Source organism: Trichomonas vaginalis (assembly GCF_026262505.1).
Source record: "Trichomonas vaginalis G3 chromosome Unknown ctg_114, whole genome shotgun sequence".
NCBI lineage: Eukaryota > Parabasalia > Trichomonadida > Trichomonadidae > Trichomonas > Trichomonas vaginalis.
The window spans coordinates 154,365-296,209 of record NW_026529201.1 but is presented as its reverse complement, the minus strand read 5'-3'; the positions used below and the strand labels follow the sequence as shown (position 1 = coordinate 296,209).

Here is a 141,845-nt window from a genome sequence, read left to right as displayed (position 1 = left end):
TAGACAATTGTTGTCTTTGTGTACAACATTCACTTGAATTATAAACAATAACAAGTGTTTGTTGTTCACTGAGCAACTTTGAGAAGAATCATTTGTGATTCTTGTCAAAGTTGAATCAAAGACAACAATTGATAGACAATTGTTGTCTTTGTGTACAACATTCACTTGAATTATAAACAATAACAAGTGTTTGTTGTTCACTGAGCAACTTTGAGAAGAATCATTTGTGATTCTTGTCAAAGTTGAATCAAAGACAACAATTGATAGACAATTGTTGTCTTTGTGTACAACATTCACTTGAATTATAAACAATAACAAGTGTTTGTTGTTCACTGAGCAACTTTGAGAAGAATCATTTGTGATTCTTGTCAAAGTTGAATCAAAGACAACAATTGATAGACAATTGTTGTCTTTGTGTACAACATTCACTTGAATTATAAACAATAACAAGTGTTTGTTGTTCACTGAGCAACTTTGAGAAGAATCATTTGTGATTCTTGTCAAAGTTGAATCAAAGACAACAATTGATAGACAATTGTTGTCTTTGTGTACAACATTCACTTGAATTATAAACAATAACAAGTGTTTGTTGTTCACTGAGCAACTTTGAGAAGAATCATTTGTGATTCTTGTCAAAGTTGAATCAAAGACAACAATTGATAGACAATTGTTGTCTTTGTGTACAACATTCACTTGAATTATAAACAATAACAAGTGTTTGTTGTTCACTGAGCAACTTTGAGAAGAATCATTTGTGATTCTTGTCAAAGTTGAATCAAAGACAACAATTGATAGACAATTGTTGTCTTTGTGTACAACATTCACTTGAATTATAAACAATAACAAGTGTTTGTTGTTCACTGAGCAACTTTGAGAAGAATCATTTGTGATTCTTGTCAAAGTTGAATCAAAGACAACAATTGATAGACAATTGTTGTCTTTGTGTACAACATTCACTTGAATTATAAACAATAACAAGTGTTTGTTGTTCACTGAGCAACTTTGAGAAGAATCATTTGTGATTCTTGTCAAAGTTGAATCAAAGACAACAATTGATAGACAATTGTTGTCTTTGTGTACAACATTCACTTGAATTATAAACAATAACAAGTGTTTGTTGTTCACTGAGCAACTTTGAGAAGAATCATTTGTGATTCTTGTCAAAGTTGAATCAAAGACAACAATTGATAGACAATTGTTGTCTTTGTGTACAACATTCACTTGAATTATAAACAATAACAAGTGTTTGTTGTTCACTGAGCAACTTTGAGAAGAATCATTTGTGATTCTTGTCAAAGTTGAATCAAAGACAACAATTGATAGACAATTGTTGTCTTTGTGTACAACATTCACTTGAATTATAAACAATAACAAGTGTTTGTTGTTCACTGAGCAACTTTGAGAAGAATCATTTGTGATTCTTGTCAAAGTTGAATCAAAGACAACAATTGATAGACAATTGTTGTCTTTGTGTACAACATTCACTTGAATTATAAACAATAACAAGTGTTTGTTGTTCACTGAGCAACTTTGAGAAGAATCATTTGTGATTCTTGTCAAAGTTGAATCAAAGACAACAATTGATAGACAATTGTTGTCTTTGTGTACAACATTCACTTGAATTATAAACAATAACAAGTGTTTGTTGTTCACTGAGCAACTTTGAGAAGAATCATTTGTGATTCTTGTCAAAGTTGAATCAAAGACAACAATTGATAGACAATTGTTGTCTTTGTGTACAACATTCACTTGAATTATAAACAATAACAAGTGTTTGTTGTTCACTGAGCAACTTTGAGAAGAATCATTTGTGATTCTTGTCAAAGTTGAATCAAAGACAACAATTGATAGACAATTGTTGTCTTTGTGTACAACATTCACTTGAATTATAAACAATAACAAGTGTTTGTTGTTCACTGAGCAACTTTGAGAAGAATCATTTGTGATTCTTGTCAAAGTTGAATCAAAGACAACAATTGATAGACAATTGTTGTCTTTGTGTACAACATTCACTTGAATTATAAACAATAACAAGTGTTTGTTGTTCACTGAGCAACTTTGAGAAGAATCATTTGTGATTCTTGTCAAAGTTGAATCAAAGACAACAATTGATAGACAATTGTTGTCTTTGTGTACAACATTCACTTGAATTATAAACAATAACAAGTGTTTGTTGTTCACTGAGCAACTTTGAGAAGAATCATTTGTGATTCTTGTCAAAGTTGAATCAAAGACAACAATTGATAGACAATTGTTGTCTTTGTGTACAACATTCACTTGAATTATAAACAATAACAAGTGTTTGTTGTTCACTGAGCAACTTTGAGAAGAATCATTTGTGATTCTTGTCAAAGTTGAATCAAAGACAACAATTGATAGACAATTGTTGTCTTTGTGTACAACATTCACTTGAATTATAAACAATAACAAGTGTTTGTTGTTCACTGAGCAACTTTGAGAAGAATCATTTGTGATTCTTGTCAAAGTTGAATCAAAGACAACAATTGATAGACAATTGTTGTCTTTGTGTACAACATTCACTTGAATTATAAACAATAACAAGTGTTTGTTGTTCACTGAGCAACTTTGAGAAGAATCATTTGTGATTCTTGTCAAAGTTGAATCAAAGACAACAATTGATAGACAATTGTTGTCTTTGTGTACAACATTCACTTGAATTATAAACAATAACAAGTGTTTGTTGTTCACTGAGCAACTTTGAGAAGAATCATTTGTGATTCTTGTCAAAGTTGAATCAAAGACAACAATTGATAGACAATTGTTGTCTTTGTGTACAACATTCACTTGAATTATAAACAATAACAAGTGTTTGTTGTTCACTGAGCAACTTTGAGAAGAATCATTTGTGATTCTTGTCAAAGTTGAATCAAAGACAACAATTGATAGACAATTGTTGTCTTTGTGTACAACATTCACTTGAATTATAAACAATAACAAGTGTTTGTTGTTCACTGAGCAACTTTGAGAAGAATCATTTGTGATTCTTGTCAAAGTTGAATCAAAGACAACAATTGATAGACAATTGTTGTCTTTGTGTACAACATTCACTTGAATTATAAACAATAACAAGTGTTTGTTGTTCACTGAGCAACTTTGAGAAGAATCATTTGTGATTCTTGTCAAAGTTGAATCAAAGACAACAATTGATAGACAATTGTTGTCTTTGTGTACAACATTCACTTGAATTATAAACAATAACAAGTGTTTGTTGTTCACTGAGCAACTTTGAGAAGAATCATTTGTGATTCTTGTCAAAGTTGAATCAAAGACAACAATTGATAGACAATTGTTGTCTTTGTGTACAACATTCACTTGAATTATAAACAATAACAAGTGTTTGTTGTTCACTGAGCAACTTTGAGAAGAATCATTTTGTAATACTTTGAAACACAAAATAGCATATTATGCTTTTATTTATCTATATGTGTCATTTTGGGAGACATTGTCTATGCAAGTCTCCCAGAATGACACATTCATACACAATCTTCTTCTGATTGTGTATCTTTTGTCAACAAAGTGCAACAGTGCACTGTTATTGTGTGCTATGTGTCATTGTGGGAGACATTGTCTATGCAAGTCTCCCAGAATGACACATTCATACACAATCTTCTTCTGATTGTGTATCTTTTGTCAACAAAGTGCAACAGTGCACTGTTATTGTGTGCTATGTGTCATTGTGGGAGACATTGTCTATGCAAGTCTCCCAGAATGACACATTCTTCTCAAATGTTCTTACACTCTATTAAAACTATTCATAAATACAATTTCAATCTTATCCTCATTTTCTTCCTATTACACGTATCGAATCCCAACCTACTGAAACACTTATTCCTCACAATCATTCGCAAATTTTTCTAATCTATGTTTTCTCAACTATTATCCTTTACCGTCATAACAGCATTTAAATATTCCTAATGAAATTTAATGTTTTCATATTAAATACTTAATCACACAAAAATTATATTATCAAATTTTATATCATTCTTAAATTCCAGATTATATTGCTTACTTTGCAAGCTAACTATAATATAGTGTGATAGCCTTATTGAACTTTGATCAAATACTCCTTCGTCCGTTAAAAATTAAGATGCGTTTAAAAAATCGGGAAAAAATTCTTTTGTTTTATTTTTAATTTTTCAACCGATAAAACTTTTTAGAAAAACTCCAAATTCCAAGAAATGCTTAGATTCAATATGAAGAACATATTCATACAGTCATTTCGGTTCAAATTTCAATTTTCAAATCGAACAAAGCTGCGAATTTGAATACTTTACAAAATTTTGAAACGTCTTTTCCCGAATGAATATTGAGTTTCAAGCCGGACAAGCTATAGCAAAACTAATCCTTATGACCCACTCTATCATTTTGGTTTTTTTTGCAAAACGTGGGTAACACCCATCTCATAACACATTTTTTGCAAAATTTGGTAAAATCCGTGTAAATGCTCAGATACATGTGGCCAATAATATTTGAATACTGACAGGTCCGGATATTAGGTTTAAATAGCTGATTTAATTCGAAATATGAAAAAAGATGAAATCTCAATGGAATATAGTAAATTAAGAATCAGTATGAATGGTTATATGATTTTGATAAAAGAAAACTGAATGAAATAGAACAAAATTTGAATCTCAGAATTTAAAAGTAAATAGAGAAGAAAAAGTGGCTTTAGGGGTTTTATGATAGGTTATTGTCGGGTATTAGAAGTGAACGTGTTGAAAAGATATATTCAGTTAATATGAGACAAAATTAAAACAAGAATTGAAGATTGTGTATGAATGTGTCATTCTGGGAGACTTGCATAGACAATGTCTCCCACAATGACACATAGCACACAATAACAGTGCACTGTTGCACTTTGTTGACAAAAGATACACAATCAGAAGAAGATTGTGTATGAATGTGTCATTCTGGGAGACTTGCATAGACAATGTCTCCCACAATGACACATAGCACACAATAACAGTGCACTGTTGCACTTTGTTGACAAAAGATACACAATCAGAAGAAGATTGTGTATGAATGTGTCATTCTGGAGACTTGCATAGACAATGTCTTCCAGAATGAGACAATCTTCCGCAATTAGAATACGATTGCGGAACTTCGACCGACAAGAGTGCATTATGCACTTTTCTTGTTTTAATTTTGTCTCATATTAACTGAATATATCTTTTCAACACGTTCACTTCTAATACCCGACAATAACCTATCATAAAACCCCTAAAGCCACTTTTTCTTCTCTATTTACTTTTAAATTTTGAGATTCAAATTTTGTTCTATTTCATTCAGTTTTCTTTTATCAAAATCATATAACCATTCATACTGATTCTTTTACTATATATTCCATTGAGATTTCATCTTTTTTCATATTTCGAATTAAATCAGCTATTTAAACCTAATATCCGGACCTGTCAGTATTCAAATATTATTGGCCACATGTATCTGAGCATTTACACGGATTTTACCAAATTTTGCAAAAAATGTGTTATGAGATGGGTGTTACCCACGTTTTGCAAAAAAAACCAAAATGATAGAGTGGGTCATAAGGATTAGTTTTGCTATAGCTTGTCCAGCTTGAAACTCAATATTCATTCGGGAAAAGACGTTTCAAAATTTTGTAAAGTATTCAAATTCGCAGCTTTGTTCGATTTGAAAATTGAAATTTGAACCGAAATGACTGTATGAATATGTTCTTCATATTGAATCTAAGCATTTCTTGGAATTTGGAGTTTTTCTAAAAAGTTTTATCGGTTGAAAAATTAAAAATAAAACAAAAGAATTTTTTCCCGATTTTTTAAACGCATCTTAATTTTTAACTATAGATCTGCAATTTTCCCAAATGAACGGGGTGGATAAGATCCCAGCCCTATCGTCATCCCAGTGTCAATTTTACAAAAAAATTCTTAATAAAAATTTTTTATTAAAAAATTCTTATCTTTTTTCATTGAAATTTAAATAATAAAATAAATTTGGCTGTAAAAACCATCAATTATTATAATTCTTATCGAAACACATGTAGAAAAACACTTATCTTTTATACTCTTTCTATTTGAAACCTGTTTAGTTCAGTAATTAATAATAAAAATTGTGAAAATAGTGACTATTTAACTAAAAATATATTAAATAAAAAAAAAAAAAAGGTAGTGGGGCTTCCAGGCACTTCGTGCCTTCTAGCCCTGAAGATGATTAGTATAAATGAAGTTTTTATTGGGAAGGCTTCCAGGCGCGTTGCGCCCTCTAGCCCTGAAGATGTTTAGTATAAATGAAGTTTTTATTCGGAAAATTGTTAGTCTTCTGGGTCGAAAACATTATATAATGTTTCACTTTTCACAAATTATATATGTTTTCATGTTTTGTCACTTTTCTGTCACTTTTCAGGTAAAAACATTTTTATTATTATATATAAATGAATTTTACAAAACCACCGTTACCGTTCTTTGGAAATAAGAGTAGATGTAAAGATATTATATTGAGAGAACTTAAGAAACTACCGAATGGTCTAACATTTGTAGATTTGTTCGGTGGAAGTTTCTATATATCCCATTTATGTCATATAATATTCCCAGACTCAAAGATTATATGCAATGACTTCGACAACTATATGGACCGTCTCAAACATATACCAGACACAAACAATATATTGAAAGAGTTAAAAGAAAAGATACCTATAGGTAAGATGGAACGTATACCATTAGATAAGAAAAATATTGTGAGAGAGGTTTTGAAAAAAGCAGAATATATAGACTGGGATAGTATATCTGCTAGACTATTATATAGTGGTTCTATAAGAGTTCATGACATTGAAACACTTATGTCAAAAGTTTTATATCTTAACTATACAAATGTTTTCAAAGAGGACATAGAAAAATATATTGAGGGTATAGAGTTTGTGAGATGTCATTGGACAGAGTTGTATGAAAAATATAAAGACAAGGAAAATGTTTTCTTTATAGTGGACCCGCCGTTCTATAACACATGGGATTTTCAATACCAAGTAGATTGGACTTTGAGAGACTCTTTAGAAACTTTAGACGTTATACATAACCATCCATGCTTTTACTTTACATCCGATAAAAGTGGTTTGGAAACCGTTATGAGATGGTTAGAGGACATACATGACTATGAGTTTATATATGACAAGATAGAATATGAGAGAGGTCCTATAAACTGGAGAAAGTGTCACAATAAAGAAATTTTATTAGTAAGTAAATGTGGTTTGAAATAGGACTACTTGTTTTAGGTTTTTTCCATTGTGTCATTTATTTATTTGACGTGGCAGAAAAGTACAGAGAATATGAAGATGAACCAATGCCTGCAAATGTTCAGTATATGTACTCGTAAGAGATATTTTTATCTAATATTAAATGGACGCACAGAACTTAGCGAATGCACAGCAACCTGGACAACCAAACCCAGAGAATATTCCAAATGAAGTTAGAATACAAACTGCAATGGCAAACTATGGTCAAGTGCCAACAGATGTACAAATGCAAACTGCCATGTCAAATGACGCTGCGTTAGGTTTGCCACCATGGTATGCAAATATGAGATGGAAAGAGTTTTATACAAACCCTGAAGTGGGATATAAACAACTTTATGCAGATGACGCGAACACAGGAGTTGACCCAGAATATGTTTTCTACCAGAGGAGAAACAGAATGTATGAGCTCCAGTTAAAGAATGCTATGGAACTCAACAGGAAACGTAAGAGACTAGGCGGACATTAGATTTTTACATATAGTAAAATGGGTTTCTTCAGTAGTATTGGAAACTTCTTTCGAAATGTTGGAAGAGGTATATGGAATGGAATAAAAACCGTAGGAAGAGGAATTTGGAACGGAGTCAAAAATATTGGTAAAAGAGTAGGTCAGTTTGTTGGTATTATACCTAAAGACCCTGAACCAGAAGAACAAGCTCCTGTTATACAACAGCCTGAACCTGCACCACAGTCAAGTTGGCAACCAAATCCAACACCTCAACCGTATTAAAAAATTATATTTTTACCGTTCGATAGTAGTTGTATATGAAACTAAGTTCTAAGTAAAACGCATGGTATAATGGAATTATTCTTTTTCTTCCATCTGTAGTAAACCATACTTGAAAGTCTGAAATACTTCCACTTGGTGGTTCGTATAACTTTGTAGGTTTTTCGTAAAAGTCATTTGCCAAGCATAAGAAAGAGTTTTGAGCGCCAGAAAATGAAGCATGAACAATAATAGCAGCTGGTCGAAAACATCTTTAAATAAATATGGTTCATCTCTTGCATATCGACTGTAAATATTTGCTAAAGGAAGTTTGACTTTCTGATTTAACATTCTTTGCAAATAATACCATGACATTGCAGTGAATTCTGTATATATTTGTTCGTCTTTATTTGGATTGTTTTTCGTAGATTTGAAATGACACTTGTGAATTTTGTTTGTCATATACAATTCTCACATAAAGTGTGCTCTCGGTATTTGCATATTCATCAGCATATTTTGCATAACATGAATTTATTTTATCTTCTATATTTTTTAACGCAGTCTGTAGAGAAGATGAAAGGTCAACTTGTATTAGCTCAATTTCTTCCCACATTTTTCGTTTCCCTTCAGATATATAATCTATATGAAACTTTACAATAAATGGAAAACTTTTATCTTCTACAGACACAAATTTTATTCTACGAAAGCCAATAGCTTTTGTGACAGATGGGTCTCTTAGCCATCTTAATGGGTAGTCAAAACGATAGCCTTCATGCTTTACGGTCTCTGTCTCATACTTTTGACCGACATTAGTAAAAAGTTCATCTAATGGTTTAGTTGTAGCAACTCTTGAATTTTCTTTTTCTATTGGAAGCATATTTTATCTAGAATAAAAATGTCGAAAGATATTGCTTCCATAAGAGAAATACAACACAACCGACAACTCATTATGCAAGCTCTAAATAAGAACACAACAAACTTTTCAAACTATTCTAAGATATCTGAGTCATTGAAAGAAGGAAACTTAAAACTGACATTAAACCCAATGACAGATGAGTTTCTGTTTCAAGACAATAAGAACCATACTGTCTGTATAAATCCAACAAAAGGAACTTTAAACGAGAAACCTATAAATGAACTTCTTTTGAAAGCAGATATTGACAACAAAGCTGACAAAGAATATGTAGACGATGCAATAGCAAAAGAAGAAGAAAGAGCTAACAATGCTTATGCAACAAAAGAACATACTCATCCTGAACTAGCAGACAAAACATATGTTGACAATAAAATGTCAAGTGAAGTGACAAGAGCTGAAAACGAATATTCTAAAAAGACTCATATACATTCTATATCTGATATTACAAACTTACAAGAAACCTTAAACAGGAAAAGTGCCGTTGGACATACACATACTATTGCAAATATTACAAACTTACAAGAAACCTTAAACAGGAAAAGTGACGTTGGACATACACATACCATTGCAAATATTACAAACTTACAAGAAACCTTAAACAGTAAAAGTGCCGTTGGACATACACATACATCTTCTGAAATAACAGACTTAAACGTTAGCCTTGAGAAGAAAGCAGACAAGAACCATACACATACAAGTTTTACAACTGTTGCTATAGAAAGTATTGAAGGAACGGTTGACGTAACTGATGGGGATGTATTATATTGTAAACCTCCTAACTTTCCACAAGGTTTAACATCGGATGACGACATAACGACGATGAGAAACATTAGATGTAAAGATGTTTATGTCATGAAGGATGAACATAATATTAAATTCACTGCTCAAGATTTATATGACAAGAAAGCAGACAAAACAGAGCTTCAAACATTAAAGACAGAAATACTTCAAACATTATATCCTATAGGCTCTATTTATACGTCAATGAACTCTACCAGACCAGAAACAGTTCTGGGTTTTGGAACTTGGACTCAAATAGTCGACAGGTTTTTGTATTGTGCAAACTCTTCAAAGGAAACAGGTGGAAGTAAAACGATTTCAGGTGAAAATTTACCTGCACACAGTCACTACATAGATTTAAGTACATCTCAAGCAGGTTGGCATAAGCATAAATTTTGGGATTGGTCAGCAATGAAAAAAGGTAAAGGATATGATGTTAAAGACGACGTTCAGTTTGCTATAAATTGTTTCTGGGTGTAAACACTCAGGGAGATGGAAACCATACACATCGCGTTTCAGGATATACACAAACAACGGGACAAAGTAAAGAATACATGCACCTTACATGACAGTTTACGCATGGTATAGAATTGCTTAGTCGTCATTTTCAACTTCTTTAGCATATTCGTCAGGAGTTGTCTTATATTTGTTAGGAACTGTCTTTGAAAGTATACCACCTTGAACTTTGACAAGTTTGAAACGAGGTCTGACAATAGTAGTTTTATCTTCTGCTTGCAGTGTGTACATTTGCCATGTTGCCTAAAACTTCATAATATTCTCTTGTATACTTTCTTCTATTTTTACGAACACGAATGTGAGTACCTGTCGAGTTCCCATTGTTGTCATAGTCAATAGTATTTTCATATGGGTCGCGTTTAGGTATTTCTATTTTTACTTTGTCACCTTTCTGAAGTTTGAAGCCCGGCATTCTTTCTTGTTTGTCTCTTTTGACTAAATTATTAAATATATAGTCTTTCTCTAAGTCAGGGTTGTTTTTCATTTCTTCGGGGGAGTGGTTTCCCAAACCTTTTTGTTTACGGTTATTGTAAATATTTAAAACTTGTCTCATCTTTGCCTGGGAGAAGTGTCTATACTTGTCGTCATATGACATTTCATTTGCTTCACCACCTTGTGGTTGGTTTAAGTCTCTTAACATTTTTATACAACCGTCAATGACACCAAGAGCAGAATGGTTTTGGTCGACAATGAATATTGGTTTACATTTTTTGAACGCAGATAGTTTTTTACATCATCTTGATTTGAAAGAACTTTCACAGTCAGATGTCAGTTTTGTTGGATGGTATTTGTCAACGAATATTGTCAAAGCAGTTTTCACATCTAAAATATTTTTGGACCATAATGGTATGGCTTCACAGTATCTTGTGTTTTGACCAACAAATATTAACCAGTATGGAGGTCCATCTGTTCTAACTCTCGGAATGTTTTCCAAGATATCCATAAACCAAGCATTTGGTGTTGAACTAAAGATTTTTATCATGAGTGCTTTCTTTGTTGCCTTAGAAAATAGGGGTCCTTGTTTGGATTCGTCATTTTTTAACCCATAAGAAATGGGTTTATTTGGCGCATTAGCAGGAGTTGCATCTAGATTTTTGCCCGCAGTGGGAACAATAGCCAGAGGTGTATTTGGAGTTGGAAGGAAGATTTTGAGTACATTAGGTATACTTAAAGAGAAAGCACAACCTATTATACAAACTGTACAGAAAGGTTGGGATGTAGCACGAGATGCAGCAAATCTTATTCCAAATCCTGAAACAAGAGGAAAAGTTCAAGGATGGATGGACAATGTAGGAAGACAAGCAGGAAACTATTATAACAAAGCAAATGACTACTATAACAAGCAGGACACTATATGGACCAAGGTGAAAGATTCTTTAACAGAGGATATAACCATGCACAACAATGGGTAAACAATAACCAACCTCAACCGCCTCAAACGTGGGGAATGTAAAATTTTTTACTGAGATGAAATGAACAATACAGCATTGAGACAAATGGGTTCAAGATGGATTTGTCGGCTTCCAGCAGTTACACCACGTGTTTGTCAAGTTCTTCCTATACCTCAGGAAGTTTTAGACCGACTTAAAAAACCTAAACAACCAGTTGAAAACAAACCAAACTAAAATTTTTTACTGAGATGAAATGACCGAAGAAGTTGAAACCGTAGATTTGACACCACAAACAAAAAGTTCAGAACCATTGTCAAAACCTGTCAAAGAACTTACAGATGAAGAGAAAAATTCAATAATAGAAAGTGCCAGGTCTGGAAATGCAAACCCTAACTACAAAGTCACTTTCATAGAAATGGAACGGCTAGTATCTCAAAAAAAGAAACAGACTCTCACAAATAAAATATTGAAGTCTGAAGGAGCTTTCGAGACAAACAGATGGAAAAGTTTACTTCACTGACCAACAGTTCATTATAGAACATCTCATTGACTTAGAGTCGAAATATTCTAAACTTTACAAAAACAAAAAAGTTGAAAGGAAAACAAAAACAAATGGCATATGATATTTATGAAGATGTTGACAACACAACTGTTCCTGCAGGTGAGGTACAGTCAGAGGAACCGAAAAGTGACGAAAAACCGATAGAAGAAGAAAAACCAAAAACTGAAGATAAACCAAAACCAAAGTTTAGTTTGGAAACTAAACCAAGTCAACCTTCATTAGCTGGTATGGGTTGGCGTCAAAGACTTATGGCAGCAGGCGGTTATGTAAAGTAAAGAAAAAAAACATTTTTTTTATTTTTATAAAAATGCCCCCATATAGAATGGATAGAAAGTCTGCTAGAAAAAAAGCAGAGTTACAAAGATATGGTTGGAGTTTCGAAGAATTTTAAATATAGGAAGGGAAGACCCATAAAAGTCTATGACAAATTGCTGGTCTTCGCTACGAAATGGATTTGGAAACAGCACATGCCAATTATCCAAACAGACTAGAGAGGTTAGAAGAAGAACGTCTTATGAACATGCCTTTCGATGTGTTAAACATTGCATGAAGTAAAAATTTATTTTTAAAAAGTGACATTTTTTTAATTTTATTTGAAATGTACGCTGAGTTTGTTGGAGCAGACCGTTGGGAAACTTGTTTGTTAGATGAGAAATATGAAATTCACTGTTGTGAGTCATTTGAAGTCAGAAACAAAAAGACAAAAAGAGTTTTAAAGCGAACGGGAGCGAAATAACGATATGCTATTAATGAAGATGGTGGAAAACACTATCTTAAACATGTTGTCATTGCAACTCATTTTATACTGAATCTAACAATTTACCTTTTGTAGACCATATAAACCGTATAAGAAACGACAATAGACTTGAAAACTTACGTTGGGTCACTTGTTCTGAAACAATAAGAACAAAGGCAAATTTGGAGATATTGTATTCGAATTTGTCGACGAACTAGAAGATGAAACAATTGAAATTACAGACTATGGCAAGCATACGTTGGAGTTTTACTACTATAGCGAAGAACAAGACTCTTTCTACTTTTATACCGGTGTAAACTATAGGAAATTACAAGTATATTTTACTAAGGCGGGCTATGCTTATGTAAACACTAGAGATACAGATGGAAAAAACGTTCAAATACTTCTTAACAAATTCAAGAAGCTATATGGCATACCATTTTAAAACAATATATTTTTACATATATTAAATGCTTCAGGTTGAAAAACAAAGAACAAAAGTAGCAGATACAAAACCGTTAGACTATATCTTTACAAATGCTGGTAGGACAATATCAGATGAAGAAATTTCATCCCGAGCATACAGGTTGACTATCCAATTCGTTGGCTTCAAAGTCCTTCAGATGCAAAGGCAATAGGATTTAGAAGAGTTTTGTTTTCAAATAGAAACTAACGCATTTATGTTCGCAGTATATTTTCATGGGCAGTATAAAGGTTCTGATGGTCTAATAGACAAATTTGACGAAATGAGAATCTTTACAGTTCGTTCAGACGAAAGTCTTGAAAAAACTCTAAATGACTTTCAAACTCAAATAAACAAATATTATTGGGAATTTCAAAAAAATACACTCTTTACTAAATGGAACATACTATCTGAAACTAGAATATGACAAGATGAACTCCACCTTCATTCAAAAGATTGAAATTAACCCTCCAAGAGATACAGAGTTTTTTATTTTGGGAAGTAGACAAACTTCTTGGCACAATTCTTCGGTTACAAACCAGAACGAACCATTACCACCAGATGGTCCATTTAAATTTATACTTCACCATCAGATTTGACAGTTAATAGAAACGTGTTTGACCCTCAAAAATGTTATGTGTCATGCAAGTTTCAGTTCAAGCAACAATAGTTTTCTATGTATTGGTAAGGACTTTTATGACTTTGCTTCTAAATTCTACGAACCACCTAGTAACATTTCTCTGACTTTCAATTGGTTCACAACAAATGGTGTGCAACATATTATTCCATTGTACTATGACTTTATCTCGAATTGTCTTTCATATTTAACTACGGAAATGCTGAGAAAGTATTGAATGTGAAATATAGAAAATAACATTTTTTCTAACATCGTAGAAAACTCATGAAAACAATTTATTTGACACTTTCAAAAAAACATAAAAAAAGTGAAGTTAAAATGAGAATGTTTACTGAACTGGTTGGATGTCGCCTTCTGTAGTTATGTAGAATGTTGACCAGAGAAGTGAAGGAGAGACCTGAATTGCCAATTTCATATGGGGTAGGGGGTTCTCCTTGTTGGTATTTTTATCCAAGGACGTTTGTTTAGGAACTTAACAAGAGCTTCCTTCTTGCTTGCTTTATGTCGTCGAAAGGAGTGTTTTCTGGTACCTCAATTGGAATTCCAGTCGAAGTCTCGAGATTCAAGGCAGCCCTTCCAGAAATAGTGGTAAACTTGACCTTGGGCTTCATGACCTTGCGCAAGTACTGCTTAACAACTTCATTTATCTCTATAAGGTAAATTGCCTCGTCAAATCCTTCTGGCATTCCGAGTCCTTCCATCCGACAGAAAAATATTTTCCTTCCAACAGAAAAAGTTTTTCCTTCCAACAGAAAAAAATTTTCCTTCCGACAGGAAAAATTTTTCCAGTTTTCCGTCCGTAAACCATTCAAATTTTCGAAAATTGAGAACTTTTTGGTCGAACTTCAGAAAAAGTTCTTCCTTCCGACAGAAAAAGTTCTTCCTTCCGACAGAAAAAGTTCTTCCTTCCGACAGAAAAAGTTCTTCCTTCCGACAGGAAAAGTTCTTCCTTCCGACAGGAAAAGTTCTTCCTTCCGACAGGACACAAACGAATGTCCGACGTCCCTCTTCCTGAACGCCTTCCAAAGCCAGAGGAACCGAAAGCACCAACCCCTGCACCTCAGTTCCAGCAAGTACCTCCGAATTACTACCAATTTCCACCTCAAGGTTACTACCTACCATAAGGCTTCCCGAACTACCCTCCTCAGCCTATGCCTTACTGCCCCAACCCTTGGATGTTCCAGCAAGCTCCACCCCAACAATTCCAATCTCAATCCAAATCGAAGAGAAACCAAGAGTTCGAAGAAGGTCTGAACCGTTTACGCAAAGATTATGCCACAGCCCCAATTGAGAGAAAGTTGTTCCCGGACCAAAAATATAATTTAGGTGAAGAGGTGAGATCTCACCCGTTTTCTCACCTCTTTTCTCACCTCATGAATTTGTCATGATTTCATCGTAAACTAAACGTAAATGTTTTGTCAAAATATAGCAACCGCCGGAATTCCGACGTTGGTTTTATACAAAATTCATGCGGGAAATTCTTGAGTTTTGGTTGAAAGAATACGGTGGAGCCAAAAGTGGCTCGACCTCAAAACAAGCATTTTATGAGCTTACAAAGGTGTTATGAATGAATTCAGCAACATACATCCTGACCTCGTTCATTTTGTTGCTAAATTCAGTAAAAATAATGTTTAGGGTAGAAGGTTAGATCTAACCTCTTTTCTAACCTCATTTCTAACCTCTTGAATTTTCATGATTTCATCGTAAATGTTTTGTCAAACATGAACGTAATGAGCGTAAATCAGACAAAAATATAATTTAGGTGAAGAGGTGAGATCTCACCCGTTTTCTCACCTCTTTTTTCACCCTCTTGAATTTTCATGAATTTTCCCGAAATAAAAAATAAAGTTATTTATTTTTATTTATTTTTTTTATTTTGATAAAAATATGATTTCAACAATCGGCACAACAGCAATTCAAACAACAACTTCACCAAACTCGTTAGTTATGAATCCAACATCTATGTTGGTAGAGATGAAAAGCTTCATTCCTTCTTCATATACTTTCGAAACAGAAATCCAGAAGATAAAGCAAGAACTTTTAACAAGTAATTTAGACTGTAGTGCGAAAGATGAAACAAATGAACAGTATCTTTATGAAATAGAGGACATTATTGACCATTTACCCAAATTGCCTGAAATTCAGCAACAAAAACTAACCATTCCCGAATTTGACGAAATTGAAGTCAAAGCAACTGACTCGGTAGAAATAAAGAAATTCATACGAAAGGTAAATTATGAATTTCTTGGTTTTCATTGCAACCATAAAGTTATGGACAAAGATTGCGACATGGTATATAAGAATGTTTCTGACATATATAAATCCGGGGAGTTTAAGACCTACGACAACTTTGTTTCATTAGCTGCAAAATGTGTTTGGGAAATAAGAGATAAAGACAGAAGAGGTAAGGTATGGAATGAACAGATAAAACCAACTGCTTCAGATTTAAAGAAAACCATTGACGCCTTAGTTGTTTTAGCAGGTAAGGTTTCAGAATATAACGCAAAGTTGAACCCACAATGTTCTAAATGTAAAGCAGCAATTAGGAAATATAACTACTCCGTCAAAGAGATAGAAAGAATGAGAAACGACTATGCAGACTTAAAGAAAGAAGCAGAAAAGCCGGTAGAAGATAAAATGAACATGTTAGAATTTCTGAACATAAACTATCCAACAGCAGAAGATTTCCTTCTGTCTGACGTCAAGAAGAAGTATAAAGAAACTTTCGGCATTGTTAAAACATTCGATGTACTGACAGAAGAAATAGAAGCTACGAAATTGTTTAGGATTTCAAATATACATCGTACAATTCATGTAAAACGCTTATAAAATAACAGGTGAGAAAACAGGTGAGATCTCACCTCTTCACCTAAACATTATTTTTGGGTCCTTTACACTCATTACGAAGAAGTCTTGACAAAACATGTACGAAGAAGTCATGAAAATTCAAGAGGTGAGAAAACATTTACGAAGAAGTCTTGACAAAACATTTACGAAGAAGTCTTGACAAAACATGTACGATGAAGTTTTGAGAAAACATGTACGATGAAGTTTTGACAAAACATTTACGATGAAGTCTTGACAAAACATTTACGATGAAGTTTTGACAAAACATGAGGTGAGAAAACATTTACGAAGAAGTCTTGACAAAACATTTACGAAGAAGTCTTGACAAAACATTTACGATGAAGTCTTGACAAAACATTTACGAAGAAGTCTTGACAAAACATTTACGAAGAAGTCTTGACAAAACATTTACGAAGAAGTCTTGACAAAACATTTACGAAGAAGTCTTGACAAAACATGAGGTGAGAAAACGGGTGAGATCTCACCTCTTCACCTAAACATTATTTTTACTGAAAAATGACCAAAATTCTGAGTAAAATGGCATAAGATTGCTTCCCTCGGAAAACCGAGGGAAGAGATTCCGTATGAAAATCGTGAAATTTCTCTAGACCGACTTTTACCGGTCTAGCCTAAAACACATGAAAATCGTGAAGAACAGCGAGTAGGGAAAAATCCGGCCTTGCCTAAAACTCATGAAAATCATGAAGAACAGCGAGTAGGGAAAAATCCGGCCTTGCCTAAAACTCATGAAAATCGTGAAGAACAGCGAGTAGGGAAAAAAACTTAGTCGCCTAAAACTCATGAAAATCGTGAATTTCCTTAAGATAGAAAAAATAAAGTTAGTTTTATTTTTTTTATTTTTTTATTTTGTATGTAAGAACAGAAAATGACAAACATTGAGTTTGAAACAGTTAGAAAGATAGACAATGACACCAAAGTGTTAGAATAGGTGATTTAAACGTAAGATACTCAAAGAAATACAACAAATATTCTTTGTCAGACATTTTATCTCCATCTGGAAAGAGACCAAACGACTGGGTTAGAATTGCTTCAACTCAGAAAATTTTGACAAGAAATCCTGAGCTTATGATATCGGTAAGATTCTATGGAACTACAGCATATCTTATAGACAAAAGTCTTATACCAATAGTTTTGTTATGGTTAGACCCAGTTGTTGGATATAACTTCATAACATATGGTTTATTCGACTCAGAACGTTGCAGTGAAGGCTTACTTTACATCGTTCAGAAACCGAAGGACTTCAATACAAAGAGATATAAGATAGGAAGGACATATAATATAACTCTAAGATATGACAGTACAGTCAATAGAGTCAAGGTTGTGTTCGTTAATGATATGAGAGCTGCTGAAACAGAACTACTCGAAAAGTTTGAGAAAATGTATGGTGCCCACGAAAGGTAAAGAAACGTTTAAAGTAGATGAGATAGATAAAGCTATAAAATTATTTGACGAAGTTGCTAAAAATACATGTAAAGCGTTTATTTTTGGTCTTTTGTGAAAGATAGAAAAAATAAATTAGTTTATTTTTATTTATTTTTTTATTTGTATGTAAAGACAGATATGTCAACAACGAGAACACAACAACTGCTATCGTTCATGAAGCTATAAATGAAGAATATGAGTACATACAGTATAACAAACAGTTACGTCTCATTCGTTCGGTCAAAGACGATATGTACCAAATGCAAAGTATTTTGACAGCATGTTTTGCTCCAGATACTAAGCTTCCTAAAGACTGGTTTAGGAACCAAAGCACACAAGAACTTTTGAGCGAAGCACAGCGAGACATACTTTTTTCTGAAAACAGTGAAGAACAGCGAGTAGGTAAAAAACCCCAGTCGCCTAAAACTCATGAAAACAGTGAAGAACAGCGAGTGGGAGAAAAACCCCAGTCGCCAAAACTCTATGAAAATCGTGAAAAATTGCCAAACGTTTGAGAGGATATTATTACATAGACTTCTTGTAAATGCTGTTGCAATGTGGGCTTCGCCTCGTTATGCTTGGTATATTTACAGACTTCTTGACAAATCATAGACAAGAACGTGAAGAGATGGAAAACAAGCTTGAAGCAAAAGACAAAAGCATTCAGAAAAGAATACCACGTTCGGTACCAAAAGGAAAGGAAAAGAACTATAAGTATATGATTTATACTGAAGAGATGGAAAATGAAGAAGACAGAGATATGGTTATGTTGCATTTAGTCAGAAGAAACAACAAAAGCTTTTACGACCTTGCTAAGATTTACAAATCTGACAGAAATTGGTTCTATCGCGAAAACTTACCGATTTCAATGACACCGAATGAAGATGTGAAACAAATAGTTCAAGATACGTTACCTCAAACACACTATGATATTAAAGGTTGTACAATTCTTACCTTCAAAGAAGATTTGCCATTGTTAAAGGAAAAAATAACAGAGTATTTTGACAACTTCAAACAAGCAGAGTAAATGAACTCTTTATTTATTGACTTTTACAATTTGAACTTTGTTTGCGTAGATATGAATTCTGAAAGAAGTATGAGGGTCTTGTATGACTTTGTACTTCTCCCATAGTTCATGTCTGTCAAACTTACCTGCCATGGACTCTTTCATAAGTTCCATGAAATCGTCTTCGGACAATCCGGGAAAAGTATTATGTCAGTAAGTATTCTTTAACATCCTTACTTAAACTCTTTGCTGTCTGTACACATATTACGACTGAGATGTTAAAGTGTCTGAGCTTCTTAAGAATTCGACACATATCTTGTTCTCTGTTCTTTAACAAAGGATGAGAAGCAAATCATCTAAGATAAGAAGACATCTATGAGGGTAAGTCTTCCAATCGTAAGATTGCAATTTCTTCGAAATGTATTCTATCTCTTTCTGTTTGTTTCTGAAGTGTTTCTTCTCTAATATTCTCTGCATTCCTCATTTGGGTCTTTAAACTTAGAATTTATATACTCATTTATAGCATTATACTTCAAAACTCTTCTTTGGTACTTCTTTATCCAATCTAACAACTCAGTATCCTTTATACATACTAACTTAGACTTCTTTATAATATCTTTGAACGAATTGACGGTTTGGTCAAATTGACCAGAAGTACTACAAATAACAACTAACTCATAGAATGGGTTCTTCTCATCTAGTTCTTTTGTTGTGCAGCCATTTTAAGATAAGTGAAAGTCTTACCCGACCCAGGGTGCAATTAGACCTGTTATACCATTCTGAGCAAATAAGAACTTGTCATGTATAGGCTTTATCTGAGCATTTTCTAACTTCCTCTTGTTCTTGTTTAAAACATTCTCAAATTCTTGTCAATGTCAGCAAACTTTTTTTCTAACATATTTTTAGAAAAATTAAAATTTTTATCTTTTTGAAAATGTCTAGCGATTTCGCTATCTATATTCGAGACAAACTTTTTGACAGCAAAACATCTGTCGACCATAAAATCTTACATAGTGTAAACAAGAAAGTGAATTTGTTCTAAAGTTCTGTTTCTGGAATATGACAAGAACCATAAAACATTAAGCAGAGAAGTCTTAAAATTTGTCAATGACAGACTTGTTGACAGAGATGACGCCTCTTGGAGAGATGAAGTCCAACAAAACTTCTTAGAATGCAAAGAAACACATGCGCTGTTCTTGAAGATGAAATAAAAAACAGAATAGATGAGCTATTAAAGGACAAAGAACTTTTACATAAATATGGTTGCGCCAAATTTGACATAACTCCACCAGAAAAGAAGAAGAGAGAAAAGAAAGAGAAAAAAGTAGAAGAGAAGAAAGAACCTGAACCAGTTCCAGAGAAAAAAATTTGATATGTAAAAATAAAATTTTTTTTTTAGAACATTTCTGGTCAATGTCAATGTTCTCTTCCTCTTTAGGGCAAACACTGGCTTAGACTCTAAAATCTTTTTACCCAATTTACCTTGAACTTCAACTATCTTAGACTCATAATATTCATAGTCGTCTGCTTTCTTTGGTTCATAAGGTATAACAAGTTTGTATGCTTTGCCTTCTTTAAGGTTTGAGAACCTTCTGTCAAAACTTTCTTTGACTGCTAACAAACCTTCTATGTCTAAGTCTTCAAATTTCGCACCATTTTTAGTCACGACAGCAAACTTAACTGGTTCGATGTTCCAAACTTTGCTGAATGAAGACTTTCAAAATGTTAGAAGTAAACATTCAAATATGTGAATGGGTCTAGTTCTTCTTTAAGTCCTGACATTACTTGTTACTGAAATATATTTCGTCATCTTTTTCTATCGGATAAAAAAAAATTTTTTTAAAATTTACTCAGAAAAAATTTTCTTTGTATATACACCATTCTGAACATCTAAAAGACTTTGACATTTGCCAAGAATGTTCGTTTAGAAGCTGCCATATAACCATATTCTTGACAATATTGTTTATACGAATCGTACAATGACCTTTCATCTAATGACACAAAGTCAGTTCATCTATGAACAGTTCATATACACTCTTGTTTGCTTCTAACAATGTTTGTCTCTCTTCGGTATGTGGAATTTGTCTTGGATTGAACTTAGAAATATCTAATGTCATAAAATATGAGAACAAGTGGTTGTAAAAGTCAGATGTCAAAGTTTCTGCTAAGTCGTCAAAATATTCTGTATCTTGCATATGAGAATCTGACGTTCTGACAACTACATATCTTCTGTCAGAACTTTCTAACTTCATCGGAACAACATTGTTTGAAACCATAATGAAGTTTGCAACATTTTCACAAACTCTTTGGTCTTTATATTTTCTTTCAACAACTCCAACTTTGTCTGTTATAAGACTCTTCAAAGCATCTGAGTTCAAAACTTTTGTTGTATCTATACTTTGAAGTTCATTGCAAACTATAAGTTTCATATTCTCTATTGAGGAGTTAAACTGCCACAGATGTTTTCTAAGTTTGTCATATTAGGGTTCGAATAGCCCTCTAACAGTTTGCATAAGATATCTGTAAAGAATGTGTTCTTACCTGTTCCTTGTTTTCCAATTATAATGAGAGCAGTTTCATTTTTAGCACTTGGATGTTTAAGATGTTTGCAAACCAACATAAGATATACTCATAAACCTTTTCGTTTCCATTGCATATAATTTCTTTGACATGGTCTAACCAAGCTTCTATAATATTTTCTTTCCATTCTACTTGTTCATATTTATATCCAGTGAAGATAGAATAGAAGTTTGGAGAAGGTGTATAAAACTTTATACCACGAACTGAAAAATCTTCTAACTTTGACAATAAGATATCCCAAGCATCTAACATCTTCATGCCAACTTGTACGACTTTTATTTTCTTAAGTTTCTGTCTACATTCTTGTTCAGACACTATTGTTGCTCTTGGTTTGTTAAAGACAACATCCCATTCTTTCATAACATAACATTCTGGGGCAGAGTCGACATAAATGACTAAACGTTTCAAATTCTCGACTGCTTTGTTATAGTCTCTAAATGGACACATATTTCTGAATCTTGGAAGTCATAAAAATCTGAAACATCTATTCTGTACATTTTTATAAAAATAAAAAAATAATATTTTTTATTCTTGACTTTGTTGTTCCATTTGTTGCATTTGTTGTTCTTGAGCTATTTGTTGTTGAAGTTGTTCTTGTAATACAATACTTTCACCAGTTGCATCTTCCAATTCGAAACTTTCTGCCGTCATTGACAAATACATAGGACATAAAGTTTTACAGGAACAAAGTTTGCGTCAACTAATGTCAACGTTATACTTGCCAAAGTGTTTGAGTCACTAAGGTTGAAAATTCTGCATTCGAATGAACGATAGGCAAACCAGCAGAGAAAGTATTGTTTATACGCATAAGTATCTTTTGGTCATAATAGTTTCTGTCGACATTCGAATAACACTTTGAACCTAAGTTTGAAACAATATATAAGATTGTGTGCTTAATGTCAATGGAATAGACATTCCTTGTATGACACCTTTTCCTGTTATAGGAAAGTGTTGGTAGTAAAAACCAGAAATAAGTTTTGTATTATAGCTCATATCGTTTATAGTAAACTCAGTCGGACATCCAAACATAATGAAACCTGCTCTAGTTGCAGCACATGTTACACTCGTACGTAAAGTATTAATAAGTCAACAAAACCTGTTGGTGGTATATCTGAGTAAGTATCTTCAAAGGAGTATTTTTTACCATTCACAACAATAAAGTCTTCTGGTGTCAAAAGAGCAAAACAGCTTTAGTCGTCATTGTGTTTAAGGTTAGTTTACAATATCGTCCTTGAGGACTTTGTAAGTTTGTTGTTATAGAATTATATGACTCAGGGTTTTTAGTCGTAATAGTATAAACCATTATGTCTTCTGCCATTTATATATATTTAAAAGTTTTCTGAAAGTGGAGAAGAACTTCATCTAAACTTTCACATGGCGTTTCTTGAAGTTCTCTGTCTAAGAAGTTCAAATATTTTGTAAAGACATAGAACTTTCCTTTGTCTACACGAAACAAACAAAACAGGGTCTTTCATATCGTTCAAAAGTGTGTAAAGTCCTTTACATGAAATAAAGTCTATATTATTTTTCTTCAAACATCTTTCAAGAAGTTTTGACATTTTTACTTAGCAAATAAATTTTAATGAAATTTGTGGTCGTCAAATATTTTTATAACGTCTGGGAAACTATATTTTAAGTTCAACGTTTCACCTCCTTTCATAACGTATATCTTGTCAATGACATTATATGAAACACCACAGCAACTAATGTCGGGTTCTATTTCTTTGATGTTTATATCGTCTGCCTCTGTCAAAAGTTTCAATAGTTCTTTCAAAACTTCATGAGTGCAATGACATATGAGTTCACTTTTACAGGGTTGTGTTCGACCAAGTTTAACATTATACTTAAAGCTTGACAAATCTTCTCCTGAGTTTGAAGTTTGTCTTTCAGTTGTTGGTAGTCGTTTCGAATATCTGCAACAGAACTTAAGTCTCTGCTAACTTCAGGATATGTTGTTCTTTTACAGGAACAATTGTTATACCATCTTTGTCTTCGTATGGTTTCCCCACTTCAACATCTCTGTCTTTGACATTGACAACAACACTTTGACTGTTTGTTTGAGTTGGTGAATTTAACTTCACATCTGCCACCGCCATTAAACCTTTTGAAACACTTACGCTTCTATTTTTCGGAAATGACATTTTACTTAGAATAAAAAGATGGACGTATTTGAGTATCTCTTCGAATTGAAGCAGAACAAAGTTTATACTCACAAACAATACAAATACATTGACAGAATAGTTCTTTATACAAACAATGGAAAATGTTATAGAATAGCAATATTTGCTGAACCTAAAATTTTCATAAAGCAAAGAAAGTTGGTATAACCGAAGATGGTGAAAGTTCTTGACGTTGACAAAAATATAACAACAAAACTTACAGATATTTCTAAAGGAAAGTTTATAATACAATATTATGTCAAAACGGCGTACTGTCAATATTTGACGGAGAGAAGTCAGTTCAAGAACAACTTACTGACCTGCTGCCAAAATCTGCTCGATGGAAGCTGTCGTTATGCCAATCTGAGGAGCCCCAGCAGGTTTCATCGAACGAATCTTCAAAAGAGCATCTTCCGTGAAAAGTGCTATTGGTTTTTGTAAACTTCTTTGCTTTCAATTCATCTGGACCGTCTCTGTCACCAGTATATTGTATTTGTACAGTACCAACAGTTGAAATACCACCCATAAAGTCTTCTGAGTCAGCAAATGGAATGCCAAGCCAAAAGTTTGAACGGTCTCCATTTGTATATTGAGTTTTTTGACCTCCTGTATGAGTCCATACTTTCACATATGCATAATAAACTTTGCATTTCAGGGTTAATGGTTGTTGTGAAGTTGTTGTTAAAGTTCATAGCATCTAATGTCAAGTTGTATGACCTCATATCCTCAACTGTAGAATATTCTTCTCTTGGATAATATTTGCCATCTATGTTTATAATATTTAATACCAGGGTTGTAGAAACAAGAATAGTCATTTATAGTTCGTCTGAACAGTACAAACAGAGTATCTGCATGTTTCATTGCAGTTGTTAAAGCAATATCTGTTCTTGCACCTGGGTCAGCACTTTGGTTTCCAACTTCACCTGCAAAGTCTTTGACAGATATTTGGTGTATAGGGAACATAAGTGGAACTGCAATATATTTGGCAGCTAAAGCATTTGAAATATCTGGGTCCAACATATAGACTGCAAGTCTGCTTTCTATTCTCTTGCATTCAAATTTTTCGCATGTGAACTTAACTGGGTCCCAAGCAGTTCCAGCAGCATTGAAATAATAGTTTACTTCAGTGTTGAAGTTTGAGAAACCAAAGTCTAAGTCAACTTTGTCTTTGAATATTCGGCGAATGACGTTTGATTTGTTCCCTTTACGTCTGTAAGAGTGAATGGGTCTTGTTTGGTGCAATGACTAAGTTATTTTGCTTGGAGTAAGTTCAATAGAAATTTTTCCTGCCCAGTTTGGCAAGTATCTTAAAAACCTGAAGATGAGGAAAGATGACAAAGGAACTCTAAGTTTCAGTTTTACTTTTGGTTACTGCTGCTGCAGTTTGTCCAGAAAGGTAACATAAACTCCTGGAACGTTAGGGTCAAGTCTTCTTATTTTCTCAATAGTTGCATACTGGTCTGTTTGTTCTCTAGCTTGTGGTTGTACTGAGTTTCTCAAAGCGAACCATTCATAGTTTGCCCATGTTACTGTTTGAACTAAGTCAGAGTTAGAATATATCTTATATCCCATGAAAACTTCTGGAGCATATGTATCCGACATAGAAAATTCCATTGCAACCTTTCTTGTCAGACAACTTGGCAGAAGGTTTTATTTCAATGTCTTGTTCCACGTATAAGAATGAGTTGTCAATAGAAATAATATGAAACCTGTCGCAAGCAATATCTACTGTTGTTGAAGAACCTTCTCCAAACTCACCTACGTTTCCATAAGAAACAGCAGTTGTATATTCGTAAGTTCCAGGAACTATTTCTGACCTTCTAATGGCATTGTCGCATTCGTTATACCATTCGGAAACATTTCCGTTCATGGCATCCAAAACTGTTGGCGTTATATTCTGAGCGGCGTACATTTCATATGGGTAAAAATATAGAATAGTTGGATTTATGTGTCATAATAGAACCCACTCGTACCAAGCTTTACTTTCTTCCTGACTGAGTTTTTGCATCTTTGCCTCATGTTCACCTAGTATGTTGTAAATTTCCCATGTCCTTTTTGCCTTTGGGCTCTGGTCGCCCATCTCAGGTAAACCTATATCCTAGAAAGATTTTGTCATAGTTTGTATTTGAGTCTTCGCGTATTGTTTGCATGACTCTTTCCTGAGTTTCCGTTCAAGCTCTTCAAACAGAGCTTGTCCATATGAATAAGCTCGTTTCCAAATATATGTTTTGTAGCCATTCTGGTTTCTTTCCATGTAACCAATAATATCTTTTGTGAATGGGAAGCTTTTACCCAATGTTCCAGTCTTGCGTCATTTATTTCTGTAGTTGTTTTATTTTGTCAAGGAACATGTTTTTCAATACTAACATTTCATTTGGTACTGTCCATTTGAGTTTTCTTAAATATTCATCCCTTCTCATTGCATTGTCTGCAAAGTAAGTTTTTATGACATTTTGCAAACTTTCGTTTGCAAGGTCATGTACAATAGGTTCTCTTCCTTCTTTCTCCCTAACTTTCTTTCTAAACTCTTCACCAAATATACCATCTCTATGGTTCTGTGTAGTTCTTTGAGATAAATGTTCTAGAACGTCAGGTGTTATATTTCCATCAGCCATGTTCATTTCATACTGGTCCAAAATATCTGCATGTTTCATATCTTTCAATGGCATTAAAGCCGCGCTGAAAATACCAGCTATATCTGGTTCACCATTCGCTTCCATTGCGTCTACAACTTCTTGGAATTGTGGTTGTAAGTTTATGAACCACCTATCCGATTAGCTTTATGACCCCATCTCATTGTAGTTCCATAGTCTGCAGAAACAAAAGTAGGTTTGTTTCCATATTGGTTAGGTTCTGAATGAACTTTAAACAATGTTTCATTTCTATATGTTTTGTTGAAATTTAACCTTTTATTTTCACCGAGTTCATCCGAAGATTGAACGTTATATGCTCGTAAGTAAAAAGGATTGTTGTATTTGTGTACATTATCTTTCAGTACTTCCATTCTATGCTGGATATTTCATCTGATGTTGGAGTCTTTTGTATGTCGGCGAACATTTTTCGATATTCTTCTACTATGTCAGCCGAATTTTCTTAGACTCTTGGAAAGATTCCATATTCTCCGCATACACTTGTTGAGGGTCAAGATTTTTCGGCTGTTCCAAATCTTCATCTAGTTCTGTGAAGTTAGTTTCCAAAGGAGGGACTTGTTCGTTTCCTTCAGGCTCTTCTAGCTGTTGTTGCTGAACTATTTCTTCCATGTCTGGTTGTATCTGAACTTCTTCCTGTGGAGTTTCTTGTACCTCATCTGCTGGCATTTCATATATTCCGAGACCGTTTTTAACAAATTCCCTTTCTAAGTCATCCGCATTCATAACCCTTTCTTCTTTCGTTCCGTCTCTATTTTTTACGCGTTTCATGAAGAGAGTTGAATTATCATTTAGCTCTGACACCAAATATCTCGGAGTAAATTCATTCATGTCATTTGGATGATATGCTATTAAATCATATCCCTTAGCGAGCTTGTATTTTCCAGGTTTGAGATTATATCCCATTTGGTGCTGAACCATAAAGCTAAATAGGTTCGGGTCAGTATTTCCTTCCTTGAACTTTCTAATAGCTTCTTTATATCTGTCACTAAAGTCAAGAGTATCTGGGTAACCATAACCTTCCTTAAGCATTTTTAAGAATTCTTGGTTTCCTTGTTCGCTACTTCTTTTATGTCCTTGCTCTGTTTGTGCTGGTTGTTGTGCTGGTTGTGGAGGTGGTTGTTGTGCTGGTTGTGGAGGTGGTTGTTGTGCTGGATTTTGAATTGTTGGTTGTTGTTGTGGTGCTGGATTTTGAATTGTTGGTTGTTGTTGTGGTGCTGGATTTTGAATTGTTGTTGTGTTGTTGTGGTGCATGCCTGCGTCTGTGTCCATGTGACGATGTAAATGTTTTAGGTAGTCCTGCTGCAGGTGCTTCTCTTGAAGGGTTTGGTGGTATAAAAGTTCCACCAGCTGGTATATAAGTTCCACTAGCTAGTATATAAGTTCCACCAGCTGGTATATAAGTTCCACCAGCTGGCACATATGTTCCATCTGCAGCATAATGTCCTACCTGACTTTTCGTTTTTAAGAAAGCATTTACTAGGTCTGTTTTGGTCTGTTGTAACTCTTTTTCTTGACTTTCCACAACAGTTGCTCTAACGGCGTCATAGGCACTTTGAAACTGCCTGTCTCGTTGCTACATCTGTTATTTTCGTCATATTTTGTGCTACTTCTCTTAACTCTTGTCGAAACCTTCAGACTTCAGTTTCTTTCCAGATGAGAAGTCGTTCACTAGTTTCACCTTACTATGAAGAGCTTCGAAGGCATTCTTAAAGTCAGCATTCATTAAAGCTTCATTTGAACTGTCTTCATCCGCTTGTATTTTTGTCCTTATTGACCCTATAAGTTGGGCTGCTTTAGCGTTGGCCTGGGCATCTAACCAGTCATTATTAGCTTTTATATATTCTGCGCTTTTCATTGCCTTCTGCATGGCTGTGTCTATTTTTACTTTCTTGTGCTAAGTTTTCATACTGTACGGTTTGGTTTTGCAACTGTAAAAGTTTTTCTGCCTTTACATTTGCTTCAACTTCTTTTTTATACTCATCGCTATCCATATATGTCTTCAGGGCTTTTGTTTTATCTCTTCATCTTTCAGTACTTTATATTGAGTAGTATGGTTTTTTCAAATTTATAACATCTTGTTCCATTTTTGCTACTTCTGCTGCTTTTTCTGACACTTTTTTCGCATATTCCTCTGTACTTAGTTCTTTCAGTTGTTCTTCTTTCTTCTTTTTCTCTACGTTTAACTCATTGAGTTTCTTTGTGTGTCTGTCATATTCTAGTTTCTTTTCGTTTTCACTTATTTGTTTCTGTATGTCTATGTTTGACTTTTTGACATCTGTTATTTGATTTTTGAGTGAACTCAAATTCATTTGACTTTGAGGGTTATAAGCTGTTCCGTCTGCAGCTCCACCATAGCCTGCCATTTTCGCTAAAAGTGCCGCTCTTAAACCTCCACTCTGTGCACCAATAACTCGGTTTAAAAGCATAGGGTTGCTTGACATTTGTTGCAACATAGTGGGGTCATTCATCATTTGTTGTTGCAACTGTTGTTGTGGTGTCAGTTTTACTATTGGATGTTTCAATGCTCCCTTCCTCTTACGTATATTCTTACGTAGCTTACGTGGCATTTTAAGTGAAGTTAAAAAGCGGTTTTTGACAGATGTTTATATGACACTTTCTCCAGTTTATAGGACCTCTCTCATATTCTATCTTGTCATATATAAACTCATAGTCATGTATGTCCTCTAACCATCTCATAACGGTTTCCAAACCACTTTTATCGGATGTAAAGTAAAAGCATGGATGGTTATGTATAACGTCTAAAGTTTCTAAAGAGTCTCTCAAAGTCCAGTCTACTTGGTATTGAAAATCCCATGTGTTATAGAACGGCGGGTCCACTATAAAGAAAACATTTTCCTTGTCTTTATATTTTTCATACAACTCTGTCCAATGACATCTCACAAACTCTATACCCTCAATATATTTTTCTATGTCCTCTTTGAAAACATTTGTATAGTTAAGATATAAAACTTTTGACATAAGTGTTTCAATGTCATGAACTCTTATAGAACCACTATATAATAGTCTAGCAGATATACTATCCAGTCTATATATTCTGCTTTTTTCAAAACCTCTCTCACAATATTTTTCTTATCTAATGGTATACGTTCCATCTTACCTATAGGTATCTTTTCTTTTAACTCTTTCAATATATTGTTTGTGTCTGGTATATGTTTGAGACGGTCCATATAGTTGTCGAAGTCATTGCATATAATCTTTGAGTCTGGGAATATTATATGACATAAATGGGATATATAGAAACTTCCACCGAACAAATCTACAAATGTTAGACCATTCGGTAGTTTCTTAAGTTCTCTCAATATAATATCTTTACATCTACTCTTATTTCCAAAGAACGGTAACGGTGGTTTTGTAAAATTCATTTATATATAATAATAAAAATGTTTTTACCTGAAAAGTGACAGAAAAGTGACAAAACATGAAAACATATATAATTTGTGAAAAGTGAAACATTATATAATGTTTTCGACCCAGAAGACTAACAATTTTCCGAATAAAAACTTCATTTATACTAAACATCTTCAGGGCTAGAGGGCGCAACGCGCCTGGAAGCCTTCCCAATAAAAACTTCATTTATACTAATCATCTTCAGGGCTAGAAGGCACGAAGTGCCTGGAAGCCCCACTACCTTTTTTTTTTTTTTTTTTTTTTTTAAATGATGTAATAATGAGATATACATATATTTTTACGAATTATAATTAGAAATTATTCTGGTCTGGGAATCCCAACCCAAAATCATTGAAAATTTGAATATATGGGATGGGCTACCCATCCCAAAACTATATTGAAATTTTTGAATTGATAATAAATGTATCTATATCTAAGGTATATTAGAGAATTTTTAAAAATTATGCATTAAAAAATCGAATTTATTCAAAACAAATTGAAAATAAAAATGCTTAAGTAATCACTTCATTATTTCAACAATGATTGATGCAGTACCGACGTACTATAAAGACATTGAGGTCGGTACTAAGCATCAGTATCTTAGATATAAAAAACCAGGCGACAAGTACGGAAAATATTATGTTAAATGCAATGAACTAGTAAAGCGTCCTGACGGAACTATATGCCACTGTGCAATGGAAGAAATGCGTGAGGATCATTTCAAAAAATGGATCCAAAACAAACGGCACATATGCACACCAGGAGAAGTAGCATCACAACAAACAATCGATCAATACTATCAAAACGTCCCAGCAACAGGGCTTACACCTATATCGTTAGGGGATATCTATGAACAGCTTGCTACATTTACTGGAAGATTTAACTTGGCTCTGAATACCTTCTCAAGCCCAGAGTTTACAAAGCTAGTTAAAACCATTATAATGTATACTGCAGACTCGATGATATTGAAGTTCCCACAGTTACACAATGTTAACATCAATGTTGATAAACTAGCTTCTCAAATATACCAGCCTATTTCAACTGACAAACTAAGGCAAACAATGATACAAATTGCAAATTCAATCCATGTTGCAAAAGTTGATGAGTTTGCTAAGCTTGCCTGTACCTGTGTTGCCATTGATGAGGGGAAGACTCAGCAGTTTCACAATCTGGACTTCTCCCTCACAAATCCTCTGCAAAGCAAGCGGCCCTATCCTGTTGAGTCAATCCAAATGAATGGTGGAACATCTGAAGATTATATCCACTCGCTTACTCAAGGATTTAACAGAATCTTCATTAGAGATGTTAAGATCAGCAGTGTAGTTTGCGATGGCAATAAAGCGCAATTGAAATGTTTTCAGAAAGGATGGAATCAATCGTTCTACAACTCAAATGACCCAAGGTTATTCAAAATCTTGTTTATCCCGTGTTTATGCCACAGGATTCATAATTGTTATCAATATATGACAACAAAAGACGTAGCATTAGGAGCAATTGTGAAACATATCCACGAAATATCAGCTCTTTGTAGAATCCATGTTGAAGACATCGGAGCTCTCTGTCCAAAGCATGTATCCACCAGGTGGATCTATGATTATAATATTTGTATGTTTATTATCAAGTATCAAGACAAAATTTCAAGATATACGCGTATTGATATTGAAAACATCAAGTTCTTAAGAGACTGCTTGGCAATTCTCAAGAAGCTTATTTCCACGTTCGAATCAGATAAAACCAAGATATCTGATTGCTACGTATGGCTTTGCAAGGGTATTGAAGCACTCCAATACCTTTCCAGCAGCAACAACAATCCTTTTGCTGGAATCCTTTCAAGATCGTTGTTGAACTATACCCTTGGATCGGACTTTGGAGGTCTTTGGTGCTTAGCCTTCGCTTTTACACCGAAAGGTAGGTATTATTTCAACCAAAAATTCGTCCACGGAGCGCAGATCAACGAATCTCCGGCAATTAATTCATTTGATATTACAAACGTAACTTTCGTTAATCCAGTAGAAGACATTCAATCTATCTATATGGACTCTATCTTTGAAGAAGGTTCGACTGAAGTTTCTCTTGATATGGTTGAGGAGGGATCAATTCGTCAGGTAACTGCTACAATTGACCCTCCTATGCTTGATCTCGCAGATGTAACATCTAGTTCAAATCAGCCGGTTAACCATTTTGTTGCAGCTAGGCAGTATCTCAAAAGTATTTTGGAACAATTTCGTATTCCGGGTCAAACAATAACAGATATTATTACACTATTTAACACGTATATTAATAGTGATAATGATATCTTCTCTGATGATATGATTCAAGAACGTCAAGAATACGGTTGGAAGAAATCTCTCATAGAGATGGCAATGTATCAATCTTTGCAGATATCGCCCTTCGTGTTATCTCCGCTTCACCTTCAGAAGCAACATGTGAGAGAACAATAAAAGACCAAAGATTGATACTAAATTTGAAAAGATTACGTTCTCACAAAATTTTATTAGATAGCCGAGAAATTTTAATGGCTACAAAATAAATATCTATATTTATTATTAAAAATTGTTTTATATTTTATCTGTTCAATATTTATCTCATATAAAAATTTGAAATACTTAATCAAAATTTCTATGTGTTTGTTTGAAAGAGATCGATAGCAATTCATATATCTTTTGAATTTGCTAATTGTGGTGATGGTACTATTATTATTAATTTTTTATTTTTATTTTTATTTTTTTTATTTTTTATTTTTTTTTTTTTGATAATATACTATTTAGATTTATACATTCATTCAATATTATGAAATAAATATTTCTAAATTGATCTGATTAATTTTTCATTAAAGTTTATATTATCACCAAATAAATTTTCGAACCCTTAGAGTCATAGTTCAATGGTAAGAGTCATAGTATAATCGTAAAGTCCATTGGTTCGAATCAAGGGGATTTTCACACTTTTTTCTTTTTTAAAATTTCAGAGGTTTATTTTTAAGGTGTTTCGTACCGAAATGGCTAACAAAAAGTGACAGAAAACCTTAAATTGCGCGGCAATTTTAATTAAAAAAATAAACATTAATTTTTGTGATTGATATTATGCATTTTATTTATATTATATAAGATTTAAATTTAGGGGGAAAATTGGAAAAAAATAAGATTGGAAGTCTTTAGGTAAGAAGGAAAGGGCAAGAGATATATAGTGTACCTATATACCTCTTGCCCTTTCATTCTAAGTAGAAATGGGAGAAACTTTGTCCGCATCATAAGTTATGCGGACAAAGTTTCTCCGATTTCTAATGGGAATTGCAGGCTATGAGGCACTGATATATAATCAGTACCTCATAGCCTACAATTCCCCTTATTAGACTTCCAAACTTTGAGTTAATGTCTTTACATTAACTCAAAGTTTGGAAAACTTCTCGTAAGAATCAATCGTCAAAAACCTCGATTGCAGTTATATTCATTGTGTTAAATTTGATTTATTTTGAAATTTTTATAAATTAAATTTTATATAACATAAAGCGTTATGAATTAGTATTTCCATATGAATTTTATCTCGAAAATAGTAATTCTGTACAGTTATATTTCGGTTAATTTTGGAAATTTCTAGGAATACTTTAAGATAGTATGATTATATATAACTCTGCCTTCATGATTTATTTTAGCTTTCGCGCAAATATCAGTTAACTTAACTCCATTATTTGATTTTGTGATGGCTTCACAAAGCCAATCAATATCAATCTCTTCTGGAGAATGTCTTCTCATCTAGAATATTTTCAATACTTTACATACAAACATTTTTATTTCTAAAAAACTTTTTAATTTTTTCTAGGATATATGAATGAAAATAGTTAGAACAAGATTTTGAAGCTCAAAACATTAAAAATTATTAAAGATTTGTATAATATGATTAAAAATGGGAAATAATATGAGGCAATATAAAGGAATATGAATATTAAATAAATATATCTAAATAGAAAGAATCAGAAAAATCAAATTATTGGCGCCAAAAATGTCACCTTTTTGGTGAGCCATTTCGGTATGAGATAGGTTTATTTTTAAGGTTCTCGCTGGCGACCCCCCGTTCGTCGAAAAAAAATTGATTTTTGCTGGCGACCCCCCAATCACCAATTTTTTTTCGACGAACGTGTGGGGGGTCGCCAGCGAGAACCTAAAAAAACAGAATCCCAAAAAGGTGACATTTTGGGTGTATCGTCTATCCCAGGGATAGAAAAATGACTTCACCTTGGATCTATATTTTTAACGGACGAAGGAGTATTTGATCAAAGTTCAATAAGGCTATCACACTATATTATAGTTAGCTTGCAAAGTAAGCAATAAAATTTGAAATTTAATAACTTCATAAAGATTTGATAAAACCATTTTTGTGTAAATTAGTATTTAATAGGAAAATATGAAATTAGATTAGTCAAACATATAAATTGTTATTATATGAAATGATAACAATTGATAAAACATACAGATTGGAAGATTAGGTGAATTTTTGTGATGAATAGGTGTGTTTGTATGTAATGCCTCTATAGTATATTCATAATAAAAATTAGTATACTATAAAAACTTGATTTGAGAAGAAAATTAATGTGGAATAAGAAGATTGTAGAGAAACGTCTCATTCTGTGAGACAGTCACAAATAATATCTCCTTACCATATCAAATCCTTAAATTTTATATATGCTATTTTTTTAATCTTTTAAAAATTTCTCTTTAACTCTCTTCAAAGACTTTCTTTTATGTCAAAAATTTGTTTCACTTTGCCCCAACTCATATACTCTAAAAATAATAACAATAGCCAAATATATAAAATTAATTTTTAATTCATTAAAATTATATTTATTCAAAGTAAATCCTCATATAAACTTCTATGAACCATCCTCATCTGTTAATTCAATCAAGTATTCTAAGAAATTTGGGCAATTTTCTTCGAATAATTGGCTCTCATATGATAAATCTATTAATTCAATTTTGTCATGCATAAAATCATACTTTCCGAATATGCAATAGCATTTTTCAAGAGCCAACAATAAATCAATTTTAAATCTTAGACTGTTATTATTAAATGATTCAAGTAGTCCTTCCTCCAATAAAAAGTGGTACATTATTTGTTGATCGTTCTGTGAAAATTCGAAATTTAAGATACAATAGCAAATTATCTGAACGAAAAAATTTTTCTTGCTAGAATTGTAATCATTATAATTATCAATAATATTTGAAAAAAGACCGCTATAAAAGATAAAATCTTGATCGAAATGCGTAAAAACAATGAAAAGTATCTGATTGAAGAATTCTGGAACGCTTTGGTCTAGACACCACCATATGTAACGGTTAAGAGAGAACTGTTGATCTTGCATTATAAAGTCTACTAGTGAAATTTCGTTATTCATTAAAGAATACAATAATGTACCTATTTTCTTTTGTTTATTATGTGTTGATTTGTTTTGCCATTGAAAATAACATAGATATGTATCATCGGATTCTAATGCTAAAATTTTAAAGTCGTAATAAATAACAATCCGGGTAAAAACAAGGATATTTTCGTCAAATGCATCTATTTTGTCAACAGGAAATGGTATCGTGGAGACACAATCACCAATATCGATATTTTCAACATCTTGTTTATAAGATTTGATATTCATTAAAATTTGATATAAAAAAGTAAATTCATTGCTCAGAAAATTGAGAAAATTGAGAGTAACCGCCAAATAAGATTTTTAAAAATAAAGAACTAAGGGTACAGTATATGAGAAGTAAGAATCCAAAATTTTATTTTTAAGGTTTTGCAAGAAATATTTTTATTAATAAACGGTAGAATAATAATAGGAATATCGATATTAAAAAAGAAATACATGAAATAAAGAAAAATTTGATTCAACTTTGACAAGAATCACAAATGATTCTTCTCAAAGTTGCTCAGTGAACAACAAACACTTGTTATTGTTTATAATTCAAGTGAATGTTGTACACAAAGACAACAATTGTCTATCAATTGTTGTCTTTGATTCAACTTTGACAAGAATCACAAATGATTCTTCTCAAAGTTGCTCAGTGAACAACAAACACTTGTTATTGTTTATAATTCAAGTGAATGTTGTACACAAAGACAACAATTGTCTATCAATTGTTGTCTTTGATTCAACTTTGACAAGAATCACAAATGATTCTTCTCAAAGTTGCTCAGTGAACAACAAACACTTGTTATTGTTTATAATTCAAGTGAATGTTGTACACAAAGACAACAATTGTCTATCAATTGTTGTCTTTGATTCAACTTTGACAAGAATCACAAATGATTCTTCTCAAAGTTGCTCAGTGAACAACAAACACTTGTTATTGTTTATAATTCAAGTGAATGTTGTACACAAAGACAACAATTGTCTATCAATTGTTGTCTTTGATTCAACTTTGACAAGAATCACAAATGATTCTTCTCAAAGTTGCTCAGTGAACAACAAACACTTGTTATTGTTTATAATTCAAGTGAATGTTGTACACAAAGACAACAATTGTCTATCAATTGTTGTCTTTGATTCAACTTTGACAAGAATCACAAATGATTCTTCTCAAAGTTGCTCAGTGAACAACAAACACTTGTTATTGTTTATAATTCAAGTGAATGTTGTACACAAAGACAACAATTGTCTATCAATTGTTGTCTTTGATTCAACTTTGACAAGAATCACAAATGATTCTTCTCAAAGTTGCTCAGTGAACAACAAACACTTGTTATTGTTTATAATTCAAGTGAATGTTGTACACAAAGACAACAATTGTCTATCAATTGTTGTCTTTGATTCAACTTTGACAAGAATCACAAATGATTCTTCTCAAAGTTGCTCAGTGAACAACAAACACTTGTTATTGTTTATAATTCAAGTGAATGTTGTACACAAAGACAACAATTGTCTATCAATTGTTGTCTTTGATTCAACTTTGACAAGAATCACAAATGATTCTTCTCAAAGTTGCTCAGTGAACAACAAACACGTATATAACCATAAATAAAACATGTTTACTTTACAAATACAATTATTTAAAAATTTTAATTATATCTTTTAATTTATATTTATTTACGTTCACATTTCTTTTATATCCTTTATATTAATATAAAATTTCGGTTGATCTTCACTCTTTTTCACATATTTTTCAATAAAATACCCAATTTTTGTATTTATTCTGATTAATATTTTTCACTGTTAATTTTATTGATATCTCAAACTATTTCAACATTTAGTTTCTTAAAAACTCTATTTTTTGTTCTCTCTCTCAATTTTCAAAAGTCATTAATTTTGCATTACTTTATTTAAAATATAATTAACATTGGATAAAAACATTTATTATAATGCCATTTTGGATCAATCTTATGATATTTCAAATCTTTTAAAATACACTCATTCATAACAAATAGTTGCCCTAGACATGTGCGTAACCTCTGTGTACGATATTCCAACACCTTACGACCTGTATGCAAGTTTTTAATTATTGAATAAAAAAACAACAACATACCGTACTTCGAGTATAAAACATGTATACCCTAATAAAAACAAAAATTAGGACATATTTGATTTATGATTTCTTTTCACAAATCGAAATTTTGATCTCTCAATTTTAAACATTTTTCAAAAAAAAACTTATAAATATATTTCTTATTGTATAATATTGAAAAATAAATCATCATGGATGAATATTACTAGTACTTCAGAATTATTTATTTTTTCGATCTAAATATAGAAATAATATCTACTCTATATAAAAATAACAATTATTTAATTTTATTGAAATTTTTATTATTTGATTAATATATTTTATGTGATATCTTAAATAGCAATAAAAACTACACCACATAGTTATTCTAGGGTACCTTCATCTACTTCTAGAATTATAGGCTCTGGATTCGAATCTATGGTGCGCTATTGATAAAGTAAATTTCTCCATAGGCCCCCAAAAAATTGACAACCCAGGAATTATAGGGTAATAAGAAAAAATCTTATGGTTCAACAAGATAAGTGAACATCTTTCCGCCTTTGACATCAATTTCACCACGTTCTTTGATTTGCAGCTCATGTAAAACCCCTTTTTAATATATTAATAATAATCTAGATTTAATAAAAACAAAAAAAATAATGAAAACAAAAAATCTTATGGTTCTACGAGATAAGTGAACATCTTTCCGCCTTTGACATCAATTTCACCACGTTCTTTGATTTCGAACTGTTGGCCATAGATAAGTTCATAAACTGGGCGGCTGATGTGGACTTTCATTGGGACACCTTTGTTCTCCATCTCGTGTGCCATGTTGATTGCCGGACCAAGGATTTCGAATGTCGGCTTCTCGGTGCCAATGACACCGGCGACAATTGGTCCTCCTGTGTTGATACCAACACGAATACGCAAGTTCTCTTTCTCGCGTTCATCGATCTCGAGAAGTTTCTTGATGACTAGTGTGCCGAAGTCGACAACTTCTTTAGCGTGAACTGCTGGCTGATTGACTTCATCGAAGATACCACCAGCAGCCATGTAACAGTTACCAATGCATTTGATCTTTGTCATTGTCTTGTGTGCATTTGTGATTGCATCGAATTCCTTGAACATGATATTCAACATTCTCATGACATACTGTGCATCATGAGAGCCACACCATGGTGTGAATTCGACAACATCCAAGAAGAGGACTGTTGCTGATTGGACTGAGAATGAGATGTTCTTTTCACCTGCTTGAACTCTTTGGACTAACATTGGTGGCAATATTGATGCCAACATTTGGTCTGATTTCTTCTTTTCATCAGCAATCAACTTCTCGTGCATCATGTTTTGTGTTTCATCTCTTCCTGAGTATATTCTTCTTCCACTCATGACTGATGTTGTCCAGTCAAGATAGATTTTTTCTGTGTCATCCTTCTTGAAGATGAGTTTCTGTCCTTGTGTGAAAACTTTCTCAATCTCTCCATCAGCAATGAATCTTCCTGATTTGAAGAAGTCTTGAATTGGTGTATCTCTGATTTCGTCTTCTTTGATGCCGAACATTGTTTCGAATGAGTTATTGACTGAGATGACTTTTCCTGTTTCATCTTGGCAGACAATAATGACTTCATTCAGCCTGTTGACGACATCATTTGTGAATTCGGCTGATTTCTGTGATTGATCATCGTGTGTTTTATATGTGTAGTTGCCAATCAACAAGTCCATAACACGTTGGTTTCCTAATGTTGCTGATGATGGACATTTGAGGAATAGCTTCAATGTGAACTTAAGGAGTTTATCTTCTTTCACTGCCATTACTATAATGATCAAAGACAAAAATGATGTTGAGATAATGAACATTGCTGAATAGAAGTTTTGTTCGAAATCTTCGCTTCCAATCTTTTCTACAATGATTGGAACAATTGATTCTTCAGCATGCCAGAAGAAAGTAAGGTATAGTTCAACAGGACCGATCTGCCAAAGTTGTGGTAAGTTCTGGTGTGATGGATTCATGTAATATGGATTAGGAACAGTCATCAAGCCATAATATCTCTTCATAATCATTGTTGCAACGTATAATTGCTGAGCTGCACTCAAACAATGGGTAGAATCCTGAAGTCTTGTTGGTGGCTCTAAGATATTGAAGCATGTCAAAGCATTTGATGCATCATTGATAGATTGTTGCATTTCACTAATGGAATTTCTCTTCTGTCTTCACCACCTAATCTGATCATCTGGAAATATGAAACTAACATTGGAATTCTCTCTTTGATGTTATCTATCTCCTCATCAAGGCTGACAATTGATGGTCTCAATGCTGGATGGTACATTGCCATTGAAATCTTGAAGAAAGAAGCCATGATACTGTAAAGATAGGAGTTTGCACCAAAGAGATAGTTAATGTGATGGCAGTTATAAACAACATTCTCTGATGCAGAAATGTAGCTTTGCATTGAAACGTAGTAGCTCAAGCATCCCAAAACTGTGATCACTAGTATGCAGAAACCAATAACTAATTCAATTGATGCCTTTGATGAACCATCGGAAATACTGGAGAATAATTTAATGATACTCTCTTCTTGTTTGTTCAATTCGATATCATTTGATGAGGATGAAGATGTCATTGTTTTTGTTTCATCACCCTTCCTGCTTGTATACGAAGCAGAAATTGATGAAGTAACTGTCTTTGGTAATGTTGTTAAAACATAAAGGACTTCATATCTGTTTCTTCTAAGTTTCTTGATCTGTAAAAGATAAATAGTTGGATAAATAATAGCACAAGCAACAATTGCTAAAATGATTGTAAGCTCGAAGTACAATTGATATGATTTGTTGTTCTTCTTCAAGAAATCAATCATTTCAAGAAGTGCTTGATTCAAAAGAAGCAAAGCATTTTGGCAATTGTTTCTTGCTGTTAATGAATCTGCTCCATTAGCAATTTCAACTGTGATCTCTGGAAGATCTGTGATTCTTCCAATAACTGCTGCAAGTTGATAGCTGATATCTGTTGTTGAAGCAAGAACATCATGTTTAAATGTATTGTTCAAATAATAGGAATAATTTGTGATCTTTGTAAACATAATATCTCTCACTTTTTCTATATGCGGATCTCCTACTTTGTAATTTCTTAATGGACTAACAACTTCACTCGCTGTTGAAACTGTTTGAGCAATCCAACGAATGATATCAATTGTTTTTGAGTATCCAGCAAAAGCATCCCAATTTAATGTAATTCGGAATGGAATTTCCATTTCAATCTTCTTTGATGGATCATATGGATCATCCAAACTCTGTAAAATGTATCTGCCTGCGAAAGCTGTGAGCATGCAAATGATATCACGAGTATCTGCAATACCTTTCATGAAATTGACTGGATCTTCTAAGACAACTGCAAATTCGTAGTAAACACCAAGCATAATGATAAGCGGAATAATGATTACAAAGAGCTCTGCAAGAACTGTTGTCCAAATGATAAAATGAATTGAAGGAATCTTGTGATTCTGAATATGCTTGTAAATTGTTTCAACAGCTTCATAGTTTTCGGTATCATCAAAGAGTGTATCGTCAAGTCCAGCTTGTGACTCGACTTCTACGATTTTCTGGATGTCAGTATCAACACAAACATCTGGAATTGTTGGAAATGCGATCATACCAAGCTCATGAATTGTATCTTCTGCAACGCTAATACCTCTCTAGAGCTTTTGAAGTATATCTATGGCAGATTTGGTAGCAACTGGGTCACCTTTGATATCATTAAGGAACATTACGTATTGGCGAGCCACGTATTTGTTGTTATGGTATTGCATTAACAAATGGTTCATTTCTACTTCGCATTCTTCTACCGAATCTTTTGTATTTCGAATTTGAATTCCCATTTCGGTAGTGTTTCCTTGTAACGTAAGATCCCAAATGTTTCTCAGACGTTTCTTAGTCTTGTTGAACATTTTAGAGAGCTTGGAAATCTTACTTTTGAGTTGCTGTGTAAATTTGGTTTCTCTTGTCTTAATTATGTATCCTGTGGAGCTTAGTAAAACAGATTGGACGATTTTTGCATTGGTTTTCATCTGGGAAACGTTTTGTGCAATAAATGAGAGCTGGAGGTTTTCTTCTGGGTAAATCGCAATAAATTTTGCATAAAGTGCCCAAGCTGCTATGTTGTCCTTCCATTCCTGTACTGCAAGCTTGAATATTTTGAAGCTTACGCATATTGGATGGCAGTACATGAAGCCAGTTGGTAAAATTTGCTTCCACTTCCTGATACTCTTCAAGATAGTGATATCCTGTGTATCATCTATTTCATCTAAGAGCTTAAGATCGTTTTTCATTCGACGGTTAATGAAGATGTAAGTACCTACAAAAACGATTAAGCAGACCAATGACTCCGACGAAGAAATATGGCCCCATGGCTCCTCTGCAAAGACAGTATATAAGTTTGCTGCACAGAGAAGTATACCAAGGATATCCACCTAAAGCCATACTTGATCCCGTTTCTTAACGAAAGTTCCACAACAAAGACGTGGATGCACAGTAAATGTAAAGGAAGATGGAAAGGATCATCATTGCTGCTGAAGGATATGAACCAAAGTTAGTTGTTAAAGCAGATGCAAAAGTAACAATAGTTGTTGTGATCAAAAGCCTGGTCTGTGGAGCTCTTCAATTGATTGGAATGACACTTGTCTGAATACCAATGAAATTGAATAGGCTTTGATGATAATCCACATCCACATAAGAATCGCAATGGCTGATGTGGCAACAGCTATGCTTGATTTAACATCCGTAGCAACATCCTTGGAAATGTAGCCTGATAAAATTTGTCCGCAGTATTGAGCTGAAATTGGGACAAAAAGAAATGGACCAATTGCTAAATAGATGCTAAGCGCAATTGTTGAGAAGTTCGATACCTTTGATGACTTTTTGAACTTGAAAGCGACAACTACAAGGTAAATTCCAAATATAATGAGTAAGGAATTAACGACGTATAGAATAATCCAGCCGTTACCTCTTCTATATTGTAGTGGAATTAAATGGAAAAATACAGTAAGAACGCTCATTACTTTAAAAGTGAATGTTCCGGGCACAAAAGAGTTAAGATTAGCAGCCATGAAAAGCCACCAAGTAACTCCAGGAACCTGAAGAATGTAACAATATTGTAAACGAAAGACATCCTTGGTGCATAAATATCAAAGTAATTAAACAAAGAAGTAAGTGCAATCAATTAAACGCTCATTCAGAGGAATATCAATTAGACCTTCATATCTACTGATGGATGATGTGGCAAAGTCAGTTGATGTGATAGAGGTCTGGGACGTTACCTCTTCCATCTAAAAATGAATTGTTTTGTTAAAATTATCGACAATAAGTTTTGAAAGGCATTGAAACTTAATATTACACGCAATATGAAAATTAATTGATGATTTGGATCTAGATAGTGGATAAAAGGACTTCTGATTTTGATTTGATATAATTTAAAAAGTTTATTTTTGAGATAATTGAATTTTTTTGTTAATCGTTTGAATTGAGAAGATAATTGAAAATTAGGAGAAGGTAAAAATAAGAGAGTTGATAGAATTTAAAGGTGATTAATATTATTGAGGAATTATTAATTCTGATAGCAGTATTCTTTGAAAAATCGAACTACATTCAATTTTTATTTATAAAATTAATTGTTCAGTTGGAACTATTATGGTATGGTATATTTATCAATAATCATTATCGAAGAATTTGATAAAGGAATTAAGTTTTGAATTTCTTTTTCAAATTAAATGGAAAATATGCTTGATCAAATTCTTAAAAAGAAGAAATCGATTTGAGATAAATCGATCATATTTTGAATATAAATTTTGAATAGTTTTAAATAGTATTTCTGATAACATTAATATAACTCAATTAAAAGTTATTTTCGGGTAATTTATAATGTACATCTTATGTCTAAAATGATTCATTTCACGTTTTTAGGTTATTATTTGAATTCTGAAATTTCTCATTCAATCTTTTTCAAAGGGTTTTCAAATATTTTATACGTTCAAATTTGTTTTTGCTCTCATATAAAAGATAACTATTATTACTATCTCATAACTCCGATTTCTTCGTTTATTCAATTTTTTCAAAAGATTATTAAAAGAGAAAATTATCCTTTGAGATGTGTTACTAAATAAAGAAAGTGTTTAAAGTTTAAACCAACTAAATTGAATTAATTAATCTTATTGCACGTTAATTTATAAATCGATCTTTCCTTTATCATCATGATTTTCTATACAAATTAAATTTTATTATAGTTTCTTTTAATTGAATATGCGATTTTCAATTAAAAAAATCCCAAATGAGTTTTATAATTATATATATGATTTGATGATATATTTTAATTTCAAATAAATATCTCAATTTTTAAATTGATAAAAAACCAATTCAAAAACATTTCGGTTTGTATTGTTTCAATAAAGTAACAATTGATCGACTAGTACTAATAATATCTATTATTTTCATTAATTTTTAAAATAGTGAACTAAAGATTGATATCACCAACTAACTTAGATTTTATGCATTTATTGAGAATAATCTTATATCTATTTCGGTAATTGAGTTCATAAATTATACTCATGGCTCCTAATAGTATAATTATTCTATCATGTTTTACGAAAAGGAGTTGTACTTCATATTTGCTATAAATATGTTCTAGGTAATCTGAAATTACATATTTAAGTATTTAGCTGCTAATTTGTCTTGAATTTAAAAAATAATATTTCTTATGTTTTGCCATGGTTTGTAATTTAATATGATAGTAAAAGAATCCATCGTTGATTAAAATAAACAAATATCTTTAATTACATTTTTAACAAACAAAAATTTATTACTTCTTCTGAGTTTTCACGAATTTTTGGGTTGAGCTGTCTTTTTGGCCATAAGTTCTCTGGCTCTCGGACGCCGAAGCAGTATTTGATGTTTTTTGTCTTGATAACATCTTTTTATCAGCTTTCTCGTCTTTATCTGATTTTACAGACTTTTTCTCTATACCAGACATATCCTGGGAAATGTTTGCCAGTTTTCTGATTACAGCATTTAAGCCGGAAGAGTGTTGTGAGAGTTCATCTTTTGTAGGGCCTTTTTCTTGCAATTCTAGGCTTGTTAAGATGAATATTGCGGCTTCGTTCATTACGTACATAAGTTCTTGTTGCTTTCTAAGTTTTTCATCGCGAATAAATTCCGCATGCTCCAAACTTTTTTCTTGTAATGACACTTGGCGCTTAAGATTATCGTTTTCTTGCTGAGCATTTGTTAAGCGCTCATTTAGTTCTGCAATTTTATTGTTCATTCTGTTCCTCAAAGCATCTAATTTTTGATTTGATGTTTCTATGGCTTCTTCCACCTTTTTAGCTGTATCATTGAGTTTTGATTTGAAATCTACGGCCTGTGCTGTTAAGTTCTTTTCTGTATCTGTTAGAAGACGCCTTTGTTGTTCAAGATCTTGTAATTGATGGCGAAGTTGATCGTTTTTCTTAATGACTTCAAGTGTATTATTGTTATCAGCCTTCAGAGCTTCTCTTTTAGCTTCTGTCTCGTGTAGAATCTTTGTTGTGGCCAAATCAAGGTGTAAATCTTGAAACTCTGTTGCAAATGAGTCAGCTTCTGCTAAATCATGAGAGAGCTGTTTCTCATAGTATTCTCTTTGCGCTTGAAGCTTCTTATGAATGGCAGATTGTTCTGCTAATCTTTCTTTTCTTTCTTTCGAAATAAGTTGTGAAATATTACGCATCTGTTCATCCATTTGGTGCTTATGCTCTTGGAACTCTCGTAAACCACGAAGCTGGTGTAAAGCGACTTGGATCTTTGATTTCAAATTTGTTTCGATTTCATGAGCTTGGTATTGCATTGCTTCGACTTGAGACTCATATTTTTCTTTTTGAGACTCAACTTCTATTTCAAGTTGTCTCAATTTCGAATTTAATCGCTTTTTCTTTTTCTGCTGTTTCAATGCTGCATGGTTAAGATATTTAATTCTGTCGTTTTGTGATTCCTTCTTTCTATCAACGTCTAAAGCAACAGATTGCAATTGTTTCTTAAATTCTTGAATAACTTGGTTTGCACGAGTCCTAGAAGACTTAATATTCATTAATTCATTCTCCAAACACTCTGTTTCTACTGTAAGTTTCTGAACTTGTTGTATTTGATCACCTTTAATTTCGATTTTTTTATCCATTTGAAAAAAAATTACGTTATAATTTTAGATTCTTTTAAAAAAAGCTGAAAACAATTAATTAGCTCTATTTCTCTGTAACAATGAATTTACCAACTAGAATGTAATTGAAATGTCAATGATTTGAATAAGATATTTGATATTAGAGCATAATATGCAAAACATTAATACACTACTACATATTTATCGAGAATACATCATAGCAATTGTCATTATGTTTGTAATTACTCATATTTTATTCAATTATGTTTGTAATTATTCACCTCAAACCATCATATCTAAGCTAAACTTGTTTCAACGATTAATATTCATCCATATGGCCCTTTAATAATGCAGTTGTACATATATATATATTGCCTCATAATTTTCTGGATCATTAGATCAAATTTCTATTAATACTTAAATATCTATCTGTTTATATATTGAGCAATGCATGTAAATAGATAGAAAAGGATAAGTATTAACTTTGATCATCGATATTTGATACTCGTGAAAATAATATCCCTTGAAATAAATCATAAATCAAATAGGAAAAGATATGGGAATATCAGATCTCAAAGAAAAAAAATAAAAATCAAATTATATAAAAGCCAAAAGGCAATGAAAATTTATAATTAAATTAAATAATGGAAGGTAAAAAGAAATAATAATTACAATGTCAAATGATCTGTTTAAGACTTACTGAGGAAGCATGTTATTTCCATCATTTGGAGCTTCTTCGTCGAATTCATCGGCGAATGGATCGTCCTGAGCATCCTCGTTGTAGAGTGGGTTATCATTCTCCTGAGCTGCATCGCCATCTGGACCATTGAAAAGATCTGGATCCTCTGGATCGAACTCCTTTGCCTTGATTTTTGCTTCATGAATGAGAACAGCAGCAGCGACGATTGCAGCAACACCGACAGCAGCAGCTGCACCAGCGATGATTGGGATTAATTTCTTCTTATTCTGTTTAGAGTTAGAATTAGATGCTACTCCAGAGCCTGCGTTAGCCCATTGAGCTTCAGATGCAGATGGTGTTGGTGTTGGTGTCAAGTCTGGTGTTCTCTTTGGCGGTGGTTTGGATTGAGTGATGAAGTAGAATGATGTGTTAGATGGTACATATGTGATTGTTGGATCACCATTAGAATCAGAAGTATATGTTGGAACATATGTCGTTGTTTCATTGGAATCAATGTAGTGTCCAGATGGAGGCTTGGTATCAATAGGTGTTGGAATTGGAGATGGGGATGGAACTGGAGATGGATTTGGATACTTGACATTTGTGAATGTGAATATTGCATCTCGAGAGTTGGAGCCACGCTGATCAACAACTACGAAAATAAGCGAATGGTTGCCAGCATCAAGATGTGGAATTGTGTATTCGAAATCGAATTTAACCCATTCGCCCTGAGATGTTACTGTGTAGAATGGATTGAATGGAGCTGTTGGATCATCTGTTGGATACTTAACACTGAGTGTCAATGTATCGCCAACATCGAGATCTCTGAACTGACCTGAAACAAAGATTTTATTGTTGTAGTGAACACTGTCATTGAAATCTGTTGTAAGCATGATCTCTGGAGCATGAAGCTGGACATAAGTGAATGGGAAGTCGTATTGTGTTGACTTGACACGGAACTCATCAGTAGCCCAGATGTGAAGAACGTGAGAACCATAGCTAAGAACTTTCTGTCTAAGAGGGAATGTCTTACGGAATGGAACTTCGACGTTGTAGCAGTCGATTTGAGAGTTGACAGAGAAAGCAAAGTCATTATCGAATTGATAGGAAATGACAGCATATGTATCATCCCAAAGCTTGCCTTGAACATCAACTGTACCACCTGTGTAATATGTGGAAGCAATTGTGTTGGTGATTGTCAACTTTGGAGCCTGGTTAACAAGAAGTTGCTTTGTGAAGACGTTTGATTTATACAAGCCATCGTTAGCCCAAACTGTCAATGGATAGGAGGAAACGGTGGTTCCAAGTGTAACTTCAAATGAGTAAGACTCATTTAAGCCATGTGATCCAGCTTTCCAACTTGTTAGTGATTTATTGTGATATTTTGTTATACCATTCGGGAAGTTGCAATAGAGTGTTATTGTTTCACCAGCATCGTAATCTTGAACTATGACAGTTACATTGACCTTAGAGTTTGGATTGTAGTTCTGCTGGAAGTTGGTTGTAACGTTGATGATTGGTGGGCTCTTTAAGTTATCGCCAACACCAAGGAGAACACCGAATGTCAAAGTCTGATGTGGATAAATTGCGCGCTTGTGCCAGCCAATAGAGAAAGCAGAGTCTCTGCCTACAAGAGATTTTCTATCTGTTCTGTTATCCCAATAATGTTGGTGACTGGGCCACCATTCACCAAACCAAAAGTCATCAACATTTGTAACACCGTAACCATCACGTACCAAAAGAGTAAGCTTTGTGTTATAGAGTTCAAAAAATTTTTTATCTTGTGTCATTGTTAAACCACGGTTGCCACCATACCAATCAACTCTAGCTCTATCATTATCTATGATCTGTACATCAGTATGGGAAGCTAAGGAAACATAGTGTGGTTCTGTATCGTGGTTGGTAACAATCCATTGGACAAGTATGTAGTTATTGTCTAATGGATAAGATAAATTGGTTTTAACATAAACATTATTTGAAGATGCTTCACCTTTATTTCTTCCGAGAATATAAACTAAATTTCCATTATCAACTTTGAAAGCTGGCCACCAACCGTAGTTGTCGTATGATGTTGAGTAGCTGTGACCGCCACTAACATAGCGAATATCAAAATCGGAACGCCATTGATTCCAAGTCGGATATTGGACGTAATGCCATGAAAGAGTACCTGCTGATTTTACTTGTTGTGTAAACAAGAAAAGATTTATCATTCATAAAAATGAAATGATTTTTATTTATTCGATCGGTGGCGGTTTCTATGAAAACTTATTAATATTTTCAGAACAAAAAAAAACAGTTGTCTCAATTTAGTAAAATAAAAAGACATGAGATAATATGTCCTATCAATCAAAATATGCATGAATAAATCAAAACTTTAGTTGTAAAGGTTATTTACGATACTCATTATTTAGTACAAAATAGAAAATAAATAGCAGCTTCTTATAGCTAATATGATTTGTTTACTTTTTTTTCCAAAAATTTTAATGTATTGAATATTTTTGAATCACATTTTATTTTCATATGTATGTATCTACATCAGTATAGCAAAATTGTTGAATTGATATAAAATTTGAAGTGAAAATTTTGACAATTTTGACCGATTTTTGAAATATTTCAATATGTATCAAACAACGAAGAAATTTAAGAAAATCTTGCAATAACTGCGTTTACAATTTTATTTCTGGTATGTTATTGAAACTCTTATTTACATATTCAATAATTTTACACTAAAAAATTTTGCTGAATTCTAATTCATGTTATAATATGGGAATACATGTTCGATGAAAATTATAAGAGTTGCATATTTATCATCACAATTGTAAAATTCAATGGAAATTTCAAGCCAATTGCTTGTTCAAGTAACTCCATTAATTGATGATTTTATATAGTTATACAGAATAAGATTGATCTCAAACTCAACTCTTAATTTTATTGATGCCATCGGCGAAATGAAATTATTATTTAAAATTATATATATAAATGGGATGCTGAGTTTCTTTTACATCTTAAATCATACTAACCACTATTTGGCTGGAGTTCAGAATTGGAATTACTAATTTTGCCGAAAACGTTATTAATTCTTCTTAAATATTCAATGGTTACGCGCTAATTAATGAATTAATTATTCTTGCTTAAGGGTGCACCCGCATGTACGTTTATTTGAGAGGAGGAGGATTACCCTCTCAATTTTGAAAGCTTCGTTGACTTAATATCTCGATGAATATTGGATTAAAATTGAATTTGCCCATACCAATATATCTGATACAATATCCTTAAGTTTTACTAAAAAGAATTTTTTAAAATCCCTGCAGATTCGGGGATTTTTAAATTTTTTGATTTTTTTCGAAAATTTTTCGGAAAAAAAAATATTTTCAGAAGAGCCTTAACGGCTAAGTTTTATGTTTAATGTTGAGTATCAAAAAGAATGGGCATCTGATATAGCCATCATATATCCCAGAAGCAAATAAAAATTCTGACTTTTTAAGCATAAAAAATGAAATTTTATTTTTTGCAAAAAACAGGCCACCCGGATGTACGTTTATTTGAGAGGAGGAGGATTAAATTTTTGAAAGCACTAAAATTTGTAAATATGCTAGTTATATAATAATATGCATTATTTTAAAAAATAAAAATTAAAGCACGTTAAAATCTTTTTTGATGAATTTTTACAAAAGCTACTCAGGATAATGCAAGATATGAGTAGTTAAACATAAATTTCAAATCAGATTTTACTTATAATAAATATTTAAATTTCCGAAAATTAAGTTCAGATCGACTCTATACGTAGTAAATACTAAATAAGGTGCCAAAAACCTATTAAACAGTATCAAAACTATCAAGATTGTAATGTTTTTGAAGAAAAATTTATAGAATTATGGACTTCAAACAGATATTATGTAAATAAAATAATATAATGAATTTATTTATTCGTATAATAGCAGTAATAAGTCGATTATTCACTTCTACTTCTGAGATTTGAATTTAATTTCGACAGAAAAAGAGATTCAAGAGGAAAATACTAGGGATACAAACAGCCACCATGACAGGATTATTATGGAGCCAAGTTGTATTTTTTGATATTTTTAGAGTTTTCCTACCTATTTAGGTACCAAGTTATTGCTTAAAAAATTAAGGTTCTAAATTCTGAAGTTTACATGATCCTCCCGGGCGCACCCTTAAACCTTTCTTTGAATTCCTATTCACGACATAGAAATCATGAAAATGATTCTTATTTACTTGGTAGATGGTTGCCATTTAATTACAAATTATAGCTTCAATCCATAAAATCCTCAAAAAAATATTAAATCAATCTTTTCCTTACATAATAAGGGAGATGTTTTTCCATGACAAGTTGAATAATTGAATCCATTTTAGAATAAGATATATCCATGAATCTTCGAATATAATTTTGCAATTACTCAGCAAATTATATTTAATGCAAAAGATAGTAGTTTTTATACCAAGCATTGAATAACTTGAATAAAATACTTTATATTGATATTATATGTTGTTCAAAGAAAAAAATATTTAAAAATATTTGAATTTCTAATAATTTTCACAGAATTAATCATCAGCGTGTATCATTTTATAAACTCTGTCTTTGAGACTTTAAATTTTGTGACGATTTTAGATGAAAGATATAATAAGCGAACTTGTGTTCAAGAATAGCACCAAGTTGATGACGTGATATCACTTCTTAAATGTTAGCATAAATTGTTGTGCTAATTCGCAAAATCCACGCCTTGATAAGCATGTAAAAAAATGAAGCACGTTTAGAAATATGGAGTATTCTTATGAGTCATATTCATATTTATCAGATAATAAGCAAAATGACTCTATTCCATCATATACAACGATTGGAACATCCACAGTTCAAGATACTGCAGAACAAATAACAAATTTTCAAAATGAGATATTAAATCAAGCAAAGTTGATTGATTCCTATATATCAAATATCAATAAAAGGGACTCGAATACTGAAATATTTCATCGGCTTCAAGATTTATTCAAATTGTTCAAGGCAGAGCTAAATCTCAATTTTTCAATAAGAAAAGTGTTGATCCAGGAAAGATCTACTAATGAAAAGTTAACTTCTACATGCATTTCTAGCTATACTCAACTTAACGAATTTTTCTCCAAATTATCATCAATAACTGGAATTGAAATCAAAAGTCTTGATGATACCATTAATGTTATTGATAATGCCGTGAAAAATGGTTTATTCTCCAATAAAAAACGTTTGTTGCACCGCAATCGTAAATTAAGACAAAAACTCTTAGACATACAAAGCCAATATGAAAAATGTCAAGCCCAGCACTCTTTAGAAATTGCAGAAATGCAAGCTAAAATTGAAAATGCAGCCAATACTGAATTTGAATTACTCGAATTAAGGAAAATCCATAATGAAGATGCTGAAACAATCAAATCTCTGGTTATGCAAAAGAAAAATGAAGTAGAGCAATTGTCCATGCAGATTAAGTCCCAACAATATTCAAAAATGAATGATTATTATGAGATCAAAAGAAAAAATGAATCATTAGTTCAAGAAATAGCCAGTATGAAGAATGAATTGCAAAGTATTAAATCTAAACTCGATACTACAATTAAGGAACGTGATGATTTGATAAGTAAGCTCAAAAACAACGAATCAAATCAAAATCAAATTAAAAACTTAGAACAAGAATTATTGCAAAAGGAAGAAGAAAACATACGGCTTAGAAGAGAAAGGAAAGCTTTAACAAGATGTGTTAATGAGAGCAAAACTACAAAGCAAGTGTATATTGATAAAATTGATGAACTCCAACGTAAACTGTTGATTATTGAAAATAAAGCCAAAAAGAAGAATATTTCTAATGATGAGGAATACAAGAATCTCCAATGCAGCTTGGCAAACGCAATCAATAAGATAAAGCGCCTTGAAAATGAAAACTCAAGATTAACTTCCGATTCTTCTTATACTGGAGAATCAGAAATGATTATCAAAGCTTTTCATGATCTAAAATATGCTTTGCAATTAGATGATCGAGCAAGCCCGCAAGAAGTTGTTAAGTATATTGTCTCTGCATTGAATAACCAAAAGGATTCTACAGATTTTATAATGAAATGATAATGAATCTGTTTCAAGGTGTTCAAGTTTTACATCTGCGCCTGTATCATATGAAAAATACTGCGGAAATGCATTACAAGAAGAAATAGATGCGCTTCAAAGAGAGGTTATTAATCTCAATGGAGAAGTTATTAAATACTCTAAGTAAATTGTTATGTTTGTTATTCTTTTAATTGCATCTAATCTATTTCAGAAATGTTAAGGTAACGACGAGCTCCGTTTTCATTTTTTTCTGTCTGAGAATTGTCGCCTATTTACGATCATACGTATTATCTAAAGATTTCGGCATACAACATTGAAATATAAAAGAGTTTCCTTAAATTTTAACTGAACTAGAATTTTCACATTGAGATATGATATTTGGAAATGTGAAATCTACTTCTGAGTCTAAATGTCAAAAATTTTCATAAAATTCACAAATTTGAATGGAAGTTCGAGAACGTATTCTTAATGATTTTGCTTATGTTCAGAAGCTATATCCTCGAAAATTCTTTGCTACAATAGAGCAAGATAACTACCCCTTTATTTGGAGGTTATATTTTCTGGATAATTATGTAGAATTCAATATTGCAGATTATTCCTCTAAAAGTTACTTCAAAGTTACCTTTCCATGCGATTACCCAAGTAGATCCCCTGAATTTAACCTTATTCAAGTCGAAAATGCACCGTCATTTGAAGTCAATATTAAAATCCAAAATTTCTTAATTAACATCTCTAATCGCAGTGATATTGTGACAATGCGTGATGTCGCTCGTACTCTTCAGAAAGTAATTCAAATACCACCACCTGAAATAAAAAATACCGAAGATAAAAAAGAAGAGCAGCCTGTAAATAATGAAACGCAAAATGAACAGTTACACATGAAAGAAAGAATCATTAATGCAATATGTTCAGATTTTCAAATCCAAGATGTTTTTCTATTTATTAGCTTTCTCTTAACAGTAGTATTGGTAATATGTAAGGCTCGAAGTTAGGTTATTGGATTTTCTTAATAATAACTAATTTCTTATCAATATTTTGTTGAATTTAATAAATATTGTTTGTATGGTTTCCAAAATGACACATTTTCTTAGGTTAGTATATTTTAATTATAATAATGCCTCTGTTTATTTGTAATGGAGAGCTTAGATTGAGATAAAAATCACAATCTCTTTAGAGATTTATAAATTTGATATTTAAAGTAATTCTATAACCAAAAATCTAAAATTAATAAATCAAAATAACTAGAATCTAAATTCCACTTGTATACGTTCTAAAAGGTACATGTACATGCACGAAAAGTGACAACCCTCTTCTTTTTTCCTAGGGCTACTGATCGCTTCCTTTCTGCTCGTCATGCCAGAAACGAAAGAAATGATTGGTGCAGAATAATTTATTACTCCAATTGGCAACTATCTTGTAATATGCAATTAGCTGCATTATCAGTTATTCTCCAGCATTATTCAATTTAAGTTCAACTTTGTTAATTTAAATAATATTGCAGATGTACCCTCGTGTTGAGATAAGAACAAGATTACACATGCTAAAACCACACATTAAAAATCGAAATTTTGAATCACCAAAATTCAACGACAGTATTTCTCATAATTTTGGTTTTCTACGCACTTTATGATGCATATTCAACTTACTTGAAAATAGAAAAAGTTACTAAGATTTGAGGAAATTATTGCAATCAGAAAAAAAAATCGGCTTTATTATATAAGTTACTTATGAATTAAAATCGCATCTACAATTAGTGCACAGTACCTCATATAATCTTTGGCTATTTCTGATTTCAATTTGATACATTTTGATTGGAATATTCATAGCTCAAATCTAGATGATAGTTACTACATTTATGCGAATACATTACGCTTCCATTCATCTATTTACTTGTTGTTGTTGAAATAAAAACATTATTATTTTAATATCTTAAAATAAGAATTTCGTTATAGTATTAATATTTTTATCAACAATGATGACATTATGTCAACTCTTAAATGAGATTTTATCAAATATGATATCGAAATCAAAAATTAAATGTTTTTTATTAGTAAAAACAGGTTTATTTGACAATTTGACTAATTATACATTACTTTTATTTTCCAAATTTTTTTTGAAATTGATGTTTTCAAGAGAAAAATTAAATTTTTGATTTTCATTTTTGAATTTTTGAATTTTTTTTGGAATTTTGAGTTGATCATTTAAGGAGAATGAGTTATGCGAATGCTTTATATATCTCACAATATGATGAATTAAAGACGAATCTTAAAAAATTATTTTAAATCACAAATATCATCCTTATTATCATTTGTTCCAAAAAGGATAGTACTAAGTATTGATAAACCATTTATTGTTTTAGTATTAAATTCACTTTCAAAGTGGAGGGAAGACCAAAATTTTAGTTTGGGACGCAACTAAGACCAAAAGTAACACTTTTTAAGAAAAAACATAATCTTGGAATTATATGTATACAATTCATCAGGACAAATATATATATGTTATCTTTATAGTGATGTCTGAAGAATATTATAATACACTTCTTTGGGTGTCTTTTATTAATGATTTTGAATGAGGTTCTTCAATTTTAGATACTAAAGAGAATTGTTCTAAACTTCAATAACATATTTGTTTGCATACTGGGTAAAGTCCAATATTCAAACTGTTAATCAATCAAATGACATTCTCGTGAAAGCAATTCCATAAATATCATAAAATTTTAGATTTTAAATAATCTTTACAGTATAATTGAGCTTTTATATAATATATAAACAAAAAACTTATGGAAATCACAATATTACAATATTCGGCAGATATATCATGTTTTTACCAAATATAGATAAACGGTTCCCTTTCTTTCAATCCCTCAATGTAATGATTAAGCAAAGGATTTATCCACGCTCATGGAATACCATGATTTGGAAACGCGTAAATTTCATGCTTATTTGTAAACTTTTGAAATTTTTTATTTGGATAGGGGTTCATATATATAAAAAGAAATATTGATAATATTTTTCTAAACGTTCGGTCCCTTTTTAAAATTGAGAGATACCTCAGAAATATGCTTGTCGAAGATAGTTCTTTTCATTGTCGTGTAGTAGTTGTTGGAGATGCATCAGTAGGTAAAACTTCATTGCTTAACCAACTTATTGATCACTCCTATAATGCATATGAGCAAAGCACAGTCGGTGCAAATTATCAATTATTCGTTCAAGAAATTGATGGTGTTAAGGTCGAAATCCAAATCTGGGACACAGCAGGTCAAGAAAAATTCAAGTCTCTTGGCCCAATTTACTTTAGAAATTCTTTAGGTTGTGTGGCAGTTTTTGATATTACGAACCGCCAGTCATATTCAGATCTACCGGAGTGGATAGATTCATTTTCTCAGGTAGCTGGTCCTGAAACTATTATAGCTGTCGCAGGAAATAAGGCAGATTTAGAAGATAGTAGGCAAGTATTTGCTGATGAAGCAAAAGAATGGGCTGAAAAGAATGGATACCTGTTTTCCGAGACATCTGCCAAGACAGGAACTGGAATTTCTCAATTGTTCATGCAATTGGCGACAAATCTCCTCAAATTCCAGTCATCAAAGCATAAATCACAGTCTGTCATCAAGCCAAAGCAAGACTCCTCGGATTGTTCATGTTAATTTCAATAATTTTCTCAAAAACATTAATATACAATTCTTTTGCTCTTATTCTTTAAGAAGTATATAGATATTAACTATATGTTGTACTATCTACGTCATGTTAAAGTCATCCTTGTTTTACTTTCAAATATGAAACATTTTTATTATATTTTTCTGGATTTTATCAATGAAATGATAAAAATATGGCAGAATTCGTGCTTTTAAATTTTATAATGAAGTTTATATTATTGAAATCCAATTAAAAAATAAAATTAGAGAAATAGAGTAAAAATTATATAAAATAATGAAAATATCTATTTAATCATGTTTAAGCGAGTTTCTCGCAAGCAGCTTTCTCCTTTGTTGCGTTGCGCTTAGCGTAAATTTGGTAATTGTCAAGGATGCGCTTGATGACGAGCTTGGATGTGAACTCTGGATAGTCAGATTCGATCTGCTGGAAGATTCCCATCTCCTTTGGAATCTTGAATGCGTCAACAGATTTAGGACGTGTAGCGGAAGATCCTTCAGCAACGACGGCTGGTTCGATCTGGTCGATTAAAGCCTTTGTAATAACGTAAGGAGCTCCAATGATGACATCGTCGACATATTTGACGGCCAAAACGTTAAGAACACGTTCCTGGAGGGTCATGATTGGTGCTGGGCGGTTCTCACCTGGGAGCGGATCTGGGTGAACGCCAACAACAAGGTATGTGCCGAGAGCTTTGGCCTTCTTGAGGAATGAAACGTGGCCAGGGTGAAGAAGGTCGAATGTACCATCGACGTAGACGATCTTATCGTTCTTCGTTGGCTCTCTGTGGGAAGCGAACTGAGAAATACGGTGAGTTGTTGGCATGTATGTATAGAATGATGAAATATCACCGGAAAGGTTCTCAAGTAATGATGTATCGAAGCCTTCTGGAAGCTGATCCTTTGGAAGACGAAGCATACGGCCGATGAGATTTGTTGTTGATATGGCCTTTGTTCTTGGAACTGTTGCGAACATGTTTGCATCCTTAACAGCCTTGTAGCAGTCAACACCATCGGAGTTGAGAACGAGATCATCACCATGGATGCATGCTTCGCAGTCGAATCTCTTTAGCCAATCAACTTGTGTTGTGAATGGTGCGTCTGGGATAACCTTTGTGGCCCACTTGCAAGCACTAACAAGTTCCATTCTTTCCTGGAGATTGAAAACTGGCTTAGCTTTGTTCTTTGTGACTTCTTCATCATTATGTACACCAACATAAAGTTCGTCGGCCAAAGCAGCAGCTTGTCTCATCATGTTGTAGTGTCCAAAGTGTGCTACATCGAAAACGCCATCAACCCAAACACGGGGAATCTCTTTCCTTCCATTGTTCTGAAATAAAAATGAGATGAAGAATTTGATAACTCCGATTACTTTACAAGGAAAAGTGACCATTTCTGATTCAATGTAGGAAATACAGTCAATTTCATGGTCTCTGAAGCAGTGTGACTCGTTATTACATTTTTTCATTGAAGTAGAGAATACGGAAATGATCTTAACATGTGATCTTAAATTTTACAAAAATTATTTATTTTTGCCAGCGTTCAAATTTAATAGAAAACAATAAAGCCGGAGTGTACTTTAAATGATTATATTAAAGTCATACGGTAATAAAATTCTGTGATTGAATGTATTCTCTTCCGAAATAATTGGGAGCCTTGAATCCCTTCTACAGATATTTCTGTTTAAATTCTTTGGAGTATTCACTATGAGAGGCTTCAGGCTCCAATGTAATGCATTTGGACCCGAAGTTTCTCTTGGATGGAATTCTATAGTTTACAAAAATTTACTTAGTTTATTGTCAAAAAATTATTTGACAGTTTACAAAAATTTAAAAATCGCATTTTAGTTACCTAAATGGACGGACATAACTATTACATGCATCATCCTCAACAACAATATTCGTCGTATCAAAATAGAGATCCCTATATGTCAGGGAGGGCAAATAGCTACGATGGCCAGAATTATTATCATCAAAATGACTATAGAAGACCACAACAACAAAACATTCCTCCTCCAAGGCGTCAGGATACTCCACCATATCCAGCTAAGCAAGAAATCACAATTGAGCGTTTAAATACTATAATTGACCAACAACTCAAAATTATGCCTCCAATCAAAATTACACCCGCACCAACTGAAGATTTACAGAGCTATTGGGATTAACACGAAATTTTCTTCTTATTTTTTTTGTAATTAAAATAAATATATCAAACATACTTTCAATTACATGATGATAAGTCTTTTTCCCTGCAAATCTTTCGCATATGATATTAAAGAAGATCTGGACTTTTATTTTTGTTGAAATTTATTTATGAAATTTACTGTTTTTAAAAATATTAAGACATTCTTTATTGTATCATGAAAAATTCCAGTTAATGAATTGATAAAATCAAACATTTAGTCATAATTTTTGTAATAATTTGAGATTATTTTTCAGCTAATCTATCTAACATATCTGTAACTCCACTAGGAAGGTTTGTATTGGAACATATTTTAATAAGTTTATTAATGTTTTCTTGTGTTCCTAATACAAAGCCTCTTTCGATTCTTCGTTCTGTCTCATTTTTATCGATATAGAAATTTGTTAAAGAATCTTCTTCGATTTTTCTAAAAGAAAATTCGGAATTGTTGCAAACATGAGACAAAAATGATTGAAATTCATCAAAATTAGGGATTATCTTTCTCACGTGCTGGTTAATAAGTCTTGGAATAGATTCAACAAATCTTTTGTATGTGTTTATGCCATCTTGTTTAGTTTTTTCGTCTTTTTTCTCAAATTCAAGAATGTTTTCAATTTCTTGTTTAATGGGATACCAAGGATCGCCATCTTTTATATCTCCAAAGAACACATCTAATACTGATTTGGCCCAGGAAACTAATTGATCATCTTCATAGTAGAAAAATTTTCCGTTATTTTGAGCTCTGTATTTTGATATGTATTTGTCTTTTCCCTTTGGTTGACCGGATATTCTAGTACTTTCTGCAACGCTACCAGATATTTTCTCTTTCACTTGGCCGAAATCAATAATCCAAGGATCGAAGTTTACATCAAAAACAATATTATCAGGACTGATATCTTGGTGTATGTAACCATTAGATTGAAGAAGCAGTAATTCGTAGAGAGATCCAAAAATAATTTTGGCAATATAAAAGTTTATATCTGAACGAGGATATTTTTCTGTTAATGGTTTAAATTTCCAAAGATCAAAACTAGCAATGTAATCCATTAGCATGTAATATTTGCCACTATCAGATTTAATAATTCGAAATATTGTTGGTCGAATATGGTAAGGTATTATTAATTGATACTTGCATTCATTAACATCAGCGACTTTGAAAATGTAATATCTTGATTCCGAGTCTTCTTCTTGAGATTTAATTAAACAAATTCTCGATTCCCTTTCAAAATGATAAATAAGTTTAGGCTTTGCTCTAAATCCGAATTTTTCATAATTTTCCTTTTCTGACAAGTAGGAATCATAAAGAGGTGGCGTTGAAGACATTCTAAATAAATATTTTGACTTGATAATTTGGCCAAATAAGACCTATCGTTTTCCAAATTCTCTCTCATCAATCACTATTTATGTCTAATTACCCCTAACATAGCGTAATTTTTTATCATTGCTCTTTGAATCGATCTCCAAGGAGAACTTTGAGTTGAGTTATTTTGAATAAGATCAAAATCTACTTTTTTTACATAAAAATGATTTGATACATTGAGTTAAATCAAAAGGAAAAGCACATTGCTCGGAATATTAATGTCAATGGAGATATGAAAATGATTTTGTATTCAAGATCCTATAATATTTTATTCTTGATACAGCAGCTCCTAAATAAATATATTATATCAATAGATAAACACATATCACTAATAAATTCACAGATGAAAAAAATCAATAGAGATCCTTTCTGGATATGAAAATATCAATAAGAGTTTTGAGTATTAAATGCCTGCCTTAGAAGTGTATATAATTTGTAAAAAAAAATTTAAGGATTGATTTCAAAAGTTTTTGGATAATGAAGATGTTTGTTTATTTTGAAATCGGATGTGATGCCTTAGTGCCTATTTTAGTTGTGATAGCAGCAACTTTCCTCAAAATTCCCACCTTCTGTGCACCCGTAAACTTAGAATAATTACATTACCTCACAAACCCGAGAAATTGAATAGGTTAATTCAAATTTAAATGTGAGCAGCTAAATAAGAGATTTAATTATAGAGATTATTCCTACTCTTTTAAATTCCTTGTCAAGCCCATCGCAAAAATTTTTTTTTGAATTAATCTTCTAAAAAATGGATCTTCCGAGTTTGCCTATACCGAAGACATTCTTGGAGATGCAAAAAACATATGAAGAATATTATGCCTCTTTTACTCTCGAAATGGAGCCGCTTGCCGCCGAGAAATTTGATAGTTATATCAAAGAATATGTTGCAATGCTCGTCAAAATTTCAAAACAACCAGTCATAGAGAATGTAGCGCGTACAGCTATTGGCATTTTATCATTGCATAATTGTGGTTATCCAGATTTTAATGTACTTGCTCGAATTTTTGATCGCATTGTCCCACAAATGGACAAAGAATATATAAGATTTACATGTTGGGTAGCCGGAAAATTTGTTCATCATCCAAATTACGAACAGTCAAGATACGTTCATCACTTATTTAAGCGTTGTCTTGGCTGGATTCGCGCTCACGGTAGACGAGCACGCCATATGAGTGCTGCTCGTATGATCGAAGCCCTTGCTCAGAATGCTGGTAGTGATATTGTAATCTCATATTCACAACTTCAGACAGCTATTTGGCTTTTAGTCTCACATCCATCACTCCAACTTGTAGATGCAACAGCCGATGCGATTGCAATGTTTGCAAGAGCTACAATTCGTTACGGGCGCAGTGAATTAGATTCATTCATGAATTTCTTTGATCTCTTATGCTCACGACTTATATCATTAGGATCAAGAATGAAAATCTATACTGCCCTTAAAATCTTACAGCAATTGATTAAGAGTTGTTCCGATTATTTCTTGCCACATTTTCAATCTTTATTCAAAAACCTTTACGAATTTTGCTCAAGCAAATCATCTCTTGTCCAGAGTGCTGCTTACGTCACACTTACTTACTTTGTTTATATTGACAAGCAGCAGTTCGTCACAAATGTATTCCCAATTCTTATGGATACATTAAAGACAATTCTCCCTGAATTTCCAAAAGAAATTTCAGATGCAACAGCAATTTTGATCCAGCAATGTCCGGATACAGCATTTGAACAGATTGAAGTCATAAAACAATGTGCATGCGATGCAAACTATGACTATGACTCCGGATGCAGGATTCTCATCAAGTTACTCCAAACTTACGGTGAAAAAGCCCTTCCAATTCGTGAAGATTTTATTGAAGAGCTTCTCAAAGCAGAATTAACCGAATTAACATCAGAATTTTTCATCGAATATACGAAATTACGGACAAAAGAGTTCGGACACAAACTCTGCGACAGAATTTACAGTGAAATCGCGAAAGAAGTTAATGAACAAACAATAATCGCTTTAGAAACATTATCTAAAGTACCATTGGAAGCAATATATAACCACGACAGATTTTTATGCCTCATTACTGATAAGTTCTCCGAGAAATCCAAACAAGTTCGTTGTATTATACCAAAAGCAATGTACCACCTCTCTCGAAGCAATACATCATTAGCAGATCCCATCGCAAGGAAGCTATTCCAACTTGCCATTTTCGATAGCGATGAAAACGTCAGATTATCCATCCTGGATATCCTCACGGAAAGCGCAACGAAGAAGCTCGCTAGCCCAGAGAGCATCCAGTATGTCGGAATATTCACATCAGATGGTAGCGTTAATGTTAGAAAGAGCGCATTTAAATTAATTGCAAAAGTTGCCGAAGAAAATCCAATGGGCTTTGCAGCTGTTACTCGTGAGTCCATGCTTAACTATTTCTTCACAATCAGGAACATTCCAAGCATCAGAACAAGAGCAAAATTAATTTCCACATTTCCTGATTTAATCCGTGCATGTGCTCTTACAGTTAACATATATTCACTCACTATCATTGATATAGTTGTTCAGTGCTTAGTTCACCCATTAGATATCTCGAAGATCTCGAATTTCTACGATGCTCAGTCCGCAAACGACATTTGGATCAACATGTGCGAATGTTTGAAGATTGTCGCACCTATAGATCCAACAACAGTTGCAAAATACGTATCAGATCTCATCCCAGCACTTTGCCAGCACTTGGAAGTAACAGAGAAAAGATCCACCATTCTATCGTCCTTGTCACTTTTGTATGTTCTACTTTCACCACCAGCTTCGATGTTAGAAACACGTGCAATGATCCCTGTTATTGTCGGCGCATGCAGTAAATTCCTCGGAATGACGCATTCCAGAAAATGTCGAATGGCCACTCTCAAAGTTATCGGTGCTATTGGTGTTATCGATATCCACCAGAGACCAGCGAACACTGTTTGCGAACCACCTGATTTCGCCGATGACGAATTGACCCGAAATTTCTTCCATCCATCCAGAGACATGTCTACAGGCCAAATCGATGATACACTGCTTCTCAACCCACAGACAGGAGAACAATGCATCCATTCTATTGTATCCAACGCTTTATTGGATATCTTCAAGGACAATTCTTTGTCAGAATACCATCAGGACACAGCCTTGGCATTGGTTGAGATCTTAGAAGCTCCGAAAACCGCTGTTCTCCCTTATTTCGACAAGTTCGTCACTAAAATGGTCGATCGTATTGAAACAGGCACTGACAGTGACTTGGAGATCTATCTTCCACTATTCTCACGCATTGTTCAGTCATCCGGACAGTCCGCAACACCTTTCATTGAGAGAACTCTCAAAATTATCAACTCAAGGTTTAATTCCGACCTCGCACAGCAGTTCCTTGACTTGATAATGAGTTTCGCCCAAGTCATGAAAGATCTTTTCGCCAACTATTCAGCGAAAACCGTTTGTATGTTGATACAATTCCTCAATGACAAGCGAACAACTGACGAAAAGCCATGTCTCGCAGTTATCGAAACATTCTCCAACATTTGCGAGTATTCCACCGATCTTAACTACTTAATAATCACATCCGTCAGCGAAACAATCATGAGAGACAATACGATCAGAACGATTAAGTTGGCCGGACTTCAAATGTTCGATAAACTTGTTCGTTCTGTTGACATTTTCAAGAAGATTGGTCCGATTGTCAGATCTCTCGAGTATTGCTTAGCATCCAATGACGAACAGATTGTTAGACAAGCTATGAACCTTCTTTATTCGCTTTTGCTCGCACAAGGCCGCAATTTCCTGTTAAATGCAGATCCAATTTTGGATTACATCAAAATCCACAACTTGGAGACACCTCAATTGCATGATATCATCAAAGCAGTGTCACAAGGACAAGGATATGCATCATTTGTACCTATTCCTCAGCCATCATTACGAGTTCCAAGGTCTCATTCAACAAATTTGAACCATGTTTTCTCGGAAGAAGTCATTATCTCAAAAATCATGACTCCTGCTGTTGGTTACTCCAGGCATTTGGAGCAATGGTTGCATTCATTTGTCCTTACAACTATTGCTTATTCTCCTTTGCAATGCATAAGAGTTTGCTCTTCAATCGCATCAACTTATCGTCCTTTGGCCATGTCACTTTTCAAAGTTGCTTTTTTGAGTTGTTGGAAGCAATTTGGAGAGAACGGTCGCAAACAAACTGAATCCACATTCTTGAGTTTAATCAATGCACCTGAGAATTATGATAATGTCGTAAGAGAAATTTTGGATTTAGTTTTCTTCATGTCTAAAATGGATATTCCAATAAATATTCCAGCACAAGACATCTGCAAGGCATGCATCAGATACGGATACAACTCTTTGGCTCTCTACATTCTCCAGCACGAATTATACAATGAACCGTCTCCTGACATAATTAAAACTGTGTCACTTTTAATTGACGGTTACATGGAAACTGGCGAATGGAACAACGCCATTGCAGTATGGAAAGAATACATGCCTAAGGTAGCTGCACTCTCAAGACCAGAGACAGTTTCTAAACTAAGAATATGGGATAGAATCATGCCTTATTTCAATGACAAATTCCATAAAGGTGACGTGTCAGTTTTTCCATCATTAGTGAAGTCACTTGCCGGAATGGCCAGGTGGAATGAACTCGGTGATTTAATGGACAATTTCGTTAAATTGAACTTGAGTTTGCAGAGATCCGCCGCTCCTTATGTTGCAAATGCTATGATGCATCTTAGAAGATGGGATGATTTAGACAAAGCATTGCAATCAGCTCCTGATGATTCATTGAGATGTTTCACGTTAAGAGCGATTTCTCAATTGCATAGAAAGAAATACGAAGAAGTCGACAAAACAATAGAAAACGCTTTCTCACTTTTGGCAAGTAGGCCAATAACAATGTGGGGAATCAACCAAAGGATTAACACTGATACGATGTTGGTTGCACAACAACTCGTTGAAATCTCTGATATGAAGAACTGGATGAACAACGAGAACTTAAGACCATACATCGAAGCAGTTTGGTCCGAGAGATTGGCAACAGCACCAAGAAACTTTGATTTATGGTTAAAGATTCTTGGAAACAGAGCAACTTTGACAGGAGCACATAGAGATATTTCTTACATCGAGTTCTTCAATTTGAAGTCACAGACAATGGACACTAAATTGCACATGAACTCATTCAACGCTTTGTTCCACGGTGTCGATCCTCTCACGACAACTGATCCTCTCCCGAGAATCAGTTACGTTGTCGCTCAATGGAACACAGGAGATAAATACAAAGCGATGAAAGAAATGGATGAAATCTGCAAAGACGTTTCAGGAGAATTGGTTGACAGATGCCACGCAATTTACGCTTCATGGCTCATAGAAACAGGAGAGTCAATCAATGATTTCAAGCTCGCTTTCGATAACCTCAAAGATAACCCTGTTGTAACTCAATTTGTTTCTGACACTGTAAACAGATTGTCACAAAGAAAAGTGTCAAATACAAGTGCACTTTTCCTTCCAAAAGCGGTTATTTCGAAGATGAACGAGCAATCATTCGATTTGGAAGTATTAAGAATGTGGTGCGATGTCAACACACAGTTAATTGCTCTTGACAAACAAGAGACCGCCAAATACGTAACAAACGCAATTGATGCATTAACACATTGCTGTTTGATTGCTCCTTCTTTCACGGATATCGTTCAGTTATTGAACTTGTTCTTCGAGCACGCAAATATCGAGAACGTCTTCAATCACGCAACGAACGGATATCTCAACAGATTATCTCCGAAACTTATTTTGCAGGCATCTCCACAAGTTTTGGTCCAATTATCTCATCCTGTTCCCGCTGTTGCACAATATGTTCATAACATGGTTCTTAACTTGTTACATGAACATTACCACGAACTCATTTTCTCTGTCATCGTCATGAAGTTCAGTAGAGATAACGCAAGAGCCAAAGCGGCCTTCAATCTCTTCGACGAATTCAAGAAGATGAATCCTTCAGCTCACGACGAAGTTTTCACAATCAGAAAATGTTTGTTGAGAGCTGCCGTTACATGGTATGAAAAGGTTATGCAGAGAATCACTGATGCTTTCGATCATTACGCATTGCAACAGTATGACATGATGGTTGAAACATTGAGATCAATCACACAAATGGTGCAGACACCGAAATGCGCTCTCCACGAAGAATTCGCTACAACTTACGGTACAAACATCGCAACACTTTCGAAGATCCTTAAAGTGTTCAATCCATTGAACAAGAACCAAATGATGCAAGTTACACAATGGTGCAAATCAATGCAGGCATTGTTAGCTGATGACATCAAGAAGATAAGGATCATCCAGTTGGCAAGTATCTCTGAAAGTCTTGCAGAAAAGACACACTTTCAATTGGCTGTTCCTGGTACTTATAAACCAGGAAAACCAATCATCAGAATCAAATATTTTGTCGGCCAATTTTCAGTTTACATGTCAAAACAACAACCAAAAGATGTTGTTATTTGTGGCGAAGATGGCAATTTCTACCAGTACTTAGTCAAAGGACACGAAGATCTTAGATTGGATGAGAGAATCCAACAGTTCTTCAGATTAATCAACTCATATTTGAAGAGAGAAACATATTTCGGAGCACACGTCATTCAAACGATGTCTGTTATTCCATTGTCAATTACAAATGGTCTTGTACAATGGGTTAGTGGCACAGACACGTTGAGAAGCGTTGTTGAGCAGTTTAGAAGGCTCAAACAAAGAGATCCGATCCAAGAATACGCTTTGACAGAGAAATTATCTCATCAAAGCTTCGATTACATGTTGCCAATCCAGAAGATGAACATCATCATGAAAGTTATGAGTGTCGTTCCAAGCACAGATCTTGCAAATTACTTCTATTTGAAGGCGAGATCTCCAAATGTTTGGCACAAGAGAATTTCGACATTCGCAATTTCAGCTGCCATTACTTCGATGGTCGGTTACGTTATTGGTCTTGGTGATAGACATCCAAGCAATATATTGATCGACAGATTCACAGGTAAAGTGATTCACATCGATTTCGGTGACTGTTTCGAAAGAGCGTCGAAGAGAAAGTTCCTTCCTGAAGTTGTCCCATTCAGACTCACAAGGATGATGGTCAAAGCAATGGGTGTAACAGGAACAGCAGGAACATTCTCAACAGCGTTCATCAACACAAGCCGCGTGTTGAGAGAAAACAAGAGAGTTCTCATCATGGTCTTGGCAATTTTCGTGCACGAACCTTTAGTTGATCCAAGAGAAAAGAAGTCTTCTGCAAGTACTGACAAGGAAAAGGCCAAGTCCTTCATTTCATTCTCTGAAGTCACTGGTTCTGTCATTGACAAAGGAAGAGTCTTGCTCATGGATCCTTCTGATAAGACAACTGATACTGAAATGAGAGCAAGAGTCAACACCAAATTGTCTGGTTCTGATTTCGGAACTGAAAAGCCTCTTTCAATCGAAGAACAGGCACAGAGACTCATCAAGGAAGCTACTGATAACTACAATATCGCAAAGATGTACTCTGGATGGTGCCCATTCTGGTAATTTTTCTTTTTATAAAAAAGTTTATTTAATTTATTGTTTTAAAATTGATTACTATTTTTATTTTAACTTAATCCTCAATTCCTAGTTAAATTTATTAATGCTTGCAAAGTTAAAGCTCTTATAGTTTAAATGAAATAGAAAATTTAAAATAATCTTTCGAATATTGAATTCAGTGCTTGTTCATTATTATTTATTGGTGTTCTGGTTTAGAAAAAGCACCCTTTTAGTTCCATTTATATGTTTTACTCCCAGAAACCCTTTATGATACTAAAAATTATATAATTTAAAAAATGAAAAAGGAATGCACCGCCCGGGAATCGAACCCGGACCCCCACCTTGGCAAGGTGAAATTCTACCATTAGACCAGCGGTGCTTCACATATTTATTTATTTTAATTTTACCTATAACTAAAAAACATTCATTTACATTTGAAAAAACTGATACGTTTGCAGAAATATTTTTAAGATGCTCAGCTCAATATTCACAGAAACTCAACAATTTTCTCAGAAATGCGGAATTCAACAAGAAGTCAAAGACACATCAATAAGTCTTGCTGATCAAATTGTTAAAAATTTACTTGATCCAGAACATAATCCACCTGTTAAAGACTTTGAGGGAATTAAATTTGCCAATCAAGCACTAGATGAAGATGAATATATTTTTGTCCACGATTTCTTTAAAGCATCTCATTTAGATTTCCCATTACAAGTTCTTAATTTCGAATCACAACATCCTGGTTATAAGTATAACCGTAGATCTGTTTGCGAGAGACTTGGCCTCAATCCAAATGATGCAACTCCGTTATTAGTACAATTGATTAAGATTAGACAGCAATACCAAAACCTATGCTGATTTCTACTCTCTTTCTATAAACTGTTCGTTTTAACTTCTAATTCCTTTGTTCATTTTTATCAAATTGATATTTTGATTTCTTATAGAATAATCATCAAAATATCTTATCCATGTAATCTGTTAAGTCGAGTAGTTCGTAAAGAATGAGTAAATTTAAAAACAAACACGATAATATAATTTATAATAAAACAAAAAACAAAATATAAACAAATTAGTTGACCTATGATTGGTCTACCTGAGGATTTGGCTGAGAGCATGGTATTTCGATATTAGTTTGGGTCTGCTCACTAGTAATTGTACTGAAGAGCTCTCCTCTAAGTTTTGAAATGTATGTTGGTGTAATTGTTTCAAAGATCTTCTTATTAAAGGTGAAATTTGAAGCAATTAAGTCAACAAATGCACAAGAGTAAATACCGCAGTCATAATCATTGTTTTGCTGTGGGCATCCGAGCTCTGCAAAAGCGGTTTTAGGATTGCACTTGGCTTCAAAGATATTTATGAATTTATTGGTGAATTCAAGAGCGTACTGATGATGAGCGTTTTTGAGTGAATCCAGATGTATGAAGCATTGCTTCTTCATTTTTGGCATGTAGCAAAGCAATGAAAAGTGGGCATTGTTATATAAGAAGATAAAAACAATATCGTTTGACTTTACATCCCTGGTTTTCATAAAATCTCTTGAGAATTCAACTGATTTATCAAAAATAAAGGATGAAATGTTTGGTTCCATGAAGTAAAAAGACTTTGGATGATCTTTGAACTTGTTACGTAGTTTAGAGCAAAAGTAATTGATAACCGAACTTGATATGGGCATTTTGTTCTTGAGGTCGTTCAAGGCATCAGAACTAAGGCATGGATGAATCATAATCAAGTGAGATTTTGATAAATTCTTAGGTATTCAAAAGAATTTGAATGTTTCGATATCTTTTGTCTAAAAATGATATTGATATGTAACACTATCTAAACACCAGAAATGAATCTAACGTTTTTTCATTTCAATTATGGTTGCTAATTTATTTATTTGGACATAATAGAGTAATAGAATAAAATCTAAAAATTATTTCAGATTGAATTAAAGTTTATTTTCCAACAATTTTCTTCACAAAATTGTTTTGAATGAGTTTCACGCATTAGCTATTTTATAATTGTAATTGCCATACAATTCTGAAAAGCCCTCATTCATAGCAAAATGAACTTTCTAATTACAAGATTTCTTTATATTATTCCGCCAAGTAGATTATTGAACGATGAATTCACAATCGTTTGAATCAAATTTAATGAAAATTAATGAATTTACGCTTGAAATTACATAAATGAGCTATTTTAATTCATGGTAATTTGGATTCAAGTGGAGAAGATTGTAACCCAACAGAAAAAGTAGGTCACTGATAATAGGCTTGTTATTGTCTGCTTTAAATGATCAGATATTCGCTGTATGAGGACAAAAAGGCTGGTATCAGAACCAAAAATCCTCTCCCTGTATCGAAGCAAGATAACAAATACGTTTTTGAATATCCTTGTGAAGATTCTTCGTATTGTACTGACTACTCAATTGAACTACCGCCTAGTTTATACAAGTTTGAATTATATGGTGCCTCAGGAGGGAGTTTGACCTCTGAGGTCTCCACCCATCACTATGAATCAGGAGAGTGCATTCATGACAATATCGTTCAGCAATTTAACGGAAATACCAAATGCAAAACATCTCTTGATTACGGTGGTGCCGGTGGTTATGTCAGTGGTTTGATTAATATCAAACGCTTTACTCGAGCGTATGTCACCATTGGCGGTTCCGGAAAATATTTGAATAATACTATTTGTTCACCCATCGAAAACTGTTATCTCAAGGAAAATATGGTTCCTGGTGGATACGGTGGTGGAGGGCGTTCGTCGGGAGATACATTTGGCACTGCAATTGGCGGTGGCCAGACCTCTGTTCAATTTTTGGAAAACACCCTCTACCATCGAGTGATTGTGAGCGGTGCTGGTGGAGGAGCTGATGACTACCAGCAAAGTGATGCGAGAGGTGGCTCTGGTGGTGGCCTCGTCGCACAAGGTTGGTGGACAAAATTTGTCTACAACGGCCAATATTTGGCGAATTCATCGTTTGGTTTTACATTTGGCAGTGGAGAAGCTGCTCGGTTAGGTCCTTCCAAAAATCCCAAAGGCGTCCAAAACCCTAGTGGATATGCTGATAAATGCGGTGGTGGGGGAGGTTGGTTCGGTGGATTTTCAAGTCTCCATAACATTGGCGGCTGTGGGGGTGGTAGTTCATGGGTTTTAACTAAAAGTGCGTATATACCCCCTGACCCGATCGAATCTCGTGACGAGTTTTATGAGATTATCGAAACTAGGAAATATAATTTTGATCAGAATTCAGGCTATTTGTTTTATGATGTTATACATATTCCTGGAATATGGCAAGGAAATGGTCGTCTAGTTATTACAGTTATTGAGGCCTCATCTATTAATAGCTGTTTCTGCAGGTACAATTTATATTATTATCTTCTAGGATTTCTTATTTTTGTAGGTTAAATAAATTGGAATATATGAATCTATGTTTTTAGTAAGAATATTTACAAATGATTCAAATCGTCATGGATAGACGCTATTTAAAGCGTGGTTAGCTCATTGTATTTATAAGATATGATTTAAAAATATTGTTTATCATGTTTAAAAGAATTTTGCCAAAAATAAAAATTAATCTCATATTTGAATTGAAAGCAAATAAATTCTTCCTGCAATTTATGCGTGATTGGAGTTTTTATCTTAAATAAACTTTTGGTTCACAAAATAATACATCAAATACAAAGAATTTGATTAATGAATCTGACAATTCTATTATTGATGTATAAAATCCTAACAACTTTAATTACTTTCAATGAATATTAATAAATTTATGATTGATATGGATTAAGAGTGATATTTTTACTTCAAGTAATGGGATTAGTGTTTGGTTAGCGTGATCCCATTAAAATAAGCATGTTAAAGATAGAATGTTTAGTGATATCTGCTTTAGATGATCAGATATTCACTGTATGATGCCAGCAAGGCTGGTGTTAGAATCAAATCACCTCTTCCTGTATCTATTCGAGAGAATAAATACATATTTGATTACCCCTGCGAAGACTCTTCCGTATGCACTGAATATTCGATTGTTCTGCAGCCTGGTTTGTACAAATTCGAACTGTATGGTGCTTCTGGAGGTAGCTATACTGGCGAAGTCTCTACACATCATTATGAAACTGGTGAATGTATGCCGGACAGCTTCGTTAAGCTCTTTAACGGTAACACGAGATGTTTAGAATATTTCGATTATGGTGGCGCAGGTGGGTATGTTAGTGGTTTGATTAACGTTAAACGATTATTGCAAATATATGCAACTATTGGCGGTAGTGGAAAGTATTTGACTAATTCGAAATGCGACCCCCTCGAAAATTGCTATCTCAGGGAAAATATGGTTCCTGGAGGATACGGTGGGGGAGGTAGTTCACCGGGTTATAAAAATGGAGCTGGAAGCGGTGGTGGGCAAACTTCTGTCAAATTTTTGGAAAATACCCTCTATCATCGCGTAATCGTGAGTGGTGGTGGTGGAGGGGCTGATGACTACTTCCAAAATGATGCGAGAGGTGGATCTGGTGGTGGCCTTGTCGCACAAGGTTGGTGGAATGAAACAGTTTACAACGGACAATACTTGGCAAATTCTTCCTTTGGCTTCACATTTGGCACAGCAGAGGCAGCCCCTTTAGATGGGTCCAAAAATCCTAAAGGAGTGCAAAAAACAGCTCATTACTATGACAAATGTGGAGGTGGAGGCGGCTGGTTCGGTGGATTTTCCAGCAATTATAATAATGCTGGTTGTGGGGGTGGAAGTTCGTGGGTTTTGACTAAAGGCGCTTACATACCCCCAGGTCTGATCGAATCACGTGATGAATTTTATAATTATATCACAAAAAGAAAATATAATTTTGACTTAAATTCGGAATATTTGTTTACTGAGGTAATACACGTTCCTGGAATATGGCAAGGAAACGGATGTCTTATAATTACAGTCATTAAAACCTTATGTTTTAATAGTTTTATATCAAGATGTCATTTGACTAATTTTCTTCTAGGATTTGAAATATTTTTAAGCTAAAAATACTATTTAAGTATCTGAACTTTCAAATAAGTTTAATGCAATTCAATTTGAATTTGATTTTTTGAAATTAAGGCATGTTGTATGCTTGAATAGAGATTACATATAATTAACGTCTTTTATCCAAATAAATCAAACTGTATCAATCAGAAGATCCCCAATAAATTTGTCACTTTTAATTCAATTTCGATAATTAGGTTGTTTTTAAATGCTTTAATTATGTTAGTAAAATTATATTAAAATTTTTGAAAAATATCTGGTGTCAATTTTGACATGTCAAAAATGCTCAAGGGTGTGATTCTGTTTAACACCCGAGGAGACATCTTAGTAGATAAAAGCGGAGGTAGCGGTGTTACCAAAGCTGATATAGAAATTCTTCGCGGATCTATTATCCCTGTTAAGCGATTTTCCCCGATATTTGAATCATTTGGGAATATATACTTAACTCATCAGGTCAATGACGTTTACGTCGTTGGAGTATGTAATGAGCAAGCAGAAACTGTATTTGTAGCAGACTTACTTATTACTCTCTGCAATTATATCGAAGATCAAATTAAAGTTCCTTTATCAGAAGCAAAAATTAAGACAGATTTCGCAATAATATATATGATTATAGATCAATTTTTAATTGACGGGTACCCACTTGCATCAGATATCCATTCTTTAACTCAATTCATTTCATCAGGCCAAAATACGAAATCTAAGGCAAGGTGGGGATTCCGTGGGAAGAAATACATAGACTGTCAAGTTACAGAAACACTTGACGTATTCTTTGATTCATCAGGTTATATAAACCTTTTCCAGATACGAGGAGTCGTAATTGTTGGTGCTAACCTCGAATCAGGACTCATATATCTGGATTATAAGGCTCCACCAAACGGTTTTGACCCAATTTTTTCATCAAATGTCAATAAAGTCCTCAACAAGGCAAATGAACTTTCACTAGCCCCACCTCAATATCCATCAGCAATAATTAATTACACAGTTGTGGCTTCAGCCATCACCCCTCCGATTCTTCTTCGTCCGAGATTCATCTGGCAAAAGGACGGTGTTAGGATTGAGATAGAGTACCGTGTTGGCCAGCTCAAGCCATCATATTGCTACATATCTTTCGATGTTCCACCGGATATGTTACCTCCTTCACTTGCTGTTACAGAAGGCTCTGTTTCGTATCATAGCGAAACAAGGACAGTCTCATGGGAAGTTGCATCGCAAGTTTCTAGAGCTGTACTGACTGGTTGGATTCCAAATGATAAGGCACAATTTACTGAAATTGTTACTTCAGTTAAATTCACCAGTTTTGGGCCACTTATATCTGGATTTTCAGTAGCAGATATAAAATCTAGTGTAAATGATGAAACTGTAACAAAGAGTATGAAATGTCAGATTGCTAGTGGACGATACGAGTTTGCACCCCTCAAGTAGGATATATTTTGTCATTTATATAAACTCTGTTTGTTTTTCATTATCTATTTTTCACTCATTTACCAAAATTCATCTTATATCTTTACTATTACTTCGAACTAATGTTTTACAATGGCATAAAATTGTTTTCATTCTACACATTTATTCATTCCTTATATAATATTTGTTCAAAAATAAGTATTTTGGGAAGTATCAAATTGTATTTCACTATTTGATATATGAAACGGATTTTTAATGGTGAAAAATGAATTATAACTTAATTTTAAAATGTTTGTATTTCCAAATTTTTTAGAAAAATCAGAAAATATAGTTCAAAAATAAGAAAATGCATTTAATTTTTGATTTTTTGAAATTTTTTAGGAATTTTTTAGGTATTTTTTTTGAATAATTTCTAGTGAATTTCACTATATTATCTTATGAGTATGCATTTCATTTCTTCAAAACGAAATTTTGATTTTTCTGCTGATATTCCACTACATCTCTCCATAATTTGATACTATTTCTTTAAATAAGAGCTTAATTTTTTCATAACATGCTTTACAAGATAGATAATTCTTATAAATTGACATTATTGTCTTTGATCAAGACTAAGGTTTAGGAGAAAATCACAAATTACAGAATGCATGTAGTTAACTTCTTCACTTAAATCCAATTATTTATGATATTACTCGAAAATATATATATGAACAAAAAATAATATTCTTATTTCATAGAAAAACCAATAGAGACAAAGAAGTAATAAAAAGACGGGTATTTCTACAATATTTTGTTTATTATTATAATAAGTACTTACCTCACAGGATAGTCAGGGCTTCGTTGTGTTTGTCATTGCCCATTCAGGGAATCCTTTGGCATCGAAGACAGGAGGGACAAGTGCAATGCACAATCCGATGACTAAGAAAAGACTGATAACGTTAATTGCAGCTCCAGCTGTAACGAAGTCCTTTGTAGTGAGTCTTCCTGATCCGAAACAGATCAGGTTAGGTGGTGTAGCAACTGGCATGATGAAGCAGCAGCTTGTAGCGAAAGCTGTTGGAATCATCAAAACCCATGGATGATGCTTCTGCGCATTCTTAGCAAGAGCTGCTACAATTGGTAGTAAAATGTTCGCGCATGCTGTATTTGAAGCAATGTTTGATAACGCTGCTGTCAAGAATGTAATACAAATAAGAAGTACGAAAAGTGGAAGATTTGAAAGACCACTTAAGTTATTTCCAATCCATGAATCTAGAGTAGAATCTTTGAATCCTTGGTTAAGTGCAAAACCGCCTGAGAATAAGAATAAAATTGTCCATGGAATCTTTGACTGTACATATTCCCAATCAACAAGGGGAACTCATTTCTTATCTGGATCTTCCTCTTCTGGAAGTTCTTGCTCAAGTCCAACAACTTCCTCTTCTTCATCTGACGATGACATTTCGAGGGGCGTATGAAATTTAGGAGCGTTGTGGTTATTGCGCTTACGTAATTCTAAATCTACCTCTGCTTGTTCTAGCTTCTTCTCAAATTTTGGACTTGGCGCTGGAACTCTGATGATGAAAAGTAAAATTGCCATGATTAAGGCAACAGTTCCATCCTGAATATATGATGATCCTTTCTTAAAGAGTCTGTTCGTCCAACCAACAAGTTTAGCTTTCTCACCAAACTCAAGATCAGCTCTGAAGAACCAAAGGAAGGCAAGTAAGATAAACATAATGCCAATAATAATCTCTGCTGGACTCCATTTACCAAGTCTATCGTAGTTATCGCGGAAGACTGATTCATCCATATTGGTCGGAAGTTTAATCTTCCTGAGGTAGAAAATAACGAAGAAGAAATACATAACAATAAGAATTACTACGGATACTGGGAGAGCTACGAACAAAAATTGTGCAAAACCGATTGCTGGGGCTTTTGGAAAAGAATCTGCGGCAACTTGAGCAAAAATCAAGTTTGGAGGAGTTCCGATCAATGTAGCCATGCCACCAATAGAGGCTGAATATGCAATTCCTAAGAAAAGTGCCTTTGCAAAAGGTGCTACTGTTGATGGATCTCCGGTCATTTCTTCTATCTTTGAAATGATGGCAATAGCATTAGGAACCATTGTTAATGCTGTAGCTGTGTTAGAAATCCACATCGAAAGGAAGGCCGTAATTATGATAATTCCTAACAACAAAATATTTGGTCTAAGACCAAAAATAAGTACAGTCTTAAGGGCAATCCTAGAGTGCAAGTTCCATCTGACCATTGCAATGGAGAAAATGAAACCACCTAAGAAAATAAGTGAAGTATCACTAAACATAGAGCTTGCAATAGCTTTTGCTGAAGAAACTCCGAACAATGGCATAAACACTATTGGAATAAATGATGTTACAACGATCGGAATTGGCTCCAAAATCCAATATAAAGCGGTAAGTAAAACAATGCCAAAAGCCTGGCTTGCTGGTTTGCCTTTAACTATTGTAACAAGGTTAAACAAGAATGGAAAAGCCACGATTATGGGGCCAATAAACTCAAGCCACCAAATTACTCGCTTCCATGTTGCGTTCATATATTTTTAATTGAATTTCACAATTTTTCAAGCGGTTTAGGAATTAATCGAGTTCATTGTTTTATCAAATATAATATTCAAGAAAATCATCAAGAAAATAAAGGTTTTGATTATCACGATATCTTGAAAAACGATAAATTTTTCTGAATTTTGATAGTGACGGTTTTTGAATAGTTTACATCGAGCAAATCATTTGTGTAGTTTAGACAAAAATTAGGAAAAATTAATCAATCACATATTGCAATTTTTGATTCCTATTAGACGTTGAACTTTGATGAAAAAACCGAAAAATAAAAATTGCTAATATCCGAATAATATATCAATACAGATGATACAGATTTTTATTGTGTCACAAAATTGAATAGAATAAAATTCTCATTTCCAATTTTAGAAAAATAATACATATTGATATAAATCTATTATTTTTAAATTAAGAGAGAAAAAAATTGAATATTAAATTTTTTGTTTCAAAATCATTTGACCTCAACTATCATACCTAGCATTATTCATGAGTTCTACCTTTGAGATATGATATTTCTGATACATATAGTAGCAACATATTGATACTAGAATTCGCAATCTCATCGCGATGCTTTTAATTCCGCATGATCCAATAAAAATTCTAATAAAGTGATCGTTTTCGTTACACCCATTTTGTTAAACAGTTCAAGTTGTATTATTATTGAAATATACTCATCAAGGATCGTCGATTTTCAAAAATCTTTCATTTTTTATTCCAAATATTTTGAGTTTAAATGTTTGAAAACATCTTGGTTATTACAATGTTCATGATATACGCTAAAAATCTATAAATGGCCAATTGAATAAATGGCGTTTTATCCATCTCATTAATTATTAAAAGGCATTTCAATCCAAACGCATACGTTGAGCTGAATATTATACCTATTAATTTTTTTCCCCTAAAACCAAAATCTTCGATAGTTAAATCAAAACAATTCTTTGATTTAAGGGTTTCGTTTTGCTAAAATTGTCACTTTTATAGCATATTTGTTTTTGGATGTTTTGCGAAACCAAAAAAAAACTATGATATACAATGTGTGTGTAAAGAAAATACTTTATTTACTAGTTAAAAAATCATTTGGTATTGATCAAGTTATTTTTTCTGGATAAGATATTATATGGATAATTGGATAGAAAATACAATTATATAATCTTGTACCTGGTTTAATTAAGCTAATTGTCATCAGAAACTTGTAATTTTTATGAATTTCAGATTTTCTTTTCATTACTGCTTTTCTTAATAGGTCAAGTTCTTATTTATGTTATAAAGTATGATATTTACAAATATCAAGTTATCGTGTTTTTTGAAAAATTATGAGAAACAAACAAAAATGAAAAAGATAGGAATAGCAATGAATAGTGATGTGGGTATAGAAAATGTAAGAGATATGAATGCAAAGCAATCAGTATTTAGGACATTGACCATAGATTTCGAAAAAAAAATGCTGCATATTGAGCGAAAACTATGATTATATTATAAGGCTGTCATTTAAAGCATAATGAAACTATTCCCTTTTCATTTTAATCGAATAAGATAGTAAAGATTTTTGAATTAGCTAGAAACTGATGAGATGTTTTCACAAATCAGATTTTTAATCTCTATAATGCATAATTCACTCAATATCTCAATTTTGATATTGCGAGATATTTTTGCTATCGGTTTCGCAATTTTGACACAATAGCAAGAGGGTTCTATAAGCATTATTATCAACGTAGAATCTGAATATCATATCAGAAAATGTCGCAAATCTGACATTTACCCGACCAAATAGCAAAAATAATTGAATACTTTTCGCAAAAACTTTAAAAATCGATAAAAATATGAAATATAGATATTAAAGAGACTTTTTATATAATATTCATAAAGATTTTCCAAAAATATGATACCGCAAAATTAAAAAAGTGACGTCTTGAGTGGAGTCAAAGGTCGAAATTGCTAGCTAAATGTTTTTTTAGCGAAATTGCGTATTGTACGTTTTTTTCGCAAAACGAAACCCTTATTTGATTGGGTTATAGTAAACATATTATTTAGATTTCTATAACAATGATGCCGAAACTGTTTCATTATTTTTCATTTATTTTTTGAATTTTGAATTAAACAAATTCTGCATCATCATAACAACGACAAAATTCGCCAAAATATAAGAAATAGATCCTTGAATCAATGAATTAATTCCCAAATAAACTTTACCTGAAAAAAGTCTACCAACACAACTAACCATTCACTCTTTCTTCAATAGTAAGATGATAATGTTTTCTCCAAATTCCCACTTAAAAAAAATAGTTCAATTGAGTGAAGTTAGAAAAATCAAACAGTTTCTGAACTAGACAAAGATGAATCTAAGACCGCAGAGAATCCTCCATAGCAACGAGCTTAGGCACCAAAAGCAAAAAATAATGAAAATCCAAATGTTGATGATTCAGAAGCGCGACAAAAATTAGAAAAAGCGAAATAAATTAACTATGGTATCGATGGTTATGTAAGAGTTAATGATTTGTCAGCAGATGATTAAGAGAATACCCAACCATAAAAAGCTCTACGGTATACAGACGAAAATACAGAAAAATATCGATGTCCTATCAGACTTTAATGACTTGCATGATAAACTAGGTGCAGAAATAATACTATAACTTCAGAAATTTCAGATAACTAAAATGACCATTACAAACAACTTCTTGACGACGCTCACGATCTAGCAGATGTAAATGCAGAAAAATGAACGGGAATACACAGCTATAGAGAGATAATACAGAATCTGTGGAAAAAGAAACAAAAAGAGGAATCTTCAGCCTTGTTAAGACAAAAATCAGGAAGACACACTAGAAAACCCAGTTGAAACACAAAATTCGAAAAAATTGATATCAAGAAATTGAAAACTAGGATCAACAGACGAACAACCATCTGAAGATACAATAAATACTACAGAACCTTCATCAGAAGACAACCAATATGGAGATTCATACACAGATTAATCTGAAGACTCCGGCAACATTGATCACATTACGAGGAGATGTCTAAAAAAGGACAAAAACAGAAAAGAAGAACAAGAAAAAGAAAAATACTGAAATATTTTACAAGCAGAAATCTCTAATGAAAACCAACAGAACCAGAAGAATTATTACAACAATAAGAAATAGATTTCCAAGAATCTTCACAATAATAAGAATAAAAAACAGAAAATCAGATTTAATTTTTTTTTCCAAACGAAAAACAATCACGAACAGAGCCAAAGGAAGAATGTTACAACAAGTAGAGTGAGATGTAGCCAATGAAACATCAAACGATTATGTAAATCCAAATCAACATTCTCATTTAGTGAAATTTTCCCAAAACCTGAAGGAAAACTTGAAATAAGAGTTTTCACCTCACTAGAAGTTGATGTTCCATAAGGATAAAACAAAGAAACTAAGAAATAAGATTAATCATTCGTGAACAATTTATTTCGATTCTTGCAGATACTTGATTTTGCTGTTAAGAATGAGACTCTTTCTAATCTAATCGGCACTAATCATGAACTTATTAATATTGTTTCATTTTTATAAATTGCTAATAAACGTTTCTTACCTATCATTTCTTATCTCTCATATATTGTACACATTTTTTTTGAATAAATGTATTTGAATTCGGATATTATATTCTTTATCAAAAATTATGATTTTTTTCATTCAAAATATTTGTGTATTTCATGATCTTTTAAATTTTGCATCATATTTTTCATCAACAAAATTTTCGGATTTTTAGAAGTGATTCGACCTCGACCCCAAGCCTCAGAAGCTAGTAATTAGGGATTTAATGTGATCACCCATGGGAAGAATATTTGACGTGTTTGTTCTAAAATCTATCACTTTTTGTTCTCAATTGTATTCAGATTTTATAAATCTAACTATATAAGAACAGTTTTTCATGAAATTATATTGTTTTGCTTAGGCGAACTAAAATCAAGGTATAATGACTTGTAATTAACTTAATGTAATTCATAATTGCAATCTATACCAATAAACTCGCAGAATGGAAGGAAAATTAATTTGTCAATAAGAAATAAATAATAAATATAAATGATAGATACAAAGTTTAATATAAAAATTAACAAGAATTATTTCAAAAAATAATCTACTTATTCGTTTGAATATTTCTTGTATATATTTCACTATTAGCAAGTTTTCTTGGTATTTTCAATCTTAAAAGCTGATATTCAGCTTTTAATTGTTGCGCATTTGTAATAGAAAACCATTCTATTGCAGCAAACAATGGTTGCTGTGATTGTGGTGGTGAAGTAATTAATACGGCGTCATCAATTTGTGCTTCTGCCACAAAAGAATTAAGAAATTCTTCTGAAGTACATTCTGGAGGTTCAAACAAATTGAAACAATCGTTTAAATGGACTCCTCCAGTGTTGTATCTTCCTCTAATCTTTAAGACTTTGCCAAGTTCAATTTCGAATTTCTTCATAATGTGAGCTCTAGCAATAAGACTAACGACATCTCTACAGTAATCTTTATGGAGTGAGTTAACTCTAATATATCCGTTGAAATTCTCCAACGGATGAGTTCCAAGTCGATCCAAACCAAATGACGGAATTCTTTCGGTAACAGCTTCAGTTACCAAAAGATTAATTGTCGTGAAGAGGGATCCAATTAGTCTCTGGAAGTGAGCTTCCTGAATAATTGTCACAAAATGTGGTTTTCCTCTTCCAGTCATTTTGATTTCTGGAAGCCATCCATCAGTTTTTGTTAGTTTATAAAAACGAACAGTTAAATCAAATGCTGTTCGAAGAAGCCATAATCGAGAATTTAAATCAATTGCTGGATTGAGTTGTGCTTCTAGCCAGCATGTAAATGGCAAAAAGGCTAATGCTTCTGCCATGCATCCGTTTTCATAGAGAGTTAAAAGATTAGTAACTGAGAAAAATAGTATTGCATAAATATCTCTCATTTTACCAATTTTTGAGTCATCTGTAATTTCCGGTCCTTTTCCAAGATAACGTATGAAATTATTTGGATCTGTAGTGCAATTCAAATTATCAACAAAAATGCTTATTTTATGTTTCAGGAAACGTCTTCTAACAACCTTTAAAAAGTAAAGGAAATCTGTACAGCAGTAATACTCTCCTTGAAGGATATCATTCTTAAATCTTGATAAAAGAACATCTAAATTAAGATTATCAGATATTTTCAAAAGTTTTTCAAAAAAATTCCTATATTCATCTTAATGGCCTTGATCACCATCTGTTGTGAAATTAACAAGAGTTACATAGGCTGACCCGCGTAAAATTTTAATTAATTGTTGAATTTCTTTTCTAATATCTTCATTTGCTTCTCCACTATTTGAAATGATTAAATGAATGGGAACGCATGGATAATTTGCATCAAAAGGTTCTAAATAACATATGAACATATTATTTAACCGGCGTTTCTTTTTTTGTTCTTTTTCAAATTCATCATCTTCTTCGTTGTCACTTTTTGTCGTATCTTCTGAATTTTTATTTTTATCGTCACTTTTTGCCGCTTCTTGTTTTTCAATTTTTTGGACTCTCATTTGGGATTCAAGACCTTCAGTCGGAACAGCGCCGATTGATTTCTTGACAGAATCTAAGGATTCAGGAACTAAGGCAATTGCATCAACAGCTAATGATACTTTTAGTCTATCTCCATATTTATATGCTTTCAAACAGTGAGAATAGGCCTCTTCGATTATTCTTCGAATGTGATTCCCATCAAGCAATTTTTTTTCTAGATTTGTTATATTATCTTTTGTAAATTCATAAATTACAGAAAAAACGGGAACTGGCCAGTGAAGTTGCATAAAATTATAAGAACGAGGAGATAAATTATGAATTACAAATCCGAATTTCTTAAATTCCTTTGAAAATCGATGTTTATTTGGCTGAGTAACAAAATTGTGAATCATTTCTCTTAATAGTTCCCACCCAAATTGAGATCCGCAAAGAGGTTTGTGAGTTTTTAAAAAATTATCAATGATATCTAAATTTGGAGATTGGATTAAATGTTCCAATTTTGATTTTTCAATGATAAGATTCTCAGCAAATTTATGGTATTTTGTGACTTGATCATTTGATATTTTGTTTCTTTTTTGAAGAGTTTCATTTTCAAATTATAATTCAGCAATCCTGGATTCAAGTTTTTGAATTCTTTCTTGGAATATTTTATATTGTTGACTGTCAATATCATGGATTTGAGCAGTATATGTCTTCTCTTTGTATTGAGGAGATTTTGGGACCAAAACTCCTTGGTGTTTGCGAAAAGGAGTTTCGTATGCAGTTTTATAATATGATTGTATACCATTGAGTTTATCAGTATCTATTTTATTGATATTAAACTTTGGTATAGTTGTTTGATCAGATAAATTGGTATTATCACTATATTGACTTTGTTCAGCCATGAAATGAGGATTTTTTTGCTCTCCAATATCCAATATCTTTGTAAATTGTTTATTAAAAAAAGAAACTGACTGAAACGAGAAGCCTATTTTAGAATTTTCAGGATTTTGATTCGAATTAGATATAAAGTTGTTAACTGTAGTATCTTTAAAATAAGCAAAATATGGTAAGTCATATTTAAAAACTTGAAATTTTCCATCGAATTGACTAAATAGGAGCATATCTATTTGTCACGCGCGATGTTTGGTAGGATGTGTAAAATTCATCAGATATAGCAACTGATTGAGAATGAATTGCATATTTACTTGTCATTTTGCCTCCATGAATCATACCAAATACAAGTGGAGACGGATGATATTCTTTAAAATCATCAAGAATCAATTTGTGTTTCGTTTTTTAAAAAAATAAAACTTTTATTGTCATTTTCATTTAAAAGTTGATCAATATCATTAGTATATTATATTTATTACAAAAAATAATTTACCCTTGTCAGACAATTATTTTATTTTTTCAGATAAATAATCGTATTCCTGGACAAGGGACTTCCGCAGTAACAATTTTTACAATATATACTTTCTATTTCTGCAAGAAAAATTACCCTTTTCTATCAAGTTTTCAGTCGAAACACTTCTGGATTTTTTCAATTTTTGAGGAAAATATGTTTTCGAGTTTATCTTTAAGTGTATGGAAAACTTTAACATGCCTGTAAAGGCATAATAACCATTTCCAACATTTAAATGATGAAATCATATCGGAATCCTGACATTTCATTAGATATTTTAATTTTAATTCGATCAAAGATATGCATGCTACTTCCAATAATCCAAAATTTCATTTTCTTCCATATTAAAACATGAGAAATGCAGCAGTTCTTCTTCATTATTTAAACGCTCCTGAAATAATCAATTAAATTCGTTATTGAAAATAAATTAGTCTTTAATTGCACTCGTTTTTGATACAATTTATTCTTTCCTCCAATTTCTCCATCTATATATTCAACTACTCTCAATACAATTTTCTTTTTATAAATTTATACACAAAGTTCATATTTTTGAAATAAATCTCGAATCAGGATCATTTAAACATGTTCTGTTATCTACTTTATCAGAGTTTTAGTGTTGCATCCCTAATATACAAAGATAATACTAATCAAACTATTATTAGTTGTTCTGCAGGCTCTCTTGGTGAAGTTTTTATCCCTCAAAATGTTACTGAAATATATAGTGAAGATTCATATAATTATGCATTTAAGAATTGTAAAGATTCAATTACATCACTTAAATTTGAAGAAGATAGTAAAATTACCAGCATTAGCAGTTATAGTTTTCGTGTAACAAGTCTTGAATCAGCAAATCTCAGTGAATGCAAAAAACTTACATTACTTAATTCAAGTGTTTTTTCTTACTGTAAATACTTGAAATCAGTTATACTTCCTCCAAATATTTCAAGTATAGGAAGTAGTTGCTTTTCTGAATGTAAAAATCTAATATCAATATATTTACCAGATTCTGTAGTTACTCTTGACGTTGCCGTTTTTAAAGAAAGTGGTTTAACAACCATAAATGTTTCATCTGACTCTAAATTAAAAACAATAGGAATTGAATGCTTTTATAAATCAAATTTTACTTCATTTTGTATCTCAAATTTATTAGATTTCACAATCCCAGAAAGTGTAGAGTCTTTTGAAAGCGAAGCATTCGGCTTTTGCCAATCATTAACAGCAATTACAATTCCATCAAAAATAACAAGAATTTTTTGGCAATCATTTTTTAATTGCATAAAATTAGAAAGTATAACATTCAAAGGTAATTTAACATATATTGGAAGCGGTTCATTTTATTTTTGTAAATCTTTAACATACATAATAATTCCAGAAAGTGTGGAAGTTATTGAATCTACGGCATTTAGTAGTTGTGAATCATTAACTAATGTTGTAATTCCACCAAAAGTCACAAAAATTTCTGATTCGACGTTTTCTTCTTGCAAAAATTTAACAAATGTTACAATAGCAGGAAATCTGACATATCTTGGAAGTTTTGCATTTTCAAATTGCAAAATATCAAGTATCACAATTACAGGAAATCTAACATCTATTGGAGGAAATGCATTTTATCAATGTCAATCATTAATTAATATTACAATAATTGGAAATTTAACTTCTATTCAACCTTGGTCATTCTGCCGATGCACATCATTGACTAATATTATAATTCCTGAAAGTGTAGAATATATTGGATCTAATGCATTTCAAGAGTGTGAATCATTATCAAAATTTACAACACCATTAAAATTAAAACAAATTTCTTCCTCCACATTTTACAAATGCAAGAATCTTAAAAGTCTTACAATCACAGCAAATTTAGCATATATTGGACAAGGTGCATTTCAAGAGTGCAATTCATTGAGAGATATTTTAATCACTGGAAGTTTAAAGTCTATCGGAATTTGGGCATTTACTTTGTGCAGAAAATTACTTAATTTTACTATTCCAGAATGTGTAATAAATATTGAGGAAAGGGCATTTAGTAGTTGTGGATTAATAAATGTCACTATTCCATCAAAAGTAACAAATATTACATCAGATTTATTCTCTTATTGCCGTTATCTCAAGAGTGTTACAATCTTAGGAAATATAACATCTATTGGATCAGGTGCATTTAGTCAATGTTATTCATTAAGAGAAATTAATATCCCAGAAAGTATAGAATCAATTGGATCTTATGCATTTTCTAGTTGCAAATCATTAACAACAATTGAAATCCCAGAAATGGTAACATCTGTTGGATCTTATACATTTAACAATTGTGAATCTTTAACTAATATTACAATTCCATCAAAAATAACAACAATTTCAGCTAATGCATTTTCTAATTGTAAAAAATTACCAACTATTATAATTCCAGAAAGTGTATAATTTATTGGATCTAATGCATTTCAAAATTGTGTCAATCTAAAAAATATTACATTCCTAAACAATACAAATACAATCTTATTTGATGAAAATGTATTTTATCAAATCCAAAATCCAATGAATATTTCTATCCCAGGTAATTTTAATATTTCTTCGGATTATGAATGCGTGTTTCCAAATAGAAGCCATTTATATATTACAAATGAAACAATTTTATCAGAATCATGTAAAGACTTTTTCGGAGAAAAGTCTGTTTATGTTCATTTTGAAGGTTCATTCAATATTGCAGATAAAACAACAAAAGAAGTTATTAAATATATTTCTATTCCGTTCGAAATACATAGGTCAAAAGAAGATCTTATTTATTATCAAACTAAGTGCTTACATCTAATTAGTCTCATTCCCAACATTAAGAGTTAGGTAGTCTGATTATGGAGCACTTTATATAAATACTTATTTATTTAAAAGAGAATTTTTACTTTGAGCATTCTTCAGTACGAATCCGTATGAGGAATTTATTTAATTTCAATGAAAATATATTCCCTGCCTTGCCTTAAACATTTATTCTGATTTTGAAAAAAAAAGCTTTTTTTTGTAAATCTTAGTGTCACTTATCACATACTGTTTAGAAATCGATTGGCTTGTCAAAGAAGACAGCGAGGAGGAGCTTCTCCATTTCCTCCTGGGTTGGCTGGCGTGGGTTAGAGCCTGTGCAAGCATCGCCGATAGCGTTTGTAGCAACATCCTTGAGCTTGGCAAGGTACTCCTGTTCGTTGATCATTCCGTTCTCGTAGTCCTTGATGCAGAGTGGGACTTCGATCTTGACGCAGAGGTCACGGATTCTCTGGCAGATAGCATCGACGAGTTCGACATCATCCTTGCCTTGCATTCCAAGGAAGCGAGCGATGTCACCATAGCGGTGGAGGGCCTCTTCGTTCTTGGAGTTGTACTTGATAACCTTTGGAAGGTACATGGCGTTAGCGCAGCCGTGGACGATGTGGCCACTTGTGTAAGCAGCGCCTGTCTTGTGGGCCATTGAGTGGACAATGCCGAGGAGGGCGTTGGAGAAGGCCATACCAGCAAGGCACTGAGCGTTGTGCATTGTAGCGCGGGCCTTCATGCAGCCGTTGAAGGAAGCTTCGAGTGTTTCGAAGATGAGCTTGATGGAGTGGAGGGCCAAGCCATCAGTGTAATCGCAGTGAAGTGTAGAAACGTAGGCTTCGAAAGCGTGTGTGAGGGCATCCATGCCTGTGAAAGCGACGAGCTTCTTTGGCATTGTCTCAGCAAGATCTGGATCGACAATGGCAACATCTGGTGTGATGTTGAAATCAGCAAGTGGGTACTTGATGCCCTTCTGGTAGTCTGTGATGACAGAGAAGGCTGTGACTTCTGTAGCTGTGCCAGATGTTGATGTGATGGCGCAGAAGTGGGCCTTTTGGCGGAGTTCTGGGAATGAGAATGGGACGATGAGCTTTTCGAAGGTCATCTCTGGGTATTCGTAAACAGCCCACATGGCCTTGGCAGCATCGATTGGAGAGCCACCACCGAGAGCAACAATCCAGTCTGGCTTGAATTCTTCCATGGCCTTAGCGCCCTTGAAGACTGTTTCGACAGATGGGTCTTGCTCGACACCATCGAAGACATGAACCTCGAACTTGGCTTCCTTGAGGTAGTTAACAACCTTGTCAAGGAATCCGAATTTGCGCATAGCGTGGGAACCTGTGACGACGAAGGCTCTCTTGCCCTTGAGTGTCTTGAGATTCTCGAGAGCGCCCTTGCCATGATAGAGATCGCGTGGGAGTGTGAAACGGCCCATTTGTTAAAATGAACTGACTGGCGGTCCTTACAATTTCAATTAAATCAATTTGAGAGATGGCTTAATTTTAAATATAAGCGTTCCTCATCGTTTTTATAATTAGCTTTTTTCTATAAAATTTAAATGAACATAAGGAATAAACAAATTGTGACATGAAGTTTCATTATTTTTTGAGAGGTTTCCATGTTTGGTCGAAAAAATATTTTCTCAAAAGCTGGATAACTTGTATTTGCGAATCTATTTAATTTATATTCAATATTGACTACTGTTTCATTCATTTTCAGAATATGAAAAAATTGAATACTTCAGATTGAATTCGATGAAAGTTTTCCAACTAAAATCATCCAAAAGTTCTTTAAATGCATACATTCTCATTGAATATAACAGTCATTCATCGGTTTTCTCCTCACATGAAGTGAATTAAAAAACAAAAATTTAAAATATTATTTGTTAATATAATTTGCATATATTTGTAAAATATTCCCAGATTTTGAGAGGTTCTCAATTCAATTTAATTTTACAACACCGATATCTTTAATTCACTTCTGCATAGTTTGTTATGCTGTTTAAAAATTTAAACATTTTGAATTTTTTTTTTGGATAAATGCCCCATAACGTAACATTCTCTATTAGATTTATGAATTATGGAGCCTGTGTGTAGTTACATCAGATATTCCTATCTAACGCTAAATTTATAACACATTGAATTTTACATTTTGTTATTGTTTCAAAAGAAATGACCAATTATATATTTCATATATAAAATCATCACAATCTCATTTAAATCATCTAATATTTCAATTCGATGCCTCATTTTAATGTTTTTTTCAGATCTTCGATAATATCGTCAAGATTTTCATCGAAATTCAGCGCAAACAGTTGTAAGAAATTCATTACTGTGTTTCATAATATCCATCTTATTCGTCAAAGAAGATTCGATCAGTGTTTTTAATCTTATAATAATTTAAATCAATCAGAGACACATTTTGAGATCATAGAATCTTTCTCCATTTAAAGATAACCATCAAACATTGAACAAACATCCATTCTCTACTAAACTCAAAATTTCCCAATACAATCTTCTATTTTTATCGAAAAATTAACATCAAAATCATTACAACACAGTTATGCATGCATAGTTTCATAATATTCCAATCCAAAAGGAACATTCATCTGAAATTGACTCCTAAGGATTCAGTCAATCGCAAATTGGAAGATGATAAAATGCATTACAAGTATATAAAAACTTAATCTATGATTATCAACTGCTTGAGATGAGGTTTGATTTCCAAATTAATTCGTTATTGCTATTAATCAATAAACTTGTACTGTAAATTAAAAAAAAAAAAAAGGAAGTGGGGCTTCCAGGCACTTCGTGCCCTCTAGCCCCGAAGATGTTTAGTATAAATGAAGTTTTTATTCGGAAAATTGTTAGTCTTCTGGTGTGAATTCGGAGGACTCTTCTTCTTCCTCCATTGCTTCTGGGAAGAAGCCTTCTTCTGGGTCGAAAACATTATATAATGTGTCGCTTTTCACAAATTATATATGTTTTCATGTTTTGTCACTTTTCTGTCACTTTTCGGGTAAAAACATTTTTATTATTATATATAAATGAATTTTACAAAACCTCCGTTACCGTTCTTTGGAAATAAGAGTAAATGTAAAGATATTATATTGAGAGAACTTAAGAAACTACCGAATGGTCTAACATTTGTAGATTTGTTCGGTGGAAGTTTCTATATATCCCATTTGTGCCATACAATATTCCCAGACTCAAAGATTATATGCAATGACTTCGACAACTATATGGACCGTCTCAAACATATTCCAGACACAAACAAAATATTGAGTGAGTTAAAAGAAAAGATACCTATAGGTAAGATGGAACGTATACCATTAGATAACAAAAATATTGTGAGAGAGGTTTTGAAAAAAGCAGAATATATAGACTGGGATAGTATATCTGCTAGACTATTATATAGTGGTTCTATAAGAGTTCATGACATTGAAACACTTATGTCAAAAGTTTTATATCTTAACTATACAAATGTTTTCAAAGAGGACATAGAAAAATATATTGAGGGTATAGAGTTTGTGAGATGTCATTGGACAGAGTTGTATGAAAAATATAAAGACAAGGAAAATGTTTTCTTTATAGTGGACCCGCCGTTCTATAACACATGGGATTTTCAATACCAAGTAGACTGGACTTTGAGAGACTCTTTAGAAACTTTAGACGTTATACATAACCATCCATGCTTTTACTTTACATCCGATAAAAGTGGTTTGGAAACCGTTATGAGATGGTTAGAGGACATACATGACTATGAGTTTAGATATGACAAGATAGAATATGAGAGAGGTCCTATAAACCGGAGAAAGTGTCATAACAAAGAAATTTTATTAGTAAGTAAATGTGGTTTGAAATAGGACTACTTGTTTTAGGTTTTTTCCATTGTGTCATTTATTTATTTGACGTGGCAGAAAGATATAGAGAATATGAAGATGAACCAATGCCTGCAAATGTTCAGTATATGTACTCGTAAGAGATATTTTTATCTAATATTAAATGGACGCACAGAACTTAGCGAATGCACAGCAACCTGGACAACCAAACCCAGAGAATATTCCAAATGAAGTTAGAATACAAACTGCAATGGCAAACTATGGTCAAGTGCCAACAGATGTACAAATGCAAACTGCCATGTCAAATGACGCTGCGTTAGGTTTGCCACCATGGTATGCAAATATGAGATGGAAAGAGTTTTATACAAACCCTGAAGTGGGATATAAACAACTTTATGCAGATGACGCGAACACAGGAGTTGACCCAGAATATGTTTTTCTACCAGAGGAGAAACAGAATGTATGAGCTCCAGTTAAAGAATGCTATGGAACTCAACAGGAAACGTAAGAGACTAGGCGGACATTAGATTTTTACATATAGTAAAATGGGTTTCTTCAGTAAGATAGGAAACTTCTTTCGAAATGTTGGAAGAGGTATATGGAATGGAATAAAAACCGTAGGAAGAGGAATTTGGAACGGTGTCAAAAATATTGGTAAAAGGGTAGGTCAGTTTGTTGGTATTATACCTAAAGACCCTGAACCAGAAGAGCAAGCTCCTGTTATACAACAGCCTGAACCTGCACCACAGTCTAGTTGGCAACCAAATCCAACACCTCAACCGTATTAAAAAATTATATTTTTACCGTTCGATAGTAGTTGTATATGAAACTAAGTTCTAAGTAAAACGCATGGTATAATGGAATTATTCTTTTTCTTCCATCTGTAGTAAACCATACTTGAAAGTCTGAAATACTTCCACTTGGTGGTTCGTATAACTTTGTAGGTTTTTCGTAAAAATCATTCATCAGACATAAGAAAGAGTTTTGCGCACCAGAAAATGAAGCATGAACAATAATAGCATCTGGGTCGAAAATATTTTCATATGTTCCATTAGGGTTTTCGACTTCATAAAAGTCTGGGTGTACTGGATATGCTGCAGGCTGATTTAACATCCTCATAAATCTATACCATGCCAAGTTGTTATATTTTGTAGAAATATAAACGTTTTCTCCAAGGTCTTCTATTCTATTGATTTTAACAGTTGCATTTTTCCTGTCATAAATAATATCGAGATGGTATTCTCCTTCGTCAATGTTATACTGTTTTGCATATTCGATATAGATATCGTTTATTTTTTCTTGAAAAGCTTGAAGAGTTGTTTCTAAGTTTACAAGCAAACTAACTTGTAAAAGTTTTCCCTGTTCAAATTTCTCATACATACGTTTTCTTTGTTATAGTATCGAACTTCAAAACCGACCGTAAATGGGAAACCATGTATGGCTTCTGAAATGAACTTCATTCTACGAAAGCCAATAGCTTTTGTGACAGATGGGTCTCTTAGCCATCTTAATGGGTAGTCAAAACGATAGCCTTCATGCTTTACGGTCTCTGTCTCAAACTTTTGACCGACATTAGTAAAAAGTTCATCTAATGGTTTAGTTGTAGCAACTCTTGAATTTTCTTTTTCTATTGGAAGCATATTTTATCTAGAATAAAAATGTCGAAAGATATTGCTTCCATGAGAGAAATACAACACAACCGACAACTCATTATGCAAGCTCTAAATAAGAACACAACAAACTTTTCAAACTATTCTAAGATATCTGAGTCATTGAAAGAAGGAAACTTAAAACTGACATTAAACCCTTTAACAGATGAGTTTCTATTTCAAGACAAGAAGAACAATACTGTCTGTATAAATCCAACAAAAGGAACTTTAAACGAGAAACCTATAAATGAACTTCTTTTGAAAGCAGATGTTGACAACAAAGCTGACAAAGAATATGTAGACGATGCAATAGCAAAAGAAGAAGAAAGAGCTAACAATGCTTATGCAACAAAAGAACATACTCATCCTGAACTAGCAGACAAAACATATGTTGACAATAAAATGCCAAGTGAAGTGACGAGAGCTGAAAACGAATATTCTAAAAAGACTCATACACATTCTATATCTGAAATAACAGACTTAAACGTTAGCCTTGAAAATAAGGTAGATAAGGGACTTATGGCTAGTGTGTTAGTGAAGAAGGCGGATAAGGAATATGTGGATGAAAAAGATAAAGAAATTATAGAAAGGGTTGACTGGTACCATGAACGGACATCGAAGATTTTAAAAACTAAAGCCGATACAGGATGGGTTTCAGGATGTTTAGACCTTAAAGCAGATAAAACTTATGTTAACGATGAGTTAGAGAAGAAAGCAAATAAGACTCATACACATACAAGTTTTACAACTGTTGCTATAGAAAGTATTGAAGGAACGGTTGAAGAAACTGGTGGGGATGCATTATATTGTAAACCTCCTAACTTTCCACAAGGTTTAACATCGGATGACGACATAACGACGATGAGAAACATTAGATGTAAAGATGTTTATGTCATGAAGGATGAATATAATACTAAATTCACTGCTCAAGATTTATATGACAAGAAAGCAGACAAAACAGAGCTTCAAACATTAAAGACAGAAATACTTCAAACATTATATCCTATAGGCTCTATTTATACGTCAATGAACTCAACAAATCCAGAAGTAGTACTTGGTTTTGGAACTTGGACTCAAATAGTCGACAGGTTTTTGTATTGTGCAAACTCTTCAAAGGAAACAGGTGGAAGTAAAACGATTTCAGGTGAAAATTTACCTGCACACAGTCACTACATAGATTTAAGTACATCTCAAGCAGGTTGGCATAAGCATAGATATTGGGATTGGTCAGCAATGATAAAAGGTAAAGGATATGATGTTAAAGACAACGTTAAGTTTGCTATAGATTGTTACTGGAGTAACACTGAGGGAGGAGGAAACCATACACATCGCGTTTCAGGATATACGCAAACAACGGGACAAAGTAAAGAATACATGCCACCTTACATGACAGTTTACGCATGGTATAGAAATGCTTAGTCGTCATTTTCAACTTCTTTAGCATATTCGTCAGGAGTTGTCTTATATTTGTTAGGAACTGTCTTTGAAAGTATACCACCTTGAACTTTGACAAGTTTGAAACGAGGTCTGACAATAGTAGTTTTATCTTCTGCTTGCAGTGTGTACATTTTGCCATGTTTGCCTAAAACTTCATAATATTCTCTTGTATACTTTCTTCTATTTTTACGAACACGAATGTGAGTACCTGTCGGGTTCCCATTGTTGTCATAGTCAATAGTATTTTCATATGGGTCGCGTTTAGGTATTTCTATTTTTACTTTGTCACCTTTCTGAAGTTTGAAAGCCCGGCATTCTTTCTTGTTTGTCTCTTTGACTAAATTATTAAATATATAGTCTTTCTCTAAGTCAGGGTTGTTTTTTCATTTCTTCGGGGAGTGGTTTCCCAAACCTTTTTGTTTACGGCTATTGTAAATATTTAAAACTTGTCTCATCTTTGCCATGGAGAAGTGTCTATATTTGTCGTCATATGACATTTCATTTGCTTCACCACCTTGTGGTTGGTTTAAGTCTCTTAACATTTTTATACATCCGTCAATGACACCAAGAGCAGAATGGTTTTGGTCGACAATGAAATATTGGTTTACATTTTTTGAACGCAGATAGTTTTTTACATCATCTGATTTGAAAGAACTTTCACAGTCAGATGTCAGTTTTGTTGGATGGTATTTGTCAACGAATATTGTCAAAGCAGTTTTCACATCTAAAATATTTTTGGACCATAATGGTATGGCTTCACAGTATCTTGTGTTTTGACCGACAAATATTAGCCAGTATGGTGGTCCATCTGTTCTAACTCTCGGAATGTTTTCCAAGATATCCATAAACCAAGCATTTGGTGTTGAACTAAAGATTTTTATCATGAGTGCTTTCTTTGTCGCTTTAGAAACATAGGGGTCCTTGTTTGGATTCGTCATTTTTATCCTATAAGAAATGGGTTTATTTGGCGGCATTAGCAGGAGTTGCATCCAGATTTTTGCCCGCAGTGGGAACAATAGCCAGAGGTGTATTTGGAGTTGGAAGGAAGATTTTGAGTACATTAGGTATACTTAAAGAGAAAGCACAACCTATTATACAAACTGTACAGAAAGGTTGGGATGTAGCACGAGATGCAACAAATCTTATTCCAAATCCTGAAACAAGAGGAAAAGTTCAAGGATGGATGGACAATGTAGGAAGACAAGCAGGAAACTATTATAACAAAGCAAATGACTACTATAACCAAGCAGGACACTATATGGACCAAGGTGAAAGATTCTTTAACAGAGGATATAACCATGCACAACAGTGGGTAAACAATAACCAACCTCAACCGCCTCAAACGTGGGGAATGTAAAGTTTTTTACTGAGATGAAATGAACAATACAGCATTGAGACAAATGGGTTCAAGATGGATTTGTCGGCTTCCAGCAGTTACACAACGTGTTTGTCAAGTTCTTCCTATACCTCAGGAAGTTTTAGACCGACTTAAAAAACAACAACAACCAGTTGAAAACAAACCAAACTAAAATTTTTTACTGAGATGAAATGACCGAAGAAGTTGAAACGGTAGATTTGACACCACAAACAAAAAGTTCAGAACCATTGTCAAAACCTGTCAAAGAACTTACAGATGAAGAGAAAAATTCAATAATAGAAAGTGCCAGGTCTGGAAATACAAACCCTAACTACAAAGTCACTTTTCATAAAAATGGAACGGCAAGTATCTCAAAAAAGAAACAGACTCTCACAAATAAAATATTGAAGTCTGAAGGAGCTTTCGAGACAACAGATGGAAAAGTTTACTTCACTGACCAACAGTTCATTATAGAACATCTCATTGACTTAGAGTCGAAATATTCTAAACTTTACAACAAACACAAAAAGTTGAAAGGAAAACAAAAACAAATGGCATATGATATTTATGAAGATGTTGACGACACAACTGTTCCTGCAAGTGAAGTAATGTCAGAGAAACCGAAAAGTGACAAAAAACCGATAGAAGAAGAAAAACCAAAAACTGAAGATAAACCAAAACCAAAGTTTAGTTTGGAAACTAAACAAGTCAACCTTCATTAGCTGGTATGGGTTGGCGTCAAAGACTTATGGCAGCAGGCGGTTATGTTAAGTAAAGAAAAAAATATTTTTTTTCTTTTTATAAAAATGCCCCCATATAGAATGGATAGAAAATCTGCTAGAATAAAAGCAGAGTTGCAAAGATATGGTTGGAGAGTTTCGAAGAAGTTTAAATATAGGAAGGAAGACCCATAAAAGTCTATGACAAATTGTCTGGTCTTCGCTACGAAATGGATTTGGAAACAGCACGTGCAAATTATCCAAACAGACTAGAGAGGTTAGAAGAAGAACGTCTTATGAACATGCCTTTCGATGTTAGTGAACATTGCATGAAGTAAAAATTTATTTTAAAAAAGTGACATTTTTTAAATTTTATTTGAAATGTACGCTGAGTTTGTTGGAGAAGACCGTTGGGAAACTTGTTTGTTAGATGAGAAATATGAAATGGCATTACCATTTTAAAACAATATATTTTTACATATATTAAATGCTTCAGGTTTGAAAAACAAAGAACAAAAGTAGCAGATACAAAACCGTTAGACTATATCTTTACAAATGCTGGTAGGACTATTTCAGATGAAGAAAATTTCATCCCGAGTATACAGGTTTGACTATCCAATTCGTTGGCTTCAAAGTCCTTCAGATGCAAAGGCAATAGGATTTAGAAGAGTTTTGTTTTCAAATAGAACTAACGCATTTATGTTCGCAGTATATTTTCATGGGCAGTATAAAGGTTCTGATGGTCTAATAGACAAATTTGACGAAATGAGAATCTTTACAGTTCGTTCAGACGAAAGTCTTGAGAAAAACTCTAAATGACTTTCAAACTCAAATGAACAAATATTATTGGGAATTTCAAGAAAAAATACGACTCTTTACTAAATGAACATACTATCTGAAAACTAGAATATGACAAGATGAACTCAACGTTTCATTTCAAAAGATTGAAATTAACCCTCCAAGAGATACAGAGTTTTTTATATTGGAAAGTAGACAAACGTTCTTGGGCACAATTTCTTCGGTTACTAAACCAGAACGAACCATTACCACCAGATGGTCCATTTAAATTTATACTTCCACCAGCAGATTGACAGTTTATAGAAACGTGTTTGACCCTCAAAATGTTATGTGTCATGCAAGTTTCAGTTCAAGCAACAATAGTTTTCTATGTATTGGTAAGGACTTTTATGACTTTGCTTCTAAATTCTACGAACCACCTAGTAACAGTTTCTCTGACTTTCAAGTTTGGTTCACAACAAATGGTGTGCAACATATTATTCCATTGTACTATGACTTTTATCTCGAATTGTCTTTCATATATAACTACGGAAAAGTGCTGAAAAAGTATTGAAAAATAATGTTTATGTTAGCATGTTAGATCTAACATTTTTTCTAACATCGTAGAAAAACTCATGAAAACAATTTATTTTTGACACTTTCACAAAAAACATAAAAAAGTGCAGTTAAACGTTAAGGTTTTACTGAACTGGTTGGATGTCGCCTTCACAGGTTATGTAGAATGGTTGACCCGAGAAGTGGAACAGTGCTCTGAGAATTTGTATAATTCGTGGAAATTGGACTCTCTCTGTTTGGTATTTTTATCCAAGGACGTTTGTTTAGGAACTTAACAAGAGCTTCTCTTTTGGCGTCCTTTATGTCGTCGTAGGCTGTCCCGTCTGGTATTTGAATTGGAATTTCAGTCGAAGTCTCGAGATTCAAGACAGCCCTTCCAGAAATAGTGGTGAACTTGACCTTGGGGCTTCATGACCTTGCGCAAGTAGTCTTTTACGCAGTCGTTTATTTAAATTAGGTAAACTGCCTCGTCAAATCCTTCTGGCATTCCGAGTCCTTCCATCCGACAGAAAAAGTCCTTCCTTCCAACAGGAAAAGTTTTTCCTTCCGACAGAAAAAATTTTTCCTTCCGACAGAAAAAATTTTTCCTTAAGACAGAAAAAATTTTTCCAGTTGTCCGTCCGTAAACCATTCAAATTTCGAAAATTGAGAACTTTTTGGTCGAACTTCAGAAAAAGTTTTTCCTTCCAACAGAAAAAGTTTTTCCTTCCGACAGAAAAAGTTTTTCCTTCCGACAGAAAAAATTTTTCCTTCCAACAGGAAAAGTTTTTCCTTCCAACAGGAAAGTTCTTCCTTCTGACAGGACACAAACGAATGTCCCACGTCCCACCAACCAGTCCATTCCCAAACCAGAGGAACCTAAAGAACCACAACAGTCTCCTCAGCAACCTCAGTTCAGCAAGTACCTCCACCAAATTACTACAATTTCCACCTCAAGGTTACTACCCACCACAAGGCTTCCCGAACTACCCTCCTCTGCCTATGCCTTACTTCCCCAACCCTTGGATGTTCCAGCAAGCTCCACCCCAGCAATTCCAATCTCAATCCAAATCGAAGAGAGACCAAGAGTTCGAAGAAGGTCTGAACCGTTTACGCAAAGAGTATGCTACAGCTCCAATTGAGAGAAAGTTGTTCCCGGACCAAAAATATAATTTAGGGTAGAAGGTTAGATCTAACCTGTTTTCTACCCTCTTGAATTTTCATGACTTCTTCGTAAATGTTTTGTCAAGACTTCTTCGTAAATGTTTTGTCAAGACTTCTTCGTAAATGTTTTGTCAAGACTTCTTCGTAAATGTTTTGTCAAGACTTCTTCGTAAATGTTTTGTCATGACTTCTTCGTAAATGTTTTGTCAAACATGAACGTACATGCTTTGTCATGATTTCATCGTACATGTTTTGTCATGACTTCTTCGTAAATGTTTTGTCAAACATGAACGTACATGCTTTGTCAAGACTTCTTCATCGTAATGAGCGTAAATCAGACAAAAATAATGTTTAGGTGAAGTGGTGCGATCTCACCTGTTTTTTCACCTCTTTTTCACCTCTTGAATTTGTCATGAATTTCCTTAAGATAGAAAAAATAAAGTTAGTTTTATTTTTTTATTTTGTATGTAAGATATGATTTCAGGGATTTTTTTGACGAAGTGTTACTCTTCACTTCGTCAAAAAATAACAGTTATCTAATGAAAAAGTGTCATTTTTTGTATTTTTTTGTATGTTAGATATGATTTCAGGGATTTTTTTGACGAAGTGTTACTCTTCACTTCGTCAAAAAATAACAGTTATCTAATGAAAAAGTGTCATTTTTTTTTCACCCTCTTGAATTTTCATGACTTCTTCGTACATGTTTTGTCATGACTTCTTCGTAAATGTTTTGTCAAGACTTCTTCATGAATGTTTTGTCAAGACTTCTTCGTAAATGTTTTGTCAAGACTTCTTCGTAAATGTTTTGTCAAGACTTCTTCGTAAATGTTTTGTCAAAACTTCTTCGTAAATGTTTTGTCATGACTTCTTCGTAAATGTTTTGTCATGACTTCTTCATCGTAATGAGCGTAAAGGACCCAAAAATATAATTTAGGGTAGAAGGTTAGATCTAACCTCTTTTCTACCCTCATTTCACCTCTTGAATTTGTCATGAATTTCCTTAAGATAGAAAAAATAAAGTTAGTTTTATTTTTTTATTTTGTATGTTAGATATGATTTCAGGGATTTTTTTGACGAAGTGTTACTCTTCACTTCGTCAAAAAATAACAGTTATCTAATGAAAAAGTGTCATTTTTTGTATTTTTTTGTATGTTAGATATGATTTCAGGGATTTTTTTGACGAAGTGTTACTCTTCACTTCGTCAAAAAATAACAGTTATCTAATGAAAAAGTGTCATGATTTCATCGTAAATGTTTTGTCAAGACTTCTTCGTACATGTTTTGTCATGACTTCATCGTACATGTTTTGTCATGACTTCATCGTACATGTTTTGTCAAACATGAACGTAAATGTTTTGTCAAGACTTCTTCGTACATGCTTTGTCAAGACTTCTTCGTACATGCTTTGTCAAGACTTCTTCGTACATGCTTTGTCAAACATGAACGTAAATGTTTTGTCAAGACTTCTTCATCGTAATGAGCGTAAAGGACCCAAAAATAATGTTTAGGTGAAGTGGTGCGATCTCACCTTTTTTTTCACCTCTTTTTTTCACCTCTTGAATTTTCATGAATTTTCCCGAAATAAAAAATAAAGTTAGTTTTATTTTTTTTTTATTTTTTTATTTTGTATAAAAAAATAAAAATGTCAACAATCGGCACAACAACAGTTCAAACAACAGCACCAAACTCGTTAGTCATGAATCCAACATCTATGTTAGTAGAGATGAAAAGCTTCATTCCTTCTTCATATACTTTTGAAACAGAAATCCAGAAGATAAAGCAAGAACTTTTAACATGTAATTTAGACTGTAGTGCGAAAGATGAAACAAATGAACAGTATCTTTATGAAATGCAGGACCTCATCGACCATTTACCCAAATTGCCTGAAATCCAACAACAAAAACTCACTATTCCTGAATTCGATGAAATAGAAGTCAAAGCAACTGACTCAGTAGAAATAAAGAAGTTCATTCGTAAGGTAAACTATGAGTTTCTAGGATTTCATTGCAACCATAAGGTTATGGACAAAGATTGCGACATGGTATATAAGAATGTTTCTGACATATATAAATCTGAAGAATTTAAGACCTACGACAACTTTGTTTCGTTAGTTGCTGAATGTGTATGGCAGATAAGAGATAAAGATAGAAGAGGTAAGGTATGGAACAAACAGATAAAACCAGCAACTTTTGAGTTAAAGAAAACCATTGACGCTTTAGTTGTTTTAGCAGGTAAGGTTTCAGAATATAACGCAAAAATGAACCCGCAATGTTCTAAATGTAAAGCAGCAATGAGGAGATATAACTACTCCGTCAAAGAGATAGAAAGAATGAGAAACGACTATGCAGACTTAAAGACAGAGATGTCAAACATTGAGTTTGAAACAGTTGGAAAGATAGACAATGACACCAAAGTGGTTAGAATTGGTGATTTAAACGTAAGATACTCAAAGAAATACAACAAATATTCTTTGTCAGACATTATATCTCCATCTGGAAAGAGACCGCAGGACTGGGTTAGAATTGCTTCAACTCAGAAATTTTTGACAAGAAATCCTGAGCTTATGATATCAGTAGCATTTCATGGAACAAGAGCATATCTTATAGACAAAAGTCTTATACCAATAGTTTTGTTATGGTTAGACCCAGTTGTTGGATATAACTTCATAACATATGGTTCATTCGATACGGAACGTTGCAGTGAAGGCTTACTTTACATCGTTCAGAAACCGAAGGACTTCAATACAAAGAGATATAAGATAGGAAGGACATATAATATAACTCTAAGATATGACAGTACAGTCAATAGAGTCAAGGTTGTGTTAGTTAATGATATGAGAGCTGCAGAAACAGAACTACTTGAAAAGTTTGAGAAAAGGTATGGTGCTCCCATAAAAGGTAAAGAAACGTTTGAAGTAGATGAGATAGATAAAGCTATAAAATTATTTGACGAAGTTGCTGAAAAATACATGTAAAAATAACGTTTACCATGTAAAACGCTTGTGAGAAAACAGGTGAAAAAACAGGTGAGATCGCACCTCTTCACCTAAACATTATTTTTGTCTGATTTACGCTCATTACGATGAAGAAGTCTTGACAAAACATTTACGCTCATTACGATGAAGTTTTGACAAAACATTTACGAAGAAGTCTTGACAAAACATTTACGCTCATTACGATGAAGAAGTCTTGACAAAGCATGTACGAAGAAGTCATGACAAAACATTTACGAAGAAGTTTTGACAAAACATGTACGTTCATGTTTGACAAAACATTTACGAAGAAGTCTTGACAAAACATTTACGATGAAATCATGAAAATTCACGAGGGTAGAAAACGTGTTAGATCTAACCTTCTACCCTAAAATATATTTTTGCTGAATTCCGTATGAAAATCTGAGTAAAATGGCATAAGATTGCTACCCTCGGAGAACCGAGGGTAGAGATTCCGTATGAAAACAGTGAAGAACAGCGAGTAGGTAAGAAACCTTAGTCGCCAAAACTCTATGAAAACAGTGAAATTTCTCTAGACCGACTTTTTTCGGTCTTGCATAAAACACATGAAAACAGTGAATTTCCTTAAGACAGAAAAAATAAAGTTAGTTTTTTATAAAATATTTTTTTTATCCGGAATATAAAGACAGATATGTCAACAACAGAGAACACAACAACTGCTATCGTTCATGAAGCCATAAATGAAGAATATGAGTACATACAGTTTAACAAACAACTCCGTCTCATTCGTTCGGTCAAAGACGATATGTACCAAATGCAAAGTATTTTGACAGCATGTTTTGCTCCAGATACCAAGCTTCCTAAAGACTGGTTTAGGAACCAAAGCACCATTGAACTATTAAATGAAGCACAGCGAGACATACTTTTTTCTGAAAACAGTGAAGAACAGCGAGCAGGTAAAAAACCCCAGTCGCCAAAACTCTATGAAAATCGTTGAAAAATTGCCAAACGGTTTGAGAGGTTGGTATGTACATAGACTTCTTGTAAATGCTGTTGCAATGTGGGCTTCGCCTCGTTATGCTTGGAATATTTACAGACTTCTTGACGAAATTCATAGACAAGAACGTGAAGAGATGGAAAACAAGCTTGAAGCAAAAGACAAAAGCATTCAGAAAAAGAATACCACGTTCGGTACCAAAAGGAAAGGAAAAGAACTATAAGTATATGATTTATACTGAAGAGTTGGAGAAAGAAGAAGATAAAGATATGGTTATGTTGCATTTAGTCAGAAGAAACAAACAAAAGCTTTTACGACCTTGCTAAGATTTACAAATCTGACAGAAATTGGTTCTATCGCGAAAAACTTACCGATTTCAATGACACCGAATGAAGATGTGAAACAAATAGTTCAAGATACGTTACCTCAAACACACTATGATATGAAAGGTTGTACAATACTTACCTTCAAAGAAGACTTACCGCTACTGAAGGAAAAATAACAGAGTATTTTGACAACTTCAAACAAGCAGAGTAAATGAACCATTTATTTTCAAGCTTGACTTTTTACAATTTGAACTTTGTTTGCGTAGATATGAATTCTGAAAGAAGTATGAGGGTCTTGTATGACTTTGTACTTCTCCCATAGTTCATGTCTGTCCAAACTTACCTGCCATGGACTCTTTCATAAGTTCCATGAAATCGTCTTCGGACAATCGGGGAAAAAGTATAATGTCAGTAAGTATTCTTTTAACATCCTTACTTAAACTCTTTGCTGTCTGTACACATATTTACGACTGAGATGTTAAAGTGTCTGAGCTTCTTAAGAATTCGACACATATCTTGTTCTCTATTCTTAAGCAAAGGATGAGAAGCGAAATCATCTAAGATAAGAAGACATCTATGAGGGTAAGTCTTCCAATCGTACGATTGCAATTTTCTTCGAAATGTATTCTATCTCTTTCTGTTTGTTTCTGAAGTGTTTCTTCTCTAATATTCTCTGCATTTCCTCATTGGGTCTTTAAACTTAGAAATTTATACTCATTTATAGCATTATACTTCAAAACTCTTCTTTGGTACTTCTTTATCCAATCTAACAACTCAGAGTCTTTTATACATACTAACTTAGACTTCTTATAATATCTTTGAACGAATTGACGGTTTGGTCAAATTGACCAGAAGTACTACAAATGACAACTAACTCATAGAATGGGTTCTTCTCATCTAGTTCTTGTTGTTTGTGCAGCCATTTTAAGATAAGTGAAAGTCTTACCCGACCCAGTGGTGCAATTAGACCTGTTATACCATTCTGAGCAAATAAGAACTTGTCATGTATAGGCTTTATCTGAGCATTTTCTAACTTCACCTTGTTCTTGTTTAAAACATTCTCAAATTTCTTGTCAATGTCAGCAAACTTTTTTTCTAACATATTTTTAGAAAAATTAAAATTTTTATCTTTAGAAATGTCTAGCGATTTCGCTATCTATATTCGAGACAAGCTTTTCGACAGCAAAACATCTGTCGACCATAAAATCTTACATAGTGTAAACAAGAAAGGTGAATTTGTTCTAAAGTTTCTGTTTCTGGGAATATGACAAGAACCATAAAACATTAAGCAGAGCAGTCTTAAAATTGTGTCAATGACAGACTTGTTGACAGAGATGACACCGATTGGAAAGATGAAGTCCAACAAAAGTTCTTAGAATGCAAAGAAGACACATGCGCTGTTCTTGAAGATGAAATAGAAAACAGAATAGAAGAGCTATTAAAGGACAAAGAACTTTTACATAAATATAGTTGCGCCAAATTTGACATAACTCCACCAGAAAAGAAGAAGAAAGAAAAGAAAGAAAAGAAAGTAAAAGAAGAGAAGAAAGAACCTGAACCAGTTCCAGAGAAAAAGAAATTTGACATGTAAAAATAAAATTTTATTTTTAGAACATTTCTGGGTCAATGTCAATGTTCTCTTCCTCTTTAGAGCAAAACACGGCTTAGACTCTAAAATCTTTTTACCCAATTTACCTTGAACTTCTACAACTTTAGACTCATAATATTCATAGTCGTCTGCTTTCTTTGGTTCATAAGGTATAACAAGTTTGTATGCTTTGCCTTCTTTAAGGTTTGAAAAACCTTCTGTCAAAACTTTCTTTGACTGCTAACAAACCTTCTATGTCTAAGTCTTCAAATTTCGCACCATTTTTAGTCACAATAGCAAACTTAACTGGTCGATGTTCCAAACTTTGCTGAATGAAGACTTTTCAAAATGGTAGAAGTAAACATTCAAATATGTGAATGGGTCTAGTTCTTCTTTAAGTCCTGACATGTACTTGTTTACTGAGATGAATTTTGCCATCTTTTTCTATCGGATAAAAAAATATTTTTTTTAAAATTTACTCATAAAAATTTTTCTTTGTATATACACCATTCTGTACGTCTAAAAGACTTTTGACATTTGCCAAGGAATGTTCGTTTAAGCTGTCATATAACCATATTCTTGACAATATTGTTTATACGAATCGTACAATGACCTTTCATCTAATGACACAAAGTCAGTTTCATCTATGAACAGTTTCATATACACTCTTGTTTGCTTTCTAACAATGTTTGTCTCTCTTCGGTATGTGGAATTTGTCTTGGATTGAACTTTGAAATATCTAATGTCATAAAATATTGAGAACAAGTGGTTGTAAAAGTCAGATGTCAAACATTCTGCTAAGTCGTCAAAATATTCTGTATCTTGCATATGAGCTTCTGACGTTCTGACAACTACATATCTTCTGTCAGAACTTTCTAACTTCATCGGAACAGCATTGTTTGAAACCATAATTGAAGTTTGCAACATTTTCACAAACTCTTTGGTCTTTATATTTTCTTTCAACAACTCCAACTTTGTCTGTTATAAGACTCTTCAAAGCATCTGAGTTCAAAACTTTTGTTGTATCTATACTTTGAAGTTCATTGCAAACTATAAGTTTCATATTCTCTATTGAGGAGTTAAACTTGCCACAGATGTTTTCTAAGTTTGTCATATTCGGGTTCGAATAGCCCTCTAACAGTTTGCACAAAATATCTGTAAAGAATGTGTTCTTACCAGTTCCTTGTTTTTCCAATTATAATGAGAGCAGTTTCATTTTTAGCACTTGGATGTTGTAAGATGTTTGCAAACCAACATAAGATATACTCATAAACCTTTTCGTTTCCATTGCATATAATTTCTTTGACATGGTCTAACCAAGCTTCTATAATATTTTCTTTCCATTCTACTTGTTTCATATTTATATCCAGTGAAGATAGAATAGAAGTTTGGAGAAGGTGTATAAAACTTTATACCACGAACTGAAAAATCTTCTAACTTTGACAATAAGATATCCCAAGCATCTAACATCTTCATGCCAACTTGTACGACTTTTATTTTCTTAAGTTTCTGTCTACATTCTTGTTCAGACACTATTGTTGCTCTTGGTTTGTTAAAGACTACATCCCATTCTTTCATGACATAACATTCTGGGGCAGAGTCGACATAAATGACTAAACGTTTCAAATTCTCGACTGCTTTGTTATAGCTCTAAATGGACACATATTTCTGAATGCTTGGAAGTCATAAAAATCTGAAACATCTATTCTGTACATTTTTATAAAAATAAAAAAAATATTTTTTTATTCTTGACTTTGTTGTTGCATTTGTTGCATTTGTTGTTCTTGAGCTATTTGTTGTTGAAGTTGTTCTTGTAATACAATACTTTCACCAGTTGCATCTTCCAATTCGAAACTTTCTGCCGTCATTGACAAATACATAGGACATAAAAGTTTTACAGGAACAAAGTTTGCGTCAACTAATGTCAACGTTATACTTGCCAAAGTGTTTGAGTTCACTAAGGTTGAAATTCTGCATTCGAATGAACAATAGGCAAACCACAGAGAAGTATTGTTTATACGCATAAGTATCTTTTGGTCATAATAGTTTCTGTCGACATTCGAATAACACTTTGAACCTAAGTTTGAAACAATATATAAGATTGGTGTGCTTAATGTCAATGGAATAGACATTCCTTGTATGACACCTTTTCCTGTTATAGGAAACTGTTGGTAGTAAAAACCAGAAATAAGTTTTGTATTATAGCTCATATCGTTTATAGTAAACTCAGTCGGACATCCAAACATAATGAAACCTGCTCTAGTTGCAGCACATGTTACACCCGTCCTTTAAAGTATTAAATAAGTCAACAAAACTGTTGGTGGTATATCTGAGTAAGTATCTTCAAAGGAGTATTTTTTACCATTCACAACAATAAAGTCTTCTGGTGTCAAAAGAGCAAAACAGGCTTTAGTCGTCATTGTGTTTAAAGTTAGTTTACAATACCGTCCTTGAGGACTTTGTAAGTTTGTTGTTATAGAATTATATGACTCAGGGTTTTTAGTCGTAATAGTATAAACCATTATATCTTCTGCCATTTATATATATTTAAAAGTTTTTCTGAAGTGGAGAAGAACTTCATCTAAACTTTCACATGGCGTTTCTTGAAGTTCTCTGTCTAAGAAGTTCAAATATTTTGTGACATAGAACTTTCCTTTGTCTACACAACAAACAAAACAGGGTCTTTCATATCGTTCAAAAGTGTGTAAAGTCCTTTACATGAAATAAAGTCTATATTATTTTTCTTCAAACATCTTTCAAGAAGTTTTTGACATTTTTACTTAGCAAATAAACTTTAATGAAATGTTGTGGTCGTCAAATTTTTATGACGTCTGGGAAACTATACTTTAGTTCAACGTTTCACCTCCTTTCATAACGTATATCTTGTCAATGACATTATATGAAACACCACAGCAACTAATGTCGGGTTCTATTTCTTTGATGTTTATATCGTCTGCCTCTGTCAAAAGTTTCAATAGTTCTTTCAAAACTTCATGAGGTGCAATGACATATGAGTTCATTTTACAGGGTTGTGTTCGACAAGTTTAACATTATACCTAAAGCTTGACAAATCTTCTCCTGAGTTTGAAGTTTGTCTTTCAGTTGTTGGTAGTCGTTTCGAATATCTGCAACAGAACTTAAGTCTCTGCTAACTTCAGGATATGTTGGTTGTTCTTTTACAGGAACAATTGTTATATCTTCGTCTTCGTATGGTTTCCCCACTTCAAATCTCTGTCTTTGACATTGACAATAACACTTTGACTGTTTGTTTGAGTTGGTGAATTTAACTTCACATCTGCCACCGCCATTAAACCTTTTGAAACACTCACGCTTCTATTTTTCGGAAATGACATTTTACTTAGAATAAAAGATGGACGTATTCGAGTATCTCTTCGAATTGAAGCAGAACAAAGTTTACACACACAAACAATACAAATACATTGACAGAATAGTTCTTTATACAAACAATGGTAAATGTTATAGAATAGCAATATTTGCTGAACCAAAATATTTCCATAAAGCAAAAGAAAGTTGGTATAACTGAAATGGTGAAAGTTCTTGAAGCAGACAAAATATAACTTCAAAACTTACAGATATTTCTAAAGGTAAGTTTATCTTACAATATTATGTCAAAACTGGCGTACTGTCAATATTTGACGGGAGAAGTCAGTTCAAGAACAACTTACTGACCTGCTGCCAAAATCTGCTCGATGGAAGCTGTCGTTATGCCAATCTGAGGAGCCCCAGCAGGTTTCATCGAACGAATCTTCAAAAGAGCATCTTCCGTGAAAAGTGCTATTGGTTTTGTAAACTTCTTTGCTCTCAGTTCATCTGGACCGTCTCTGTCACCAGTATATTGTATTTGAACTGTACCAACAGTTGAAATACCACCATAAAGTCTTCTGAGTCAGCAAATGGAATGCCAAGCCAAAAGTTTGAACGGTCTCCATTTGTATATTGAGTTTTTTGACCTCCTGTATGAGTCCATACTTTCACATATGCATAATAGAACTTTGCATTTCAGGGTTAATGGTTGTTGTGAAGTTTTGTTAAAGTTCATAGCATCTAATGTCAAGTTGTATGACCTCATATCCTCAACTGTAGAATATTCTTCTCTTGGATAATATTTGCCATCTATGTTTATATGATATTTAATACCAGGGTTGTAGAAACAAGAATAGTCATTTATAGTTCGTCTGAACAGTACAAACATAGTATCTGCATGTTTCATTGCAGTTGTTAAAGCAATATCTGTTCTTGCACCTGGGTCAGCACTTTGGTTTCCAACTTCACCTGCAAAGTCTTTGACAGATATTTGGTGTATAGGGAACATAAGTGGAACTGCAATATATTTGGCAGCTAAAGCATTTGAAATATCTGGGTCCAACATATAGACTGCAAGTCTGCTTTCTATTCTCTTGCATTCAAACTTTTCGCATGTAAACTTAACTGGGTCCCAAGCAGTTCCAGCAGCATTGAAATAATAGTTTACTTCATTGTTTGAAGTTTGAGAAACCAAAGTCTAAGTCAACTTTGTCTTTGCAAAATTCGGCGAATGACGTTTGATTTGTTCCCTTTACGTCTGTAATAGTGAATGGGTCTTGTGTTGGTGCAATGACTAAGTTATTTTTGCTTGGAGTAAGTTCGATAGAAATTTTTCCTGCCCAGTTTGGCAAGTATCTTAAAAACCTGAAGATGAGGAAAGATGACAAAGGAACTCTAAGTTTCAGTTTTACTTTGGTTACTGCTGCTGCAGTTTGTCCAGAAAGGTTAACATAAACTCCTGGAACGTTAGGGTCAAGTCTTCTTATTTTCTCAATATTTGCATACTGGTCTGTTTGTTCTCTAGCTTGTGGTTGTACTGAGTTTCTCAAAGCGAACCATTCATAGTTTGCCCATGTTACTGTTTGAACTAAGTCAGAGTTAGAATATATCTTATATCCCATGAAAACTTCTGGAGCATATTGGTATCCGACATAGAAAATTCCATTGCAACCTTTCTTGTCAGACAACTTGGCAGAAGGTTTTATTTCAATGTCTTGTTCCACGTATAAGAATGAGTTGTCAATAGAAATAATATGAAACCTGTCGCAAGCAATATCTACTGTTGTTGAAGAACCTTCTCCAAACTCACCTACGTTTCCATAAGAAACAGCAGTTGTATATTCGTAAGTTCCAGGAACTATTTCTGACCTTCTAATGGCATTGTCGCATTCGTTATACCATTCGGAAACATTTCCGTTCATGGCATCCAAAACTGTTGGCGTTATATTCTGAGCGGCGTACATTTCATATGGGTAAAAATATAGAATAGTTGGATTTATTTGTCATAATTGTTTCGTACCAAGCTTTACTTTCTTCCTGACTGAGTTTTTAACTCTTCTTTTTCCTTCATTGCCACTACTTTCACTAGATGAAGTTACTTCTTCACTATTTTCACTTTGTTCTACTCTTCTTCTTTGGTGTCGCTTTTGGTAACTTGCCCTCTGCTTCAAGTTGTTGCATCTTTGCCTCATGTTTACCTAGTATGTTGTAAATTTCCCATGTCCTTTTTGCCTTTGGGCTCTGGTCGCCCATCTCAGGTAACCTATATCCTAGAAAGATTTTGTCATAGTTTGTATTTGAGTCTTCGCTTATTGTTTGCATGACTCTTTCCTGAGTTTCCGGTTCAAGCTCTTCAACAGAGCTTGTCCATATGGAATAAGCTCGTTTCCAAATATATGTTTTTGTAGCCATTCTGGTTTTCTTCCATGTAACCAATAATATCTTTTGTGAATGGGAAAGCTTTTACCCAACGTTTCAGGCTTGCGTCATTTATTTCTGTAGTTGGTTTTATTTTGTCAAGGAACATGTTTTTCAATACTAACATTTCATTTGGTACTGTCCATTTGAGTTTTCTTAAATATTCATCCCTTCTCAGTTCATTGTCTGCAAAGTAAGTTTTTATGACATTTTGCAAACTTTCGTTTGCAAGGTCATGTACAATAGGTTCTCTTCCTTCTCTCTCCCTAACTTTCTTTCTAAACTCTTCACCAAATATACCATCTCTATGGTTCTGTGTAGTTCTTTGAGATAAATGTTCTAGAACGTCAGGTGTTATATTTCCTTCAGCCATGTTCATTTCAGACTGGTTCAAAATATCTGCATGTTTCATATCTTTCAATGGCATTAAAGCCGCGCTGAAAATACCAGCTATATCTGGTTCACCATTCACTTCCATTGCGTCTACAACTTCTTGGAATTGTGGTTGTAAGTTTATGAACCACCTATCCGGATTAGCTTTATGACCCCATCTCATTGTAGTTCCATAGTCTGCAGAAACAAAAGTAGGTTTGTTTCCATATTGGTTAGGTTCTGAATGAACTTTAAACAATGTTTCATTTCTATATGTTTTGGTGAAATTTAACCTTTTATTTTCACCGAGTTCAGCCAAAGATTGAACGTTATATGGTCGTAAGTAAAAAGGATTGTTGTATTTGCGTACACTTTCTTTCAGTTCTTCCATTCTATGCTGAATATTTTCATCTGATGTTGGAGTCTTTTGTATGTCGGCGAACATTTTTCGATATTCTTCTACTATGTCAGCCGAATTTTTCTTAGACTCTTGGAAAGATTCCATATTCTCCGCATACTCTTGTTGAGGGTCAAGATTTTTCGGCTGTTCCAAATCTTCATCTAGTTCTGTGAAGTTAGTTTCCAAAGGAGGGACTTGTTCGTTTCCTTCTGGCTCTTCTAGCTGTTGTTGCTGAACTATTTCTTCCATGTCTGGTTGTATCTGAACTTCTTCCTGTGGAGTTTCTTGTACCTCATCTGCTGGCATTTCATATATTCCGAGACCGTTTTTAACAAGTTCCCTATTTAAGCCATCCGCATTCATAACCCTTTCTTCTTTCGTTCCGTCTCTATTTTTTACGCGTTTCATGAAGATAGTTGAATTATCATTTATCTCTGACACCAAATATCTCGGAGTAAATTCATCCATGTCATTTGGATGATATGCTATTAAATCATATCCCTTAGCGAGCTTGTATTTTCCAGGTTTGAAATTATATCCCATTTGGTGCTGAACCATAAAGCTAAATAGGTTCGGGTCAGTATTTCCTTCCTTGAACTTTCTAATAGCTTCTTTATATCTGTCACTAAAGTCAAGAGTATCTGGGTAACCATAATTTTCCTTAAGCATTTTTAAGAATTCTTGGTTTCCTTGTTCTCTACTTCTTTTATGTCCTTGCTCTGTTTGTGGTTGTTGTGCAGGGTTTTGAACTGTTGGTTGTTGTGTTGGATTTTGAACTGTTGGTTGCTGTGCTGGTTGTGGAGGTGGTTGTTGTGCTGGTTTTGGTTGTGGTGCAGGGTTTTGAACTGTTGGTTTTGGTTGTTGTTGTTGTGCTGGATTTTGAACTGTTGGTTGTTGTGCAGGGTTTTGAACTGTTGGTTGTTGTGTTGGTTTTGGTGCATGCCTGTGTCTGTGTCCATGTGACGATGTAAATGTTTTAGGTAGTCCTGGTGCAGGTGCTTCTCTTGGAGGGTTTGGTGGTATATAAGTTCCACCAGCTGGCACATATGTTCCATCTGCAGCATAATGTCCTACCTGACTTTTCGTTTTTAAGAAAGCATTTACTAGGTCTGTTTTGGTCTGTTGTAACTCTTTTTCTTGACTTTCCACAACAGTTGCTCTAACGGCGTCATAGGCACTTTGAACTGCCTGTCTCGTTGCTGCATCTGTTATTTTCGTCATATTTTGTGCTACTTCTCTTAACTCGTTGTCGAAACCTTCAGACTTCAGTTTCTTTCCAGATGAGAAGTCGTTCACTAGTTTCACCTTACTATGAAGAGCTTCGAAGGCGTTCTTAAAGTCAGCATTCATTAAAGCTTCATTTGAACTGTCTTCATCCGCTTGTATTTTTGTCCTTATTGACCCTATAAGTTGGGCTGCTTTAGCGTTGGCTTGGGCATCTAACCAGTCATTATTAGCTTTTATATATTCTGCGCTTTTCATTGCCTTTTGCATGGCTGCGTCGTTATTTTTACTTTCTTGTGCTAAGTTTTCATACTGTACGGTTTGGTTTTGCAACTGTAAAAGTTTTTCTGCCTTTACATTTGCTTCAACTTCTTTTTTATACTCATCGCTATCCATATATGTCTTCAGGGCTTTTTGTTTTATTTCTTCATCTTTCAGTACTTTATATTGAGTAGTATGGTTTTTCAAATTTATAACATCTTGTTCCATTTTTGCTACTTCTGCTGCTTTTTCTGACACTTTTTTTGCATATTCCTCTGTACTTAGTTCTTTCAGTTGTTCTTCTTTCTTCTTTTTCTCTACGTTTAACTCATTGAGTTTCTTTGTGTGTCTGTCATATTCTAGTTTCTTTTCGTTTTCACTTATTTGTTTCTGTATGTCTATGTTTGACTTTTTGACATCTGTTATTTGATTTTTGAGTGAACTCAAATTCATTTGACTTTGAGGGTTATAAGCTGTTCCGTCTGCAGCTCCACCATAGCCTGCCATTTTCGCTAAAAGTGCCGCTCTTAAACCTCCACTCTGTGCACCAATAACTCGGCTTAAAAGCATAGGGTTGCTTGACATTTGTTGCAACATAGTGGGGTCATTCATCATTTGTTGTTGCAACTGTTGTTGTGGTGTCAGTTTTACTATTGGATGTTTCAATGCTCCCTTCCTCTTACGTATATTCTTACGTAGCTTACGTGGCATTTTAAGTGAAGTTAAAAAACGGTTTTTGACAGATGTTTATATGACACTTTTTGTTCAGCACAAAAAACTACTCGGTCAAAGTGTTGTCAGTTTTGTAAAATAACCGTCCTATCTCATTCTATAAGGGGAAAAAGCTTCTCAAAGTATACTTCCTTGGAACGCCCGTAACTTTTCCTGTAGCGACGATAGACCCTTACTTGTCCGGACAAAGTTATACTATTTTGAGTGCTCTACAAAAAAGTCACCGGCTGGTCGGCTGGGGTTCGGTCCTCCTCTTGGGTCTTGGGCAAACTTTCTTAGGGGCTAGAAGGGGCGCAGCCCCTGGAAGCCCCACTACCTTTTTTTTTTTTAAATTTGCTTTTATTTCATAAATCATGAATGAGTATGCAAAAATATTATATGTGATTTGTCCTGACATTAATTTGAGAGCTTCACAAATTAAATCCAAATTCTGAAAACCACCAATCAATTTAAAATGTTTCATCCGTTATCAACTTCAAAAGCTTTGAAAATGCTTAATTCTCCACAGAAGCGATGCCAAAGCGGATTTATCACATCGTATGATAGCAATTCATCTCTAAATCTCAAAAAATTAATTCAACGAAATCAAATGCAGAGGCAAACTACTAGTCAGCTTAAGAAAATGTACGACGAACTTTTAAATAGGTATAAATTAGAATTAGATCACAATAAAACCCTTCAGGATGAAAGATACGAGATCATTGAAAGAATAAATAGAATCAGACAGAAAACATCATATATTGAACAAAACATTGCACACTCGGCACACCAAAACTCATCCTCATACGATAGCAACAATGTTGCAGCGTGATGTTATTAAACGACTTAAGACTATTTTAGGACTTTGCATTGTTTAACTTTACCTTCTACTACCAGCACAAACTCATTTGTTCCGATGTACCTTTAATAATGCAGATTCTTGATGATTCTGACCTACAAACCAATTGTTTTAAATATTACCCAGTATGAGGCTAACCTACAATGACAGATACAGGATCATAAGTTTGAACATTTTCCTTTTTGCTCCTTTATTAAAGGAAGATTTCTAAGAATTTTACCAAATATTATCTGAAACTTACTTTTGTCTTATGTTTTGTTTTATTGCATTTCATATTTGCGTCTAAGACAATCACAAAGACAATACGTAAAAAAAAGTTCATTTGGTATTTGAATTTCAAAAGTTAGTAAAATTACTTTTTATAACTTAAAAAATGTTTATTTAACTCATTAAGATGAAATATGAAAGAAGAAAAGTCATTTGGTTAGGTCTTAAGAAACAACTGTTAATCAAGTTAGTTTGAAGATATGTGATGATAAGACGACCGTTGCCTTGCCAGATACCAGGAACGTGTTGGACTTCTGAAAACAAATATTCAGAATTAGTGTCAAAGTTGTATCGATTTGAGTCGATAATCTCATAAAATTCATCACGAGATTCGATCAAGTCTTGTGGGATATATGCATCTTTAGTCAAAACCCATGAACTACCACCACCACAACCTCCGTTATTATAATTACTCGAGAATCCGCCAAACCAACCACCTCCACCGCCGCATTTATCGGAACCAGACGAAATAGTCTGATTTCCGTTGGGGTGCTTCGATTTTTCAAGTTGTGCGGCTTCTCCAGTCCCAAATGTAAATCCAAAAGAGGAATTCGCTAAATATTGGTCATTGTAGACTGAATTAGCCCACCAACCTTGTGCGACGAGGCCGCCGCCAGAGCCACCTCTCCCATCATTTTCTCGATAGTCGTCAGCCCCTCCACCAGCACCGCTCACGATCACTCGATGGTAGAGGGTATTTTTTAAAAATTGGACGGAAGTTTGGCCACCACCACTGGCAGATCCCTTGTAATATCCACCAGAGCTTCCACCACCACCATATCCGCCAGGGACCATATTTTTCTTGAGATAGCAGTTTTGGGCTGTGGAGCAGTAAGAATTTATTAGATCTTTTCCGACACCGCCGATCGTGGCATATGCTTGTGTGAAGTGTTTGATATTGATCAAACCACTGACATAGCCACCGGCACCGCCGTAATCAAAAGAGTCGAGGCAGGAAGTATTTCCGTTGAACAGTTTTACGATGTCGTCCGGCATACATTCGCCTGTGGGGTAGTGATATGTGGAAACTTTGCCGGTGTAGCTCCCTCCGGAGGCACCGTACAATTCAAACTTGTACAAACCTGGTGGTAGGCCAATCGAGTAGTCTGTACACGAAGAAGAATCCTCGCAAGGGTAGTCAAAAACGTATTTGTTCTCATGAATCGAAACAGGGAGTGGAGATTTTGTTCTGATTCCATCCTTTTTGGAATCATACAGAGAATACTTGATCATATAATGCTAACACTAACGAACGCACTATCATTTGTTTGATTGGACTATTGAGGTCTGGCCCAATTAAGATCAATCTCTTCTTCATTCATAAAAAATACACTATTTCACGGAGTTTTGAATTTTGCACATCTAATAATACATATACGAACAACATTACAACACTGTTATGAAATATTCCATATGAAGATTATCGTATTAAACGTAATAACCTAACTTATACAATTAAGTTATGTGCAATCATTACTTTTTGGGTAATCATACAAAAAGAAAGTTATAAAAATGATATCAATCATAAGTTTTAACAAAAATATGTTTAGTAAACAGTTTATTTAGAAGTTTCAACAGCAGATGGTGCTGTATTGTTAAGCAATTTGACGAGACCGACATTAATTCTTTCCATTGCGTAATCAAGTGGTGTTTTACCGTTTTTGTCTTGCACTTTGTTGTCTGCTCCAGCATCCATCAAAGCTTTGCAGATATCGTTGTATCCGCCCATTGCTGCATAATGAAGAGCAGTTTTTCCTTGATTATCGGTAACGCTAACATTACATTTCTTTCCAATCAGGTAATTGACGCCGACCAAATGTCCTTGACTTGCTGCAATATGGAGTAAAGTCTTTCCTTCAGCGTCTTGAACATCAATTTCAGTATTTCCTCTGACAATTTTTGCCGGAGTTCTTGAAATATTTACAACTTCCAATTTCTTGATTTCTTCAACGTAATTAACAGTAGTTCCCGGAGCATAATCAGCCAGAGACATTGTGTGTATTTTCTTCATAATTGTTCTTTTACTTTTGACACCGATATCAGTAATCGAAATATTTGAATAATTTTCAGATTTGACAATTTGCATTTCCGGTTTCTTTGGAGTTGCGAAACTTGAATCAGGTAATTTCATTTCAATGATATCGATTGGTCCTGACATTGATTTCTGGCTAAGAAGTTTCTCAGAGATCATATCATCCCTTATCTTTAATGCTTCAGAAACAAATCTGTCTTTAAATTGTTTCTTCAACATATCTAAATCACTTATTCCATCAGTTCCTTTTATATCCAAATCAGGATTCTTCATCATGACTAATCTCACTTGTTTATGAGATTTCAAATCGATGAAATGTCTCAAAAGAGAGTTTCCATCTTTAGGTTTCAGTTCGATATTTAGATTGTTATCCAACAATACTTTCAAGACATCTTCTGATGACTTTGAACAATCATATCCACATGTTCTTCCATCATTATCAGTTTCATTAACATTGCAACCTTTTTTGATAAGTAATTCAACAATTTCTGGATTATTTGCAAATTTTACTGCATAATGAAGAACAGTTTTACCATCTTTGTCCTTCATGTTCATATCGTAATCGAATGCCATGAAATATTTGATCATATTCGCATTGCCTGTTTTAACCGCCAAATGTAAACAATTTTGGTTTTGTTTTGTTACGCATTTGACATCAACTTTCAATTCATTGATGAAAACCTGGCAGAACTTGAAGTTGTTTTCAGAAATAGCGATGTGCAAAGGTGTAAATCCTTTGTTATCACATTCGTTTGGCGAATAATTGATGCCATCAAGATGTTTCAAAAATTCAGTACTTCCACTTTTTGCCATGCAATGATAAACATTTCTTCCAGCGTTTGTTTTGACGGAAACAGGTGCTTCCATCATTATTAGATAGAGCGCGATGTTGATATGTCTGAAAGAAACAGCTAAAAGCAAAGGAGTGTATCCTCCACGACATTTCGCGTTTTTGTCAGCACCTTTTTCAACAAGATACCTTGCAATTTGGATAAATCCATATTGGCATGCGAAATGAAGTGGCGTTTTGTCTTCTTTTGGTTCTTTCTCTGTAATACTATGGAGTTTGACTTCGACCAAATAGCGGACGATAGATAATTGGCCGAGCATGCAAGCAATGTGTAAAAGTGGGAGTTCTGACTTATCGAACTCGCTTTTGACGTATTTCCTGAATACAGAGTAGTTGAAGTGGTTTAAACAGAATTCGCTCGTTGGATGATATGCAGTAATTCTTTCAAAAAATTGATACATCATGGAATAGTGGAATTCGATGGAAGATTGAAGATATACCTCCCAAAGATCTTCTTTCATATCAATGAGCTCGTTAATGATGTCTGTGCTCTTTGAAAAAGCTGATTCTGGAAGTAACTCAATAGGAATGACTTGAACCTTAGTGGACAAGTATTTGAAGACTTTTGTGGAGCCACATCTGGCTGCAAGAGCAATTAAAGACTTCTTGTCGGTTAATGAGTATTTATTTGGTAAATTGTTGATTTCAAATGGAGAAATATCAACTGTGCCGTTTGCTTGGAGTGCTCCTGATTCAATCATACTCTGTAATTGAGGAAGTTTATCGTTTTTGATCAGATAACCGACAGAATCTGTAGAAAAGCCATTTTGGAGAAGCTCTTTGTATAATTTCCAATCATCTTGTTTGTATGATTCAAGGTTCGATATGATACTCTTGAATTTTGAAGAAGTTTTTGGAGAAATATCATCCGATAGACCGAGTTCTGGTAAGAAATAGAAATAAAGTCTATCATCGCTCTCGCATTTATCTCTTATATCTTTTTCGGATATAGCACCTAGCAAATATAACTCACGAAGTAATAAACCTGAATTTATTTTTCGGGGAACAAGCTCTTGAATACTTTGAACATTGGATTTCTTTAATTTAAGAATAAATTGTGCTATCTTCTTGATATTCGATGGTTTAATGTAAGTATTATAATCGATTAATTGACATAACTCTTCTCCGTATTGAGGGAAGAAAGGTTCTATTGAACTCAGCTTTATGGTTTCACTGGCAATTTCATCAGTAAGCTTTTCGGAAAATTCAAAGAAGTCTTCGTTTGTGTTCTTCATTTTTTTTAAATCTAGGGTTATTCAAATTCCACTAGTAAAAAACATCATGTAAAATATATTTGTTAGTTGAAAATGAAGAGAATTCGTTTAGTCAAAAAATGTTCTCAAAAATTCATTTTCATTTGGGCAAGTGAGTGACTTATTCATTGCCCTTGAAACAGGTAAAATAATGTGTACAGTGTAGAATGCACACATTACTGAGATTGTAATCAGCAGAAAAAACATAGTCTATTCAATATTTTTTTTGTACACATGGAATAGACGATTTGATTTTTTTGATTAAGCATATTTAAAGTGTGATAACCATAATTTTTTTGGGAATATTTCTGATATTGATTTTTTTTTATCTTTATTATGCATTTTGCATCCTCCTTTAAAAACTAGCCAAATTCAAAATAAACAATCAAATATTTAGAGAGTTTTTTTATAGAACAAATTATACTGGATTGCAATCGGCATCTGTAACAGTAAATGTGACTTGCTTAGGATTCCTAGAATACTGGTTAGCTTGGCGTTGTTGTTTTAATGATCCTTGAGCTGGATCAGCGCACATTGCAGCAGAAATCAGATGTCTGTTTTCGAATTTTCTGATGACTTCTCCATGCTTCTGGTCAATTGCACGCTTCTTCTCAAGCTCAAGTGTGGCCTTATTCATTGAAGGAACCATTAGAACTGGTGCTGGTTTTCCATAATCATCTTCATCCTTATTCTCGGGTGGACGGAACGAACGAAGTTTAGCAGTACTTGAATCCGCAACAGCACCGTTGATATCATCGGTCTTAAGGCTAAGATCAAGATGATCATGGCGAGTTTTGTAGTTGGAAGACTGGATACCAAAATCACGAGGGTATGTTTGACCATCGTAATAGTAATCGGGGAAAAGTGGGTTTGTATTTCTTCTTGTTTTGAAAATTCCATCTTCGTTAATATCTTTAACGTTAAGAGAACGGTCACCGTTGAATTTTTTGATCATAGTTTTAGGTTGAGCTCCTGGAATATCATCTAACTTGAATGTATCGCGAGGTGGTTTGTCAGTTTTGTATGATTTAGGATGAGAACCTTCGACATCACCATAATCAAAACCATTATATACGAACTTTGGCGGTGGTTCATCTGGCATTGCTGGTTCAGGAAGTTTGTAGTCTGGATCAACGGGATTAACGTGTCTTTGAGAATGAGGTAAACTCCTTTTGATAGCAGGTGTGGCGCCATCAATATCATCTAATTTGAGTAAATTAGTTGGCGGTTTATCGTGAACGATGTTTGATTTAGATTTAGTTCCTGGAATATCGTCAGGATAGTATAAATCAGTTTTGTGTGGTTTTGGTAGTGGACTTGGTTTTGCACCTTCGATATCGTCAGTTCTTAATGAATAGTTTTGACCGGCGGACCTAACTATATTTTGCGGCTTAGGAATAGTACTTAAATACATTGTTTGCATTGAAGTATCTCCACCGCTTATATCAAATACGATTTGGCTCTTATTTGCTTGATTCTTGTAACGTCGCGCCATAGATAATACACTAACGATGAAATTGTACGTTATTTCCATATTTTTCGAATTATCAAATTTAGAAATTACGTTCTATTTCTCTCGTCTAGAATACCTCACAGATGGAAATCAAATTACATCAATAATCAGAGCGAAAATTCAAATATTTAAAATTCAATTTGAAAAATATGTTACATAAATCAATGTTTAATCTTAAATTGTTATTGCCATAAACGATTCAAGAAGATTCATCATTAAAAATAAATAATAATAATTTTCGCTATTCGTTTGAAGCATGCAGCCATTACCATAATAAAGCGAGCTGAATATATCAATAGCAGATATATACCAAAGAAGTTAACATTTCTTGAATTCAATCCTGTTTGAGTAATTCTCATCTGATCACAAGTAAATGTACTGTTTAAGGGTCCACTGTAAGGCCAAATAAGGCCTATCGTCGTCCCAAAAATATTGCTCAAGATGGTGTTTTTACTAAGGCCCAAAACTTAAAAAAACACAAAAAAATTAACTTTACTCTTTTGAGATCCTTATCAGATGTGCAACAATTTGATGCAGTATCGCAATTCGAATCCGATTTTTTAATGTAGATGTACTCTAACATTCTTGAAAAAATGCAAAATGATATTAATCAAGCTTTTCATTTCTGTATCATACACGAAACAAAATCATTCATTATACTAAAATTTATCAAAGTTTGAATAATGAAAAAAATAATATCTAAATTTTTACATTGAGTCGGCTATTGATATGGTCAATATTAAATCGTTTAAAAATGGGCATTGGCCAGAATAATACCCACTAAAATACACATTTTTTAAAATTTTATCAATTTGTTTTGGTATATCTTTATGATAATGAATAAAATGCTTATCTTTCATAAGTCAATACATAATTTATGCTGAAACACAAAAAATAACACGAAAATTTTTGGCCAACATTTCAAAACGAAGGATAATGCTTTAAATATATAAACAATAATACTTTGTCTAGAGAATTAAATTTGTGCTATCCAATTGTCAATTCTTTGAATTTTTTATAAAATGCACGATATTCCGGCATTAGCCTCAATAAATATAAACTACATGCATCACAATATTAGGATGTAATGGCATTAAAGCGAATTTCCTAATTTCTTCTCAATTAAATTCCTAGAAAAACTTAGGAATTAATGATTGGAAATAGGTCACACAAATTCCTAATATAAAATTTATACTTAAATTAAAATCAAAATTCGAAAATATCTATTTTTCAAAACACGCATCCAGAAGCGAAAAAATTCGAAAAAATCATGTTCTTATAAAACTCGCTGATTTTGCAATTTTTGTGTGATTTGAAGTGATAGAATGTATTATCATCTTACTAAAACATATACTTTATTGTTACATTCACAAAATATTAATCAGAACACTAGGAAAAGTGGATTTTCGAAAAAAGACGATAACGATTATTTGCAAATCGCCTCTCAATTTTGAGAGACTTTCAATTTTTACAGTGGACCCTTAATGGAAAATAATGAACTTCATTTTTGCCGCACCAAACATTTACTTGGTTGCTGTTAGGACATATCGTGGTGTCACCGATATGATTATCAACAATAATTTCGGAAGAGCCTTTTGTGCATGTCACTTTCCAATTTCGAGGATGTTCATCATTACCATATGGACTCATAAGACTATAGCCACTTATTTTAGCTATGAGAGGAAAAAATCGAAAATTTAAATATTGATTTGGTCGGTCATAGGATACCCAACCATGCTCATGTCTGATTCCTTCAATAACTTGATAGTCCCAGAGACGATCAGTTAATTCTTCAACAAAATTAGATGATGCATTAACAGATATATAATTCCTGACATCAATACTATGACTGAATGCTGTATAAAAAATCCCATTTATAGGATTTTTAGCATCATACTCTTTGGATATGCGGAAATTCAATCAAATAACATGTAATGTCAAAAATGACACTTTTTTGAATAAATTTGATCTGCCATCAATATTCAATGATATCAATGATTGGTATATGCAATTTCAAGTGCTATGCGATTTCTCACGCATGCAATGAGATATACATAATAATTTATATTAAGGCTTAAAATATGAATGTAAATCTATTTGTTTAATGAATTGTTTAGCATTTTCTATATTTCTTCTAAAAATTATGATTTACCATCGATAAGGAACATTAAATCCGGTGATTTTATTAAATGAATTCTTGAACAATTACTCATGGATATCAAATTTGATGACAGATCTTCATACAACTTCCCATCGAGGTCATGTGCTTTTTCCGTTCAGATTATTCTAAGCGATGTAATCAAATATAAAAATATATAACAAAAAGCCAGTTTAATGGCAAAATGTACATATAATCGACATATTGGTCTAATCAGTAACCATATTATAGCTCAACGTTTAGTGATATAGTTATCAATTATGTGAATTGGGCAATTTTCATTATAAATATCAATAGATACTATATTGTTATTATAGTGATTCATTAAACTTTAGTTTTAGATTCATTTTATTAGAATGTTCCTATTTTGTTTTTTCGGGTATATTCTCCATAGTTTTATTCTCCCAATTTTGGAGGGTAGATTTATGGATAGTGAGTACACGTCTCTAGTCCCAAAATTCCATCAATATTCTGATAAAATCATGAAGTTAATTTTATTTCAAGGAATTGAACTAGATAAACTGTATAGGAGAAACAATTTTCATACGATGCTATCAAATCGACAGGTATTATTAAACAGCAAATCTAATATTTCCGAGAAAGATCAAAATTTAAAGAATAACATAGAAATGAACAACAGCAATTCACATATTACCACAAAGAACCACAAAGAAATTAATTCAAGCTTATCAAATCAAAATAAAACTCAAAATTTACATAAAAATAACTTAAATTTATCATTAGCAAACGATTTATTGCATAAAACAGATACAGGTAATACAAGAGTGAACAAATCTGTCTCAAATCTTACTGGTTCAGAAAAATATATCCTGAACGAAATTAAAAATGACAAACGAAACAGAATTAATGAAAGAAATACAAAGAACATATCAAATACATCAATTCCAAAAGGTTCCAAGAAAATTGGAGAATTTGCCAATAATTCAGATAAAACTCAACTAAATAGCCCAACAACAGCTCGCAATACATCTAATCCTACTATACATTCAAATCACATACATAAAACAGCTTTAACTACTCAAAATGATCATAAAGATAAAAATGATTTGAAGAAAATAGATAATAACTCTTCAAAATCGTATGCTAATAATAATAAAACACATATACCAAACAATGAATCTCAAAATCATAATTTAACTCAAGAAATGAAATTAAATAAAAATTCAAAGGAAAAAATCCAAAACCAGACAGTGAATCACCATAAAGATGCATCAAAAATCGATGGTGATGCAGTGTTGAATAGAAAATCAAATGGTTCTCATTTATCAAATCCAAATCTCAAACAAGAGCAAACAAACACTACAAAGAATAACCAATCAAGTCTCAGTAAAGAAAACCATAGTAATCAAACAAAAAATTCATTAATAAATCAAAATCAGATTTCACATCAAAAACAATTAACAAAAGAAACAACAACAGCTAAAATACCTCATAAAAACATTGTTTCACATACAAATATTTCTAAACAAACACCAGATTCAAGTAAAAATCAAAAACATATGAAAAATTTAGAAAATTCAACAAAAACAAAACAAACTCAAGAAATAATTCATTCTAATCAAGTTAAAACATCAGTGATACCAACAAAAACAACAGTTAAACAAACACCAACAATAATTCCACAACCAAGAACTACAAAAATACCATCAACAACTGTTCAAAAACAAACAACAAATTCAGTAATTTCTCACAGTACAAATTCGATTTTTAAAACAACAAATAGTGTTTCTTCAAGAAAATTACTTCAAAAACAAACTCCAATTGCAACTGCTCATCAAACACAAAAACAAACTATTGTTCAACATTCAACACATTCTGCAACAGTTTCACAGAAACAAAATCAAACTAAAAAAGAAACAATATATGTTACTAAAATTCCATCATTAAAAGAAACTCCTTCTCCTAGAAATATTCCAATGAAAACTCCTCATGAAACAATTAAACAAACTCCAATTATTATTCCAAAACAAACAACAATTTTCATTCCAAAACAAACTCCAATAGAAACAGCAAAACCAACAATTATTGAAACAACTATACAAAAATTAATTCAAACTCCAGCAGAAACAGTTAAACAAACTCCACATCAAATAACTAAAGAAACACCAAATGTAATTTCAGCACAAACAACAAAATTCATTCCAAAACAAACTCCAATAGAAACAGAAAAACAAAAGCCAATTCAAACCCCAGCCGAAACAATAAAACAAACTCCAGTTGAAACACCTATTCAAGAACCAATTCAAACTCCCCAAGAAACAATAAAAGAAACTCCAACTAATATTCCATTTCAAACTCCATCTGCAACTCCTATTATTACATTATATAAAGAAATTCCAGAAAGATCTCCAATTCAAACAGTTCGAGAGAAACCAATTTTCATTCCACAACAAACTCCAATTCTATTATATGAACCAATTCAAACAATTAAAGAAACACCACAACAAACAATTATTCAAACTCCTTTTGAGACACCACAAGAAACACCACAACAAACTCCTTATGAAACAATAAAAGAAACTGTTTATCAAACTCCTGCTGAAACCCCATTGCAAACTCCATTTGAAACTCCAATTTATACTCCAATGCCAACACCAACTCCACAACATGCTATATTTTTACAAGATTTACCACAATCTATTTCACAAACACTTTCAATTACAACAAGAAATTCTTATACACATATAATAAATATCACAGAAAAATATACTTATTTCACTCCACAAATTAGAGAACAATTCTCATTTCATTTCTTTATCAATGAGAAAAATACATATAAATATGTCGGACAGTTACAAGAAAACCACATTGGATTTCATTTTGGAGCATCAACAGGTTTAGTTTATGTTAATCACACAACATTAGAATTACAACATATTTGTTACATAACTTACAAAGAAAACAAAAAAGATGATTATTTCTTTGTTTTTCATCCATCGCAATTCAACTCAAACACAAAACCAATAGAAAATAAAGAGATGTTTCGAGTTAAATCAGAGATGGTTCGATGCAATTCTTTGTTGGATAGTTATATTTCAAAATTTGACAATCAACAAAAAACAATTTTTGAGAAAAACCGTCAAATTTTCAAATCATTGAATCAAGATTCATTTCATATCAACATAACAGAGAGTGGCTGGAAAATTATATTCATTGACAAACCAAAAACAATTGTTTATTCATTAAACATAACAAATGCTTCAATAACAGCATTTTATTTATCGAAAGGAAGTTATATTCCTTTTGCACAAATTTCTGACAAATCTCCAAACATGATTTCAATTGGAGATCGATCAGGAGTTTTACTTATAGAAGGGACACCAAATACAACAGTTATTTGGAACGCATTCACAACCACAGGAATTTACCCTGGTTCAGGATATTTCGAACATATTTGTTCAAAACAACAAATAACAAATGAACGAATTAAATTTTTCGAATCAAAAATCAAAGAAGAAATAAAGACTAAAACGAAATTAAACAATTTATTAAATTTGCCATTCGAAGCTTACGCAAAAGAGATGACAAATGCATCATCATTGTCACAAACATATGAAATCGAGAGTAAAAATAATCCAATCAAACAAATCCTTGCAACATTTGATGAAAATGGAACTTACACTTATATATTTCCAGCAGGAAACTATGATGTTTTCTTCCCGAACATGAGTCATTTGACCATAAACTATTTCATTTATAAAGATAAAACAGGAGATGACTTGAAATATTATGGTCAAATTCATAATGTTAAAAATTATGGAAATTTGATTGTTCGACATAATTTACCAAGTTTGATTCTAGTACAATCGAAAGAACTCAAATCATTCCAGTTTGTTTATATCAATCAAGGATTAGTTAATTGCCATCAAACATATATTTCTAACTACGATGCAAAAGAAAATAACTTCAAAAATGTTGTTAAAAATTCTTCAACTCGATTACAAATTTGTAATTTGCGATTAATTGACAGACAAACAAATTACAAACTATTTTATAAATTGCCAGAAACATCATTTGTTTCTATATATTCTCCACAAAACACTCGTACAAGAGTTTTGCAATTTTCAGGATATTTCATTCAAGAAACAGCATTACCATTTTTAGAAGTTTATTCATTTGTGAAAAACGAAGAATTCCAAACTGAATTCAAGATCACAAAGACATCACTTGATAGGGAACATCGATTCAGTTTCTCATATGAAAATATCAAGAAAACATCTATTGTTTTCCCAGACAAAATCACTAATTTACAAATCATAAACAATCCAGATATTGTTAGTTTTGTTACAGAACATTTAGCGAATATTAATCCAGAGATGCCACGAATCCAAGAGAAGAACATCGTATTCACATCATCACTTCAAACAGAAGATCCACAATCTATCAGTTTCGAGAGTAAAAGTTCTATTCCTCATGAGATATTTCTTGACAAACCACACACTGTTGTTATCATTCCAGATTTATACACATTTACAATTCGATGTTTCACACGAAACGAGAACAAAATCAACTATTTTGGTTCTATCAATTCTAAAGAGCATCTTGGTGTTTTCTTCGGTAACAACTCTGGTATATTGTATGTCACTTCGTTTGGTAACAAAAAGTTCCAAATGTACACATTACATGACAATTCAAATGATGATTATTTCTTCATCAAGAAACCGAATTTGGTTTCTAAACGAAATTTTGAAGTTGAAAACAACATCACATTGAAAAACATTTCATTAGAAATCGAGTCCAACAAAAGGAACCATGTTAAAGATCTTTCTAACAACCACACATTTTACCGAGGCAGTGTATGTTTCCCTAAAACAGAGTTCAATTACAGAGACATTTATTTATCACAAGGAACAACAATTTTGTTTACTAATAAAAAGAGATACAATGTTTTCTATTTCAAAGAAAACGATAAACAAAGAATGGTTCCAATCGAAGTTCAAACACCAGAAAATGATGTTTATGGATACCATTATGGATTGTTAACAAATGGTGCAATTCGAATCAAACTTCAAGGTCGAAACTCATGTATTGAATTTTTGATTTTTAATTCAACGAATTCAGTTGAAACATTTTCATTTTCTATTAATGACTTGAAGTTCTTACGAACTAATATAAGGGACATCGAAACCGAAATTGCCATCAACTCATTCTACAAGCACTTAAACAATGTCAACAAAACATTTATGATGAAATACGCTGTTAAGAACACGAGTTCAATTAATGAAACAGAAACCACCAAGAAAGTTTATAACAATAATCAGAACAACGAAGAAGAGAAGAAGAAACAACAAGAATCACGAATCAAGATCATTGGCGGTGGCGATGATTCATCAATTGATTTAGACATCATTCGAGATAATGACAAAGAAAGTTTTCCAGAACTGAATCTCGTTTTCGAATGGCGAAGTGGAAATAAATACAATTTATTTAGTAACAGTACTATTCATGAAGGATATTCATATCAAAGGATCATCATTGTATATGTTTTCATCTGTTTACCACTCAGTTCGATTCTCGGTGCAATTTACTTTTCTAATATCATTTACGGCTGCATCAAACCATCAAACATCGAAAGCATCTTGAATCACATTGGAGAAAACACACTTGGTGTTGAAGAAAACGACGAATACCAAGAATCAAACACAGATTATAATGATCAATATCTTGATGACAATCATCTTCAAGATCTTAATCCAACATAATATTCATATTTTATTTTTGTTTGTATATATTAAATAAAGAAGTTTAATTTAATTACTTATCAAGCGTCAAAATTCTTCATTCAACAATGAAAATCATCCAAATTTGTTTGAAAATTTTTATTTCGAAACAAAAATTAATAAGAATACCAAAAGATTGCTTAACTTTTAATGCTATGAATTAGACTAACTAAATGAATACACTTAGTTTGAAAGTACACAAGATCATCTTTAGATCTTTGAATTTCAAGTGGAATAGATATATATTTAATGACATCTTTAGTCATTTGATCTGAAATATCAAATGCATTATCATAATGAACATAAACTGACTTTTTTCCAAATACTGATTTACACGATTCTGATAAAGTTGTTCCATTTGTAATAAATAAATGACTTCTTTTTGGAATAATTTCATCAGAGTCCGAAGAAATATTAAAATTACCTGTAATAAATATATTCATTTGATTTTCGATTCCATAAAATATATTTTGACCAAATCTTATTGAATTAGTATTGTTTAAGAATGTAATATTTTTCAGATTTATACAGTTTTGAAATGCATAAGATCCAATATGTTTTATTTTAGACGGAATAGTAATATTTGTTAATGATATACAATCATAAAATGCAATGGATTCAATTGATTCTATACTTTCCGGAAGGATAATATTTGTTAATGATATACAGCCAGAAAATGCATTATATCCAATAGATGTTAAGTTTCCTGTGATGATAACATTTTCTAAGTTTTTGCAATTTGAAAAAGTGGATGAAGAAATTTTTGTTACTTTTGGGGGAATTGTAATACTTGTTAATGATGCACAATTTTCAAATGAACTAGATTCAAGAATTTCTACACAATTTGGAATGGCAAACTCTTTTAATGATTTACAATCATAAAATGCCTTTTCTTTAATTAATAAGACACTTCCAGTGATTTTAACTAGAATTAATGAATTCCAGCCAGAAAATGTTCCATTTTCAATAGATTCAAAATTTCCGGTGATTGTTATATATTTTAAATTGGAAAATCTAGAAGTTAAAATATTTATTAATTTAGCAGGTATTGTAATATTTGTTAATGATGTACAGCCAGAAAATGCATACCACCTAATTGATTCTACACTTTCTGGAATGATAATATTTGTTAGATTTTTGCAATTTGAAAATGTACCATATGAAATTTCTGTTACTTTTGGTGGAATTGTAATATTTGTTAATTCACAATCAGAAAATGCATACTGTTCAATTGATTTTACACTTTCTGGAATGATAATATTTGTTAATGATGAGCAATCAGAAAATGCACTATATTCAATAGATGTTATATTTCCTGTGATGATAATATTTGTTAGATTTTTGCAATTTGAAAATGTACCATATGAAATTTCTGTTACTTTTGGTGGAATTGTAATATTTGTTAATGATGCACAACCAGAAAATGCATACTGTTCAATTGATTTTACACTTTCTGGAATGATAATATTTCTTAATGATTCACAACCAGAAAATGCACTATATTCAATTGATTCTACACTTTCTGGAATGATAATATTTCTTAATGATGTACAGCCAGAAAATGCATTATGTTCAATAGATGTTAAACTTCCTGTGATGATAACATTTGTTAGATTTTTGCAATTATAAAATGTAAAAGATGAAATTTTTGTTACTCTTGATGGAATTGTAATATTTGTTAATGATTCACAATCAAAAAATGCACCATCTTCAATAGTACCTATATTTCCTGTAATGATAACATTTGTTAATGATAAACACCCATAAAATGCTTCATTTTCAATAATTATTATATTTCTTGTGATGATGACATTTGTTAGATTTTTGCAATTTTCAAATGTTCCAGATGAAATTATTGTTACTCTTGGTGGAATTGTAAAATTTGTTAATGATGTACATCCAGAAAATGCATATTCTCCAATATATGTTATGCTATTATTAGTTTGAATAAACGAAATGTTGACACAATTATAAAAGCAATATTCAGAAATTTTTGTTACATAACTAGGAATAATATATTCACCTGAATATGAAACAACAACTCTATATAATGTTGAATTATCTGTTCCTATATAAATTGATTTAGAATCCATTTTATAATTTGTATTATCTGGATGAACTGTTATATTTTCTAATGGACAATTAATAATTGCATATGAATCAATTGAATTTAGATATTTTGGGATAAACAACGAAGATAGTTTTGCTTTATAAAAACAAAATGTAGATATATTTTCTAATTTAGAATTATGTGAAATATTTATAGTTGTTAAACAACTATCATGAAATGCATGAGAACCAAGAGTAACTACAGAATCTGGTAAATTTATTGATGCTAGATTTTTATTGTCATTAAAGCACGAATCTCCTATACTTGAAATATTTGGAGGAAGTATAACTGATTTCAAGTATTTACAGTAAGAAAAGACATATGAATTAAGTAATGTAAGTTTTTTGCATTCACTGAGATTTGCTGATTCAAGACTTGTTTCATAAAAACTACTGCTGCTAATACTGGTGATTTCACTATTTTCTTCAAATTTAAGTGATGTAATCGAATCTTTACAGTTTTGAAATGCAGATTTAAATAGAGAATCGCTATATATTTCAGTAACATTTTGAGGAATAAGAATTTCACCACTAAAGTCTGCCGAACAACCAACAACAACTGTATTAGATTCATCTCTATAAATAAGATGTCCAATACTAAGGCATTGATAAACAAGAAAGCACAGCACGGTTAAATATTATTAATTTCAAAAATATATTTTAATTAATTTAATAGTGTAATATTATCTTGTTTCATTGTAATTGATAATATCTAATAAAGATAAAATTAAGTCAGAAACATGTAAAATAAATGAATAATCTATTTTCTGAAAGAAATTATTTGAAGATTTTGACAATAATTAAAGATTATAAGATAATTGAAGAGTTTAAATTGATACAATGTAATGTAACTTGTAATTTTAATTTAATAAAATTAAGAAGCTCTGCATAAAGTTGAAAAAAATTAAAATCCTAAAGATTTATTGTTTCCACGTCTAGACCCAAGCATAGCATTATTTTAGAAACAAGTAAAGTCATTCGAAAAAGCACTTCAGATATTATGTTTTCGATAGTAACATAATAGATGTTTTCGCTTTTATACAAAAGATTTATCAAAATTATTATCATATATGTTATTATTCGTTCATCTTTACGGAAACGCCATAGCATTAAGAAACTCGCATGAAAGATTACAAACGTATTATGTTAAAATCCTAAATTATTAACTTTTTTTTGTAAATGTGGTTTTCCTTGTAATAGCTATAAAACATATAGATTTATTGTAAGTATCACCTTTAGAATAGATTTATTTAAAAACTATCAGCCAAAAAAAGTTACCCGTATATTCAATTACTGACTTATTCAAAATAGCAAAATTAATAATGCGATAATGGTTTATAGCATTATGGTATGAATAATGTTTAACTATTTAGTATGTCTTCTAAAATTATTATTTTTTTTTGTTTTGTTTTGTTTTATTATTATTATTAGGAATAATTTATCTTAATACTAGTAAATAGTTCACACATTTATGTAATTTAGATATTTTTGCTCAGAAAGCCTAATTGATTGGTATTAACTCATCATTTAATCGTTCATTGAGAAAGTATTATTAAAACATGCAAGATATGTGAAATTATTATAAACTTCGGATTACAATCTGAATGATTTAATTTCAATAATACTTCATGATGATTAATATAATATTTTTATTCATTATTGTAATATATGAAATTTAAGCATTAATATTATTTTAGAACTTAAAATAATTAGTTTTTGTCAATTCATAATTCGAATAAATCAGCTAAATATGTAAAAAATTTAAAAAATTCAAAAATGGCAAAAATAATCTGAGCATAAAGTGTATCTATTTTCATCAAAATTGGCAGATAGTTTTTCTTGCATGATCATACAAACATTGCTCACAATAGGGTTGTTAAAAATATCAAAAATTAGCGTTTTGAAGACACCATGGTGTCTTATAATTTTCCCTTCCTTATTGGCGTGTAGAAATAAATGCGCCAATAGATTGAAGAAGAAGAATTGTTTTTCTCTTAATGAACTTTAATCCTTTTGATATAAGAATATTAAAAACATTAATATAATTTCGATTTCGGAAATTAAATTTCCAAATTTTTTGTCGATTTCGGAAATAACAGGATCCCGCATCCAACACGCAACAACAAAACACAAAACACACTTTTTGGTTCTTTCATCGTTTTAATCGTAATTTATGTAATACATGATTTGGATAAATTTTACAAAAATAGAACCTATATTATATTCTTTTCAAAGATTCTTGCAAATCATCAAAAATAATTGTATTTTAAAAAAAGATCAAATTATCCTTTCATTATTTTAAACTTAAATTAGTTTTTATGATTGACTAAAGCAATCATATTTATTCATCATTAAATAAACAAACAAATAATATTTGAGAGTTATTTCAAAAAAAAACACATTGAATTTATTAATTGTCTCAATTTCAGTATTATAAATTTTTATAATTTCAATATTTTGAAATACACTTTTTAATATTTCAATATTTATGATATTTCAATGTATTAAGTGGTCTCAAATTGAGCTTCTCAAATATAAGTTGGCCTATTCAAATAATAAAATTAAATAATATTTAAAATAATAAATAAAAGTGATTGAGGTCATAGCAAAACGGCTGTTTCAGTCATTAATTCTTAAAAATAAAAAGGGTAAAAACTAAATACAATGGGTAAAATTCAATAGTGTCTGTGCTATTGTTCAATTTGAAGGTGTCTTTTGAAACATTTCTAAAACAAGAAAATAAAACGATAAAATATTTATATTTTATATAAGGATCTTATATATTTAAAATAAATATCATTTTATTTTTTTGATTGGTGTCTGTCAAACCATAATACACTATTCAAGAATTCAATATGTCTTGCGGTTTCAAAAGACACCTTCAAATTGAACAATAGCACAGACACTATTGAATTTTACCCATTGTATTTAGTTTTTACCCTTTTTATTTTTAAGAATTAATGACTGAAACAGCCGTTTTGCTATGACCTCAATCACTTTTATTTATTATTTTAAATATTATTTAATTTTATTATTTGAATAGGCCAACTTATATTTGAGAAGCTCAATTTGAGACCACTTAATACATTGAAATATCATAAATATTGAAATATTAAAAAGTGTATTTCAAAATATTGAAATTATAAAAATTTATAATACTGAAATTGAGACAATTAATAAATTCAATGTGTTTTTTTTTGAAATAACTCTCAAATATTATTTGTTTGTTTATTTAATGATGAATAAATATGATTGCTTTAGTCAATCATAAAAACTAATTTAAGTTTAAAATAATGAAAGGATAATTTGATCTTTTTTTAAAATACAATTATTTTTGATGATTTGCAAGAATCTTTGAAAAGAATATAATATAGGTTCTATTTTTGTAAAATTTATCCAAATCATGTATTACATAAATTACGATTAAAACGATGAAAGAACCAAAAAGTGTGTTTTGTGTTTTGTTGTTGCGTGTTGGATGCGGGATCCTGTTATTTCCGAAATCGACAAAAAATTTGGAAATTTAATTTCCGAAATCGAAATTATATTAATGTTTTTAATATTCTTATATCAAAAGGATTAAAGTTCATTAAGAGAAAAACAATTCTTCTTCTTCAATCTATTGGCGCATTTATTTCTACACGCCAATAAGGAAGGGAAAATTATAAGACACCATGGTGTCTTCAAAACGCTAATTTTTGATATTTTTAACAACCCTATTGTGAGCAATGTTTGTATGATCATGCAAGAAAAACTATCTGCCAATTTTGATGAAAATAGATACACTTTATGCTCAGATTATTTTTGCCATTTTTGAATTTTTTAAATTTTTTACATATTTAGCTGATTTATTCGAATTATGAATTGACAAAAACTAATTATTTTAAGTTCTAAAATAATATTAATGCTTAAATTTCATATATTACAATAATGAATAAAAATATTATATTAATCATCATGAAGTATTATTGACATTGATAAAATGCATTTCCTCCAATAGATGTTAGATTTCCTGTAATTGTGATACTTGATATTTTGCAATTTGAAAATGCAAAACTTCCAAGATATGTCAGATTTCCTGCTATTGTAACATTTGTTAAATTTTTGCAAGAAGAAAACGTCGAATCAGAAATTTTTGTGACTTTTGGTGGAATTACAACATTAGTTAATGATTCACAACTACTAAATGCCGTAGATTCAATAACTTCCACACTTTCTGGAATTATTATGTATGTTAAAGATTTACAAAAATAAAATGAACCGCTTCCAATATATGTTAAATTACCTTTGAATGTTATACTTTCTAATTTTATGCAATTAAAAATGATTGCCAAAAAATTCTTGTTATTTTTGATGGAATTGTAATTGCTGTTAATGATTGGCAAAAGCCGAATGCTTCGCTTTCAAAAGACTCTACACTTTCTGGGATTGTGAAATCTAATAAATTTGAGATACAAAATGAAGTAAAATTTGATTTATAAAAGCATTCAATTCCTATTGTTTTTAATTTAGAGTCAGATGAAACATTTATGGTTGTTAAACCACTTTCTTTAAAAACGGCAACGTCAAGAGTAACTACAGAATCTGGTAAATATATTGATGCTAGATTTTTACATTCAGAAAAGCAACTACTTCCTATACTTGAAATATTTGGAGGAAGTATAACTGATTTCAAGTAATAACAGTAATAAAAGACACTTGAATTAAGTAATGTAAGTTTTTTGCATGCACTGAGATTTGCTGATTCAAGATTTGTATCATAAAAACTACGGTATCCAATACTGACAATTTCGCTGTTTTCTTCGAATTTAAGTGATCTAATTGAATCTTTACAATTCTTAAATGCATAATTGTTTGAATCATCACTATATATTTTAGTAACATTTTGAGGAATAAGAATTTCACCACTAAAGTCTGCTGAACAGCCAACAACAACTGTATTAGACTCATCTCTATAAATAAGATGTCCAATGCTAAGGCATTGATAAGTAAGGATACATAACACGGTTAAATATTATTAATTATGTATTAACTGCAAAAATATATTGTTTTTTTTTTAAATATATTTAAAGAGTGAAAGCATATTGGTTCATTATATTTGTTAACATGAAACAACGATGATATCACATTAAAAACTTGTAAAATCGAAGAATGGTTTATTTTTTGAAAGGAATTATTTGAAGATTTTGTCATTGCTTAGAGATTACAAGAGAAATCGTATGATTTTCAATGATATAATGCCGCTTAATATGTAGTTTTGATTTTAAAAAATGAAGATTCTCTACATTTAGGACCAAGAAAATAAAATTCATAATGATTTATGGGAATTTCAATATAATTATATCAACGAAGTCTGTGGAAATGCTTTCATATCATTGCAAACATTCCAGTACGACACTGACATGAAGATGAATCCGAAATCCCATAAATTTTTATTAGAGAGAATTCAAAAAAAAGTTGATGAAATTATGTCACTTTTTCAAATTTTTATGGATATAGCATTGATTATCTTGACATTAGCTTTTGCTGCAGCTATTGGTGCATTCTTTTTCTTGAAGTCAAAGAATGCTAACAATAATAAAACAAAAGCTACACAAGAAGAAATCGTTGATCCAAAGTTGGAAAAACAAAAACAAAGAGAAGAACGTGAAAAAGAGAAACAACGTCAGAAAGAACTCAAGGAAGCTCAGAAACAGAAAGAACGCGAAGAGAAAAGGAACAAAAATGTCAAAGCAATTCCACGTCCAATGGAAACAGCCGAACATTCTATCTATATCGGCTCCACATGCCCAACATGCGTCTCATTCTCCGAAGATGGCAAGTACTTCTTAGTCACATGCACAAACAGGAAAAACTTATTATTCGATATCCAGTCACTGACAACAGATAAGAAGCCATTACACCAACTAAGCTTCGTTGACGATACCATCTCTACATGTGACCTTATCAATTCCGGCTCAAAGCTTGAAGCTGTCTGTGGATTAGATAGAAGTCGCTCAATTCAATCTTATTACATTGATGTCGCCACAGGAAAGACCTCACCAGGCTCATTCAATGTACAAGGTGCCAACAAGCTAATCATCAGCCAACTCCGTGTCGCTAAAGATCACTCATACGTCGTAACATTCGGTGACGAGACATATCTCTCGGCATTCCTTCCAAACGGAAGGTCCATTATACGTAACGATACGCACCAGATGCATAACTACGAGCTTTCTGTCTCATCAGATTCCCAATTTTTCGCTGTTTCATCTTACACATCCGAAATCATCGCTCTCGGCATGAATCTCGGAAAAGATGACCTTCCATCTAAGGCTACAAAGGCTTTTACCATCTCCGGACACTCAGATTCGATTGTTTCCATTGATTTCCACCAGAAACAAGGTTTACTCGCTACAGGATCTCTTGACGGACATTTTAACATCGTTTCTACACCAGCACTTTGGAAAGAAGGCGATGATCAAACAAAAATTTTGAAATCTTACGAAACAAAGGACTGCGAGCCCGTAAAATACGTCAGACTCAATCCAGTAGATGATACCATCGCAGTTCTGACTCAATCAGAGAAACTTTTCTTCTATCGTGATGGAAAAATTACAAAAGTTGTAGAGCGACCACAATCTAGCACAGTAGATGATATGTATTGGTCTCCAGATGGAAGCCGTATTGTTGTCCTTTCATCAAACTCTAACTATCTTTATATCTTTTCAAAATAATAAAATAATTCTATAAAAAATTTAAAACTTGATACTCTTCACCGCAAATTAATATTGAGTTGGACAATATCTAATGAAATTATATACATCCATAAATGATTTGATAGTCTTATGTGATCACAATTATTAAGACTGTAGCGTTGCCGTAAATTAACCATAGACAACATAAAAAAAGACTATGGCGTGTAGACACAAATTATTTTTTTCTTAAAAAAAATATAGTAGTTTCAAAATCTCGGGTCCAAATCCTCAGAAAAATTGTGAACGAGGTATTCAATTTTGGACCCGAAATTGTGTGAATAGTATAAAATAAAATAAAAAATTGTTTATTGATTTTTTTTAAGTATAAATTCATTACCAAAAATCTATGTGGCTGTATAGCTTAATGGTTACAATCTTTTCAACGTTGTCGCTCATGACTCTTAAATATTTGTCTTCACCAACATAAGCAGTTCTTCCGTCAGCAAGTTTAACTGTACCTGATGTTTTATCAAATATATCTTCTTTTGTTCCATCAGAAATATATGCAGAGGTTCCCGAAGTTTGCTTACCCGCGTAAACATGACAGTACTCGGTCCAGTCGTAAACAATTAAAGAGCGACCATCTGCAAGTTTCCATTTACGGTTAATATACCTGCTTGTATGGCATCTATCTTGAAGAGAGTATAAGATCAATGTTAGGAAAAGCAACATTTTTTTTAAATTGTCAAATGACATTTTGCCAAAAAAAATTCAGTTTATTGATTATTGTGTCTTTAAATTCATCACCATGTATCATTGTAACTAAATAGCTTAATAGTTTCAATCTTTTCAACTTTGTCGCTCATGACTCTTAAATAATCATCTTGACCAACATAAGCAGTTCTTCCGTCAGCAAGTTTAATTGTACCTGATGTTTTATCAAAAGTATATTCTTTTGTCCCATCAGAGATGTATGCTGCAGTTCCGAACCTATGATGACAATACTCCCTCCAGTTATAAACAATTAAAATACGACCATCTGCAAGATTCCATTTTCGATTCAGGTACTTGTATGGAGTGCATTGACGATGAGCGGTGTATAAAATCAATGTTAGGAAGAGCATAATTATTTTTTTTAAATTGTCAAATGACATTTTGCCACATATTTTGGATAATTTTTTTAGATGGATGCTCAATTTGAAATTTCAGCCGATATTATTGAAATTATTGAATATGTCAACAAAATAATGAAGACTACAGGCAAAGAAATAAGTAGTACAATTGGTGTCATTGATATTCTTATAGAAAAAGGATACTTACATCCAAATAACATTTATCAAATTTTATCAATGATGGTTTCCATAGATTATAGAAATTTAGAAGTAGTTTCACAGATATTTTCTAGAATTATGGATAAATATAGTTTTAATTTTTCGAAGAATGATTTATCACCAACATTATATGCCGCATTAGTTTCCTTGAATAAGATAGAAGCTCCAGAATTGCCTCAACTCAAATTTGATCAACTTTTAAATTTATTTAAAAAAGATTCTTTAAATTATATTATAATGAATGATGAAATCAATCGCCTTCAAGAATATTGCACTGCATTTAATGAATCCGACTATAATATGAAAATAGCTGACGAAGAAACTTTAATTGATTGGGCCGCACGCTATGGAAGCGTGAACTGCTTTAATTATCTGAAATCAAAAGGTGCAAAAATTACTGAAATAACATTTTCTCTTGCATTTTTATCAGGAAACATGGAAATTATTAAAATTATCGGGAAAATATTAAAAGCAACAAAATTATGCGTTAAAAATGCATGTATATTACATCAAAATCATACAATAGATTAATTAGTTCAATATGGAAGACTTGCTCCCATGTTTCTAACTTGTTTTGAATCATTCAACTTCAAACTTTTATTTGACAAGATAAAAAGGGGCAAAAACTTTAATTTTGTTGATAAAGAAAATCAGACTTTGTTAACTGCAGCTGCATCATTAGGTTTTGATTATTTTATTAAGTATTTCGTATCGAAAGGGGCAGATATTAACTTTTCACCACCACAAGGAAATAATCCAATTGAATCAGCAATCATTAATTCTAAATTCAGCACATTTAAGCTATTAATCGAATTAGGTTGTGATATCAATTATAAAAACGAAAATGGACTAACTTTAATACATACTTCAGCTCAATCATCAAATGTAGATATTATTAAGTACTTGATTGAAGAAAAAAATTTTGATATTAATCTTAAAAATGAAAGAAATGAGTATTCACCTTTATTGTATGCCATCATTCATAACAATTATCATGTTGTTGAATATTTATTATCAAAAGGAGCAGATTACAATCAAATTTGCAATAATTTAGAAAATCCTTTCCAAACTGCAATAAATAAGGCAGATTTTAATATTCTTTATTTATTTAAGGATTTAACAATTGATTATTTTCCAGAGGTTATTCTATTTCAAGCAATCCAAACACTTGATGAAAACAAAATTAAATTTGTTATAGACAAAGTTGTCAAAAATGGCAGAAAAGAGTTACTTAATGATATAGATAGTGTTTTATATGCAATAATAAACAATTTAAGCTATTCAATAAATTATTTAATTGATAATGATTATTTTGATGTTAACCAAAGAGATTCAACAGGTTTATCAGCATTAGCACTATCAAGCATATGTGAAAATACTTCTTTGATTAAGAAATTGTTATCAAAGAATGCAATTATTAAAACAAATGATTTGGAAATTGTAATTTCTGCAAGAAAATGGAAAATTGTTTCACTTTTAGTTGATCACGTATCATATATTTCAGAAGAGAACATTTCTTTGATTTATGGACCAATCTATTTCAAACAAACAGTTTTGGCAAAGAAAATTTTGGAAAAAATCAAAATTGATGTTAATTTTTCCAAAAACGGAGAAGCTCCAATTTTTGCATGCATTAAAACAAAGAATTATGAGATGGCAAAACTACTTATTGAAAGAGGCGCTGATCTAGAAATTACAGGTGATAATAATGCAACTCCTTTACAAGTTTGCTGTATTTATAATTCGCATGAAATTCTTCAATTATTGATAGAAAATCACGCAAAACTTAATGTTATTTATGAAAATGAATATACTCCTTTGATGGTTTGTGCACTTTCTAATGCATATAATTGCATTGAAGTGCTTGCAAATAACAAAGTAAATCTCGAAGAAAAAGATGAAAATGGCTTATCTGCTTTCTTCATTGCATGCAAAAATAAAAGTATTGGAGTAATGAAAAAACTATTAAAATATGGCGCAAATATAAATACAAAATCTAATAAAGGTGCTACACCATTAATGGTTGCTGCTTATGCAAATGATACCAATATTTGTTGTTATTTACTTAAAAATGGCGCAGATGCAAAGATTGTCAATGATAGTGGAAAATCCGTATTGGATTTCATTAACATGAATAAAAATACTGAAATGTTAGGATGCCTATTAAAATATCGTCCTAATGATGCTAAGGTGTTGTTACCAGGGAACTTTGAAGAAATTAATTATCATTATAAAGATTTCAAACCACAGAGTCTAAAGATATATGATGAGAAAGAAATGGGAGAAGAAACAAAATTACCAGATGTTCCAGAAGTATCTCAAATAGAAATCGGATCTCCTGTTTCAAAGTTTAATCCAGATTATTTCAAATGAAACGTAAATTTAGAAAGTGCACTACATATTTGGTATTATTTATTAAACGATATATTGCATTCATTACAATTATTATATGATCCAAGTATAGGATGATTTATTGAAGGATATATTGACTTAAGGCCTTGTCGACTCTGATTATTATAGAACTATAGGATGATTCATAATTTTTTTTAATATTGATGAAACAAAAACATATCTTCCTATTGATAAATTAATATCATATGTTTTATCTTGTGATGACAAAACGTGACTCATCGACCAATTTCAAAATTAATCATCTATTTTTTATTTGATATTTCATGCAATGATCCATAATGCAAATATCTAAGAAAGAACTAATTCAACTTGCAAACAATTAAGAGTTTTCCTACAAGTGCAAAATATACGCAAAAACAATTATTTAACATTCAATCTGCACATTATTCGAGCATTTAAAAATCATTCGGCGTAAAGTAGTCAAAAATGAATGCATCATTTTTTCGCTTTTATATTTATAATTATTGCCCACCATGTAAAATCCACAATTTATAATTATTAGAATAATCGAACGCTTATCATTTACTGCTCAATTTCTTTAAATATCGATAAACACATCATAGGAAAAAAATACTAAATCAGTTTATAAAAAAGTTATTTAGCACGAGGAAGAAGACTCAGTAAGCATGAGCATTTAATTTGATGATAAATGAAGTTTTGTTCTGTTTTGAAGTATATTTTTTCAATGGCAATGAAATCAATAACTTCATTCGTTTTATCATCTCTGGTTTTGGCCGAGTCTATAAAGTAAATTATCATTGTCTTTTCACCAAAATATGATTTACAACCTTCTGATAAAGTTGTTCGACTTGTAACAAATAGTTTACTTCTTTCTGGAAATGCTTTGTATGAATAAGAATAACTAAGATTAAAATTGCCTAGAATAAAAATATCAATTGGATGTGGAATTTGATAAAATGCATCATTACTAACTCTGATTGAATTGGAATTGTTTAGGAATATAATAGTTTTAAGACTTGTGCATCTCCAAAATGCATCATATTGAATGAATACGACACTTCCTGGAATTGTTATACTTGTCAATGATGTACAACTTCTAAATGCATACTGTTCAATATTAGAAACATTTCCTGGAATTGTAATTCGTATTAATGATTTGCATGCTTCAAAAGAATTATATCCAATCCTTTCTAGTGATTCTGGGAATGTAATATTTGTTAATGATATGCAATAATAAAATGAATAGCCTTCAATATCTGTTATTGTTTCTGGAATTATAATATAGGGTGTCCAAAGGTGTGTTTAGCACAAACCTGAATACTGCGAATAGAAATAAACAAGTTACATATATATAAAGTTTATTTAAATATAATCAGCATTGGATTCAATCACGCGTTCGCAGCGATCGATCCAGGCTTGAAAGACACGCTTTAAATCATCATGAGAAAATTGCTCAAATTGCTCTCTTACAAAATTTTCAAGATCATCTGGACTCGCGAATTCGCGTCCTTCAGCTCTCTTTTTTAGCGTGCCGAATAAATAAAAGTCAGAGGGTGCAATATCAGGTGAATAAATTGGGTTTGGAACAACTTTGACATTGTTTTCCAACAAGTAATTCATTACCTTATGACTTTTGTGAACTCTTGAATTATCAAAATGAATTGCAAACTTTTGTTTTGTTTTTTGGATTTCTCAAACTCATCAGAATTGATAATTTGAGTAAGAACATTGTCAATTAGATACTGAGCATTCATCGTATTAGGTTTTTGAAGAATATCAATTGCGATGATGCCATTCACGCCCCAAAAAACCGACAACATCATCATTGGTGTGTTAATTTTTTTCTTCGGGAATGTTTGCGGATTTTCATCCTTCGGGATCCACATGATTTTGGCTTCTGTTGCATATTGAAACCAAGACTCGTCCCCTGTTACTAAAAAGCGAAACTTCTTGGATTGATACGCACCCAATATAGAGAGGAGCTCTTTCGAAGATTGGACTCTAGATTTTTTTTGAACTGAATTAAGGTTGTGCGGAACCCAACGTGTATACGCTAGTTTGTAGTTTAAATAATTGTGCAGATAATAACTGACTGTTGTACGTGGTATCTTTGTCATCTCCTCTATCCTTCTGAGTGATGCTCTTGGGTCTTCATCTAGCGCTTGAAGAATTGCTTTGATTTTTCTTTGATCCGGCGATTTTTTGTCAATTTTTATGATGGGCGCCTTTTTGTTCATGAAGTGATACATCCTAACATGATACGTTACAGTGGAATAGCTAGGAGCATCCATACCGAAGCATTTTACCAATGTCTCGTAGATCTTTTTACAGTCTTTGCATTTTTTTGCAAGAGCGAGGATGTTTTCTTTATGATTCATTAAAAAAATGAAAAAAATCCCGCCAAAATTTCCCGCGAAACCGCCTCTTGTCTCAAAATTCATTTTATATCCCGGCATGGCGCCAAAATACAACATACTCATCATATACATATATTCATATTTTTTATTATATATTTATAATCAGCATATATCTCCTTTAATAGTCTCATATAGAGCGCTGTGCTAAACGCACCTTTAGACACCCTATATTTGTTAATGATTTACAATATTGAAATGCCGACATAGTTATCTTAGTAAACTTCCCTTTAATTAAAATACTTTTCAAAATTTCACATTTATCAAATGCATACTCACCTATGGATATGAAATCATCATGAAGTTGAATT

General features: G+C 32.6%; 37 protein-coding genes, 1 non-coding gene and 16 pseudogenes across 54 annotated transcripts, besides 9 other annotated features; 27 read left to right on the top strand and 27 right to left on the bottom strand.

The window, feature by feature from the left end:
* Positions 1–7,385: 7,385 nt before the first annotated feature.
* Positions 7,386–7,748, top strand: TVAGG3_1075840 (uncharacterized protein; the record flags this gene model as incomplete). Its single annotated transcript, XM_051256516.1, has 1 exon — positions 7,386–7,748. The coding sequence occupies one exon, from the start codon at positions 7,386–7,388 to the stop codon at positions 7,746–7,748; it is 363 nt and encodes a 120-aa protein (XP_051076292.1).
* Positions 7,749–9,129: 1,381 nt separating this feature from the next.
* Positions 9,130–25,938: a mobile genetic element.
* Positions 11,670–11,822, top strand: TVAGG3_1075830 (uncharacterized protein; the record flags this gene model as incomplete). Its single annotated transcript, XM_051256515.1, has 1 exon — positions 11,670–11,822. One exon carries the CDS (start codon positions 11,670–11,672, stop codon positions 11,820–11,822), a length of 153 nt encoding a protein of 50 aa, XP_051076291.1.
* Positions 14,315–14,687, bottom strand: TVAGG3_1075820 (annotated as a pseudogene). The gene has a single exon. A coding segment is annotated over exon 1 (373 nt).
* TVAGG3_1075810 (uncharacterized protein) lies at positions 14,979–15,110 on the top strand (the record flags this gene model as incomplete). The annotated part of the gene is made up of 1 exon (XM_051256514.1): positions 14,979–15,110. The coding sequence occupies one exon, from the start codon at positions 14,979–14,981 to the stop codon at positions 15,108–15,110; it is 132 nt and encodes a 43-aa protein (XP_051076290.1).
* Positions 15,874–16,815, top strand: TVAGG3_1075800 (organellar and viral DNA polymerase type B; the record flags this gene model as incomplete). Its single annotated transcript, XM_051256513.1, has 1 exon — positions 15,874–16,815. The coding sequence occupies one exon, from the start codon at positions 15,874–15,876 to the stop codon at positions 16,813–16,815; it is 942 nt and encodes a 313-aa protein (XP_051076289.1).
* Positions 17,920–18,327, top strand: TVAGG3_1075790 (annotated as a pseudogene). Its single transcript has one exon. A coding segment is annotated over exon 1 (408 nt).
* TVAGG3_1075780 lies at positions 18,415–19,272 on the top strand (annotated as a pseudogene). Its single transcript has one exon. A coding segment is annotated over exon 1 (858 nt).
* Positions 21,318–22,359, bottom strand: TVAGG3_1075770 (annotated as a pseudogene). The gene has a single exon. A coding segment is annotated over exon 1 (1,042 nt).
* Positions 25,939–26,336: 398 nt separating the features above from the next.
* Positions 26,337–27,941: a mobile genetic element.
* Positions 27,942–28,784: 843 nt separating this feature from the next.
* On the bottom strand, positions 28,785–29,239 carry TVAGG3_1075740 (annotated as a pseudogene). The gene has a single exon. A coding segment is annotated over exon 1 (455 nt).
* Positions 29,240–30,619: 1,380 nt separating this feature from the next.
* On the top strand, positions 30,620–31,069 carry TVAGG3_1075730 (annotated as a pseudogene). The gene has a single exon. A coding segment is annotated over exon 1 (450 nt).
* A 474-nt stretch (positions 31,070–31,543) lies between these two features.
* TVAGG3_1075720 lies at positions 31,544–32,402 on the top strand (annotated as a pseudogene). The gene has a single exon. A coding segment is annotated over exon 1 (859 nt).
* An 840-nt stretch (positions 32,403–33,242) lies between these two features.
* Positions 33,243–33,449: a mobile genetic element.
* A 4,772-nt stretch (positions 33,450–38,221) lies between these two features.
* Positions 38,222–38,818, bottom strand: TVAGG3_1075700 (guanylate cyclase protein; the record flags this gene model as incomplete). The annotated part of the gene is made up of 1 exon (XM_001289325.2): positions 38,222–38,818. One exon carries the CDS (start codon positions 38,816–38,818, stop codon positions 38,222–38,224), a length of 597 nt encoding a protein of 198 aa, XP_001289326.2.
* A 3,353-nt stretch (positions 38,819–42,171) lies between these two features.
* Positions 42,172–42,645, bottom strand: TVAGG3_1075690 (guanylate cyclase protein; the record flags this gene model as incomplete). Its single annotated transcript, XM_051256512.1, has 1 exon — positions 42,172–42,645. One exon carries the CDS (start codon positions 42,643–42,645, stop codon positions 42,172–42,174), a length of 474 nt encoding a protein of 157 aa, XP_051076288.1.
* Positions 42,646–44,341: 1,696 nt separating this feature from the next.
* On the bottom strand, positions 44,342–45,737 carry TVAGG3_1075680 (uncharacterized protein; the record flags this gene model as incomplete). The annotated part of the gene is made up of 1 exon (XM_001300131.2): positions 44,391–45,737. One exon carries the CDS (start codon positions 45,735–45,737, stop codon positions 44,391–44,393), a length of 1,347 nt encoding a protein of 448 aa, XP_001300132.2.
* Positions 45,738–46,352: 615 nt separating this feature from the next.
* On the bottom strand, positions 46,353–48,643 carry TVAGG3_1075670 (Listeria-Bacteroides repeat domain (List Bact rpt) family; the record flags this gene model as incomplete). The annotated part of the gene is made up of 1 exon (XM_001296066.2): positions 46,413–48,605. One exon carries the CDS (start codon positions 48,603–48,605, stop codon positions 46,413–46,415), a length of 2,193 nt encoding a protein of 730 aa, XP_001296067.2.
* Positions 48,644–49,530: 887 nt separating this feature from the next.
* Positions 49,531–50,570: a mobile genetic element.
* Positions 50,571–51,162: 592 nt separating this feature from the next.
* Positions 51,163–52,665, top strand: TVAGG3_1075650 (annotated as a pseudogene). The gene has a single exon: positions 51,176–52,649. A coding segment is annotated over exon 1 (1,474 nt).
* Positions 52,666–55,534: 2,869 nt separating this feature from the next.
* On the top strand, positions 55,535–56,240 carry TVAGG3_1075640 (GTPase protein; the record flags this gene model as incomplete). Its single annotated transcript, XM_001305381.1, has 1 exon — positions 55,542–56,129. One exon carries the CDS (start codon positions 55,542–55,544, stop codon positions 56,127–56,129), a length of 588 nt encoding a protein of 195 aa, XP_001305382.1.
* Positions 56,241–56,436: 196 nt separating this feature from the next.
* TVAGG3_1075630 (cytidylyltransferase family) lies at positions 56,437–57,528 on the bottom strand (the record flags this gene model as incomplete). Its single annotated transcript, XM_001305380.2, has 1 exon — positions 56,437–57,528. The coding sequence occupies one exon, from the start codon at positions 57,526–57,528 to the stop codon at positions 56,437–56,439; it is 1,092 nt and encodes a 363-aa protein (XP_001305381.2).
* A 438-nt stretch (positions 57,529–57,966) lies between these two features.
* On the top strand, positions 57,967–58,353 carry TVAGG3_1075620 (uncharacterized protein; the record flags this gene model as incomplete). Its single annotated transcript, XM_001305379.1, has 1 exon — positions 57,991–58,299. One exon carries the CDS (start codon positions 57,991–57,993, stop codon positions 58,297–58,299), a length of 309 nt encoding a protein of 102 aa, XP_001305380.1.
* Positions 58,354–58,524: 171 nt separating this feature from the next.
* TVAGG3_1075610 (AGC family protein kinase) lies at positions 58,525–59,650 on the bottom strand (the record flags this gene model as incomplete). Its single annotated transcript, XM_001305378.1, has 1 exon — positions 58,563–59,639. The coding sequence occupies one exon, from the start codon at positions 59,637–59,639 to the stop codon at positions 58,563–58,565; it is 1,077 nt and encodes a 358-aa protein (XP_001305379.1).
* A 777-nt stretch (positions 59,651–60,427) lies between these two features.
* TVAGG3_1075600 (ataxia telangiectasia mutated (ATM) -related family) lies at positions 60,428–67,248 on the top strand (the record flags this gene model as incomplete). The annotated part of the gene is made up of 1 exon (XM_001305377.2): positions 60,428–67,228. The coding sequence occupies one exon, from the start codon at positions 60,428–60,430 to the stop codon at positions 67,226–67,228; it is 6,801 nt and encodes a 2,266-aa protein (XP_001305378.1).
* Positions 67,249–67,530: 282 nt separating this feature from the next.
* TVAGG3_1075590 lies at positions 67,531–67,601 on the bottom strand. Its single transcript has one exon. It is a non-coding gene; the product is annotated as a tRNA-Gly (tRNA).
* Positions 67,602–67,693: 92 nt separating this feature from the next.
* Positions 67,694–68,080, top strand: TVAGG3_1075580 (uncharacterized protein; the record flags this gene model as incomplete). Its single annotated transcript, XM_001305376.1, has 1 exon — positions 67,694–68,080. One exon carries the CDS (start codon positions 67,694–67,696, stop codon positions 68,078–68,080), a length of 387 nt encoding a protein of 128 aa, XP_001305377.1.
* A 164-nt stretch (positions 68,081–68,244) lies between these two features.
* Positions 68,245–68,952, bottom strand: TVAGG3_1075570 (Clan CE, family C48, Ulp1-like cysteine peptidase; the record flags this gene model as incomplete). Its single annotated transcript, XM_001305375.1, has 1 exon — positions 68,301–68,945. One exon carries the CDS (start codon positions 68,943–68,945, stop codon positions 68,301–68,303), a length of 645 nt encoding a protein of 214 aa, XP_001305376.1.
* Positions 68,953–69,417: 465 nt separating this feature from the next.
* Positions 69,418–70,759, top strand: TVAGG3_1075560 (glycine-rich protein family; the record flags this gene model as incomplete). Its single annotated transcript, XM_001305374.1, has 1 exon — positions 69,497–70,615. The coding sequence occupies one exon, from the start codon at positions 69,497–69,499 to the stop codon at positions 70,613–70,615; it is 1,119 nt and encodes a 372-aa protein (XP_001305375.1).
* A 340-nt stretch (positions 70,760–71,099) lies between these two features.
* Positions 71,100–72,218, top strand: TVAGG3_1075550 (glycine-rich protein family; the record flags this gene model as incomplete). Its single annotated transcript, XM_001305373.1, has 1 exon — positions 71,100–72,218. One exon carries the CDS (start codon positions 71,100–71,102, stop codon positions 72,216–72,218), a length of 1,119 nt encoding a protein of 372 aa, XP_001305374.1.
* Positions 72,219–72,495: 277 nt separating this feature from the next.
* Positions 72,496–73,884, top strand: TVAGG3_1075540 (anterograde synaptic vesicle transport; the record flags this gene model as incomplete). The annotated part of the gene is made up of 1 exon (XM_001305372.1): positions 72,501–73,643. The coding sequence occupies one exon, from the start codon at positions 72,501–72,503 to the stop codon at positions 73,641–73,643; it is 1,143 nt and encodes a 380-aa protein (XP_001305373.1).
* A 564-nt stretch (positions 73,885–74,448) lies between these two features.
* On the bottom strand, positions 74,449–76,173 carry TVAGG3_1075530 (annotated as a pseudogene). Its single transcript has one exon. A coding segment is annotated over exon 1 (1,725 nt).
* A 4,132-nt stretch (positions 76,174–80,305) lies between these two features.
* TVAGG3_1075520 (uncharacterized protein) lies at positions 80,306–81,127 on the bottom strand (the record flags this gene model as incomplete). Its single annotated transcript, XM_001305370.1, has 1 exon — positions 80,306–81,127. The coding sequence occupies one exon, from the start codon at positions 81,125–81,127 to the stop codon at positions 80,306–80,308; it is 822 nt and encodes a 273-aa protein (XP_001305371.1).
* Positions 81,128–81,293: 166 nt separating this feature from the next.
* Positions 81,294–82,048, bottom strand: TVAGG3_1075510 (uncharacterized protein; the record flags this gene model as incomplete). Its single annotated transcript, XM_001305369.2, has 1 exon — positions 81,401–81,997. The coding sequence occupies one exon, from the start codon at positions 81,995–81,997 to the stop codon at positions 81,401–81,403; it is 597 nt and encodes a 198-aa protein (XP_001305370.1).
* Positions 82,049–83,258: 1,210 nt separating this feature from the next.
* Positions 83,259–85,950, top strand: TVAGG3_1075500 (antigen BSP, putative-related family; the record flags this gene model as incomplete). Its single annotated transcript, XM_001305368.2, has 1 exon — positions 83,677–85,506. The coding sequence occupies one exon, from the start codon at positions 83,677–83,679 to the stop codon at positions 85,504–85,506; it is 1,830 nt and encodes a 609-aa protein (XP_001305369.1).
* A 16-nt stretch (positions 85,951–85,966) lies between these two features.
* TVAGG3_1075490 (NADPH-dependent butanol dehydrogenase) lies at positions 85,967–87,353 on the bottom strand (the record flags this gene model as incomplete). Its single annotated transcript, XM_001305367.2, has 1 exon — positions 86,129–87,319. One exon carries the CDS (start codon positions 87,317–87,319, stop codon positions 86,129–86,131), a length of 1,191 nt encoding a protein of 396 aa, XP_001305368.1.
* Positions 87,354–90,270: 2,917 nt separating this feature from the next.
* Positions 90,271–90,513, top strand: TVAGG3_1075480 (serine threonine-protein phosphatase family; the record flags this gene model as incomplete). Its single annotated transcript, XM_001305365.1, has 1 exon — positions 90,271–90,513. The coding sequence occupies one exon, from the start codon at positions 90,271–90,273 to the stop codon at positions 90,511–90,513; it is 243 nt and encodes an 80-aa protein (XP_001305366.1).
* A 4-nt stretch (positions 90,514–90,517) lies between these two features.
* TVAGG3_1075470 (uncharacterized protein) lies at positions 90,518–91,105 on the bottom strand (the record flags this gene model as incomplete). The annotated part of the gene is made up of 1 exon (XM_001305364.2): positions 90,518–91,105. One exon carries the CDS (start codon positions 91,103–91,105, stop codon positions 90,518–90,520), a length of 588 nt encoding a protein of 195 aa, XP_001305365.2.
* A 713-nt stretch (positions 91,106–91,818) lies between these two features.
* Positions 91,819–109,602: a mobile genetic element.
* On the top strand, positions 94,188–94,340 carry TVAGG3_1075460 (uncharacterized protein; the record flags this gene model as incomplete). Its single annotated transcript, XM_051256511.1, has 1 exon — positions 94,188–94,340. The coding sequence occupies one exon, from the start codon at positions 94,188–94,190 to the stop codon at positions 94,338–94,340; it is 153 nt and encodes a 50-aa protein (XP_051076287.1).
* Positions 97,054–97,401, top strand: TVAGG3_1075450 (uncharacterized protein; the record flags this gene model as incomplete). The annotated part of the gene is made up of 1 exon (XM_051256510.1): positions 97,054–97,401. The coding sequence occupies one exon, from the start codon at positions 97,054–97,056 to the stop codon at positions 97,399–97,401; it is 348 nt and encodes a 115-aa protein (XP_051076286.1).
* Positions 99,026–99,898, top strand: TVAGG3_1075440 (annotated as a pseudogene). Its single transcript has one exon. A coding segment is annotated over exon 1 (873 nt).
* On the top strand, positions 101,142–101,870 carry TVAGG3_1075430 (annotated as a pseudogene). The gene has a single exon. A coding segment is annotated over exon 1 (729 nt).
* Positions 104,238–105,115, bottom strand: TVAGG3_1075420 (annotated as a pseudogene). The gene has a single exon. A coding segment is annotated over exon 1 (878 nt).
* Positions 107,937–108,535, bottom strand: TVAGG3_1075410 (annotated as a pseudogene). The gene has a single exon. A coding segment is annotated over exon 1 (599 nt).
* Positions 109,603–109,746: 144 nt separating the features above from the next.
* TVAGG3_1075390 lies at positions 109,747–110,430 on the bottom strand (annotated as a pseudogene). The gene has a single exon. A coding segment is annotated over exon 1 (684 nt).
* Positions 110,431–111,567: 1,137 nt separating this feature from the next.
* On the bottom strand, positions 111,568–111,957 carry TVAGG3_1075380 (annotated as a pseudogene). Its single transcript has one exon. A coding segment is annotated over exon 1 (390 nt).
* A 246-nt stretch (positions 111,958–112,203) lies between these two features.
* TVAGG3_1075370 (uncharacterized protein) lies at positions 112,204–112,984 on the top strand (the record flags this gene model as incomplete). Its single annotated transcript, XM_001323082.1, has 1 exon — positions 112,433–112,789. The coding sequence occupies one exon, from the start codon at positions 112,433–112,435 to the stop codon at positions 112,787–112,789; it is 357 nt and encodes a 118-aa protein (XP_001323117.1).
* A 192-nt stretch (positions 112,985–113,176) lies between these two features.
* TVAGG3_1075360 (glycine-rich protein family) lies at positions 113,177–114,440 on the bottom strand (the record flags this gene model as incomplete). Its single annotated transcript, XM_001323081.1, has 1 exon — positions 113,198–114,316. One exon carries the CDS (start codon positions 114,314–114,316, stop codon positions 113,198–113,200), a length of 1,119 nt encoding a protein of 372 aa, XP_001323116.1.
* Positions 114,441–114,641: 201 nt separating this feature from the next.
* On the bottom strand, positions 114,642–117,200 carry TVAGG3_1075350 (spectrin binding; the record flags this gene model as incomplete). Its single annotated transcript, XM_001323080.1, has 1 exon — positions 114,642–117,200. The coding sequence occupies one exon, from the start codon at positions 117,198–117,200 to the stop codon at positions 114,642–114,644; it is 2,559 nt and encodes an 852-aa protein (XP_001323115.1).
* A 418-nt stretch (positions 117,201–117,618) lies between these two features.
* TVAGG3_1075340 (uncharacterized protein) lies at positions 117,619–118,773 on the bottom strand (the record flags this gene model as incomplete). Its single annotated transcript, XM_001323079.1, has 1 exon — positions 117,637–118,752. One exon carries the CDS (start codon positions 118,750–118,752, stop codon positions 117,637–117,639), a length of 1,116 nt encoding a protein of 371 aa, XP_001323114.1.
* Positions 118,774–119,118: 345 nt separating this feature from the next.
* Positions 119,119–120,212: a mobile genetic element.
* A 1,043-nt stretch (positions 120,213–121,255) lies between these two features.
* TVAGG3_1075320 (bifunctional inhibitor/lipid-transfer protein/seed storage 2s albumin superfamily protein family) lies at positions 121,256–126,665 on the top strand (the record flags this gene model as incomplete). The annotated part of the gene is made up of 1 exon (XM_001323078.1): positions 121,519–126,612. The coding sequence occupies one exon, from the start codon at positions 121,519–121,521 to the stop codon at positions 126,610–126,612; it is 5,094 nt and encodes a 1,697-aa protein (XP_001323113.1).
* Positions 126,666–126,770: 105 nt separating this feature from the next.
* On the bottom strand, positions 126,771–128,723 carry TVAGG3_1075310 (surface antigen family; the record flags this gene model as incomplete). Its single annotated transcript, XM_001323077.1, has 1 exon — positions 126,771–128,723. One exon carries the CDS (start codon positions 128,721–128,723, stop codon positions 126,771–126,773), a length of 1,953 nt encoding a protein of 650 aa, XP_001323112.1.
* Positions 128,724–134,220: 5,497 nt separating this feature from the next.
* Positions 134,221–135,479, top strand: TVAGG3_1075300 (transducin beta-like protein 2 family; the record flags this gene model as incomplete). Its single annotated transcript, XM_001323076.2, has 1 exon — positions 134,229–135,455. One exon carries the CDS (start codon positions 134,229–134,231, stop codon positions 135,453–135,455), a length of 1,227 nt encoding a protein of 408 aa, XP_001323111.1.
* Positions 135,480–135,809: 330 nt separating this feature from the next.
* Positions 135,810–136,148, bottom strand: TVAGG3_1075290 (uncharacterized protein; the record flags this gene model as incomplete). Its single annotated transcript, XM_001323075.1, has 1 exon — positions 135,810–136,148. The coding sequence occupies one exon, from the start codon at positions 136,146–136,148 to the stop codon at positions 135,810–135,812; it is 339 nt and encodes a 112-aa protein (XP_001323110.1).
* Positions 136,149–136,219: 71 nt separating this feature from the next.
* TVAGG3_1075280 (uncharacterized protein) lies at positions 136,220–136,540 on the bottom strand (the record flags this gene model as incomplete). Its single annotated transcript, XM_001323074.1, has 1 exon — positions 136,220–136,540. The coding sequence occupies one exon, from the start codon at positions 136,538–136,540 to the stop codon at positions 136,220–136,222; it is 321 nt and encodes a 106-aa protein (XP_001323109.1).
* A 60-nt stretch (positions 136,541–136,600) lies between these two features.
* TVAGG3_1075270 (spectrin binding) lies at positions 136,601–137,278 on the top strand (the record flags this gene model as incomplete). The annotated part of the gene is made up of 1 exon (XM_001323073.1): positions 136,601–137,278. One exon carries the CDS (start codon positions 136,601–136,603, stop codon positions 137,276–137,278), a length of 678 nt encoding a protein of 225 aa, XP_001323108.1.
* Positions 137,279–137,305: 27 nt separating this feature from the next.
* TVAGG3_1075260 (spectrin binding) lies at positions 137,306–139,120 on the top strand (the record flags this gene model as incomplete). The annotated part of the gene is made up of 1 exon (XM_001323072.1): positions 137,306–139,120. The coding sequence occupies one exon, from the start codon at positions 137,306–137,308 to the stop codon at positions 139,118–139,120; it is 1,815 nt and encodes a 604-aa protein (XP_001323107.1).
* A 1,282-nt stretch (positions 139,121–140,402) lies between these two features.
* Positions 140,403–140,430: a terminal%2Cinverted (terminal inverted repeat of Mariner transposon ID:TVAGG3_1075240).
* Positions 140,403–141,705: a mobile genetic element.
* Positions 140,483–141,609, bottom strand: TVAGG3_1075250 (annotated as a pseudogene). Its single transcript has one exon. A coding segment is annotated over exon 1 (1,127 nt).
* Positions 141,679–141,705: a terminal%2Cinverted (terminal inverted repeat of Mariner transposon ID:TVAGG3_1075240).
* Positions 141,706–141,845: the final 140 nt, after the last annotated feature.